This window comes from Siniperca chuatsi, linkage group LG3 (assembly GCF_020085105.1).
Source record: "Siniperca chuatsi isolate FFG_IHB_CAS linkage group LG3, ASM2008510v1, whole genome shotgun sequence".
Taxonomy (NCBI): Eukaryota; Metazoa; Chordata; class Actinopteri; order Centrarchiformes; family Sinipercidae; genus Siniperca; species Siniperca chuatsi.
Window position 1 is genome coordinate 26,264,752 of NC_058044.1, and position 144,179 is coordinate 26,408,930.

At 40.3% G+C, this 144,179-nt stretch overlaps 5 protein-coding genes across 10 annotated transcripts; all 5 read left to right on the forward strand.

Moving 5' to 3' along the window:
- Window positions 1–2,660: 2,660 nt before the first annotated feature.
- Window positions 2,661–27,725, forward strand: rnf38 (ring finger protein 38). 3 transcript variants are annotated; one of them, XM_044190036.1, is made up of 13 exons: window positions 2,661–2,825; window positions 3,828–4,505; window positions 15,542–15,603; window positions 21,090–21,292; window positions 21,408–21,780; window positions 21,892–22,053; window positions 22,371–22,541; window positions 23,300–23,485; window positions 23,611–23,714; window positions 23,849–23,933; window positions 24,144–24,265; window positions 24,401–24,500; window positions 25,030–27,725. In XM_044190036.1, exons 2-13 carry the CDS (start codon window positions 3,908–3,910, stop codon window positions 25,090–25,092), a joined length of 2,229 nt encoding a protein of 742 aa, XP_044045971.1. In that variant the 5' UTR covers window positions 2,661–2,825; window positions 3,828–3,907; the 3' UTR covers window positions 25,093–27,725. The 3 variants fall into 3 exon arrangements, with proteins under 3 accessions (XP_044045971.1, XP_044045972.1, XP_044045973.1); XM_044190038.1 differs by lacking the exons at window positions 2,661–2,825; window positions 3,828–4,505 and adding exons at window positions 11,257–11,437; window positions 14,548–14,606; XM_044190037.1 differs by lacking the exons at window positions 2,661–2,825; window positions 15,542–15,603 and having other exon boundaries at window positions 4,136–4,505.
- A 595-nt stretch (window positions 27,726–28,320) lies between these two features.
- On the forward strand, window positions 28,321–39,448 carry LOC122873390 (excitatory amino acid transporter 3-like). 2 transcript variants are annotated; one of them, XM_044190040.1, is made up of 15 exons: window positions 28,321–28,711; window positions 28,809–28,875; window positions 29,021–29,131; window positions 33,350–33,490; window positions 33,664–33,756; window positions 35,612–35,735; window positions 36,122–36,164; window positions 36,251–36,313; window positions 36,439–36,620; window positions 36,943–37,053; window positions 37,186–37,308; window positions 37,408–37,599; window positions 38,592–38,726; window positions 38,828–38,944; window positions 39,164–39,448. In XM_044190040.1, the coding sequence occupies exons 3-15, from the start codon at window positions 29,026–29,028 to the stop codon at window positions 39,291–39,293; spliced, it is 1,560 nt and encodes a 519-aa protein (XP_044045975.1). In that variant the 5' UTR covers window positions 28,321–28,711; window positions 28,809–28,875; window positions 29,021–29,025; the 3' UTR covers window positions 39,294–39,448. The 2 variants fall into 2 exon arrangements, with proteins under 2 accessions (XP_044045975.1, XP_044045976.1); XM_044190041.1 differs by having other exon boundaries at window positions 28,327–28,875; window positions 29,021–29,146.
- An 8,700-nt stretch (window positions 39,449–48,148) lies between these two features.
- chrnb5a (cholinergic receptor, nicotinic, beta 5a) lies at window positions 48,149–63,682 on the forward strand. 2 transcript variants are annotated; one of them, XM_044190908.1, is made up of 8 exons: window positions 48,152–48,881; window positions 53,715–53,860; window positions 56,709–56,753; window positions 56,869–56,978; window positions 57,536–58,062; window positions 59,124–59,614; window positions 61,338–61,483; window positions 62,645–63,682. In XM_044190908.1, the coding sequence occupies exons 1-8, from the start codon at window positions 48,836–48,838 to the stop codon at window positions 62,658–62,660; spliced, it is 1,527 nt and encodes a 508-aa protein (XP_044046843.1). In that variant the 5' UTR covers window positions 48,152–48,835; the 3' UTR covers window positions 62,661–63,682. The 2 variants fall into 2 exon arrangements, with proteins under 2 accessions (XP_044046844.1, XP_044046843.1); XM_044190909.1 differs by lacking the exon at window positions 56,709–56,753 and having other exon boundaries at window positions 48,149–48,881.
- Window positions 63,683–76,451: 12,769 nt separating this feature from the next.
- chrna6 (cholinergic receptor, nicotinic, alpha 6) lies at window positions 76,452–100,963 on the forward strand. Of its 2 annotated transcripts, none has more exons than XM_044190855.1 (8): window positions 76,452–76,748; window positions 87,024–87,163; window positions 88,274–88,318; window positions 91,252–91,361; window positions 92,859–93,066; window positions 93,960–94,571; window positions 96,760–97,032; window positions 99,357–100,963. In XM_044190855.1, exons 1-8 carry the CDS (start codon window positions 76,691–76,693, stop codon window positions 99,480–99,482), a joined length of 1,572 nt encoding a protein of 523 aa, XP_044046790.1. In that variant the 5' UTR covers window positions 76,452–76,690; the 3' UTR covers window positions 99,483–100,963. The 2 variants fall into 2 exon arrangements, with proteins under 2 accessions (XP_044046790.1, XP_044046791.1); XM_044190856.1 differs by having other exon boundaries at window positions 96,763–97,032.
- A 22,362-nt stretch (window positions 100,964–123,325) lies between these two features.
- On the forward strand, window positions 123,326–137,345 carry chrnb3a (cholinergic receptor nicotinic beta 3 subunit a). Its single transcript, XM_044190731.1, has 8 exons — window positions 123,326–123,716; window positions 129,748–129,899; window positions 132,120–132,164; window positions 132,864–132,973; window positions 133,193–133,706; window positions 135,429–135,619; window positions 136,244–136,460; window positions 136,757–137,345. The coding sequence occupies exons 1-8, from the start codon at window positions 123,641–123,643 to the stop codon at window positions 136,886–136,888; spliced, it is 1,437 nt and encodes a 478-aa protein (XP_044046666.1). The 5' UTR covers window positions 123,326–123,640; the 3' UTR covers window positions 136,889–137,345.
- The last annotated feature ends 6,834 nt before the right edge of the window (window positions 137,346–144,179 follow it).

Genomic DNA, 144,179 nt, shown 5'->3' on the forward strand with positions numbered 1-144,179 from the left:
CTCTCTCTCTCTCTCTCATTCTCCATGTATGACTACAGTATGCGTCCCTCTCGCTCTCTCTTTGTATGTTTCTCTATGTCGCTATGTCTCTCCTATTTGTCTCCTTACTTTCTGTTTTCTTTTTTGTGTCTGTCTGCATTGGTCAATCTGCCTCTTTGTATCAGTTTCTCTTCTAACAAACACACACACACACACACACACATACACACCACCCTCTCTATTTCCCTGCCTGTCAGTCTGTCACAGCCAGAGGACTGGTTTAGCAGGCGGGGTTCAGCTGGGCTCCACAAACACATGGCTCTCAATCTGCCTTCTTGTGTGTGCTGGAATGGTATTTCTTTTTCTATGCTGTTCATGCTTTTTATTTAATCTTCCTTTAATTTTATGTACACGTTTAAAGAAAGTCAAATATTTTTACACTTATACATATGGACGAGGCAGACATCATACTGTATAAGGCCTTATGTGTTTCTTTTTTGTAGTGAACTTTGTATCTAGACTAGCAAATTTCAGCCGCTTGGATCATTTGAAATGTCTTCATTGTCACATATAACCTTCAAAAACATATACAATTAGGTAACGCTGGAGGTATTAAAGCAATGACGTGCCATCTAAAATTCTGCTTCTCCTCAGAAGACACTGTCTTTTTCTAAACAATATGAATAAATGTGAGTTTGAATGTATCCATAAGAGACAGTGTTGGCAATTTGCTCCTCTCTGTCTCTGAAGTGAAATTGAATTATAGATCAAGAACCCCTTGTGTGCACTAAAAACAGAACTCTCCAACTCAAACAAAGCCTGCTCCTTCTTCTACTACGCCCATTTCTATCTGATCAGCACCATTCATTCCACCACTTAGACGGGAATCTAATTAGACCAGAATATCAACATTAAAACACATATCTGCCCCCCACCCTCTCTCTCTCTCTCTCTCTCTCTTTGTTTCTCTGCTCTTCCCTACAGCTGGTGAGAGTATGGTCTGTGGCTGCCCCTCCCCCAGCATTTAAACAAGCCAATAAGAGAGCACGTCAGCAAAATAACCCCCCCACACACACACCATCCCTCGTTTTCCCTTACCACCCCATCCATTCCCAACCCCATCCCCAGAGCCCCTCTACACCCCATCCCCCTTTCCTACCACCCCTAACCCACTTACTCATCCTGCCTCCACCCTCCCACACACCCACGAGACTTCCCCACCCTCTGTACTTTCTCACCCGTGCTCACCCTACTTAGTAACTGCTCCCTAGTCTTCTTCCCCTTCCTCTCACTCTACTTCCCACTCACCCTTTTTCCTGGACACCCTTTCTTCAAACTCCTTCATTACACCCACTCGCCATTTCCCTTATCTGAATCTCTGCCGCTCCCCTTCCTTCCCCCACCTTTCTCTCTCCTCCCTCCCTCTCTCTCTTCTCTCTCTTCTGTGGCCTTATCTTATGAATATCGGTAGCACACTGGGTGAAAAATTGATCCTCCCCGCCTGTCTGTGGACGCTGCCACAGCGCATTAGCCTGTGTGTGAATGTGTGTGTGTGTGTGTGTGTGTGTGGAGGCTTGCTGCTTTGTGGGGGAGAGGGAGGGGGGGGGGGTGGAAGGGATATTTGCATATCATCAAAGTAGGGAAAGGGAGTGTAATGAGGAGAGAATGCATGTGTGTCGGGTGTATGTGTGTATTAGGAGTGGTGTTGATGGGTTGAGTGTGTGTGAAATGAGAGAACAAGACCAAGGGAATAGGGTATGGGAGGTGAGATGGACTGGGATGGGTTTAGGTGTGTGTGGGAGAGAGAGAACGAGGACAGACAGACAGGCAGAAATCATATGCATATATCCTTCACATGCCATCCACCACACCCCTCACACACAGAGGATGCATAGAATATCAACACTACACTACACTATAGTTTATCATACTGGCCATATCCTTGACCCTTGACACAACAGCCCTTAAATGGTTCGACAGAAAAGTGTTATGCTCTCTCTAGCTTCATTAGCCTAATCGCTAGATACAAATAGCCATATTCCAACACATTTCACTATTGTAAGAACATATGGAGCTCAATTGGTTTGTGCGGGGATGAAGACACACTTACAAACCTGTTCTATCCGTGAGAATTTTGGCTCAGGTCGCACGAGCAGACTCTCCTCCTTCAGCCTTCATGGCAAAAATTGAATTAGGCCAATTTATTGCAGACGTGGGCTAAATAAACCTCTTTTATCACTCATTATTTTGTTGCTGTCTCCCTGTCTACTTTTCTAACCCCAGTAAAATGGTATGCAACTTTTGCAAACACAGCGAATATTTATTTTTAAAGCGAACTTTCGGCTCCAGAGGAAACAGCTGCAACGGGTAGGCTTGGTATTTGTAAATAAATATTTTAAAGCCCCTTTTTGCCTGCCTCTGTGCTATCCACAGCTTCTGATATAACAGGGGACATAATCGATTACCGATCCCCAACACGTTCATATTGCCAGTAAACTCGTGTTTTTATAGTAAAGCGAATGAAAACAAATCACATTTAACACTTTTAAATGTTGTTTCGTGTGCTTTTGTTCTCTGTGAATATGTGGGAAAGGTGTATGCTTAGAACAACTACAAACGCTTTCTGTTTTCCGGTATCGCTTGGGCAGGCCTGGTGAAATCCGACTTAAGCGTTGACGGTCTGTCACATTTCACGCTGACACCAAGCGAACACAGGGCGCATACACACACACACACACACACGCTCTCATACATTCACATACACATACACACACACTCACACGCAGAGCTCACCATATTATCGACAGATCCGAGTCAAGAGTACAGTTGAGGAGAGCACATTGAAGGTGAGTTGTTGTAAAAAAAACTATTCTGGGCAGGGGAATGAGACCGGGATTCACTGGTAGACTCAGAGGCGGGGTCATTCCTTAAGATCGTGTTAATTTTAGCCGTGGTTCGTTCTTTGTAATTTTATGTTGACCACTTTTTTTTTTATCTTTCTCTGTGCGCTTTGCTGTTTGCCCCTTTCCAGTTGGGAAACATTACCAGGTCACCGTAACTCAGTGAAATCATCCCGGATAAGTTTTATTGAAGCCTTTTCGTTTTGTTACTATTAACCAAGTAATTTAAAGGGATTCGAGGCGTGGGTGGCTAGCTACGGGATGTTTTTTCTGTGTTGGTCGGTGGAGGAGGAGGGGTTGGTATGGCTTGCCAAGCTAGCGAACGGCGTTACGCAGACTGGTTAAACAAGTTTAAATGGTTGTTAAAGTGGACAAAGTTGCCTTAAACTCAGTTCGAGGGTAAATGCGGTTATGAGAAAGCGACCGGATATGCTAACACGGTTGTTGTACGATTAGAATAAATGTAATAAAGCGTTTACCACAGTGTGCTATGCCCCCCCAACGTTAGCCTCCTGTGAGCTAGCGAGCCGTGGTCGTACTCGCTGCTCGGTTGTTATGAACTAAACGTCGCTGGTGAACCATTAGCGTTGCCGTCCTGTAGAAGTAGCTTCATATTTTTTTTTAACCTAAATTACCGACCTCTGGCCACAGTTGTGTTTAATTAAAAACGCGATATCGAACAGACAACGTCGTGTAGTTGATGAACCAGTTTGGGGAATCACGCTGTGTTTGTGTTCAGTAGCTAGCGTTACTTGGACAAACTTGAGAAAAGTAGGGACCTGAAAGTTAAAACACACACATGCTTGTCAAAATAAGCAGTGGCGGTCAACATTAGGTGTTTGTGTAAACAGTTTAATCTGGTGAATGTTTTGACTTGCAGTCTAACACTGAGTGTCCCACAGCTCAGTTTAACTGTTAGCCACTCAACAACTTTGTATTTTTAAACAGTGACTGAAGGCTTCTTCTGTGAGAGGAAACGAGAGGAAAAACGCAGAAAAAAAGAAACAGAGGAAATCCCCCGAAAGGAAATGCCAATCGCAGCCGCTGGACAGCCAACGACTCAGGAGCCTAGAGTTTGCCCCCGGCTGCCCTCCACCCCGGAGCCTGTCCCTAAAGGGGCTGATTTATTCGACGAGGCGGGGGCGGCGGAGTCGGCGGAGCGAACAGAGTACGGGGGCGCGGAGGGGGGCAGGGGACTCGGGGGCTATAGTTACAGCCAGAGCGGCGCTAGGGGCTTTGTACAGCCCGGATCCATCAACGGCTCTCCGCCGCAGTCCCCAGCCGCGTCCTCCTCTTTTCTCTTCCACCCTCTTCACCCCCACCAAATGACCATGGAGCCCCCAAGGACTCGATCGCGTTCTCGGTCTGGATATTACCAGCAGTACGGTGGTGGGAATGGCAACGGAATTACCGGCAGCGGAGTCATGGGATCTAACCATCACCAACACCACCACCATCAGCAGCAGCAACTACTACATCCACAGCAGCAGCACGGTGCCGGTTGCGCACCACTTGGAGCTCACAGCAACCACTCGGAGAACCAGCCGCGAGCCCCAGGAAGTAACGTCTCTCCCGGCATTCAGAGGCTGTCCTCGGTTCCCGGAGCGCACCGCATCCCGGCGGCAGGTAAATGCCCCCACTTGTCATTGTCACTGACTGTGTATGTGATAGTGTACCCTCGGCCAAGAGAGGTAGAGGAATCGCACGTTTTATTAGACATTGTTTTTACATAAGCACCAAGTTGAAGTGATAGAAGTCGAGGTGTTTAATACCTTGGGGAGGTTTTTAGAGGCAAATTGCGAGGAGGGGGGGTGTCCTGGGGTTGGCATGACAAAAGTGTCTGTGCATGTGTGAACACATTTGTTTGTATTCTAATTAGATGGGGTGTTTTCTGTGCTTGCCACAGAGCTGCAGTGTGGATGTGGTGCACAGTTAGCACATACAGAAGGTAAATGAACAACAGCAGTCTGTGGTGTGGACTGGGGTAGCCTCAAGCTTATTGAACTGCTGTGCATAGTTAGTTACCCAGACTGTGTCTCTTAAGGCACTGTGGCATGTCTACTTTTAGTCAACTACACAAATATTGATGTAGCTAGGTAACAAGCCTTACAGTGTGTACAGGCTAATCTTGGTCTAAACTAGGCATGATCAATTCTTCTAAGACTCTCACAGGTATGTTGAGTGAAAATTAAATATATTTATGTAGTGACACTCATGTTCATTGTAAATACAGTCTTGTATAGCTCAGTGGATAGATGGCAGTAACTGGTGAAGATACAGGTTTGTTTTCACATACTAAAATCATGGTACAGTAAATCCTCACCTGGTGTAGTACTTTGGACAAGAGAGTCAGCTAAATGACAAAATAGGACGTGTCATATTAAATGAAAGAGGATGGCCATGGCCGCTATCTTGGTAAGCCGTGCGTTGATATTTGTGCTTCACTGCAAAGCAAAACTTAGTGAGTTTGTGTGGACTCGTGCTGGGTGTAGAATACATGTGAGGGCACTCACACAGCCAATGCAGTGCAGTGAACCACATAACATAGAAACAGCACAGCTAGAGTTTCACATTCAGTGAGGAGGGGTCCCTCCTCTGTTGCTCTTCCTGGGGGTTCTTAATTTTTTTTCCCCTGCTAAAAGGTTTTTTTGGGGGTCAGTTTTCCTTATCCAAACCGAGGGTCTAAGGACAGAGGGTGTTGTATGCTGTACACATTGTAAAGCCCCTTGAGGCAAATTGAGATTTGTGATATTGGGCTATATAAATAAAATTGACTTGATTTGGCTATGGGGAAGCTTTTCTTTCAGCACACCATACAGGCTTCTCAGGTTAGGAAACTGCGTGGTTGGTAGTTGTCTCCTGTGGTGCTTTGTAGTGGTAATTTCTCAATGAAACAAGTTGAAAAGCTAAAAGACAGAATTGATTTTACATTTCCTTATGTATAAATCATGAGACTGTTTTATAAAACAAAATTAGAATTATTGACAATTTAAGGGCTAACTGAAAGGAGGTGTTTAAGAGGAATTTCTTATATAGTTGCTTATCCAAAACCTTCCAGTGAATGGTTTGCTTTGCCCTGAGCAGAATACTCATACTGATTCTACATGTTGGGATAACTTAACATGCTCTCAAAAGACTAACAACCCAGTCATTCCTCTCATTGAGCAACCCACGATGTAGCTAACCCTGGGACAGAATGAGTTGAAGGGGAAATTAATCTGATTTTAGTATAAAAGCACAAAACAATATTCTTCCAGTCCGAATTCCACACTTACAGCACCGAAAGTCTGTCTTACCTGACACCTTTTTTTTTTTTTTTTTTTTTTTTTTTTTTTTTTTTTTTTTTTTTAAAAAAAACAAGTGCCTGCATATGTGTACATGAGAGACTGAGCAATGTGTATGTGGACTGGAATTATCTGTCTGTGAGAGTAAGAAAAAAACAGCTGAACACACATAAACAAACACAGGCCCCTTCTGGACTCCCAGCCTGTAGGTTGTCTAGAAATGCATGTGTTATTATAAGTCTAGCTTTGTATAGGCTTGCTGGGTTAGAGGAAAATCAAGCTCTGTGTTTGTATGTTTGTGTTAGAATGAGAGACGACGAAGAACGGAGGCAAATGATAGGAAAAATGAATAAAAATACAGCTCTGTGTGTCAAGTCACACTGCATCACCACAGAAGGTGAACTAGTCTTCGTCAGAGTTTATCGGTCTGCTGTGACCTACGACCCATACTCTGTGTTAGTAGCTTGGCTATGACATGTATGATAGCACAAATCAATGGATAGAATGACTGTATTGTATTTCCACCCAAATGGATTTCGATCTAGAGGGGGAGGCACTGGCTAGACATTCTATAGACACTCACTCATTATCTGGATTAATTTCAGTTAGACCTGAAATGCATAGCACACAAAAGAAAAGTAATTAGGAAAGAATACAGGTGTGTGTATGTGTACACATTTTGTATTTGTACAAGTAGCAGAAATTATAAAATCTGGCTGTAGCAAAAGTCCAAAAACAAAAATGGATATGCTTCATTTAGTAGCTTTGTAGAGCTTCCAAAGTAAAGCCGTTGCTTTGTTTTGAAAACAAAACATACAGCTTCTAATATAATAATATAATTTTTTTTTTTTTGTGCTATTTACATTGTTAACTTAGCCAAAGGAAGCCTTGGGCTAATTTATACTTGAATATTCTCTTACACAAGTGAAGCAGCTGGTTAGCTGGACCTTTCCCAACACTACACACCTTTTTATTAGACTTTTTTTCCATTCCCAGAATGGGTCCTGCTTGTTGGGAGAGAGCGAGAGAGAAGGAGCAATACTTAATCCATTCTTCCCGTTCTAGTCACCTGCGTTGGGCATGAAAGCTAATGATATCCTGCACTCTTCATCCCCCCCGCCCCCTCTGCTCCTTGTAGTCTATATCTTTTGGCCCCTTTTCCCCCTTTGTGCCTTGTTCTTTCATGCTTGTTTTATACAATTTGTAGTGCTCACATTTTTTCTTTCCTCTTTTTGATGTTCTATCTCATGTACTGTTCGCTTACCATGTCAGGAAATGAACATGTGTTACGAGTTAAAAGACTCCTGAGAAGCCATGTCTGCAAAATTGAGACTCAAGGTACAAAAGAGAAGCACAGAAAATGTAGAAATACTTAAGCAAAAGTGCTCACCAAATGCTTAAAACTGCTGCCAAATTGGTCCAAGTGGATAAAAACATCCTCTGTAACGGTTGATATCCTATCCTCATTCTGACCCACCTCTGTCACAGCCTGTCCTCTCTTAGTTACATTCATTTCTCCCTCCACTCTGGATCAGTCAACCCTTTCCGTACCCCTCCGGTCCATTTTCTCTGGCCTCCTCCCCCACATTTGTCTAATGGAGGGATCGTTTTAATAGACTGTCCAAAGCAGAAGAGGGGGTAGACACTCCTGTCACTCTTACCCCTCCACTCCACTCCTATCCTCTCCATCCTTCTGTCTGCAACAGAAGTGGAAACATGCACTCTGGTTTTTAATTTTTTTTTTTTTTTAACTTTCCTTTGTCTTGTCGCCTGGGCAACCCCTTCTGGTTTGAAGAGAAACTCTTTCACTTGGATTGACCAAGTAGCAGGGTTTCCCTGCTACTTGGTCAATCCAAATAAACAGCAAAGCAAGCCACTTTGGTCAGCAAGAGAAGATCCCGGGGGTAGAGGACAGTGACTTCAAATTAGCTTTAAATCCAAGGGATGGGCTCTGATCTTGTTTGGAAAAAAAGATGTACTTCTAAGAGGTAGTGGGAGGGAGAATACCAAAGGTCACTAAAAAGGTTAATATAGGGAGGGTGGTGAGAGTGCAAAAAACTGAACTAGAAAAGAGAGGAGAGTCACTTATAGATATAGATAGCAAATATAGGAGTTGATGTAGGGAGGAAGTTTAGTGCATGAGATTTAGGAAGGTCTGGTGCAGAGAGAGAGGATGAGGAAAGAAAGATGATTAGACTGAAGCACAGGAGAAATGGCAAAAGGAGGATGTGAACACGGGGTGTCATAACTGTATGCAAAACACTGAGAGGAAGCATGCTTCATAGGCAGCAGTTGAGTGTGCAACCTGGGAGGAGGCGTGGCTGCTGTGACTGGAAAAAGGCACTGGAAATTGGCTGGGAGCAAGTTGAGGCACAGTAGAGAGCAGGAGAGATGGCTGAAGTCGAGACCAGAGGCAGTAAGTTTGTGAGTGTAGGTAAAGGTATGTGTGAGAAAGGCATGAATGAATGTTGAGTGAGTTAAGAAGGGAGGGAGGGAGAAGTTGTTTGCTCCTGCTGTTTGCATGTTAGCCTCCTATCCCTGTTGATATAACTAGGAATGTCCAGCAGGTTTGTGGCTTGGTTGTGTCATGGGTGCAAATCCATGTTTTCCAAAGTTCACTGTTTGTAGTTCAGAATGAGGATGTCTTCAGGCAGCTGAATTTGTGTTGTTTTGTAGCTCTCTCTCTCTCTCACTGACTGAACTGGAAACTTCGTATTATTAGTATCTATGGCGGGACTGCCGTTAACGCCTTTCATCAAGTAAATCCAACGTAAAGATGAGTCGGTTCTCACCAGCCTTGGATACCAACAATTCTACTCTAACTCCTTGTATTTTATCCCCCAGTTGCTTTTGTAAGAACTCTGTGTCTCAACAGTTTGTCAGCATCTTCAGTTTTTGCTTGGCATTTCAACATAACCCCTGTCTGTGTCCTTCCCTGTTTCCACCTCTTGTCCTCTTTCTGCCTCTATTGTAACTGTTATGCAAATTGAGTTGGCACTGCACATATACATGGCCTGAGTACCCCACTGCAAGTATGTGTAGATGTTGATTTGAGGTAGTAAATAAGTTTATGAGTGTTTTGTACAACTTGTAATTGCAAGAAAACATCCTTTGGTGTATTTTGGCAAAACAAGGACTGTTTAGGACATAGCCTATTGACAATACAGACGGGCAGCAGAGAGGTAGAACATGCAGGAATGCTTTGAGAAGTTTCAATAAGATTTCTTTGAATGACAAGTTTCTTTTAGATACCCTTTTTTCTGTTGTGCAAATGTGCCACATTTCAAGTCTACAGGGGTAGTATTTGATACTCAAAGGTTATATTTTGGGTGGACTTATGATCTTGTTTTTATTGGACATTCACAAAGAGAAAAGAGACTCATTTATTTAGCCACTCCATTAGAAGTCTATTTGGACTAGGAGACTGACACTTCTCAGCATATGAAATTATCATATGCTTTTTGCATTTTAAGTCAGGTATAAGATATTGTCTGTGGAGCTTGCACATGTATTATTACTGTGGTATTAATGCCTACTATGTATGTATGCATTAGTTTCACCCAAGAAATCAAAATTGTCAAGCAAGCATCAATGTGTTGGTGTTCGTTACTTAATGGGCATCAAAAATTGCCCATACTTTCTATACGGACATTGATCCTGGGCCTATAAATTGTGTGTTGGTTGCCCCAAAGACACAGAACAAGTACATTTCATACAAGCTATTTCCATTTAGCTTCTCAGAATGTAGTTTCAATGAGTTGATAGCTCAGTTTGTGGTGATAGTGTTTTAGATTTATGATGGAAGAAGAGAATTAAGTCATCTGTCTATTACTTTCTCTCCCCTAACACTCCCTCTCAGCTGGTTTCTGTCTTCCACTGGGGGGTAAGGAGGAGAGGGAGACTGTGAGGACAGATGGAGGAGTGAGACAGTTAAGGAGTGTGAAGGAGTGGTTAGCTCAGTGCATGTTCACGTCCCCCTACTGACCGTGTGTGTATGTGCACACGCCTTGTTTAGTTGCTGCCTGGGTGGGCTGGGAGCAGTAACAGCACTGTCAGAGACATATGCATCCATACAGAATGATGGATGTAGGAGCTTTTTTCTTTTGCTGCACTAAGAAGAAGTTGACAGAAGTGAAAGCAAGATAGCAAAGGTAGATGGCATGTATACTAATGTGTTTTAGTAGGAACATTTCACTGAAATATCAACCAGTAGGAATACTCTAATCGGCTAATAGACTATACACGGTGGAGCTGTTATTGGCGGTGAAACTGTATGGGACTCACAATGCAGTCAGACAGGTATTTTCATTGAGCTACTAGTGTGTATTGAGCCTGGATAGCTACTATACACTACTTTTAAACATTCTTTTCTAAATTAAAACATTTTGAAGGACTATTATTTGATGTAGAAGTGTTTTTGTATATCTGCAGTGTAAGCGTTAGGATCAGTAAGTGTCTCTTGCTGCACAGCCTCTCAGTTTTGTGACAAAATAACAAGATCACAAGATGTAATGGGTTAATTTTAGGCGTTGCCAAAGACAGCTGTTATACTTCCACTATGAGTCTCAAAAATAAATTTTGCGATCCTCCACACACAGGGTCTTTTTTTAAAGTGAGGAATATATGAAAGATCTCCTGAATTTAAGAATATGCAAATATTTTTCATAAAGTGTAACTGCTGGACACAAGATGTCTCGTATTTAACTGAAAAGTCCATTCTCAGTGCATGTGCACTGGAGATTTCAGCTTGCCACATCCCACTTGTGAACTGCATACCTGATCATGCTTGATTTCTTGATAACTAGTTGTGATGTCACAAAATCATCCTTGTTTGTACACCTCCTAAACTTAGATCTAAGGTGAGAGAGAAACTTTCCCCTGCAGCAGATAATTGTGAAAACAGGCATCTATTGTAATACTACACTTCCTAATACTTTGAAAGAATCATGGTTATGAAGCAAACCATTGTATACTTATATACTGGGGTTGAAAACAGCTTTTGTTTCTGTTTCTTTGTTTCCAGTGCATTCTCATTTTGACCAAAGCAGTACTGCCACCTATACACACAAATAACTTCATGGTCAAGTATGTTGAGTGCGAACATCTGCGCATGTTCTATGGGATGTAGAAGCACTTTTCAGACTTGAGAAGAAGTGCAGGATGGAGGAGCAACCTGAAGGACTGCAGCGGCAACAGAAAGGAAGATAATAAGAAAGATAATGAGGAAGGAGAGAACAATAAATAGATGGAGGAGGACAATGAAGTGGGCGAGAGGTAGAAACATTCCCATTTCTATATACAACACACACACACACTCGCTATCAGGCCCGTAGGAAAGCAGTGTTAGGCAGGTAATGGCTGGGCAGGCGTTAATGCCGCCTATTTTAAGCCTGTATGCCAGATTGTTACTCGACTCTGCTTTGCGCGAGGGTGTGAAGTGTGCTGTGACATGTGTTCAGGAGGCGGGGTGATGTGAGAGGTGCGTATATGTGTGTGTGTGTTTGCGTTACACATAGGCTCAGCTGAAATTGTCTTTACCTTCTGTATATGTTAGGTAAATTGGTACAGGTTCTGCAGCAGTTAACAAGGTTTCTGTCCATTTTCCCATTTGTTACTGTTGAGCTGGTGATTTGTTAAGTAGCCGAAGCCTGTCATTTATCTATCATCTTATCTATCCAACCATCCTTTCTGTTCACCCACTTTCCCCTGTGTTTTTCTGTTTTGGCACAAGAAAGGAAGATGTAGTTTAATAGAGTGAGACTGCAAGAGAGAGGGTGATGGAGATCATGGGCAGAGACGGTGCGATAGGAAAAGCAAGGAAATGTGGATGCTGTGAGATAAAGCAGCAGGAATATATGGGAGAGAGACAGGCCGGCAGATAGGGAAATAGATCGGTGGCAGGGAGGGATGGTGATGAAGTGATGGGAGAGTGTGAGGAGGAGGAGGATGTGTGAGGAGGGTGGCTGAGCTGGGGGGGTGTGGGGTGTGTGTGTGGAGGTGGAGGAAATGGATAGAAATAGCTGATGCACTCTGAGGCTTACAGAAAATCAATAGCAGTCAAGAGGGGAAGCCACAACCCCCACCCTGCTCTCTCTCCCTCTCTGACTGCTCCCTCGCCCTCTACTGCTCGCTCCCCCTCCAGTCGTCTTCCTTATGTTTTTTCCTCCACTCTTTATCTGTTCCCATCTCCCTTTCCTCCTCCGTGCTCATTCTTCTTCTGTACCACCACTTTGCCTTCTTCTTGGCCCCCACATTCTCTTCCACGACCGTTTCTCTCCTATCACGCTCCCTCTTCATCCTCTCCTCCCATCACTGTTGTGCTGGCCTTGTCTTTCACCCTCTTTCCAAGACATCCTCTTTTCTTCTGCAGGCGTCCATTTTATTTATTTATTTTTTTTACTTTCCAAAACAAACATCTGAAGTCAATGACAATTTTCTGCAGCCACTGGGAAGGTCTGGTTGGGTGTGAAAATAGGAATGGTTTTACTTCAGTACAACTTTCAAAGTCTAGATGGTAGAGTGTGGTGTGCTATTTTTGTGCTGCTTGTAAAGTAGTACTCTTGTGTTTTTAGTACTTTAAGTCAAAATATTTCATATTGTCTGGTTAATAATTCACTATTAACATACATACTCATTATAGTATGGTGCCATTTATTCGTACAAAAGCAACAGAATCTTCTTGTGTTATTTTTATCTTCTTGCCAACCACCATAATAAGTTTTTTGTTATTGTAATTGTCAAAAGAAATGTAACATTACTTGCACTCTTATCTGTCATTGCTTATGACTGCTTCCTGCTCACAATCACACCCCTCTCTATGACGGACACTATCTCAACCCAACTTTACGTTTAGATAGCTCAGAAAATTACAGCTTGGTCTAGCTCAGTCTGTTGTTAAAGCATGCACAGACCTTCTAAGTCCACCATTCTTAGGAAAGTGAAAAAATGTCACTTTGAGAAAGATATTTTCACTTCTAGTGAAATGAACAGAATTTGCACAGTTCAATGTAGTGGTATAAGGTAAAGGTTAAAAATCTTCAAATAGTTACTGTAAATGAAACCTGTCCATAACAAATATGTTTGTAAGGCTTATGATGGTTTAAGGTTGTACATGTCCATTTTGGATGTGCTTCTTTTCTTTACCTAAAAGTGCAGGTTTTCCTAAATCCCACTGTTTCAAATTGACAAACGAGTGTTTTATTGAATTTAAGCCCTGAATTCTCTCCTCCACTCATCTTCTTTTCTTTCATTCTATTCACTATTTTCCACCAACATTTGCAACATTGACATCGACTCTGCCTACAGTGTGCCCTGTGTGTGTGTGTGTGTGTGTGTGTGTGTGTGTGTGTGTGTGTAAGTCTCCAGTATCTTTCTCGATGAGAGGGAGTGTGTGAATGTGTGGTCTGTGCTGAGCTACTGGTCGCAGTGTGTTCATGCACACAGTCCTACTCTGGTTCTTGCTCAAGGCTCACTGATGCGATGCACAGTATCTGTTCTGCTTCTTGAGCTGTGCTGCTGTCTCAAGGTCCAACTTCAACTTTTTTTCTGTTAACTCTAGAATTAGACTAAGATTACACAAATACTAACAATAATAATACATATAGATCTCAACATTGACCCTGTCTCGGCAGTGGAGTGGTGGCTCATACACTGTATATATGACAAATGAAAGGACCTTGTGCTGTGCAGAATCCCTGTCTGTACAAATGAAGTCTTACATGAGAAAATCTTTCATATTGAAGTATTTTAAAGTTTGTATTATTCAATAAATCGCCTATATTAGCATTTTCTAAAATTTCCTAGATGTAGGAGAAGAAATTACTGTGTCCACACACTGAAATTCATACTGCAATCCTACTATTCAACTTTCCTTTTGCTCCTAAGTGCAGAAACTAATTTGTGCGGTCTGTGCTGTGTGTAGTCTGAGTCCAACAGTGGACATGATGTCATCGAAACATTTTAAACCTGTTCTGTAGCGTCTTTATAGAGTGACTCCATCTCAATGACTCGTCTCTGACTCAATTTACCGGAGTCTGACAATGTGCAAGTGAGACCATATTTAGGGAGGGAGCTGGATTTTTGCTTATTGTGATCGGTGAATGAGTGTCGTACAGAAGAGCGCAATGCAGCCGGCGAGTCCCATGAATGCTTCACCGGTACTCCGTCCCAAATCATCTCGGTGAAAATAGCCTTTTAGCCAGTTTTCACTACACTAATGTAAGCTTTACTAACCGCAACCTTTTCAATCCATTTATTTTGCCTGCTCTAGGGATTGGAGTATGAAATGCTTTTTTAAGGATTGAAGAATTCAGTTGTGAAAATCTCACTCTGCCTGCCTCTTCTTTCTCTTTCTCTCCCCCTCTCTTCTTTGTCGTCAATCACAGCTTTTCTTCAAAGAGGGAGGCTGTGAGCAGGAAAAATCCCACAAACAAACAGCCGAGAGGTGAAAAATACTCTTTTTAAAAGGCTTTTTTGCATCTGTTCCCTTCTACTTTAGCTTTCTTCATCTCTATCGTAAAGGTAGCCTTGTCTGGAGTGCCCTTGGGAGTGCTTACCCTTGGTGTGTATACCACTGCCACCATCTGTGGTGAGGACGTCCCCAGCTAAAGACGTGTCCATGAAAAAAGGGAAAAACAAAAGCCAGAATAAATAGAACAGACAATAAAAAGATGAAAGGATTGTGGAAAAACAAAAGAGTAAAAGTCTTAGCTGTGATGCAAGCGGCGGTATCATCAGAAAGCTTCTCTAATCCAGGATTACTGTGTTTTATTTGTGTGTGTGTGTGTGTGTGTGTGTGTGTACCTACATATACTGCCTCTGAGACAAGAGTATGGGTTCCAGTTACTTTTGTGCTGTACACACGGTCAGCACCCCTTCTCACAAACATGTTGTCATTGTTTTTTGCTGTTGTGTATTAAATCCAGGTTGCCCGAGAACAATAACAACAACAACAGGATTAAATGTACTGTATGTAGATAAACGGGGGTCTCCCCACAGTGCCTGAGTACAATGGTGCTATCAATTTCAACAAAAGCTATAACTAACACGTTTTGTATATTGTAAAATAATACACAATACACTGGTAATTACGACAGTAGCACATGTGAGTCAAATGCATTCAGACTCATGCAGAGCAGGACAGCACTTTGAGTGTAAGGATCTATACGAGTGCCAGTGCTCATCTGTAAATATGGGATAGTGTAGAAAAATGACTTAATGATTTGGCTGACAGTATACTTAAAACAAAATTAAATTTTTATGGCTTTTTTGAACTGCTGCAGCAATTAAATGCTGTCATGCTCACCACACTTTAGAGATTTAGGCGATGTCTCACTGTGTGACCTTGTGTTATATTCTGCTCTTACCTTCTCTGTGTAGGAGCCTCGGGCGGGTCCTACCACTGCCACCCAGATCATGCATATGGAGAGGAGAGTGATAAGGTAAGCCACACCTTTTTTACATACTCATGTTCATACAAACATAAGAAATATAGGGATGTTTTTAAGTTACTCACCGTTGTGCAACCTGATTGAGATAATCATCTATGACTCAGTATTAAAGACATCTTCTCTGTGCTGACGCTGGGTGAAGGACTGAGATGCAGACACACTTACGCTCCCCTAGTGAACTCATAGTTGTCTCAGAGAGTAGGAGGCTGTGTTGTAGCCAGTAAATATGACTGGATTTACTTTGGTTTTGGTGCTGCCGTGGTCATGAACTCTTGTATGCTTTCTTGAACGTTGATATTCCACATCACAATGCATGATAGTCATGGGTTACATTTTAATAAGATTTCGTTCAATGAAAAGTTCTTGAGAAGTAATTGTCTACTACAGATGAAGCAACATGAAACACTGCTGGTCAGTACAGCTTTCCACTTGGTTATAAAGACACGCAGGTACGTTCTGATCCACACATTTTATTCACTTGTTCAGAATTTTGTCATTTAGAATAATTTTTATTGTACAACTTTTAAGCATTAAAGTGAAAGTGAGACATTTATTATTTTAATGAAATGTATTCACATTCATCTAATTGTAAAATACACCCAACAAATGAAAGGGAATTTGGGCTGAAATAACTAAGTGAAAAACTTCTACAGCTTTTTTCCATATCTTTTTCAGTGGCGGAGCTTTTGGTTAAAGCTTTAGCTCAGAGTAACACTTGATGTTGTTCACTATGTCATGCTGTCAGGCTGTTAATCATGTTTGTTGTGTATACACTTTTAAAAGTAGTACCCCCTTGAGAAACTCAAACATAGCACAGTTTGCAAAGTGCAACTCTGTTTTACATTTCACAAATGCTGAAGTACGTTTATACGGTATACATTATCTAAGTGTAGAGAGCGTTCAGCAGCTTAAGCCTGTGGCAAGTATGCCCCACAAGGATGGAGAAATGTAAAGTGTGCTTGTTTGTTTTTTAAGCACATTCCTTATGGGCAGTTGTGCTCACATTGTTCCATGTTTTTCTTTCATTTCATTTGATTGAAAGGACTTTGTAGGAGCTGACCATGCTTTTAAGTAATCAGCTGATGGCCAGTTGTGGAAAGGTTTTGTTTTATCAGCTTACTGGATGATACATCCATACACCCCTCATATCTACAATGTCTACACTAAGCGTATAGTTTTCCTTTTCCGTTGAGGGTGCTTATTATATATTAGAAACTATAAACTTAAATTCATAATGGAAACATTTTTACATATTGTATATTTTCAACATAGTGTAATTAGTAAAAACCCACCGGAGTATACAAGTGTACTTCAGTAAATGATAGTCATCGTCACAAGTGAAGGTCTGTGTAAAAAGCAAGCAGATGAAGCAGAAAAACAGCGAAAAAGGAGTAGAGGGGAGGCAGGATGCTGAGGAAGGTGTTGCAGAAAGCTTGGAGGGAGAGAGGGAAGGGAGGGGAGGCCAAAAACAGGGAGGGGGTATTGCTAATGATTTCACCTCCAGCTGTGGGACTTGGTTGGAGTGAGAGAAGGGAAAGGAGGGGAAGAAGCGAGGGGGAGGAAGGGAGGAACAGTGGCAGAGGAAACAAAATGGGCTTTGAAATCTTGTTGATGGAAAGAAAATAAGTGGGGGAGGGAGAAGTGTTTGAGTGTTAGTGGAAGCATGTCTGCAAATATTAATGAATCTGTAAAGGCAAATGACCATATTTACTCAGTGTGCACATTCATGCACAATTTGTAGGGCATGCATGCTGGAAAAGAGAAACCTGCGCTCAGTTGTATTTCTTAGGTGTGTATTTTCATGCACTCTGTGGACCTGTCTTTATTTTGGTTCTCAGTAATGGCAGCAAAGCCACAACAGCTGCTGGCCACAGTTACAGTGTGTGTGTGTGTGTGTGTGTGTGCACACGCGAGAATAGATGCATGCACATCCCAAATGTGGACATAGTGAAATAGAACGTGGTAGGGTGTGTCTGTACTCGTGCTTCAGGATATCTGCCCAACCCGGTGTGTATGTGTGTGTGGTCCCAACACTGTGAGCACTGCAGAATGTGCGGTAATATCATCCACAGAGCAGTTCACAATGTTTTTGGGTCATGCTGGGAGTCACTGTCTGTTGTCTGCCTATATATATATGTGTGTGTGTGTGTGCGCGCACATAAGCACTCTATTAGAACATAAGGCCACTTTAAGGCATATTGCTTGAAAACACACACGCACACACACACTCCTTTGTCTGACACCACTCCCCTCCCACTAACGCGGGTAGACAGGCCCATCAAACTTTCATACTAATGGGCAATAGTCTGCATGTGTTAAGATAGACAGGGGACACACACACACACACACACACACACACACACACACACACACACACACACACTAAGAACTTCTTGTCTTGTCCCCTCAGATTTCAGGCCGGGGTCTCGGACAGGACAGACAGACAGAAGAAAAAGGGGGAGAGAGGAAGAGGGGACTGTAGAGGGGTTCAGCTTATCTGATGGAAGGAAAGGGGGGTGATGGGAGGAGGGTGGGGAGTGTGTGAGGAGGGAATATGTCAGGCTTGGGATGGAGGAGGCTGGCTTAGATATGAAAATGGGCACAGTAGATGTCCCTAGGGTGGCTGGTAGAGAGGTTGTGGGGTGTCGGGTTGGAAGAGAGGGGGTTGTTGTTGAGAGGAACAGAGAGGTTTGGGGGTGGGGGTGGATCGCTAGTGCCCTCCATCCTGTGTGGAGTGTGCCTTCCATATTACTTTTGATAAAATAACCCATAGGAAGAGATTTTTTTTTTTTTAACAAAGTGACACTTATGCACGGCAGATCTTGAGTATCATAGCGTTACTTGATGATGAACTTATCCTTTAGGTCTTCAGAAATGTAAGACTACTTTTATTTTATTGTTACAGACTTGAATCTGACAAAGTACTTTTGTCTCTGACGTTAGTTATGTGGACTCTGAGAGTTCTTAACTTCACCTCGTGGTATAAATACTACCCCAAACATATCGCCTTTAAAACATTTCTAAACTATGAAGGACTCATCCCACACTTTGTCTAATCTTAACGTCCAGGCTTTCTTTATTCCCTGTGAAAGAGGAATGTTTTTTTGTGTTTTGATAGCTAGCATCAGTTCATTCAAATTCATAAGAATAGTATGTCTATTTCTTTTTTTTTTTTTTTTTTTTTTTTAAGGGGTGCACCATATGGATTTTTTTTCAGCCAATACCAAAAACTACCTGCTTCTCATGGAAGACAAGATTTTTGTATTTTATACATTGTCCTTCAATACATCTTTGTTGCGATGACAAACTTTCAGGTGACTTTGTTGTGTTAAAAATGGAAGACTTTTTCCCTCCTCTCGGAACCCTGGCGGAACATGTATTGCAAATTGCAACCGTGTTGTCTTCCTCTGAAACTGTGAGAAACATCCACACCGGCGATGACATGTTTGGCTCCTGTATAGCTCTACCCAGGTGCAGCAGTTTGACGCCATGAGCGTGACAACAGCTGCTACGCTTGTTAAGTCCATAAAAGCAACGTTGGCTTCGTATTAACGGCTCTATTTATCGGCTATAATATCATTATTGGAATAATACATAATATAAATTTCCCATTATTGACCGATAATTTATTGCCCCGATTAGGTATCGTGCCTCCCTATATTTCTTTTCTCAAGATGGGTTTTAAGTACCCTTGTTTGACGAGAGTAAATTTTCATATTTTGAGTTTAAGCACATACAGTATGAATATTATTGCCTTATTTGAAAATGTTTGAGTCATTCCAACCGCTTTGCCACCACACAATTCAAAATCTGGCTGAACAAAAATGTATTTTGAGTTATGGGAAGGGCCGGTAAGGATGCATTAAGATATAATACAGCTATACAGATATAATACAGGGACAGGCATGCTGATGCACCAGTCGTCTTGGACACAAATGCTCAGGCATGGTAATTTACGTGGCTTATAAAAATACAGGCAGGCACAGACAGACACACTCAAAATCGTGGTGTGTAACTCTTGCTGTGACCTAAATTTGTTCTGTCATTTAGGGTCTGGTGTGGCCTGATGCTCCACCAAGCTTCACCTCTCTTTCATCTCTGCCTGCCTTTTTTCCATTCTGTCTCTATTTCTTTTTCTTCCATTGTCTCTGCTTCTTTCCAGCCCTCTCCTATCATATAGTCCACTCTGGTCAAGACTAACTGGAGTCATTGGTATTGTTTGTCTTTCCCATAAGCTGGTCAAGCTCAGTTCACATCCAGTGCTAGTGAGCGATAGGGCCATGAGTGCACAGTGTGTTTGACCCTACAGTCAAAATACATTTTGTTCAGGTTTGTTGAGTCTGCCTCTAAAGAGCTTCAGAAGGTATTGTTCTTTATAGGCTGTAGAACTCAAACAGTGGCAGCTGCCCATGTGTGAATGTGAATTTGCGCATGTCTGCAGGCGTTTCCATAACTGTGTGTGTGTTTCTGCAGCCTGCTCTCCAGCTGTTTCCTGTTAGCTATCACACTGCTCTCAAGGTTGCTGAGCTGTGTATGCGTGTGTCTGTTTGTGTCTGTTTATGCGTGTGTGTGTGTTAAAAGTCACAGCCGCTGAGTCATTTTATCACACTTTAACAATGTGTCTCTCCCACGAAGAGGGGAGGTGGAAACAGGGATCAGGTAGGTAGAGGGGGGCAAAAATTGTTGAGATGGTAACTATGAGGAAATTGTGTGTGTGTGTGTATGTGTGTGGGGGGGGTCTCTTTAAAGAACTGGTGTGTTCTTCAGAGCACAGCTAAGGTCCGCGTAAGGGAGAATGACTAAGAATTGACACAAGTGTGTGTGTTCTTGCCTCACCAAGTGCCGAGTGTGAGAGTCACTGCTTGACTGTAAGTGAAGTGACTCACAGATGAGTTGATAGGATTGAAACACCCCTTAGTCACTTTAAACCTTGATGACTACATGTTCAGCTACGTCTGTTTTTTGTGTATCACTTTTTTTTTTTTGACTCTACGAGAAAGTATTTGTCAAGCTATCCAGTTGAGGGTGTGCACGTATGAGTCGCACATGGGCCTGTGAGTGCTTGTCTTGCGTTTGCATTTCCTCACTCCAAGAGGAAGTGACTTTGAACTCTCAGGGCCTCAGAGCGCTGGTGGTGTAATATGCTCTCTTTCTCTCTCTCTCTCTCTCTCTCTCTCTCACACTCACACACACACACACACACACACACACACACACACACACACACACACACACACACACAAATGCATATAAGCACATACACACATTCTGGATCATACAGGAAATGCCATGAGTCACAAAGGAACTTAGTGTCTACCCAGTGGTATGGATTGTAGGCCAGAGGGACTGTAAAGCATGGTGAAATTAATTTGATACGAGTGCTATGGGTCACTAACCACAATACCCATCCTTTCTCCCACTCTCCTTTTTTTTTCTTCCTCTTTTTCCTCCTCCGTTTTCCACCCCTCCCTCCGCAGAGTGAGGAAAGCCCCAGTCCAAAGCGCCAGAGGCTGTCCAGTCAGTCTGTCTTGGAACAGCTAACCTCATCTGCCCCCCCACCATCCACCCCATCTCCCCCCATCCGCCCCTGGGAGTCAGGACCCCCAAGTCGGAGACAACCACACCCCCACACACACTACCACCAGGAGAGATGCCTCACTCCTGCTCGGCACAGACGCAGGTAAGGTCGTTTCTTGACTTTCACAACTGAGTTTCACTGTAAAAAAAAAAAAAAAAAAAAAAAAAAAAAAAAGAGGGTCCCAAATGTAAAACTTAACCTCTCTTCCCACCTCCAGCCCGCCAGCAAGGCGTCAGCGCGGCCGTCTCTCCAGACCCACCCGTCACTTGCCTCCCCATCACCACCCCTCCACCCAAGCCCCCGCACCTCGCCTGTCACCATCAGAGCTCCAGGATGAAAACTACCACCGCATTCCCCATCCCACCACACACCAGACATACCCAACTCACACACCCAGCGCCTACGGTCAGCCTCCCACAGCTGGAGGTGGGGGGGCAGGTTTGGAGGAGCCCCGAGCTTTCCACCCCCCTACCTTGTCTCCTCGACTGCTGCACCCGGCTGCTCACCACCACCACCACCATCATCATCAGCAACAGCATCATGCAACGCAACAGCAGCAGGGAGCCATGGTCATGGACTTGCATGAACAGGTCAGTCTACAAATACTTTCAATTCACGTGTGAGACCGCTAGGAGACATTGCATGTGTGTGTGTGTGTGTGAGAGAGGCTGCATATTAACTGTGGTGTGTTTTCTCCTCAGCTGCAGCAGGGCAGTGTACCAGTCTCTTACACAGTGACCCCAGTCCCTCCACACGGTCTCGCAGCGCCTTTGTGTAGCGGCCAGCACCTTCCCCCTACCTGTTCCTCACAACAAGTCCCTACCTGCAGCGTGGTCTTCAGCACTGGACAACACTACCACCCGGTGAGAAGAACACAGCAGTGTGTGGATTTGTTTGTTAATAATAAAAAAAAGCACACTTTGTGCTGTACAGCCTTTCCTACAGCTCAACTAAAGAAAAAGCAAAGTGCTCAAAAGGAAAGTGGAGGGAAAAGTAGCAAAGACCTGCAGAACATTGAATTGTTCATTGTTTAGAGGGGCTTGTTAATCTTCCAGGTCTTGGCTGCCACCTTGTGGCAACATGTGGGACATTACAATCACCACGGTGAGAAAACATGCATTTAAAACCTTTTCTCTTGTTTTTTTCCCTTTCTCTCTCTTCTTATTCACCTTTTTTCCAGATGCTACAGGCATGTTCAATGCAACATTTGCCAGTGCCCTATGCATTTCCGTCACTGCTGTCCAGTGACCCTCAGTTCCTGCTTCCCCACCCACCCCACCTCTCTCACCACCCGCCCCACCTCCCCACACCCGGACAGTTCCTGCCTTTCCAGACGCAACAGCCTCGATCGGTATGTGAATGATTTAGGTTTTTTATAGTTTATCTGGTATTTATCTAATATAAACTTTAATTTAATTTAATTAAAGTCAATTAACTTTAAGCCCAAGAGGGAAACTTGGTCACACAAATCAGTAGACTAAAGCAAAAACATTCAAAAATGTGATTTCTTGTAGAAAAAAAAATACTGAAACTGGTACTTTTAATTAGTGTCGTCATGTCATGCTAGTTTTAACCTGTTTAGAGTTCCTGTTTGGAACATCACCACTGTATCATGCACATTCAAAGGATAGAAGTCATAGAGTAAATTGTTTATTCTCTCTAGGATTTTGTTACTATACATTACAAGAAATAGATACAATTAGTTAGTAAAGGCTGCATCAAAGTTAACTGACACATTTCTAACCTTATGACGGTCCTAGCTGAGTGAAATTAACTGTGATGCCTCTTCCTGTTAAGTTGTCACATCTATAAAACAATATTTTTTTCTTGATTTGAAGTTTTCTTGTGTTTTTTAAATATCGGTCATCACAATGTAGATAATAAATCTATCATATCATTTGCAATTGCTTTTATCATAGTAATTGCCACATACAACTTTAATTGCACCATTAAACCATTAACAAAAATGAAGCCACCAAACATAGATCTCACTCTCAAAATCTGCTAAAGTGTCCTACAAAGCTACTTGTAAACATCCAGTTACTGTCCCACCATAACACCTATTTGGCATTTGTCATGATTGATAACCTAGTGTTTTTTTTTTCTCAGCCCTTACAGAGGATCGAAAATGAGGTTGAGCTCCTGGGAGAGCAGCTTTCTGTAGGTGGAGGCTTCAGCTACGCCCACCATCACCACCACCACCATCACCACCAGCCTCCCTCCACCCTGCCGCCCTCCACACCACTCCAGTTCCTCTCGCACCATGACCCCCTGTCGCAGGAGCTCTTTACAGTGGTGAGTACATTAATTACACAACATCATCGTCGTTTGTTTGGATTATAATATATGATTATGTTAAAATAATGCTTTTACCCTTGGTGGAGTAAATTATTTTCTTCTCTTTGTCCCATTTTTCACAGCCCTATCCCCATTTTATGCCTCGCCGATTCACAAGCCGGCGTTACCGCTCTCAGCAGGCTGTACCCCCATCACCCTACCACCCCAGCTTCCTGCCTTACTTTCTGTAAGTGTTTTTTCACTTCCTCAAGTTTACGTTGGAGCTATACAGGTGAATTTGCTAAAGAACAGAATATGCCTCAGAGACGTAACAAATGCACTCTACTAAACTTTATTTACCCTGTCTTCAACCACGCACAGGTCCATGCTTCCTGTGCCCCCAAATGTGGCCCCCACTATCAGTCTAGAGCTGGATGTGGACGACGGAGAAGTGGAGAACTACGAGGTAGGACAAACACGTCATTCAGCCAGGAATAATGTTATCGCTATGAAATTAACACAAATAAATTCTTTTGTCAACGCGTGCGTACACATATGTACTATGAAATCTATTCGCTCCCTGTTAGTTTCCACACAGTTCATTAATACAGCCATTTTTCTCATGCTCTATTTCCATCGTGAATCTAAACTTTGCCTTTCTGTGCGAAACCTTCAGGCCCTGTTGAACCTTGCAGAACGCCTAGGAGAGGCTAAGCCCCGTGGTCTAACTAAGGCAGATATAGAACAGCTTCCATCGTACAGGTTCAACCCCAACAACCATCAGTCTGAGCAAACAATGTGAGTACCTTTCTGCCTTTTAAAAAAATCTATGTGCAGTGAGGAATCTTTCTGGTAGGTGGCTGTAGGCTTGAGGTGGTATGAATTTGTACAAGACAGTGTTTTAATTAGTACCAACTTTGCTTTGCCTTACAGGTGTGTGGTATGTATGTGTGACTTCGAGTCTCGCCAGCTCCTAAGGGTCTTGCCCTGTAATCATGAGTTCCACGCCAAGTGTGTAGACAAGTGGCTTAAGGTGAGACATTCAGCTCTTTGGATAACTGTAAATGAATCAGCCGCTTTCCACTGCGCCCTTAAAGCCTGGTCACACCAGAACGTGAGACAGCGAAATTCATCCACGTGTCTTCGCAAAGGTGAAGGCAATGCTTACATAGTGACTACTTACAGGACTATTTGGCCAACTACTGTAGATGTTGAGCAAACGGCTAACACATTGGTTTGGTATAGCTATATATTAGCTTGCCATTGGTCAATGGCGGGACTGTGTTGAAATTTGTGAAGATTTACTTTGCTCCTGCAATTAAATCCCCTAATTGCTGGATTCCATAGCAATAAATTGATCTTGCCACAAAATGTTGCTGTTTTAAATGCTGGTGTGACCGGGCCTTTATCTGCTGACTTCTATATGGTTTCAGTATGTATAAAGTTTGAAGCCTTTTTCTGCTGTGGTGTTTGTACTTATTATGTATTGATCTTTTTTATTTTAAAATTTCTTTTAAAATTTTATTTTTACCCGTTTAACCCTCATTTTTCGTTCCTTCCAGGCTAACCGAACCTGTCCTATTTGTCGAGCCGACGCCTCTGAGGTCCAGCGGGATTCTGAGTGACCTCACATCAGCACCCAACACACACAATCCCTGACTTCCTTTTTGGATGCACCAGCCAATCAGTGAACTCTCCTTCTATCATACTCCTCCGCTCACACGTTCTGCCACATAACTGGGACCAGTGCTCCTTATTCCTTCACTCTCTATCCCACAGGACACTGAACAGTAATTCTCACCTGGGATCAGCAACTTTCTACTGACTCATGTTCACTTTATATTTTGGACTATTACGCCCCTACTACTCTGCCTTCTGCTTATGGTTACTCCTTACTATGAATGGCCTTTGAAACACACAGTGTCATGTGCAGGAGGACATATATATATGTGTAATTTTTAAAACTCATTATGAGCCCTTCCAAACTGATGCGACCTGTTCGGTCTTCTAGGTGATGGACAGAGAAAAAAGACTTATTTGAAAAACTTCTGTATAGTTGTACTAACAAACATTTAGGGAGAATTGGCAGTCCAAAGATTATGATCATCTCATTATTATTATTATTATTATGGTTATAATTAAGCAGTCACTTTTACTAGACTCATTATAATTGCAGTTGAGCATTATCAGTCAATTTTAATTTCTGTATGTGTGTTCTTGCATTCCTTGGCGTGAGAGCAGTCTGTATGGGGTAAAAACAGATACTGTACACTGTGTGTCAACGAGTGAGCTACTTTGGAACAGTGAAAAATATACTTTTATTTTCTGTGTCTCTCTGTGTGTGTCAGTCACTCCTCCTGTGGTATTCATACAGTTCATGCGGTACAGTGCATTGACTTCCTTAATCCTGTCTCCCCCCCCCCAACTCTACTCCAGATAGATTTAGACTCACTGGTTGAGGGTCTGGAACTTCAGACCTTTACAGCCAAGACTTGTTCAAAAAGCAAAGTTAAAAATCAAGAGTAGGGCCAGGAACACCTCCAGGGAAGTTAACAGTGCTTTTGTGTCATGTTTCTATCTTTTTTTTTTTTTTTTTTTTTTTTTAAGCCTCACGTCGTTGACAAGCTCTACAACTTTGACTCCATCGCTCCATGTCTGCCCATCTGCATTGCTCTCGTCTCAAACAAGTAAAGGCTTGAGGCTTCTGAAAGACTTTTTTTTTTTGTGATACAGTATGTCCTAACCTAAAGAAAACAGATCAGGACTATTTAACTCTTTCTCGACATATCCACTAAGCTCTCCCCCAAGGCACATTATGTGAATACAGTTGGATACAGAGCTGATGAGGTGGATGCAAAACATTCATTAAAAATGGCACCAAAACATTCATACATAGTGAGCTTACTAGCTTTCTTATGGTAATTAGGGCTTTTGAATACATGTCTATATCTGTCTTGGTACCCAAGCAGCTTTCTGTAACCGTTGGTAGATGTAGATGCAATGTTTTCATGGACATGGAACAAGTTTGAAGAGACTTAAAAGGTCACAGCTAAAATCTACTGTTTCGCCAGACGGTGGATTTAACACTTGAGCACTTTAATACATAGATTTAAGACCTACGTGCTCTTTTCATTCTGAACAAACTGCTGATGAGTTTTCCACAGCCCATGTCTGTATGAGAACAAACATTTTAATGCATTAAAAACATTATCAACTTCCAGTACCTACACTATCCCAATATGTCAATTCCTTTATATTCTTCTCACTGCACATCTGTTTATGTCCAGAGGTTTTGGGGCTTTGTTTCTTACTACTTATCTCTGTAAGGCCTATGTCAGCATGTGAAAATGTAACTCAGAGATGTTCACCTCATGGACAGAGTAGGTATTCTAATGTAATTTATCACTATTTATCACAATTGGTGTTTTGTGTCAAGATGGCAACCTGCCATAGGTCTTATAGAGATTGCCTAGACAGACATTTGGTTTGGGAAGTTCAGCCAGGCACTTGCAGTTTCTTATATCTGAGATGCCTTTTCCAAAGCTTCATTTTCTCCAGGTACAACTTGTATCTATCCAGTGTCACCACATCAGACCAACACGTTTGGTCAAACCTGAGTTTTGTTTTCCAGAAAATGCAAACCAATGTGTATCAGTGTCCAGGAAGAACATCATTTTACAACTCCCCTTCAGTGTTGTCTGTGTATAAAGTCATGTAATATCCATGGGAATGGAGGGAAATTATATTTTCTGTCATCTTTCTTAGTTTTTCTTTGGGGTCAAAGGTCATATTTGTGACTGTACACATCAGTTGTGTCTTAGGATTGTTTTATGTTGGGCAGTTTTTTTTTTTTGTTGCTTGGTACACTAGCAATTACCTCAGTCCCACTATTTATGTCTTTCAGAAAATGGCACAACCAGTATGATTAGTGCTTATCAATTCATTTAGCTAATCTTTTCCATGCAAGTTGTTGGGTTGTTTGAATATTTTTCCCTTAAACTCTATGAAACTGTCATTAAAATGGTGTCATAGTAGTTTAATTATGTATTATATCTGTAACCAAAATCATTTGAAGGCCTGTTATGATGATGAAATTTTTAACAAACATTTGTACATTTTGTATGAGAGTTATTACTAGTAATACTTTTATTAAGTAGTGCAATGATTTTTTTTTTTTTTAATCCCTTACCCCGTCTTTTGGATTTCAAAAGCTGGTTCAATAATAAATGTATAACATCCTCTTATAAAACATTGTTTTCCAGTTATTCTTTCCTCAACTCCTACTTTCCTGTCTTTCAGCTTTTAAAAAATGTAATTCTTGATCTAGAAAATGTCTTCTCCACTGGATTGGTCCTCTTGGTGGCAGTGTAGTTCTGTTATCCAAGACGCATACTCCTTCAGTTGCACCAGCTCACATGACTTCTGACCCCAGTGACCTTTATTTACATCATGCTAAAATCCTTCATTTGTTACTTTTCTTCTCTGCCTGTTAAATCAAGTGCTGACGATATTTGGCAATTCAGCACATCTTATATACAATTTTCTTTGATTTTAATGCAACGAAATTTGAACGTGATTTTTAAATACTTAATTCAGAGGAAGGTCGCTCTGCTAGATCATGCTCATCTACTACGCATACTACACTACCAGTGTACAGAAACACTGGGGAAGGCTGTTCTCAAACTGTGGAAAGATATTCATTTATTGAAGAGAAACTGTACAAAGCCCCTTGTCAGTAGCAGGATGTGACTGATCAAAGTATATCAATCTTTTTCAAACTTTGTGGACAAAAACCATTTGTGTCTGTTTTAGGAGAAAAGTCAAATGATACATTAATATCATTGCCTGAGTGTGTGTTCTATGGCTTCCACTGGGAAAAGTAGTGTAATGTTTCATTGACAAAATAGTTCACTCTTTACCTGACCCATCACAGGACAGTCAAGAGGCAACAGAGTTCTTAGCTGCTGTGCCAGTAGCAGGTGGAATAGTTTACATGATGACACTGACTCTCCGTGGCTGGATGATCTTATCATAATCAGAGGCAAGTGAAGGGACAGCGACCCGTCTGGAGTGCTGATCCTGGAGCGGTCCCATCTTAAATCACACCAACAGTTTGCCCTCACTCAAAGTCTATCGTTTACTACTCCTGTTCTCACACAGTGTGTGCCTTCTATCAATTCTGCCGCCAGTTGACAGAGTTGTAATGTGTGTCCCACACTGACTGTTATTTATTTATCGCGACAGGTCGGGGATCTGATATTATGTTTACTTTCGTAAATCGCGAGTCATATCGTTCTATCACCAACGATTGTCGATTTAACGTTACTTTGAACCAAAACAGGAGAACAGAGACTGAGTGCCCAACTTACCAAAATAGAAGATCTTATTACTGAACTTTCTTTATTTTTGTGAGTATTGACTCAAAATAATCTGTATAGTCTACTTATAAACATCATATTCGTTGACTCATTTTAATAGTACTTTGGACACGCTAGATTTAGCTGTTAAACTAACATAACGCAAGATGAGTTGTGTGAGTTTGTTTTCTTTTAGACTGCATGAACATGGAGGATCAAGACCATGGCTGTTGCAGCAGGTGCTGGGGTTTCATTATCCGGGTCAGGAGTATGGTAACAGTTTTCAACCTGATAGCGGTTGCACTGGGTAAGTGAAGACTAGGTGAGTGATTTTAAACAAAAATGAAGGCTAGCTACTTGCTCTAACTGAAGAACTGTCTAGCTAACGTTAACGCTAACTGTTAAAGCCAGCTACTAGCGATAACGTTAACGTTAGCTAGCTAGCTTTAATTTGCTGACTGGACAGCATTAACTTTAGATTTCTCTAACCTTAGACTTTTTGTCTCGACATTGTTAGTGACTGAAATGAGAACTAATATAACTAATATTACAAATATTTTTTAGGGAAACAAATTTGAACTATTTAAATTATAGGTTAACACTGGTGTATTTATCAGGACGTACATGTATTAGCTAGAGTTGATAGGTTATATTAACCTAGCTAATTAATGTCCCAGTCCTGACTAAAAGTCCTGTCCTGCTTAAGCTAGATAACCTAAATCACAAATAAATCTTGGCTGACACCATTTTACATTTTGCAAAAGTAAGGCAACCTAAAGGTAAGGTGCATATAGACACAGTATAGACAGATGCACGTCTGAGGCAATGTTCTGTACAAAAATTAAATGAAAATACCACATCCTCCTGTTAACAGGGCAACCTCTTTAGGTGCATCTTTTTCATCCTGTAATTGGATGCTGTATCTATCAGACCAGGTTAAACAGCACCATCTAGTGGACAGTTTAAATCATTGCATTTACTCTAACAGAGGAGCCACATTAAACGACCCAAAACAAGATGGTTTTGATTTTCCTTAATCGATGTGATTATCAGTGACAAACGATCATGGAAAATCACGTGTATCACCTAGTCAACTATTCTTTCTACAGACACAAAACTCTGCACATATGATGCAGGTATGTGAAATTAAATCGTGGAGAACTTGCCATTTTGAAATGTTTCTAACTTTCTTTTTTGGACCGTTGGTTGAACAAAGTAAGCTAACTAGTAGTCATTTTCACATGTGCTCAGCTGATGTGAAGGTTCAGCTGTTCAGGTCTTACTGCATGTCCCTCTGTACTGCTTACCTGTTTTTATGGCGGTATAAGAGCACTGTGCAGTCACCTATAATGCTACCATGAGGATTTTATTGTGTGTGCCAAGATGCTCTAGTGCTAGTCATATATTCATCATCATAACTGGACCCATTGGTATGGAAAGCCAAGTGGACCATAAACATCTCAGAAATGTAGTGTACCATCCGACACGTTACAATTGTCACCTGCTGAGGCTACAATTGTTGCCTCACCAAGGGGTTCATTGTAGCCTCAGCAGGCATTTTTGTAACGTGTCTGTTGGATGGTACACTACATTTCTGAGATGTTTATGGTTCACTTTGCTTTCCATACCTTTGTTAGGCATTGATTAGGAACCTTTGTATAAATGTATGTGTAGATTGTATATGATAGAGAACAGCATTATATAGATCAAATCTATTTGTGCAATTTGAGAGCAGGTGTTGCTGACAAGTTTCTTTTTGTTGTTGTTTTTTTTCTTTTATTGTGATGTTACATTGTGACTGTATGGATCTATCTATCTCACGGTCTGAAATATAGTAGGGTAAACGTCCCTATTAAGCCCACGTACCATATAAGCCCACTTGCAACTTCAGATAGGCCTGTCACGATAACTACGTTTGTAGGACGATATATTGTCCCAGCAATAAATGTGATAAACAATATTATTGTCATTTTAAGGGCATTTGCATCACATTCCATCACATTATTTGCATAAAGCATCTGGGTTCAGTCGGTTGCAGCAAGGGAGAGATAGAGAAATCTTTAGCCAAATAATCACAAACTCACTACAGGGACATTGTATATCTAAAGGAAAAAAGTTGATTAAAAACTAAGGGAGGGAGAAGATCAAACGAACTATTTGGAGAGAGAGAGAAGCTCAAACCTGCTGCACCTACTGACTGTCTGCACACGGCGCAAGAGGAGAGACCCCGGCGCTGTTGGCAGAAGAGCCGAGGACTGCGATTACTCTGAGCAGCATGCATGGGAATGAATAGCAATATAATATATGAATATATTTCCCTGATGGTCTGAATAGGTCGCTAAATTTGTCGCTTTTTAGAAATAAAGTCGTTAAGAGGGTCTGAAAAGTTGCTAAATCTAGCGAGAACGTCGCCAAGTTGGTGTGCGTGGAGAGAGGAGCCCCGCCCATGGTCAGACTCCACACAGAGAGCAGCCAACGAGAGGACAGAAGCAGCGCGACCAGAAATGACAGCAAAATGTGTCTCAGCATAGTTTTTTCTGTTCATTCGGCGCTGTGAAAAAACATTTAAGCGCTGCGCCCCGAGTCTTATAATGGTAGGGAAAACCCTCCTAATTATTCTGGCATCATGTTGGGCAAAATGTTGGTGACATTCTTATGTAAACAAACACGCATGTAAACGCAACTATTGAGGTCAACAAAAATGGTCAAGGTCATGTCCATATATGGTACAATAAGTCGATAACGTAATTATCGCAACAGGCCTACCCTCAAAAGAAAACGTTTTTGGCATATTAAGTACTCATTTGTTACCTAAATGGAAGTGATTAGTGTTTAAAATAAGACATATGCTATAATCTTACTTGAATTAGAAATATTGTTTCTTTTGAAATCAAAATAAGAGTTTTAGCATGCAAGCAAGCAGACCAAATGCTGCATCAATACAGGAGCTGCATAGTATGGTTCATTGCATTGACATAAAGCATGATAAGCATAATAGTTTACATTTTTGTATGCAGTTTATATTATTATACTGTTAAATAATAAATGTGTATGTTTATCTTTATTTAGTTTTTAATTAACATTTTTACCTGGTGGGCTTAAAGGGGATGCTAGCAAAAAAATCACACTGTGGATGTAAATGAGTATAGCTAAAAACTTCTCTGCATGATCAAATTATACATTTCATGTTTCATTAACTGTTATGTTAGTGCACCATTTATAGATTTATTTCATATAGTTTTTTTTTAATGTCATGTGCGTAGAATAAAATATTCTGTCTTTTAACCATAAATTTACTGTTGTTCCCTTTAAGCCCACCTGCTGCTATTAAGCCCCCTTTACTGTGTTTCAATTGGGATTTTCTCCCGTTTGACCTTTGAACCATTTTTCTCCCTAATTTTGACCTCACCTGATGAATCAGCTCCATAATTCAGATATATTTTGGCTAGTTTCAAATGCCAACAGCACACCATAGTATAGAGATACAGACAACAAGACAACACATAATGAAAGATGAAGTATTAAGGAGTAATTTCCACTATAGTTTCTAAATAGTTTCTTGGCTACATTCCAAAGAACATATGTTGTAAGTTTAGCTTTTTCTGTTAACAACACAGCAAAAAGGCTGGTCATGCCTATTTCAAATGCCATTTACAGGCCATAGGATAGGAGTGGAGACAAAATCAAAATAGCTTTTGAGATCTAAGAGATTACAGATTTGAATAGAAAAGTTTGTATTGTTAGATTTTAAATAAATATATATATTTATTTATCAACAAATCATGAAGTGAAGATGAACCTTCACGTAGTTTGAGATCTTCGGGCAGGGGTCTCCTGTCTGCTCCTGAGTCCAGGATAAAAACTAAGGGGGACAGAGCTTTTGCTATCAGGGCCCCGAGGCTCTGGAACAACTTGCCCGAAGAAATTAGGTTGTCTGAGTCAGTGTCTTCGTTTAAATCTCGTCTCAAAACACATTTTTATCTGAAAGCATATCCTGATTTTACCTGAACTGGCTGTTTGTTATACTGTTTATTTTATTGCTTTTCTGTATTTCATGTGTTTTATTTCTTTATATTTCGTCATTCACTGTGTTATTTTATTTTTCTTGTTGTGAAGCACTTTGTGCTCTATAAATAAAGTTTTATTATTATTATGAAGTGGGCTTATTTGGAACACCCATGGGCTTAAAGGGTACGTTAAGTACTCATTAAGGCCATGCCAGACTTTTGACACATTTTGAAAAATTAAACAATAAAAACATTAGAAATTGCTGTAAATGAATTATTGACACTTCAAATGAGAGATTAGACTTTCATTTTAACTAAATTTTTTTCCCCCTTAAATTGTGGCAGTATATATTAAAAATGTCTGAAAAGCAGATTTGGTGGGCTTAATAGGGATGTTTACCCTAAATTGTATTGTATTGTTTTTGGTTTGTTTTGCTCCTGTTACATCTCTGTTCTCAGTGATTTTAGACCCTTTTTCTGTATTGAAGTTCTAATATTTCTGTGTGACTGTCTCACAGGCATTGCTTTGGGCATGATTCTGAAGACCTACGTCCCTCTGTCGGACATTGACAAAGCCTATGTTGGCTTTCCAGGAGAAGTACTCCTGCGGATGCTTCATATGGTTACCGTTCCTTTCATTGTGTCAAGTGTGATATCAGGTACGCCACAGGTGTATCTCTCAAAATAACACACCTAAGCTCACTTGAGATGTACAGTAACTGTCTTGCACTAACTTTACATCACAATACAATGCTGTAAAACAAAGAAATGATTTTACTGATGCTCTAACCTTCAGTCTTAAGACCTCAAGTCGTGTTTTTATTTTTAATAGAAATTTCTAGTCTGAGTGCTGGCACCTCCAGAAAAATCACTGTACGTGCAGCAGTATACTTTTTCTCAACCACTCTTCTGTCTGTTACTACAGGTAAGAGAATATACACTCAGTTGCCAGTTTAAAAGGTCCACCGAGCTAAACCTAATGCAGTCTAATTAAACTACAGCCTCCAAAATGTCCATACAGCTGAATCAACAACTCTCACCTCAGAGTTTAAACACAAACTGAACATTATAAACTTCATGATGGTAGGATTTATTGCAGGACTGTTGTATTAGACTGCATTAGTCTTAGCACATTTCTTCATACAAACACATAATTAGCATCTTTTTATGCTTCAAGTCAGAATCCTATCGTTTTAATATTCTATATTAAAGCAACAGTACACCCAAATTACAAAAAAAGCATTTTCTCCCTTAGTGATATCTATCCATACAGATTGTTTTGTTTGGGGTTTTTTTCACCAGGTGACATGTTTTGTTTTTTCATTTCAGCTAAAAGGCAGTTTTTTTATTCTTCATTCATGGTGTTGTGCTGCAGTAACAGGAGAGTGAATAAGTCAGGGTTTACCCCCTGTAGAGCCTTGAAATCCAGTGTTAAGGCCATGGCACACCAATCAAACATTCTCCAACGAACACAGACAAACACAGATGTTTGTTTGGTGTGCCATGACTGACTGTCCTTGTTTGGAATTGTTTGGAGATGTTTGGTCAGATTCGACATGTTCATTTCCTGTTTGTCCGTGTTTGATGAAGTTTGGTCAGTTTGCCATGCTTTCAAACGGACAATTACCCCGACGGTACACATATAGTACGTGTATCCATAGCAACGCAGCTCGCACATGCCCAGTATTAGTGGTAAACTCACTGGACCAGCTGTGTAATTGTTGTTGTGTTGAGTGAGGTAATTTTGTAATAAAATCGTTCAGTAGCCGTCTAATTGATGGCTAGGCTATGGTTAGACGTCTACTGAACCAAATTCAACCACATTTTAGACGAGACGGCTATGTACCATTTAAACGTCTCTTAGACGTCAAATCAACGGAAAATTGCTCAGTGTGGTGAACTGTACAAGATTGTTGCAACCTAAATAAGCTAATGACAAAAACGCTACAAATAATGGTTAACAGTTAATGTTACATAACATTCGAGTGAAAGATTCGCTACAACATATATTATGATCAAATATTAATAATAAAGTGGTAACACTTCACAATAAGGGACAAACAATTTTGAGCAGTTACCAGGGAACGAATGAGAAACCATCTGCTAGTGAACCTTTAGTTAATGAGTAATTCCTAAACAAATTTTAGAGTAGCTAATGATTAGTTAACAAATGAGGAATGACTGAGGAGCTACCTACATTAATGAATCATTAGGTATTGATTAGTTCATGAATATCTGTGAATCGATCATACTGACCACTTTCTTCATGAGTCATGAGTTACTTATTACTTAAACATTAGACATACACTGACAGCAAGGCATGTGTGGTTCACTGAAGGCCTGCGTTTCCTGAAAAGTTATGTGAAGAGGAGGCCTTCAGTTTCAAAGGTTGAGGTCGTTTTTGAAGTCAGCTGTTTGACCTGTTAGATTTGGTCAACTATTTTGTTTGGATTTGTTTGATCAGTGTGCCATGGGCAGTTAGTTTTAAAAACACATTCTAAGACAACTGCCAACATTAGAATGTTTCCTGTTGTTGGAGAATGTTTGATTGGTGTGCAGTGGGCTTAAGTGGAGCTTTTACCCAACAACTTTGACACTGACATAATACTAAAAGTCATGTGTTTCTGCATTTGCAGTTGTAGTTATAGTGTGTGTAGTGTGATATTTTAATCTAGCTATTATATAGTATAGTAAAGGATAGTGTTGTATAAGGCCATATGGAACAGCTATAGAACACATGTATTTGCTTCCTGTGTTCACCCCTGGATTATGTGTTGTAGGATTAATATTGGTACTGTTGATAAAGCCCGGGCTCGGTCATAATGCTGGTAAAGTTGTGACAGACGATGATGATGATGATGATGAAACCTTCTCCACAGTCGATGCCTTGTTGGATCTAATAAGGTGAGAAGAAAGTGTATATTCTGACAGCCCATCCTGATTCTTACCACTACTGATTTCTCTACATGTTTAGGTTTCAGTTTCCGGTTCAGCAAGGTTTTTGGGTCAGTCTGTAACATTTCAGAAAATGCTGGATAATTTAATCAAATAATTCAAATCACTTTTTCCTTTTAGAATTGTATTCAATCAGTGAATTGTATTCATCAGTTTTCTTAAGCATAAATAATGTATGTGAGGTGTGGTACAAATTTAGGTAAACAGGCAAAAATTCACATCATCACATCATGATTACTGCATTTCTTTTCAGATTCATCAACATTTACAAGCTGATTTTTAGTCGTCAGTTTCATGATGGTAGATTTAGTTTAGTTTTTCTTTACCCTTTACAGGAACATGGTGCCACAAAATCTGGTTCGGGCTAGCTTTCAACAGGTATGTTTAATTACTCAGGTATGCGATATACTGCCCCTGAAGGAGACAATGTAATATTCAAGATGGGATTTTTCTCTTATCTTTAGTACAAGACTCGGAAGGTGGAGTTTGAAATTGAAGAAGCTGATCAAAATTTTAGCCTGGAAATGGTAAACATGTTTCCCTTTGTCACTATAGAGATTCTTTTGTGAAGTTTACATTCATGTTGGTAATTGTTGATACATGAAGTTGCTATCAGACCGTTGCTCTCACTGAGTTTCTCATCTCGTTTCAGAAAAGCACAGAAGTGCGTCTGGTGGGTAAACATGTTGATGGACTCAATTCTGTGGGCCTGATTATCTGGTCTATTATTTTTGGACTGGCCCTCAGGAGCATGGGAGAAAGAGGGAAACTCTTTGTGGATATCCTAATCGCCATCAACGACGCCTTCAAACATGTGATTCGAATGATAATAGGGTAAGGTGAAACACCACGTTATGTTCTGGAAGAAAATCTCAACCTCTGTGTAGATGATAAAAATGTTGAATCTAGAATGAGACCATTCCATACTTCCATATTTTATAAATTATTTACAGAAAGACAGTAAACATTGTACAGTATACACTTGATTAACTGTTAACATGCTTTGATTTCTTCTATCTCCTGCACTGTCAAAAATATAACTGGTTTCTTTTTGACTCATGTTGTAATAGTAACTGTTTCATCTGTGTGAACATTTTCCATTAACTAAGTCAATGAAGTATTCCTATAATTGTTCATTCTGTTGTTTCCTTTCCAGCTTCTTGCCAATCGCAGTGTTGTTTATGACTGCAAGCTATATTGTTGAGGTTGGGGACAACTGGGGGACTGTCGTCAAACTTGGAAAGTTCATAGCAGTGGTCGTTTGTGGGTGTGTTCTCTTTTCCACTTTTAGCACTATTGCAGTCGCATTGTGAATGCAAACTCTATTTGCTGTTGTCAGTAATTCTGTTTGCTATGGTATAGTTTAGTCAGTAGTCGTGTAGTTTTTGCTCTTTTTCAGGCTCATCATCCATGGAGGAGTATTTCTGCCACTGATCTATCTCCTGTGTGTGAGACGAAACCCCTTTCCTGTCATTAAGGGGGTTTCTCCTGCCTTACTGAGGTCCATGCTAATCTCACGCAGGTAAGAGAATTAGATTTTTCTGTGTGACAGAGAGAGGATTTAGATATAGAGAATATATCGATATTTAAGAACTAACAAGGCATGCAATGTGTCTCAAAGCCATGCAGCCTCGCTGACTGTGCGATGTTGTGAGCAAGTAAACATGATTGACAGAAGAATCACTCGTTTCATGCTGCCGATTGGGATCAATATGAACATGGACGGAACAGCGCTTTATGAAGTGGCTGCGGCAGTTTTCATTGCCCAACTCAACAGCATCAGTCTGAACTGGAGCCAGTTAATTACCCTTGGGTAAGTCGCAATCATATTTTCTCACTGACTCTGTTCTGTTTCTTGTTATTAAGAGCTGGGGTTCAATTCTGTGCAAGTAGCACACTTATTTTAGTTCAAGCAGTAATATTAAAATGATACGTGTTATTCTTACTGTATTATAGAGTGCCACAATCATTCCAGTATATGGTTCTTCCTATACTGTAAAAAAAAAACTGGATCAGTGAGTTGATATCTCAGGCATTGCTGGCATACAGTATTGTGTCATCAGTGTAGAGGAAGTAGCTGATAGTAGTCTCACTATTGAAGCTTTATCCATGTCTGTCCTTCATGGTTTGTTTTGCTTTGTCTAGCAGCAGCTGGGGCTTTCAGTCTCTGGTGTTGCCTCCAGTTCCCTACTGAACCCTTTTTACACATCAATACACAATAAACTGTACGTCCATTCAGCTTTGTGGCTATGATGTCTGACAGTTTTAGTGCGCATAAGCAGGTTATTGGTAGGTGCAGGTGCTGTTCTCAAGCTGCCATGACCTGCCATATGTTAGCAAGTCACAATCTGTAGATCCCTCACTGCACTTACAACCCACATATGTCGCTCTGTTGGTGTTGTGGACTGTGGTTCTTTTGTATGAACCAAATATTGCCAGATTTTAAAAACAGAAAATTGTTGTGTTTAGCACAAATTCTCTAGTATGTTTTAGAAACTCTGGCTCAATATAGGACGTGGTACTGTTTCGTGTCAAAGTTGAATACATGCAGGGCCTTCCTCTCTGCCTCCAGCCATTACTTCACATGTCCCATGATGCCACATGTTGCATTTTGGTGAGCGGACATACTTTGCCCCTGTCCAAACCAACAATCTGGGGAATTTTAGGCATCATGAAAAGAGTATACAATAAGGGATCTTTAAGAGCTGATGACTTAAAAAGAAATACATGGTGCTGTTTAATATTGTTGTGTCTTCAGCAGTCCACTCTGGTGCTCACTGACGTGGCTCTGTGTTTCCCCTGCAGTGCGACAGTATTAGTATCCAGCGTAGGAGAAGCAGGGATCCCAGCTACAGGAACAGTCACCACCCTCTTCATTTTGACAGTCATAGGGATTCCTGCGAGGGACGCTTCCCTTTTGTTGGTTATAGAATGGCTGCTGTAAGTTTAACCTGTGTTTTGGCAGGGATTACCCCACCTGATACCAAACAACACAGTGTGAAGAAGCACATATCCTCAGCTCTGTGGTGTGTGCCTTTCAGAGATCGCGGCAACACTGCTGTCAACGTCCTGGGCGACTGCATTGGCGTGGCGCTTGTTGAGCATCTATCAAGGAAAGAACTGGAAGAAATGGACGAGCAAGGACAGGACATGGCGAGGTGAAATTTTAGTTGGTCATAGTGTTTTTTTTTTACAGCATTAAAGGCAACATCAGCAAATATTAGATTATTTTAACCCAGTACATGGATAAATGAAGAAGTCACATCATTGTTTCTGGTAGCAGATTATCAGAGTATGTGAGTGGAATGAAGCTCACAGCTACACAATCATTTACATGAAGATTATAATACTCTGATTTGCATCTATGTGTCATTCAGTGATTGGATAACAGAGTTCGACACTGATAGTGAGGATTTCCAGGTCCAGGTCCATACCAACAGCCGAGTCCCTCAACACAGCAAACAGTCAACTGCTACAAGACAGCAGCCGAAGACCAAGCATATGTAGCCTCAGCTCACCATGAACAGGGCTGACTTATTTCATTTATTTGCTATCTATAACATTTGTTTTGCATTTTGTACTTTAAAATAAGCCTGTTAGCAATTATTTCTATTCATATCCTATTTTGTAGTTTATGTAGATATAATTCTAGTGAGCTAGATGTACAATAGAACACACTATAGAAAGGCATTCACTCGAAGACGGCAGCTAACGTATGTGTAGCCTCATCTCAGCGTGAACAAGGTCTGAGCATCAGCAGCAGAAACATGGCTGACTTTGACAAGAATTCCAGAGTGTCAAAACATAATTTCTTTTTGATATTATTTCATTTATTTGCTGTCACATTTTCTGCATTTTGATTTTAGAAATGTACTTTTATATAAGCCTGTTGGCTATGATTTGTTGATTTGATTAGTTTGGAATCAAATTTGTCTCATTTAGTATTTTATTTAGTGCATTAGCAGCATGAACAGGTTGACTTTAAAAAAAAATCTTGAGTGCCAGATTGTATCTCTTTGATTTGTTAATTTATTTGTGGTCACATTTATAACATATTTTGCATTTTGATTTTGTCACTGTACTCTTAAATAAGCCATTGGCAATTATATGTTGACTTTATTGATTCATTGACTTTAAAAATAATTCTCAAGTGCTAAAAACATTAAAGTTAGTGCTATGGCATTCATTTATTTTATTTCATGTATGTGCTATCACATTTCTGCATTTTGTATTTTATGTTTGTGCATCAGACAAAAATGACTATTACTCTGTCTTTGATTTGTTATTTAATTTATTTGCTGTCACATTTGCACTTTGTTCCTTTAGATAAGCCTGTTGGTGTTGGTTGAGTGTTTTAAATTTGATTTATTTGTGATCAAATTGATCTTTAGTATTTTTGTAGATACAATCGTATCGGCCTGGATGTACAATCGTTTTTGAAATGAAAATTGACATTTTGTTTTTCAATAAATATCAGGAAAAAAAGAGAAGTGGTTGACTGGTTCCATTAGCAGTAAGTGTGATGTGATTTATTGCATTATGGTGTGACGCAGTTCGTCAGTTAGAGGTTGAAATGATTCTTCTATTTCTATTTTAAATTTTTGGCAGTGGACAATTTGACCTTTAAAAATGTTCAAAACATTTGTTTAATGCACAGTTATACTCGGATTTTACATTAAATCACTTCACAAATGATATAAGACAGTAGTGCCAGTTAAGATCACATTTTTGATGCTGTTATGTGTCAGACAACTGAAGGTAAATTTCAGTGGAATGAGAATAAAATACTACCCAGAGGGTTACATGTCATTGTTACATAAGAATATTTTCATATTTTAATCTAAAAAAATAAACATTCTGTATATTTCTGGGTGAAGTTCAGGATCTGTCTGATTTGGGGAAAGCGTGTAGCCCAGAGTGAGTTCTGCAGCAACCAGACCAAGAGACCACATGTCGATGGGCTCCGTGAAGACCAGACCCAGAGTGACGGTGGACTGAGTTCCTTGCAGACACAGCTGCAAATCTGGTCGAGTGGCTCCAGGTCCAGGTTCAGACCAGTGGCCACCACAGAGAGCCCAAGCATGTGTAGCATGGAGTTGACTTTGAAAAGAAATAGCCATAAACATAGTTTATCTTTTTGGTTAAACATTTTGTTTGTTGAATTTGTTTTTCATTTCTAAATGGTTCCCAATTTACATGAATTTGTTGTATTGAGACTTTTCTGTGCTTCAATTTTGCAATTCAATTAGTTTTTTATTACTGTGACACACATATAGAATCCCATTACAGTTTTTCCTCAGTGGCTTAAGCTCATTGTCTGAAACACACACACACAGTTCTCAAAACATTAAGAGCAATCACCACATACTTTTATGCTGAGCAGCACAACACTTCATTTGTCTTGCAAAAGGCCGTCACTCAAAACATTTAACTCGTGTGTCAAAAGTAAATACCTTCATCAAGTACGGCAAATGTCTAAGGAACTGTCAGCGTAACAGAAGACATTAAAATTGTGTCTCTTTACGTCACAATAAGAACCTTATGTGACAGTAATGTAAAACAGAAAATACAAAAACATACAGTAAAAACAAATGCCCCAATACAACATAATGTAAATTAAGAACTATTTAGAAATTAAAAACTAAAATTAAATGTAAATCCCCTCCATCATTGCACTGGCCACTCAAACACTCCTGTTTATCTGGTCACAGCATTTCATCTGATATTTGTCCTTCTAATACACAAAAGCATCATTTGGCACGGTGCAACCGTCCCCTGCATGTCTCTGCTGTGACGTCCTCACAAGCAGCATGTTGTCTCAGTCCTCCCTCTGTCTCTTCCTCCAGATCCACCTCTCCCTCTGCCCGAGCACATCGCATTACTGTCAAAGCTTCCTGTTGTCCCTCTCTGACGTCTTCCTGGTCCATGTTCAGTAACTGTGGTAGATAAAACTCGCCCCTCTGTGGTGTAAATGTGTTTGAGAAATGATTTCTGAGGAGTTGCACTAAAACATTGAAACAATTCTTCTATTGAGATCACAGACTCTAAAAAGAGCAAATTCATATACACTAGAGGAAACAACCTACCAAAGGATGTGACTGACTCTATTTATAAATATCTCTTTGACATAAGTGTAACCATGTGCTGTGCCAGATGGACTGCAGACATTGTCGCTGCAGTGCTGTTCATATCACGAGGTGGGCTGTTGTCCTCTGCAGTCCCACTGTCATCTCATTTGCACCATTATGTCCCCCATTCTCAAGGTTCAGTTGAAGGAAAAGAACAGGCGATGGTGATCGCTCTTGGTCCGTTATGAAGATGGAGTGTCACTTGGTTTTAAGTAGCACATTACTTCACCACTCACTTTGGACTTTAACTGCACTTGCCCTCCGATGCAATATAGACAGGCCTGTATGGTGCGGCCAGCGAGCTTCAAATCATAGAGACAGAGTGATTGTGAGAGCTCCTTTACATTTACTTGTGTTTTCACTGTTAATTATATGGACTTCCAGTCTTTGCTCAACTTTCACATGACTGGATTACCAACCGGGCCAAGCAGACAACTGCCCCAGGAACCAGTTGCACCAGCTCCTCATAAGTTCAAACTTACCAAGTGGAGATTTACACATCACTAAAACATGTTGCACCGCACAAACTAGTTCTTATAATATTTACACCCAGTAACTGCCAGGTGTAACTGTTGCATAGCTAACTGAACCAACTGACAAAGCTAATGTTGCTAACTTGCTGATATATGACCCGCTTATCTGACTGGACACTTAATAAAATGCTTGTTGATGCAAATTGGAAAGATTTTAAGTTACATTTCACAAAAATAACACAACAAACCTGAAATGACAAAATATGCCAATGTTTCTCTAAATAACCAAATAAGGTCAGCTAGATCAATGCTAGCATAATTGTATATTTTCCCCATCATTCTAAATTGCATGAATGCTACTAATTCTGAAATGTACATATTTCTACATGTAAGCATAATAAAGTTATACCTACATTTACAAAGGATTGGCAGTTATGTTTAATATATTATTTGCCCCCATAAAACTTTTCTGGAAATGATGCTACAGCTTGTGAAGCTACAGTGACTTCCTGTTTACACTGTTGGTTGCTTTTGATTGGACAAATGTTTCTTGTAACCGATTTATACTTACATGACTATAAGTCTTCACTAGCTAAGATATTCCTCAAATTTTAATGGTGCAACTTGATTTAGTAAATCAACAGTTTGATTTACTAAATTGGGTTTGTTTGGGAATGTGCACACTTAAGCACAATATCAACTTTACTTTATAAACAATTTAAAGGGGGGTCTTGCATTAATACCTAATCTCAAATTATTATTTCAGCTGATACTGTCCTTACATGGTGCATATGTTTATATGTGTTAATCTAATTACCACACAGTGAACCTGGGGCCATGTAATATTCTAGAATGGTAATACTGCACACAATGCACAGGAATGAAAGGAATAGTGGGTTAATAAGGGCCCTGCTGCTCATTTTGCCCCCCCTCTCACTAGGAGTGTTACAGAAAGCAGTAGGATGCTGATGCACAAACACACACACACACACGGTGTCTGAACATTTTTCATCATTGTTCATTTGTTTGTCATTTCAGAACCATCAGACTGTAACATTTCAGGCTTCAGACTGTGGGGCTATAACATTAACAGAACCCACCGTTTCAGTCATTAGGTAACTACTGCCATCTAGTGGTAAAGATGATACAGTATATGCATTACCACATAATATCCATCCACACAGTCCTATACCTTCTCCAGAATTGAGTCTGTTTTAATTTCTAGGAAGCTATAGTTCAAGCATACAACAAGTAATGAGAGAGGAAATATAAACTGTTAATCATAGCTGCATCTATGGGAATGTGTGGGTAAAATTCCACCTGTAGTGTGCCATAGAAGCACAAGTTCATGTTCTGGACAAATTCTTGAGTATGTGTATCAACCTTTACACTAGCCCTCACATACAGAGCTGTAGTGATGGGTTGAACTGAATCATTAGCTGATGTTCAACTGATTATTTTAAACAGATCCAGTGCCAGTAAAGAAGATAGATTCATTTCAAGGAATAATGAATGACTAAGTCTCATGAAACTATAGCATGCACTTTTGCAGAAAATTATTAGACTCCCAGAATAGGTCACAGAGAATTTCACGCATGTACATGTGTTGCATAAGAAGCCACATTTGGATGCACATGCACTCACAAACAAACCTAGATTAATGTGATGATATAAGAGCACAGGAGGAGGACTAACTTCAGGGTAAAAGCTCTGGGGCTTTGATGACTGTGACATATTACACCTGTTGCCCTTCTGTGTATGTCTGTGCGTGTTATAATTAATCAAGCCGGGAAACAAGGAATTCAATGGAATAAGACCCAAACGCAGACCAGCGGGTAGAGCTGGGGCAGATCAATAATTTATTAACTAAAAAAACCAACCAAACAAAAACAGCTTACACTGAATTGGCAGGCCAAAAGCAACTCTCAGCAGGTAAGCAGTCTAAAACAGAAAAACAAGTGCAACAGTGAGCAGGCAAAATCCACAGACAGGCAAGGTACAAAGGAAACAAAGAATCCAGAACTCACAGGTACACGAAACCACGGTAATTGACAGAGATACAACGACAAGCTGACAGTGGAACAAAGGAAGGACTTAAATACACTTGGGTTAGGGCGGCAACGAGACACAGGTGAAACTGATCAAGACACAGGTGAAAACAATCAAAGACAGGAAGCAAAACTAAAAGACACTTGAGAGAAGGAGACTATTTCAAAATAAAACAGGAAATGACTGAACACAAACTCCAAAACCAGACGTTTGCGTGAATGTGTGTGCCTTTGCCTGCTTGTCTACGTCAATGCTTTTTCTTTGGACTTGTATTATTACAATATTGATTGTGTCCTGCACTACCTGTTACAACAACAACTCTAACAGATTTATATAATATTTGCATCACTTATTTTTTTAGTTCAAGCACTATGTATGGGAGGTTTGAACATAGAGGTTTGGCAGGACACCAGTGAGTTCTTCCTCATACTCACCAATTGCAACTGAACCCTACAGCTATACCATTCATTTAATGCCCAGATTGGCAAGTTTGGTGTTGACAGACAACATAAGATGCAGGGTCTGGTGAACTGACACCCTTGGGTCTGATGTTTTGTGTTTGAGCTGCATGACTCCACTTATTAGGTATGTGGAGGAGAGCACTGGATTTCTGCAGGCATAGTCCTTGACTCTATCTGCTTCTTATTCCAGTTTCTTTTACCCTATCACAACATCCCACACCTACCATTACTATGCTCAAATCTTCTTTCCCAGCCTCAAGCCCTCAGGCTGAGGTTTACATATCTTGTGCACCTCTAACTCAGATACACTCTCAAGAAGATGGAGCGACTCTTTTCCCTGGAACAGTCTGCCCTGCACACCACCATTACATTAGTACTCGTGAACCCATAGTGACTTCTTTTCAGGATCTTAGTGGGATTTTAGAAACCCATCATCCAGTGCCAAGCAGTTGCTTCTGGTTTGCACTCAAAACATTCCCCCATATAACTCTTATGGACTCTACTGGCTCATTTTTACACACCCTTCTTTGATGCACACCCCTGTTTGTTCCCTGCCTTCTTGCTGTCTGCTCTATTTCTATCCTCATGCATCAGATCCACCCTCAACCTCACCCGCTCACCTGCTCTTGGGCTGCATATTTATCTGCTGCTGTATATTTTACATATACAGGAAAGGTCAGTTTACTGGTCATGAGGAGTGCTACTACTCAGCCTGTAAAAGAGGACCCTGAGAAAATAACCCCTGATGATGTCATATACCCCATTTACACGTGGCATTAAAATGCAATCTGTAAGACCCATGGATTGGATGTCATTATCCAGATAATGTATCCAGATACAGATTGCATGTTAATACCAAGTGTAAATGGGGCCACAGTGACGTCATCAGGGTTTATCTCAGTTTGGGCTAAGAGATTACAAATTTATAACTGAAATGGGAAATGTAGGATCCTACATTTTTGGAGCTTTACCCATACCACAGACTAAAAGTCAGGATATCTCTGGCCTGTCCCCCAATTCGAAGGAAGTGTGATACTAAAAAGTGCCCTTTAAGAGACAGGCAGACATTCGTGTTGGTTAAGTTGACTCATACTAGGTTAGAGATGAGTTTCACTCCCTGCGTTTAGTCAGAGTAGCTAGATTTTCTGTTTTTTAAGTCTAGATTTCTGCATTTGAAGGATTTTTAGGATGCTTGTTTGAGAGTTGATTATTAAATATAAGCCTTCTACATATATTTCCTGCAGTATACTCGGTGTCCAACCTGTCAGTAGGCCTCCTGTTCTTGTCATTTTTGAGTCTTGTATTTCTGTACATGTGGTGGAAGGTTTATGTATTTGTGTGTATCTGAGGTTATCTCTTCCAAATGAAAAACCAAAGCAATGTAAAGATTCAATCTGTGACAAGGCTGCTGCTGAGAGAATGACAATCCTCCACTGGAGCTGTTCATTGGCTAACATTAGCACACTCACCCAGGTGTGAGTGTGTATGTGTGAGTGTGTGTTTATGAATGGGAAGGGAGGCTGTTTGCTGCAGGCTCAGCAATCTTTCCAACATGCACACTCAGCAGACCTTATCTGGATTAATAGTTTAAAAACCAACAAGTATAGAGCCCTAACGGTGTAACTCTTCCTCTGTGTAATATGTTGATATATTGGTCCCACCAAACAGTGTGTCCTGACTATAAATATATAAATATGACAGGCGTCATCTTGGCACTTTTATTTAGTAGCCTGAACCTGCCTGTATGAGACAGAAAGGTAGTGATGGAGCACTTGAGTTAGAGAGGGAGGGTGTTGTGAATTGCCATAAGCTGTGGCACACTCGTGCCAATTAACTTGACTGAAGCAGACACACACTCCCATTACGGCAGATTGAAATCTCCACTGGGCCGTGTGAGGGAGTGATGTGTTAGTTATATTGCCTGGACTGTGAGGGATTCATGCACATGCTAAGCATTATTTCTGTTTTAGGAGATTGTCTTGTGTGTGTGTGTGTTTGTGGGGGTCAAACATTAATTTCAAAACCATTTGCATCAAAAAAAAGTGTCTTCTGATTTAGATTCAATTAAGTTTGAATTGTTTCTTTTGGTTTTTGACACAAGAAGATGTTTCCATAAGGTTCATAGTTTTTTCTATCCTTGCTTGTGCATTGTATGTTTTATTGTATCTCAGAAAATCCATCCTCACTGTTAGCCACTGAATCTCCAATGGTTTATTCATGAGTGACAAGCAGAAATGTCTAAAAGAGGTGCCGTCTGTTCATGTCTTCTCCTCTTTATTGCTTTCACACCTGAGCCTTTTTCTCTTTTCACTGGGACTTGGCCTGCGACATGCCTCTCTTAGTGTGACGGCAAATCATAGCCATGTGAGATTGGACTTCTCTGTGAAGTAGAAGACATCTTGGATCGAGCAATATAACATATATTCATATTCTGGATCTTTCCATGAGGTGTAGTGATGTAGCCTAATATATGTAATTTCAAGGATTTTTAAGGAGGTAATTGAACTTTGTTGTTGAAAAACACATCAGGCACAAATTATTATTCAAAGCATTGTATGTCATTAATGTCTGGAGGGGATCTTTAAAAATAAAAACGATTATTTTTCCAGATGAAATCCACATGGAAGTCAAAGTGCAGAGTGCCTGTGGAGCTGACAGATTCGGATGTCTCGCTCAGTGACACTTTGGCAGGGAACGATGCTGGTATGGAGCATTCAGCAGATAGCTTTCTTCTCTTTTTTTCACCACCAGTTTTTTTATTACATGCTGTATTTTGCATTTATTTTTAAATTCCATTTTCAGTGCTTTTTTCCCCCACAGAACAATGGAAATAAATCCTCTTCCCACCTTTCCACTCTCTCATTATGACAACATCTGTTCACAGCTGCCACTCTATGGGTGTCTGCTTGTGCTATTTCAAACCATATTCTTCAAACTAAGCTCACTTTGAGTAAACACGTGCCTAAACAATCATCTTAAAAGAACGTATGCTTCTTATAGTAGCTCTCATGTAAATTTGCAGTCCCGATTTTGTGGTTACAGTCGTGTGCTGTGGCCTCTTGTTTTTCGTTTTCTTCTCTCTATTGTTCAAGTTTGGGTTCACTTAGTGCCATGAAAAGTAGGCTATCAAAGCACCACTGGCAGAACACAGGCCATCTAGAGAGGACTGGCAGCTGAACATCACTTCAAGCCGTGACGTGAATATTTTCCAAGCTCCGAAGCTCAAGGAGCACACACACACACACACACACACACACACACACACACACTCACACTCACACACACCTCCCCGACCTTCCTCCTCCCGCTTCGATCCTGGGTTCTCTTCCGGGCAACACGGACTTTCATGGAAAATCGTCCCTGGCCTCTTTATGGACTTGAACAGCAAGTAGTTCCCCCGAGGAACCGATGTACAACAAGCGTCTTGTCTGCACGCACCGCACTTTCAGCAACTGCGCCAGTTTCTCAACGCACTTACTTCATCTGCGCTTCATCAGAAGAGAGCGAACTTCATGCAGGTGGGCGCTGGTGGTTTAATTCACGGAGGAAGAAGTTAGATTTGGATTTGGATCCAGAGCGGTTTAAATGTCACAGTGGCTGAGGTGGCGGCGCACAATGGGCAGCCCAGCTCCTCTTGCAGTAGGCTATAAAACAAAGGACCAACATGTTGTGTTTGGCAAATAAACATTTTCTACAAATTACCTGTTTACTATATTAGCCAAAGTTTCTTCGTATATTCTTGCGCTGCTCAATATTCCAGCAACAGACGACCAACCGGAGCAGGCGTGCGGCAACCAGCGCAGAGAAGAGAAGGGAGGCTTACTGTATCGCAACGGGATATAAAGACTGTATATTTCCGCTATTTACATTCAAGGCACTTCTGTTTTTGGAGGACAATATAAGAAAGTAGCCAGTTTGTCCAAGGAAGCAGAGAGGAGATGACTACCAACACTGTTCTCCTGCTCGCCATTCTCTCTCTCACAAGTGAGTTCTTTTATATTCTTTAAATTTCCCAAAGTGATGCGTATTTAAGTGAGGTGAAGTAATATGCAAAACCTGTTGTTTTGATAAAGGTGTTTTCTCAGGACTTACAGTGGCAGCTTTTTCTGTGAGCTTTAACCAGTCTGTGTGCTTTGACTAAGACATTAAAACGCTGTCCGTGGTGCTGCTATGCACACAACACAACACATCATGCAAACATCTTTTTAAAAAGATGAAGATATAAATGAATAGTCTCTCTCTCTCTCTCTCTCTCTCTCTCTCTCTCTCACACACACACACACTCTCTCTCTCTCTCTCAAAAAGTTGCAGAAGAGATAACTTACCTAAAGATGAATGAACATCATCATTTTTGCAACGCTAACTGCTGTAGCTTACTTAAAATAAACAGGTGGGGGTCCAGTATAGCCCACTGGGTGTTTCAGAATGTTTCAGTACTTCAGTAATATTTCTTTATATTCTTTAAACAGGAGGAAGGATACATGAAAGAAAATCTAAACCAATCATAAAACAATCCTCAAGAACTTAACCAATCCAGTGCTAACCTCATGTTCTCTATACCTTACTTTATCTCCACCAAAGAGACATCTTGTCTTTTCTTTGTCTATCAGTGGTCTGAACTTTCATATTACTGAAGTCATTAGTTGAAGCTCTCCCAGGGAAAACAACATCTCTTAGAATTTTTTGACTATAGTTAGCAAAAAAGCCAGTGACATTTTCTTTTCCATCTTTTCAGTAGTGGAGGATGTATTCAGATCCTTTACTTAAGTTAAAGTATAAATACCACACTGTGAAAATACTCCACTGCAAGCAAAAGTCCTGAATTCAAAATGTTACTTAAGTAAAAGTACAGTATTATCAGCAAAATGTACTTAAAGTACCGAAATTAAGTACTCATTATGCAGTGTTATAGAGTATTATATTATTCTGTTTTTATTACTAATGAATACATGTAAGAACATTTAAATTTTAGATACTTTGTATAGTACTAGGTAGATTGGTAGTATAGTACTGCATCACATCATATAAGCATATGTAGTGCAGTACAAAGTCCAATATTACCCTCTGAGATGTAGTGGAGTAGAAGTATAAAGTAGCATAGAATGGAAATACTCAAGTAAAGTAGAAGTATGTCAAAACTGTACTTAAGTACAGTACTTGAGGAAATGTACTTAGTAACATTCCAACACTGCATTTTTTTTACATTTAAGTATTCATATTGGCCATTTTTATCTGTCTGTGATGGTTAAATGCTATTCAAACTCTTCTCCATATGCCAGGAATATCCCTTAAATTAAAATTACATTTTATTAGCTTGATTTGTCGACAGAAACAGCCAAATGTGAAATATATTAGTGCAAAAGGATATCACAGTCAACATTAAATAACCCATGTGTAGTTTGTGTGTATTTGTAGCATGTAAACAACTCCTCAGGCCGCTAACATCCCCAAATTTCTGCAAAGAATATCGAGGACATGACCTTAGTGTCCTCAATAATAGCTATGGCCCTGAGTGTAGCTTAGCTATGCTTTGTACGTTTATCATATTGTTTCTGTAAATAGCATAACAACATAGACAGTTTCAAACGTGTGTGTGTGTTTAGTTCACATTGCCTAGAAAAGCATTGTCTTAAAATGCAATCTTAAACAACTTGTCTTACCTATATTTGTATTCTGTGACATCTAATTTACATTGTTGGTGTAAAGTTTAAAGATAAATCTGAGTCATTTATGACTTAAGAAAGAGACTACAACTCACAGGAGCTGTGTGTATCCTGAAAAGGGAGGATGTGGTAGCCTATGTCTTTGTTGTGTCTTTGAGTATTTTTAAAAGCAGCCAAACACTCCTTGCAACAACGTTTGCCTCAGAGACAGGGTTTTAAAAACTCTGTGTAGTGTTCATACTCTTAAAATACTTGTAAGTAAAAGCAGATGGGCTCTGTGAATAATTTACAGAGAACTATTTTATACCTACCGCCAAGAAAGCAACGTCTGCTGTCTTTTAGGCAGAACACTTCACCACTGTCCTAAAAGAAGAGCTTCCTTTTATTAACCTGACCTTGATTCAGGTTTTCTTCTGTGTAATGTTGACTTGCATCCTTTCCTGATGTAATTGTATTAGCTTGTAGGAAAGGCTTTAGCTTTAGCTCGTAGGCTAGACCTATCTTTAAAGAGGGCTTTAAAAAACAAAAATTAAGACGTAAAAGAAAATCTGAGCCATCGATGCTCATATCTGCTCTAGTAAAACAACTGGATTCTGACAAAGCTCAGGTATGACAGGCATCATAGTCAATAATTATTCTGTAGGATCCATCAAGACAAAGATACTCTGAAAACTAGGTTTAAATTATTTAAATGATGTAATACACCAAGAAGGCACTTAGCACTTCTCTGTGTCTTCCACCATGTTGTTGTAAGTGTCTGTAGTTCCCTGAAGGCCTGAAGACTTAACTGGGCCTTGTACTATGCAATGATGTTTGGCTCTTCTCTGCTTGAGGCTACATTAGCTGCTACTAGCATGACACACCTGAATCTCCGACCGAACTACAGGGGGTTGTGCATGCATGGTTGTAAACAAAGCAGGGAATAAAAAAGATATCTCTGGTTCTGCTGCATCGATTTTGATACCTTTTTTTTAAAAAACTGTCCAGCAATGTGTGGCAATGTTATATGAATGCAATGACAAATCTTTAGAGTACTTTTTTAAAAGTAATGGCTATTACCTCAGCTGGAATCACTCATGCATGCATACAAAAATGTTGTCCAATAAACATCAACAAAGTTTGTTTGCTGGGGCCAGTTGCCAGGCAACCAGCAGTGACTCCAGGAAGTTAGTATAAATAGTAAAAGATAAATTACAAATAGTCACAAAATCCCCCGTAAAACTTTTACACTTCACTTTGTGTACGGATTAAACAAACAAGATATAACGTGTTAATTAATTCAATTTAGTTAAAATTTATTAATATAGCGCCAATTCATAACAGTAGTTATCTCATTGCACTTTTCCTATAGAGCAGGTCTAGACCGTACTCTTTATAATTTTATTTACGGAGACCCAACAAATCCCACCATGTGCAAGCACTTGGTGACAGTGGCAATGAAGAACTGTGGTAGAACCAGCCTCAGGGTGGGATAAAAATGCATAGAGATGGAGAGAGAGAGGCGCTCAGTGCATCATGGGAAGTCTCCTGGCAGTCTAGGCCTATAGCAGCATAACTAAGGGATGGTTCAGGACTCACCCAAGCCAGCCCTAACTATAAGCTTTATCAAAGAGGAAAGTCTTAAGGCTAGTCTTAAATGTGGAGATGGTGTCTGCCTCTCAAACCCAAACTGGGACCTGATTCCACAGGAGAGGAGCTTGATAACTTGAAGGCTCTGGCTCCCATTCTACTATTGGAGACTCTAGGAACCACAAGTAACCCTGCATTCTGGGAGCGCAGTGTTCTCATGGGGTAATAAGGTATTATGAGCTCTATAAGATGCTATGGTGCCTAACCATTAAGAGCTTTGTAGGTGAGTAGAAGGATTTTTATTCTATTCTGGATTTTACAGGGAGCCAGTGCATAGAAGCTAATATTGGAGAAATATGATCTCATTTCCTAGTTCTTGTCAGTACACGTGCCGCAGCATTCTGGATCAACTGGAGAGTCTTAAGGGACTTATTTGGGCAGCCTGATAATAAGGCATTGCAATAATCCAGCCTAGAAGTAACAAATGCATGGACTAGTTTTTCTGCATCATTCTGAGACAGGATGTGCCTGATTTTTGCAACGTTACATAGGTGAAAGAAGGCAGCCCTTGAAGTTTGTTTCATGTGGGAGATAAATCCGGATCAAAGATAACTCTGAGGTTCCTTACAGTGGTACTGGAGGCCACGGCAATGCCATCTAAAGTAACTATATCTTTAGATAAAGTGTCTCAGAGAAGTACAATAACTTCAGTTTTTTAAGAGTTTAACATCAGAAAATTGCAGGTTGGCTGTTGAAAACAGCAGGGTGGCTGTTGAAAAAACGAACATCCATGCTCAGCCTTCCCTGCATGTAATCTTACAAAAACAGACAATTCATGTGGCACAGAGGGGGTGAAGAATTCCAGATATTAAACGCTCTCTGCGCTGTTGTCACTTTGTTTGACAATGTGGACATAATGGCTGTGGAAGAGTGGGTCAAAAGAATTTTGCTTCTGACTTATTCATACGATCACTTTTACATAACCAATAATTTAGGGCTGAGGAAACACAAAGCTTCAGGGATCCTCTCACAGGGATGGATGCATGACTGGATTTTTGTTTGTTCTTTTGCTCAAAAACCCTGCAGTAAAGCATGAGACTGCAAGACCCACACCCGTACACACACACACACACACACACACACACACACACACACACACACACACATTTTAAAGAGAACACGTGATTAAAACTTAATGCCCTTTGGTAAATTTACTTCATTTACAGCCAACTTGTTTATTGTTTATCATTCATGATGACACTGGACTGAAAACATACTGTGATAGAGAGAATATCATGCTCTCTAACACATCTATTATCATTGGAACTGCAACATACACACACACACTCACACAATGTGGTGACATTTTTGTATTCAATGTTACAATGAAAGGGAGACGCACTACCCCTACTAACAGAGTTTATGGTTTGCTAATAGACAATTACTTTGTTCTTTTCCAGCAGAGCAGTAAATGTTCGTGCAAGTGTATATATTATAAATATTTTAAATGGATGGATGCATTCTAGGGTTTATAATGCTTTCAAAATAATGTTTTCCCACTCTCTGTGTTCTGAATTGCCTGTAGGCAGCAGGGCAGAGAATGCAGAGGAGCGGCTGGTGAACTACCTGTTGGGTCCAGAGCGCTACAACAAACTGATCAGACCAGCTGTCAATAAGAGCCAACAGGTCACCATCTCCATACAGGTCTCTCTGTCTCAGCTCATCAGTGTAGTAAGTATAATTATATACAAAAACACATTTGTACACATGCACAAATACAGATTATCATATATCAGAAAAACTTTGGGGCTCTGACACAAATATTCCTTATTCCTACATTACCTATTTGATAACAGTGACATCCTGATTGTGACAAAATGTTTATACGTATATAACCAAAACACCTTTTGATATATTATCACAAATAATTAGTTTGCCGAATACTCCAGTATCTAGTTTTAATAACTCTGCAGCTTGGGTACAATGCATACATTGTACCACTACTTGTTTTTGCTTGTTTTGTTTTGTCACCTGGACCTGACAACTTGAATTCATATCTTTTTCAAGCTTCTAGCAATTCTTTGGTCTAAATGTCTTTTCGAATACTGAGTTTTTATTTACGTGCAGACTGCCTACTTTGCACTTTGTCGTGAAAATAATTTGCATCACAGCTCCAACACACTCATAACAAACTCATAACGTGTAGTAACCTTTTATACTATAGATATGGTGTAATGGTCATCAATAATGGTCATCAATTATAAAGTCCCCCACACAGGTGTTTTCACTTATAGCCTGATTCGCACTCTTCTCATGACTGTGTGGATGTGTACCAACTGTGTTTGACTGACATCTCCATCAGGGTGGGACACCCTGACCATTATTGTTGTTGTTAGTTAAAAGAGTTTGGTGACATCACGTGAAAAGAAGCATTGCGCCACTCAATAGGGCTTTTTCACAGCAGACATTTTGACTTGTCATAGTAGGAAAAGCACATGTGTTACTAATAACCTTAACAGTGCCTCAGATCAATTCAAGTGTCCCAGTAAGCCATGACAGTGAGCAAACATGACACACAATACCAGGACTCTGAAACTGAAGCAGCTAAGTGGAATTTAACCGTCATTTATTTTATTATTTACACCTGTACTTTTCCTACTGTGACATGACAAAATGTGTTCTGTGAAAAAGGCCTATTTCTACCTGACTAGAGGTCTAATCAGAGTAATTGAAAACACCTGTGTGTGTGTGTGTGTGTGTGTGTGTGTGTGTGTGTGTGTGTGCAGGTCCTTTAATCTGTGCAGTCTTCTGTCTCCTAGGCCACTGCTCTGTCAGCAAAATCCAAAGTCTTGTTTCAAAAATCTGTAACTAAGGGATCTAATTGCTTTACTTTTTATTGTTGCTTTATAATTGCTTTTTTTAAATCCAAATTTTGTAACTATTCAGAACTTTGTAACTGCTTCAATACAGTAACTTGCCCTGGTGTCCCTTAAATGAAACTTAATAAATAAATAACATAGCTACATGAATATTATAACAGCACTGAAAAAATATGAGATTGTTATATGTGTTTACAAAAACTTTATGATAATGCATCATACTGAGTCCAAAAGACATGCAGGTTAGGTGAAGTGGCAACTTTAAATTGCCTGTAGGTGTGAATGAGTCTGAATCTGTTGTGTCTGTCTCTTTAAATTAGCCCTGTGATAGACAGGTACACCACCTCTTGCCCAATGCATGCTGGGATAGGCTGCAGCCCTCCCTCAACCCTGAACAGGATAAGCAATTTAGATAATTTGGGATTTTTTTTTTTTTTTTAAGTAATCCATCTCTGGATTATCTATGTTTTTGGAATATTGAATGGAGACTGTTATCCACTGTGTGCCATGAACACTCTGACCTAACACACTTTAATTCACTACAGCAAAGGTTTTCAAAGGCTGTGCAGTGACAAATTGGTGTGCCTACAAACGAGATATAAATAAGATGTAGAATTGTAAGAGGAAAACATCCATCACATTTTAGTCACTAAATCTGCTCCCCAGTATGGGCTTCAAGATAACAAATCATGTTCATGGGAACACGATGTTACTTAATTTTATGCTATAGATATATTAATATATTTAGTCACATTACTTATTACATTACTTTACGTTATTCAGCCAAGCTCTGTCAAAAGTGCTCTCTAATACCTCCAAAGACATCACACACAGAAGTCTCATTCTCTTTAATTACACTTAGAAGTAGAACAAGGAGACACTGTGGTTTAACAGTCAGCCAACAGTTTGAAGATATTTACTGACCATCAACAGCTAACTTAACGTTAGCCAGTGGCTGCACATAGCACTCCATCTCAGAACAAAACCAGGTAATTCCTGAATGTAGGCTTACCTGTTATAGACACAACATGTAAATAATACAACTTTGGAGGGAATGGAGGACATATTCCCCCTCTTTTGTACAAAGCTAGCCACCTCCCCCCACCTCCGGCCCCTGTGCTAAGCTAGCAGGTAGGTATCGGACTAGTCTTTCCACTCACTGAGTACACCCTTCCATCCAACTCCTCATAAGACAGAAACAAGAACGACCCCAACATGTCAAAGTAACGGAGCGTTACTGTGGTTAGGAACTGTAATATAATTGCTGAATTTCAAATTGTTATCCTTACAAAATACCGTACGATGTTACTGAGTAATGCATCTTGACATCTGAAATAAATCTCAATACTACAAATTTTAATGTGTTATATTCTTAACTTTTTACCATACATATTTACTCAGTGTAGACACTCTTCACTCTGAAACTCCTGCACAATAAAATGCAGTTCAGTTCAGTATTAAGTCAACCTTTGTGACATTTGTGAAGGTGTTGGAAGGTAAGTTATTTTGGCCAAAAATGCTTATGTTATTGTGTCCACTCCCAAGGAGTGCTTTGATATTTAGGTTTGACCTTTAGTGTATCTTGCTGAAACCACTGCCTGTAGACAGCATTATGATAATTCAACCATTTATATTCTATGAAGTGAAATGTTATAGAAATAAAGCTTATTGTATGACAAGTTGACTATTATATCTTGCAGAATGAGAGAGAACAGATAATGACGACCAACTTGTGGCTGTTCCAGGTACAATATAATCATTAACTGCCCAGTGCACATACAGTGTTCAGTATAGCATACCATATGTACAGTATGTGGGTGTGTTAGTCAGAAAAGGAGTTTATAAACGCTTTCTCTGCAGGAGTGGAATGACTACAGGCTGAGATGGGACCCAGACAAGTACGAAGGCATCAAGAAATTACGAATACCATCCAAACACATCTGGCTTCCTGACATAGTGCTCTACAACAAGTAAGTATGTGCCCCACCAAAGAGAAGACCAGTTTGTCAGTATTTGGTTCTATTATGCTGTTCTAAAGTCGGTGTAATAAAAACAAAACACAACTACATTTACAGCCTCTGTTTATGTGTGTGTGGTGGCCTCATATTAATGGTTTACAGTATGGTATTAATGGAATTACAGTATATCATTCGACAGCATTAAAAGGTTTTCCAACATTGCCATCAAGGCATTACAAGCAGGAAATCTGCTGCTAAAATAAGCATGTTTTCTATGGAGATTTTAGAATTAAAATGTTCTGTATTCTCTCTCTTCCAAGCCTGTTTTTTGCAGAGGTGAAGGGATTAGTAAGTGCTTAATTAATGTCTGGTTTTAATATCACTTCAGCCAATCATGAGGGACAGTTTGGGTTTGATCGCTATCATTGCAATGAAAGGGAAAAAACGTTTACATTGCTGCCTCAAGAGTTAGCTGACTTCAAATATGTCTTATTTAAGTGTTGATTGTAATTGTAGACTCTGAATCCATACTCTCTCTAATATTACATCTCACCAACAACCTCTCACAGTGCAGATGGCGTGTACGAGGTTTCCTTCTATTGCAATGCTGTGGTCTCCAACACAGGAGACATCTTTTGGCTCCCCCCGGCCATCTACAAGTCTGCCTGCGCCATCGAGGTGCAGCACTTCCCCTTCGACCAGCAGAACTGCACTCTTAAGTTCCGCTCCTGGACCTACGACCACACAGAAGTGGATCTAATCCTCACGAGCGACTTTGCCAGCCGTGATGACTTTACACCAAGCGGAGAGTGGGACATCGTCTCGCTCCCGGCGCGCAAAAACGAGGACCCCAATGACATCACCTACCTGGATATCACATATGATTTTGTGATCCAGAGGAAGCCGCTGTTTTACACCATTAATCTGATCATCCCATGTGTGCTGATCACATCGCTGGCTATCCTGGTGTTCTACCTGCCGTCAGATTGCGGGGAGAAGATGACGCTGTGTATCTCAGTGCTGCTGGCGCTCACTGTGTTCCTGCTGCTGATATCAAAGATAGTGCCACCCACCTCTCTTGCAGTGCCACTCATAGGTCAGTCATATGTATGTGTGTCTGTGCGCCACTGTGTGTAGACTTGAGAAAATTAGGGATGTGGACCATACCTACAGATGAGTAATAAAATAAATTGGAAAAACTCCAAACCAATAAACACGTTATATCTCATTTGTTTAATCACCAATCATCAATCAATTAGTTTGTTTAGTCACTGCTCCCAGGTAAGAAATAGTCTGGCTGGAAGGTAGCCAAAAGGTAACAAAATGTCAAACAATTACTTTAAGTTTCAAGTTTGTAATGTGCAAGAAAATACAGAAAATGCGTGACATGGCCATTATAATTAAGTCCTTGTGTTGCATGTACAAAATGTGAAAAATATAAACTAAATATCTAATTTCTCAAATAGTGCCCAGGGTCATTATTTACTGTACCTGTACAGAGAACCAGGCCTTTATTTAAATAAGGCTTATATTAGAGACAGACTTATATTCCTAATTTTCCCTGATTTGTAAGTAAATTTGTGATCATAAATTAAAGACATAACTTAGACATTTCCCAATTTTCTGATTGGCTCCCATTTTAATTTGCTATTGATGCTATTTGCTGTTAATGGAAACTCAACACTACCTCTGTTTACAGTTTCCATTTGTTGTTAAATTGCTGTCAATCAGACTGAACACTTCCTGCACACATGTTTCGCATTAACAACCTCAAGGGGCATGATCCCTTTCTTTCTAGGTAGGCTTTAATTTGAAACATGTGCAGGAAGTGCTGACTACTATTGACAACAACTTCACAGTGATCAAAAGAACAGCAAAGTATTTCTGATAAAATTGGAACCTCAGAACAGCAAGTTGGTGTGTACGACATGATTCTGTTGATGTACTGATGGAATTAGTGATGTGGTAATGTACATCCTAAAAAAAGCCTAACCCTATCCCTAACCCTTATTTGTTCATGTTAGACATGTTGCAAGCTGTTATTTGAGACTCAGCCATTATTCAGTTACTGAGTAACAAATGACTGACTGAGAGCAGTGTGATTATAGGCAGCAGTAAAATTTATTTGTTCATGGTGGCATCTTTTCTCTCTCTAAGGTAAATACTTGATGTTCACCATGGTGCTAGTCACTTTCTCCATTGTGAGCACCGTCTGTGTCCTCAATGTGCACCACCGCTCCCCATCCACTCACCACATGCCCGACTGGGTCAAACGTTTCTTCTTAGTCCGCCTGCCCACTTGCCTCTTCATGAGGCGTCCAGGCTCTTCTAATGTCCGCGATAAACTCCGCCGGAAGTACGGCAACCGGAGTACTGTTGGGAAAAGCAATCCCCAGAGCGACACAGAGAAGAAGCAGTATTCCAACATCAGACTTGGTGGGATACGCACAGACACCGACTCTATCTACGTGAATGAGGACTTCGCACACAAGATTTCCTGGAAGGTGGGCGACATCCCAGACGGGGGTGGTGGATTTTCAGACTTCCGGAGCCGTTTGGCTGTTCAGTGGGATGCAGATCTGGAGGAGGCAGTGGATGGAGTGAGATACATCTCCGAACACATGAAGACAGAAGACGACGATGAAGGGGTGAGGAGAAAAAGTGGTAAAAAAAATAGATAAGTGATGATGAGCAGGAAGAGATAGGATCAAAGGATGAAAGAAAGGGAAGACAGAATATATTATTGGAGAGACAGAATAAGAGAAGAAAAGACCTATGAAAGCAGATTATGGAGATGGGTGATGACAAAGATGCAGAATGAGGAGATTTGCACAAGAAATGAAGAGGTTATCAGGGCCAGATGAGAAATGGAACATGCCATGTGAAATCATTCAGTATTTGTTTTTGTTCTTCTGTGACATTATTCCAACCTGTCAATCATCTATTTTTTTCTAAATATATCAGATATCCTCAGAAAACCCTGCACACACTCTCATACAAACACAAATTGACTGAACTCAGCACTCACCCTAACCCCAGATTTGTGGCCCTGGGCTTCTAAACTTCCACAAAACTCCCACACTTAATAAATATTACAAACAAGTTTTGCAGCTGTAATTGCTCGTGGCAAATTTTTCATCAAGCTGCCTCTCTTCCTCTCTGCACTCCCGGCTGCAGTGCAGTTAAAATTATACCCTGATATGCATTTGGTGTCCTAGACGTTTCATGGCCACAGCAGCAGTTATTAAAGCACTGCTTCAGATCATTAATACTCTTTCTGAAAAGATTGCAATTGACTGTTCATTAAGCCCGTCCCTAGCTACTCTTGCTACACCTAACATTTAGCTAACATTAGCTTATTGACGTTAACTCCATGATTATTGTCTCCAGCTGACTTGTATTAAAACGAGAACCCAATAAAAGGGGTCTTAAATATGCACTTGATGGCTACATGCATGATGTCATGCTAAAAGACTGAGGTTAAAGCTACATGTCCCAGGCAAAGAGTCATCCTCACCAGTTATTGATCCATGTAGAAGACATCGAAATGAAGTAGCAGTTTAAGCAAAGCATTGTTCTTGCATTGCAGTGTAGTGCTAGTTAGTCCTAGAATTATAAGTATGATATGGAAAAAACTGGAAGATCAATAACCCTGTTTGGGTGCTTAGCTTACATGCTTGCTTGTATTTTTAAATAATATGTTTTCATTTTTAACATTACCAGGAGACAATGACTTTAGGATGAGGGCTAACTGATGTATTTAGCAAACATGAGGCTATCTTAGGTAATGTTGGTTGGGGTTGCTGCAGTTTGAACTTTCAGGACAGAGCTTGTAACATTACTCTAAACTCTGATAGCATCTAGGACTGGCTTTCACACAGTGGGGAAATACTACGCTGTGGATGTGCTTGTCATGAGTGGGTCTTTTTTTTTTTTTACGTAACCTATAACCTCACAAGCTAATATAGTTAATTCATGATGTGCTCCACAGCCTTGGAAGCAATGCTAGGTTACTACTGTGGGTAGTAAGCTAGTTAGTCAGACATGCTAATGATTAAAGTTTACATTAGAGCAGTTTACGTTACTCTTCTCTTGTTTTGGATAGGCTAAAAAAGTCCCTCCTTTAAATGCAGAGCATCGTTCTTACTACACAAACACCACTTTGGCATGTGGAGAAAGCCAAAGCTTGACCACATTTACAGTTGCTAAGCTATCATTGGACAATCGCTATTCAGGGGTTCAGTTTTTTTCTTCTGACTCAAAGAGAACATGGTGTTTCCCTGGGGGTCTGCTCCTCCACACACATACTTTATTGTCATAATTTGATCTGTCTTAAGCTGTAATAATCGAAACTTGTTGGTTTGGTTCTAGATCATAGAAGACTGGAAGTACGTAGCCATGGTGATAGATCGTCTGTTCCTGTGGATCTTCATCCTGGTGTGTGTGGTGGGAACTCTGGGGCTCTTCATGCAGCCGCTATTCCAAAGCTATAACACACCCACTGCTGATGACACAGAGTGAGTCACATACACACTCTGAAACGCACATTAAAACACATCGCACCACACCTCTTAGCTTGGCAAAGACTGTCATTTACATGTCTAAAATATAAAAGAAACACACTGTTTTCTGTGTACCCAATAAATGACTTGACCCCATGCTTCCACACAAAGAGGCTCAGCATTTGTTTTGTATTTGATTTTAACTGGTAACATGCCATATCACTTTGTATTTAAGCAGTTTTACTAATTTGACTCTTTGCAGGTAAGGGTCATTGTTCAGCCATGGTGGCTATCATTATGGTGTAGGTTTATGGAGAAATGTCATGGACCGGCTACACCTTTCTACTTTTCCAGATACAGATGTGTATGGTGTTTACAATATAGCAGACCAGAGCTGGTACTTCAAAGTGTTGCCAAACTTTTAAGACCTAACAAAATGTAATAGTGTGAGTGGTTTGCCATACAAAAAAAACCCCTCAGTGTGTATGTGATGTGTTGAAGGTCTGGTGTTCACCCAAACTGCTGTAACCGCCTACGCTTCTATCTCATCAGCTCATGGTGATGCTTCTTCACTTACCATTCCTTGCAATATTTAAAACTGATCTGCCGGCAAAAAAGCACTGCAAAATGTCAATATCATGTAGACCTATTTTTATGCACAGCAGAATTAGCAGTCACTAACATCTGTGTCTAACAGTTCGTTGAAGCTCCAAGCAGAGTGAATGAGAAAGTGGCGTGTTTTCAACCTGCACTATTGTTGGCTGATTGATGATGGAGATGAGTGGGCAGTTGTTTAAAATACAGTATAGTCAAATCACAAAATATCTTGTCATTCATAATAAATGACTGTTTATGGCAGCCTAAATCTGATGAAAAAAGAGATGATTATTGCTTTGACATTTTTCAGGTTTTTTTCTCACCCAAACAATTTGCTAACAATCGCAGGAATTTATAAGAACCTAAATCAATAGTAAAATCAGAATTGATAAAGTATAAACTATAGCCAACCCTATAGTAGTTATTTCTGCACATACTTTTACTGCACAAAATTTCTCTTCATTTCAAACAAACCGGGTGCTGCCAGGAACATAAAACAATACATTCATACGTGATTTTTGCAGAATACAGTGTGTCTTCATTTCTATTTCTATTTACTATGTTGTGGGTTTTTCATAGGTATGGAGATTTCTAGGATTTCTGTGACCTGAGAAAGAAAACATCAGAATAAGCATCTCTCTAAAAAAGTATAACTGAGGAGCTGCACCAGGTCTGGTACTGATCTGTCTTTGTTGGTTGGATCTGATACATAATCAGCCTAATCAATGCAGCCAGCTACATTGGTTGTGTTTGCAACAGTGAGCCTCAAACGAAGACAGAATCATACTGGAACCCTTTTTTTTATTTACTGCATGGTCTCTATTTTTGACAGACTACGCTTTCTTCCAAGCTCCGCTATCATCACAGGCATGGCAGTCTTGATCTACTTCTACCAAGATGACATTTTGATGGAGCCAAGATAGTGCCCGTGCAGTTTTTGACATAACATACAAGACAGTTGCAGACTATCTTCCCCAGCATTTAACTTTCCCAATGTAAAGAACAACCACAAACCACAAAGCTGGTGAAAAATACTGGTCATTGTCTTTGTTTCATTTTGGACTGGCTATGCTGCTGATGGAACAGTTGGAGCTCTTTACAGACTCAACTGCAATGGAGGCACAAAGGTTCATTACACATTACAGCTCATATAAGACCATGAGGTCTGCTCTCCTCTGCAGCATTGTTGATGTGAAATACCAATTGTTCATGTTGGCACAGTACAATGGACCACAATTTCTCCTTTCTATACACTTCTCTAACCAAACTTTATTGTGACAAAGCGAGGACACTTTGTCCTATCCACCTTTTCTCTTCATAAAAATATTAATGCATCATCTCTTTCGCTCTGTCCTTTTCTTATTCTGCTTCTGAGCTTTGTGCCTCATCTCCACCATCCACCGCCCAAGCAGTGTTGTGATCATTTTGAAGAATGTGTATTCTCCTCTTGCTTTCTCTTTCTGTCTTTCTCTCACTTATTTGGTTATTCTCTTTTTATGTCCTTTGTGTGCCACATCACATCATAATTGTAGCAGCACAAGGTTATATACAGTATTAACAATAAATATGACACTGACTGTATTATGTTACATGTTGAATAAAAACCTGTGAATTCTATGTGTTTGGCCGGTGCTGTTCCCTGTCACATGTTCCCCAGTTTTTCCTCACATCTTGTCTGGGATTTCTTTACTACACTGGACCATACCAGTGGTACCAGTCAGCCCAGTAAACCCTGTGTGCTTACAACATACATTACTGACAGCCATTTCTCAACTGATGCAAATGGGTCTGTAATTTTTATATTAGTTTTTTCCTAATTTCCAGAGGCCAATTGGTGTCAGTTCACTTTAGTCCTCTATCAAAATTGACTTGCAGCAGCTGCATAATAGTTAGTAAACAGAAAAGAAAAGAAATAACTCTGCAAAGAAGTGATGCTTTCACAAGAAAATATCAGGCAGCGAATATCACGATGAGCTCTGACTAGAAGACAATTACACTTTCTACAGAACGACTTGTAACGTATCAGCAGTGTTGGGCAGTAGTGGCGCTACAAGTAGCAGCGTTACTAGTTTAACTACATTTCTCAGTAGCGTGGTGGTGGTGTTGCTGTTTTCTGCATCAAATGGCTTTTCAGTAGCTTAGCTCTTTCATTGTTTAAGTAGTGCAGTAGCGTCCACACAAGCTAACGTTGCATTTCCCCAAGAAGTTTGAGTAAACTTGAGCATTTTTGAAGCTTTCTGCTGCTGTCTGAAATAAAACTGCTAACGATCAGTACGTGACGCCACCATCATACACAGATGTGTATGTGTGGCTGACAGAAGCGTGATGTGAGTCACGGAGCAGAGTCTGTCCCATCACAACTACTCATAGCGGGTACTAACATGGAACTACACAGAAGGAATGTATATCTCCGCCATGGAAATTAGTCCAAGGATAAAAGAATGTTTTACGAGCGAAATTATAATTACTGTGAGTTCTAAATGCGGAAGTGCGTTCTGGCAGGTGAAGCACTGAATTTTAAGGAGGGTCTATCACCTGAACATTTCATTTTGAACATTTAAACAATTCAGCAAAATATTACAATCCCACATCCACTGTCCTGCTGCCATGAATATTTACTGGTGCATCAAATGTGTATCAATCCACAGCTGAAAATAGTCCCCAACAAATCCACTACCTTCTTCTTCTTTTGAATTACGTGTGCTAAAACCTACAGTGCCCTGCTGTTTCAAAATATTACTGGGCTTTTTTAGAAAATGAAACTATATGTGTGACCTATTTTTAGAGATTTACAACTTCAGTGCGCCAAACGGGCTTGGGGTGGAGTTCCACAGACAGGGGAAGTATTGAGAGATGAAATAATGTTAGTTTTGGTCTTTCGATGTGATTCGTTGACAAACAAAAAAAGAATAATGTCAATTTTATGCTTTAAGCAAAGAACAATATGTGCAACATTTGAATGATCAACGATTCAGAAATCACCAACATTACAAACAGATTTAAAATAAAAAAATAGGAGTACATAGAGGCCTCTTATTATTTGTGTCACTGCAGAAAAAATTGAAAATAAAATATATAAATTAAGAATAAATACTTTATGTCAAATGCCTTTACAACCACAAGTCTGTCAAATTTAATGTTTGCACAAACCTTTTTTCCCCCACATTCACAAACTTGAATGTGTCTCGCAAAAGGTGATATACAACCACAAACATAATTTTACAAGCTCAGAATCTTTTAGACCCTGTCTTCATATCATACCCGAGAGCAAGTCTACAGTATGTACTGTGCAGAATACACTTTAGATGTCTGGCCAGACTTACTCTGAGCTGAACACTGACAGCAGGAGTTCTGCACTTGAGGGTAAATATAGTTGAACCACTCTCTCAGTAAGAGAGAGGAGGGGAGAAACTATTAGTAGAAGAGAAATCATTTTATTGCTTTTGTGGATGGTATAACTGACATTCTGAAAAGACTCAGCTGAGTCCTGACAGTACGGCATAAAAGGAGGTGTTCAATACTCAGAAGGGGACAGACGAGGTCGGCTGAAAGTGGTATAAAAGTATTTTTATTCTTTTCAGAAGTTGGTATAATGGCACTAATGTGTCATTTGTGACATGCATGTTATCTGGATGACCTCAAATACATTTTGAACTTTTCCCAAACTTGTTTTCTTCACGTGTTGATCAAACAGCATCAGAAGACAGCACTCAAGTAGTTGTGTGTGTTTCGCGTGTATGTGTAAGTGTTGCACTGCCCGAGAAATACATATTCAGACAACATGCATTTGTGCTGTTTAAAATTTGATTATTGTTCATCAGTGTTATTAGTGAGATAAAATGAACCACAGTGACAATTTATGGAGACTTATTTTTTGCGAGAGTGCACACACACACACACACACACACACACACATACACATGCACTTGAATTAAAACCCTTTTTAAGCCCTCGCTCGGTCAGTGGATCTATCTGAAGTGGAAAAAGGTTGAAACCACATGCAGGGTTACATCCTGTTAATGGACATTCTGGTTGTTGTGTGTGTATGAGAAAGCCTCCTTCCTCAGTCTGACAAAAGAGGAAATGTGCTAGACAGCACTAATGCGCTTTTGTTCCATTGCAGGCGTGTGTGTGTGCTTGTGAGTGCATGTGCCCAAATATGTGAACTCCATCTGCTAACGAAAAGGTAATCTCAGGTGAAAATAACATCACCTTCCAACTGTCAGCAGCCTCTGAAGACAGAGCAAAATGTTACTTTTTATGTACTACTACTGAATGAACACGCACACACATAATACACTATGATAAGATTTAACTGGCCCAAATCCTTTATCTCAGCAAAAGTGAAGCACTGATTCCTGAAGTCAGCACATCAGCAAAAATACTGTGAGCCTCTGCTGTGGTGGACAGCTATCGACAAAAAGCATATTTACTGTGCCCCCTCTGATTTGTGTGTGTGCGTGCATGTGTGCGTGCATGTGTGTGTGTGTGTGTGTGTGTGTGTGTGTGTGTATGTGTGATATTTACCAGGTGCCCCACCCTATCGATATGAGGTTGACTGGAGCATAAAGGTGACAGATGTGATGTTGGTGTGTTTGGGGGAAAGGCACAAGAGGAGAGAGCAGGCCAGCTGTGATGCTGTAGTATTGGATTGTGTAATGTAATGTTGTTCTGTGCAACTTTGCTAATACATCAGACACATTACCAAGCAGCTGTAAATGGGGTGCCCTTGAATTTGTATATAGTATTTTACCCAAGAATACGACAACAAATAATGAGTCAAAACATATGTAAAACTACATATTTCATAAGAAAACATGTTAAAATCCAATGTGTAATTCATATATAAGGAGAATACTGCTGTATGTAATTGCTTGACTGTCATTCTGTATTGCTGTAAGTCTGAAAAGAATTTCTGAATGCCTTTAAAGCTCACTCATAAAGAAACAAGGCATGCAAATGCATCCCTTACACAATGCAAATAATTATTTATAATATATATGTAAAATATGGTATCACAGTGCAATAGTTTAACACAGTGATTCCCAACAAGTACCCCTTGTGTACTTCTGCAGTTGCAAGGAGTACGTGGAAATATTGTTTAGCTCAACTAAAGAAAAATAGAAATGATTTGTAATATATATATTGAGTCAGCTGTAACACTTGTGTTGCAATTGAGAGTGCATGAAAACTGAACAAGTCTAAACAGGAAGCTAAAAGTAATGAAGTAATAAACTGTTAAAATAGTTAGCTAAAAGCTATGTAAAGGTATTGAAACAGCCATGTATCCATAAATGGTTGAAATAATTTGCTAAAATCGAAAAATGGTTCAAATCGATAGCTAGAAGTAATGGATAAACAGTTCAAATAGTAAGCTAAAAGCAATGGATAAGTGGTTCAAATAGTTAGCTACAAGTAATAGATAAGTGGTTAAAATAATTTTAGCTAATTGCTAAAAGTAACAGATAAACAATTGAAATACTTTGAAATATTTAAAAATCCAGTGTGTAACATTTAGTAGGAGCTATTGGCAGAAATGGAATATAATATTTATAATTATGTTTTCATTAGTGTATAATCACCTGAAAATAAGAAGCATTGTGTTTTCGTTACCTTAGAATAATCTGTTTTAATCTACATGGGAGCGGGTTCCCTTCCACAGAGGTTACCATGTTGCACCACCATGTTTCTACAGTAGCCCAGAACGGACAAACCAAACACTGGCTCTAGATAGGGCCCAGCGTAGTTTCTCCTACACGCTTGGAATGGGAGGGTGAGGCGAGCGGTATTCAAATGGTGGCAAATTGCAATTTCACCGTTAGATGCGACTAAATCCTAGACACTGGACCTTTAAAAGTAAAAAATGTCTGAAATAGATCGCAAAATTAAACAGTTCAAATTGTTATCTAAAAGTAATGGATAACTGGTTGAAACGTGTAGCTTCTGCCACTAGTAGTACAAATGCGAATTTGACCAAAGCAACCAAAACATTTGAATGTTTTTTTAAAAAACTAAATCCACTTGCATGTGGTAAATAATTTTAAATCTCTTCAAATAAACACATTTTGGAACATGACAGGCTGTGAGGGTATGTCTGAAAAAGGTTTGGGAACTGCTGTCATAAATATTTATGAAGCATAAGAAAAGCATTAAGAAAATATAATGACGTAGTACTACTCAAAGTATTTGTTAGTGATTCATTTCTATGTAATTTTAATTATTATTAATCATGCATTATTGTGTTACAATATTTATGTGCTATGAATGAACTTTTCTTGTGCTTAAGTGTTGTCAAACTAACTACAACAATGAGCTGACACGAGTCACTGCTTTCATTCCTACTGTGACTTTTCCCCAGAGCAGCACTTTTCCTGGACTGCTTTTTAACTGATCACTTTCCATTTACCCTTTTCGTGCCACCCTCCACAGCCATCGGCTCTCTGCTGGCAGCGCTGGCCTCAGCTGACCCACAACAGCGTTAATTTACCCAGCTTTTCAGATCAGCATTTTTTGTCCAACACACACATGTACACAATGAGTCCTTTGTCCATTTGTTAAGGTACAGAAACTGTGGTGACTGAAGTGCATTTGGCACTTTTTTAATAGCCATAGCTCCCAGTGAATATTCAGTGTCATGAAATTTCCCAAAATGCTCTCAAAGTCTGAAAATTACAATGATTAGCTCTGTGGAAAATAAAGCCCTGGTATAAGCCATACCTGAAGGGGTCATGAATAGACATAAGCAGCTTAATATATAAATAGCTTAGTGAAAAAATTTGGTTGGTGTACACATGACAGACTCTGGTCATTTAGCTTGGGCAAAAATATTTATATCACCAGATTGGTTTTAATTTTCAGGAAGACCTTTGACACATTGTTTTAGTTGCCTTAAAGGAATAGTTTAAGGAATATGCTTTTTAGGCGTCCTGCCAAGTGTGAGATGAGAAGATCGATACCACTCTCGTGTCTGTGTGTTAAATATGACGGTACAGCTAGGAGATGGTTAGCTTAACTTAGCATAAGAGTGGAAGCAGGAGGAAACAGCTAGCCTGGCCCTGTCCCAAGGGACACAACCTCCTGTGAAATGACAGCTTGTCGTTTTTACATTGCGACTTGTGTACAGATTAACTGTGTTAACGTGATCTTTAGAGGTGCTGGTAGACGGATCTTGTTACCTTTGGACAGAGACAAGCTAGTTGTTTTCCCCGTGTTTCCAGTGTTTGTGCTTAGCTAAGCTAACTGTCCCCTGGCTGTAGCTTCATATTTAACAGACAGGCATGAGAGAGGTATCAGTCTTCTCATCTAACTCTAGGCATGAAAGCAAATAAGCGCAAAACTCTTACTTTCCTAACTTGTCATTACATATACTGTATGTATTTATGAAAATGAGGCATCCACCTTATGCTATTGTCAAATAATATTTCTGTTTGTAACTATTTTTGTATATTTCTCTTTTCTTTTTCTCATTCAGACCACCACTTAATGTTAATCCCACCATGGAAATACCATCCAGCACTCACTTTTAACGTTTCTTCATTTCACTTATCAACATGATGCCTCAAACCACACAACAACCAGTAGATTTATATTCTTATGCCCTGCGATGTTTGCCAGTGTAATCAGAGGTCTGCATCATGGTGGAAAATCTGGCTCCCTGCGTTGCTAAAATTTCCTGAGGTTGCTCTCTTAAATAAGCAGGGTTTGTCAGGCACCCCTGCAGCAATCCAGAGGGCTCGTTCTGCTCTGTCTACCCGCACTGGTGCCTGAGGGCGGAAACAGTACTGCTCCTTCACACACACTCCACCGAACCTGGACACGTGCCAGGCTCCATCTCTGTGGCCTATTCCTTCCTACTCTTCCCGTTATTAACCTCCATTCCTCTCCTTCCCTTATCCTCATCCTCTCTCTATTTCGGCTCTTCCACTCCCTTACTCCCCCCGCCCCTTTTCAGTCTTTTGTAAATTGCGTGTGGAGAAATGGGAACTAAAAATACGCCGGTGATAAGCCCAATTATCTGTCCTTTTTCACGCTACACGCCCAAATAGGTTAGAACATGGGACAGGCTGTGTGCCTGATACCAGCCTTCAGTGTGGATTCCTATGTGTCTGTGTGCCTCCACCTTGGTGTTGTGCTATTCATTGAAGTAATTTAACAGCTTCAACTGACTGCTGTTACCAGTGTGGAACTACAAATCAACTGACCACAGCATTCATGCTTAAGAAGTTGAAATAGATTTTTGATACAATTATTATTTTGGAGAAACAGTCAAGATAAAGTAGTGCCAGTGAAACAATAGGCCACTCCCAGATGACCCTGCAGTATTATATTTTCTGAGTTTTCACTGTGTCTTTGTGGCTCCTCTAGATATCGCCTGCTAAGCATGATGGCTTAAGTCAGCTTGTCCCACAGGATAACCCACTCTCAGCAGCACACAATATTTGATTCGTCAGCTTGCATGTGTGTGTGTGTGTGTGTATATGTGTGCATGTTCGGCCTGCTGGCAGAAATCGACCAAAAAGGACACCAGCACAGAAATACTGCGCTGATAGTAAGTAATAAATTCAAGATGAAAAATGAATGCCCAACTTTTCTGTCCTATGAACAAATGTCAGAGCAAACGTTGAATAATTAAAAGACTTATCTTTTCAGATATTTCACAGTCTGCACAGCACTGATGCACTGTAATAGGCAGCTATGTTTTAAGTTTGGCTTTTCAGTTCATTTTGGATATCCAAACCATGTAAAAACATCCCCAGTGTTGACATTACATTTGGTCTCTAATTACGCTCTCCTTCCCCTTCTGCCGCCACAGCGATGAATAAAAGATATCCAGCTCTGCAGATGATAATGAGTGCGATGCTCTTAGACAGCACTTATGATGTACTAACAGAGGTTTGAGCTTGTTTAAGTATTCCTCTTGCCTGTGGCTTGAGTACGTATGAGTGTCAGATACTTCTTCCCTCGCTATCACAAGCTGTAACAGTCAAAGTATTGCCAGACGGGTGAGCTGCCACATTTATTTCAGATTTATACCCATCAGTTTACAATTCCTGACTTGCAATCTCCTCACAGTGAGTCCTGCAGAGCGCAGTGATTTGCATGAGTGTGTGTGTGTGCATGTGAAGACTATCGTGAGCCACACATGGGGACAGATTTCTGGACTTTAAACTATTAATATGGGAGTTTTACATATAATTTGGGGCAAAAACTGGTGTCCCCAATTTGATTCTTCGCTACTATAGTCAGCATGAGCTAACCCATTTTAGGACTACATGCACCAGACAACATAACATTTACTGTCCCAGGAGAAATTAGTTTAGCAAAACCAGCGTGTGTGTGTGTATGTGTGTGTGTTTTATGTTCACTTTTACTCCAGTGTAAAATATGGTACCTGCTTCTGATATAAATCATCCCTATGTCGGTGTACTGCACTCCCAGGTGTGTATATACGTACATGCAGCTACACAGTGCACTCACACTATAGAACTATTGAGCTATATAGCTATAGATCTTAATGAGCAGAGTCAATCAAATTATCGCTTTCCTTAACAGATGTGTGTAGGTGTGTGCATGTGCTCTTCCACCTGCATTTATCTGTATGTGTGCACATTAAGCTGATTATCCTTCGTTCAAGAACAAGATTGCTTCTGTTGGCAGACCTCATTTAATTTTATGTAGACACAACCAGATGTGTTTTTGGAACACGTGGAATTTATATAAAGTTGCATATCTTGGTCTGAATATACACTTCTCTTAAGGGTTGATTGCTAATATTATTTTCTTTTTTAAATACTTTGAGAAAAAATTTGATAAAAAATATCACTCTCAGGTAAAGACTGTAGATTCAATGGCTGCAATTAAGCTGTCACTGAAGCAATAACGAGCCATTTATTACATTAATATGGTGTATTGTTCCCCAGACACAAATATTGTGGCCACGTTAAGGTTCATTGTCTTGCTCAAGGACAATTCAACATGTGAACAAGAGTACAATTAATGGCCAACCTGCTTAACAATTTGAGCTACACCCACCCGGTCCCATATTGATTGATACACTTAATTTAGGCATGCTTTTTTATTTACACTAAAACAGCAAGAAAGATCTTGGGAAAAGTGACATGTTTAAAATAACTCTTGTATTGAGATTCACCAATACTCTGCAGAGCAGTTCTGCTCGATTTCACAGTTATTCACCTACAACATTCACATGTAGGAGATGCCCAATTACAACCAGTTTACGTTATGCTGACCTCAACCAGAGAAGCATGCAGAGAATTCAGAAAGAATGACTACATATGGACTGCAGGCCTGGGTTGCACTAGCTATTCATAAATCCTTTACTATGTGTGTGAAGTCCTTCTTAAAGTTGTAATCCTTAACATTTCAGTCCTGGATGATATGGCAACATCAGTGGTTACTGTGGTAACAGGAACTATGGTTTAATACTACAGCAAACACTTGTTGAGTAGCTACTTTGTCAGAAATACAATAGATGAGCAACTGGTGTATCTGTTTACAGTGAAGCCAAACAAACTCATGTTGTCTTAGTAAAGAAGTCAGCCAAATAATTGAAACCGAGATCTGTATTCATGCTGCACATGAAGCAAGTAGGTTTCCATACAACAGTGGGACACAGTAAAGTCAGTTGAAGGCTTTTAATGTGAAGCAGTGGCAGCAGGCTGTTCCATTTGCATCAGTAGTAACTTAATACAGCTCTGACACGGTGTAAAGCGAGTGAACAGTAAACACTGAGGCTGTTATCATTGAGATTAAATTGCACTGGATTACACGCTGCATTGTTTCCTGTGAATCTCTTGTGTGCGGGGAATGGCAGACTCTGCCACTACCACTAAAAACTACTCTATAGAGACATAATAACTTACAATGAATAGCTATTGCAGAAAAAATGCCAACCATAAACACTATCAAAATGGGGTTTGATATCATGAAAATCTTTAGGATTGTAACTTTAAATTCTTAGTAACAGGATATTTCCACCATATTCCATATCAGCTCTTAAACTGTACTCTCAGCAGGTCATGTGATAGCAATGCTAGTTGGTTTGATCAGTTACACCAGGCAGTTAGTAGATGTAAATATTTAATAACAACATCTGGCGCAACTGGCTCCAGGTCTGAAACAAACTGAGTTGTCAAATACATTGAATTACTAGTTTATTTGGTTGAGACCATGTCAGAGAGGTGTTGATTCAACTCATCATTTTGGTGGCTGTTGCAATGCAATCCCATGTAAAATTCCAGAGCTGTGCGACTCTTGCATTGGATTACACTGGATGAACTGTAGCAAGGTGTACCATCAGTGTAAAGAGGCTGTAAGATCAAGTCACTCACTGCTTTGATTTTTTTTGTTTAAACCTCTAAGTTTTTACGACATCAAAATTATGTGACACATGCAATAATCCTGACCTATTTTTTGTCTTCAGAATTTAAGAGAAAGGTTTTGGGGTGTGCAGCTTTTAGCTCATGTGGCTCTATGCACTAAAAGTAGAAAGAGTATTTGGACAGTCAAAACTGTATTCAGTTTTCTGCTTATAACCGTATTTGATCAACTGCTTAAATGCATGTAACGTATTACCATGATATGTTTTGCTTGTGTTGTGCATTGCATCAGGGTGTAGCCTTTTGCTTGGTGAGTCTGTTTGAAGTGATTTCCTGGATGCAGCAGGAAATTAACCTCTCTGACAGTCTCTCATTCTGCTCTGTCCATATTGCAACCCTGACCAACTCTATCGCTGCTGTTATTTCTTTTCTTGCCATATATGAGAGACATGATATTCACCTCCCTTCCTCCTGGAAGCTTCCAGAGGCCTCTGATCAACTCCGCTCCATTAAACCCACCTCAGTGAGACGATCATGCTAGGGAGAATAAAAAAGGCCATCCAGATTTCATTATGTGGGGTTGAAAATAAAAGCACTTCTCTTGGGGTCAGGAGACGTGGTGCAGAGATGTGGACGTGAATAATTCAGGATGGTCTAAAAGTTCTAGCGAGGGAGATAGATATTTTTACGTGTTGTGTTTCACTTTAGGCAGAAAGATGGCACCAGTGTATGTTGTATGAATGAGAGCAGGTGCAAGGGGAGAAAGCATGTTCGAGGTACGCGAGGTGAAAGGAGAAGGGTGACAGAAAGCATGCAAAGAGAGAAGAGGACTGAGAGGAAAACAAAAGTATGAAAAGGAGGACAGAGAGTGATTGATAAAGGAAGTTGGTGTACTGTTGGCACGACGACTGAAAGGAGAGGAAGTGGAGATGGAGACATGGCGCTGTGGAGAGAAAAGAGGATGACACTAATGGCTTTTGGACTCGGTGCATCCAGCTTTTACGAAAGACATGAATTAAACATTGCCCAAGGCAGAGCGGCAGGACAGGCTACGGTGCGTCACGTTAAGCAATCCTGGCAGAAACACTGATTCTCACCTAGTTCCTCCTCTAAACTGCTTCAGTAATAAGGCTGGCGAAGACAAGCGTGTCATGACGCCACACTGTGAGCTCTGCACTTGTCAGATGGCGACACCAGCAACAGCAAAAACACATTATCCCCTTTGTGCTTATTCTGTTGTTCTTCATCTGTCCTCTTTATGCAGTGCTTGTCTGCAGGGATTAGACTCTGTAAAGTCCTTCCAATAAACGAGCAGGAGAAAGAGAAATGCACAATGCTGTGATGTTTCTACCTGCGTTGAAATGAGGGGATACTAATTGTTGTGACAACACTTAGACATATTTTGAAGGCTGATTGTGTTTATCCTGGGTGATATGGCCTGTGGGTGAAGGGGAGGTCCTGTGTGTGTAGGCTACATGTGTGTGTGTGTGTATAAGCACCAGTGTACACACACCTATGGTGCAAATTTGAGAGGATATTCAAATGCTACATCTGGTAGAGTTTCACCTGAGACAAAACACCACCTGTTTAGCTGTTTCACTCAAATATTGTAATTATAATATTATAATTGTTTCATCCAGTCTCATATTGCAATGTTTTCCTGAACTTGGTAATTAATTTAAAATATTAAATTAAATTAAACTAAGTTCAATATGATTATAATCGGTGCATTGGCTGGGTTGCACTGTGACTCAGTTATTTGTTGGTGTTGGTAGATTTGTGATATTAGGGGATGTCTTAATGTAGTTAATTTATAAATAGTAGCTAATTAAATAAATCTAACTTCAACAGTATTTGTTCAACAGGGGGTTGCGATGACAAGAGTTCCAAATTCACCCCATGAAGCCAAACTACCGTTTCCAATTCATCAACAGAAGGTAGAATATGCATGTATGTGTTTTTTGTGTGTGTCTGTGTGTCCTTAAGCAAGTGTGGACAAGCACATACACACACAAACACGCGCACAAACACTGAGTGAAGAGGTAAATTCTCTCTCTCTCTCTCTCTCTCTCTCTCTCTCTCCCCAGTCTAACCACTCACTGAAGGTTTTGTATCGGCTCGGTTCAGTTCAGCTCGGCTAAGCATTACTCCCTTAATTACTTTGTTTGATGACGTCAAACCAAGCGTGGAAAATCAAGGGCTAAAATTAAACTTAATCAGCGCGATGCGGAGGCTGGTAAACAGACACCTGGGGAGCTTAGAATATGAGCGGCTTTTCAATGAGGCAGAAGCGATGTTTCGGAGCAGCTAAACTTTCCTCCTCAGCGCAGCGCAGTGCTGCACTTTAGTGGCTGGGGAAAGACACAGCATGCTAAAAGGTCTTTCTCTAATCACAAAAACAGTCTGAAGTAATGCAAAGACTGTACTGTAACTCATCGGGACACACTGACAAAAAGAGATATTTCAACATGGAATTGTCTCATTCGACAAAAGATGGTGTAAAATGCTAATAAAATATGAAATATCCCTCTAATTAAAGTAAGTGCGCAGCTCACTCCAGCACCAGCTCTCCGTGACACTCACCGGCGCTGTCCGGGGTGCTGAAATGAGCAGCGTCTCTGCACAAACATCAGGGGCAACAAACCATCCAGTCCTGCATTTACCACCGCACAAAAACTTTCTAACACGTCTATATAAGAGCGAAGCAACCGACTAATGACAAAACGTAATTAAGTCAGATATTATTCTGTTTTATTTTTGTGATTACTGACCTATCTGGCTCAGCCGCAAACACATTAAGGGACATTTGAATGTTCCTCAGTGTGAGTTCTGGCTATTTTACACGATCTTTGCTCTGTTTGAACCTAAACACACTACACCATGGTGAGTGCAACACTTGCCTTTAGTTACTAGACACCAGTGCCAAACATTCCTCCTGAATTCAGGCTCAAATTTGTATTTCTGTATTCATTCTCTCTTCCTGTCAGCCCCGGAATCAAATTACGCCTATTATCCTTCAGAGCAAGTGTTAGAGCGGTTTCCCCCTCCCTGTGTGGGGTCCGTGTGGATGCGCCGGAGGGGAGCTTTGCGCTCATAGGGGAGGGACGAGCGAAGTCAAGTTCGGATCAGATCAGGAAGGAGCGCACCGGCAGACCGAGAAAAACGGCACCAGGGGAAAGACGCACGTTTTCATGCCATTTCACATTATTTCTGTCTCCCATCAACTGAACCGACAGAGTTCCTTCAGGAACAAGTGAAGCGGATCCCCGAACGACACGGTGGAGAGATGCAGCCGGCGGCGAGATGGACTTTGCTGCTTGTTCTCGTGGGTTTGATGGCGCACAGTAAGTAGGATGTGTCCCAGGTAGGCTTATATATAAGGTAGATTTAATGCTTTTAGATACATATTAACAATTTTAGATCGTTTGGTTTAAAAGAATAGGCGATGATAAGGTGTGAGGTTTGCGCGTCAGTGCCTGGACTTGACTTGACTTGACTTGATGGCTCAAACGCTTTTCAATAAGTTCGTCTTATTCATTCCGCTGTGGGAAGTCAGCAGCGAGGTAGTGGAGTTTCTGTCCAGTGCGTAAAAGCCAAAGAAGTTCCTCAGCCTTCAGAGCTATGGTCATCGATAATCAGTCTCCTAACTTTTTTCAGTTTTATTATCATTTTGAAAAATGACAAAAATCATCATTAAAACGCGATGTAATGCCAAACTGTCGATTTCAGCCATATCAATTCTCTCTCCACACGATCGTGTCATCCATGACTTGGTTTCGTGCTAACTAGGCCAACAAAATGAAATGCAGAAGAACCCGGGAAAAGGCAAATGAATTTTGATGAATGCAAATGTTGTTTTGAGGCGTGAGTCGTGATTTCAGGAAACCAAAACAGATTAGAATTTGTTTACAGGATCTGTTTCCCTGTTTCCTGGTGAGAGAGGGTTTTTTTTATTAGACAGAGAGTTTTCAATCAGGGGAGACTGACCGTCTGCAGGCATGTGATAAAAACTTTCTCATTGCAATGTGCGTCTTCGGATAAGCCTGAACCTTATTTCGTTTTACGTCCAATTATAGTATGTATAGTATGTATAGTATGTATTATAGTATATAGTTGTATTGACTTGTGATTAGTGTGTTTGTTCCTCTACTTCTATGTGAAAAGATGGAAGTATATTTTTAGAGCTTTAGAGTGAGGATATGTTTTGAAGTTGGATCATTTAAAGGTTATTTTGATAGATTCTCACCTTCTCAAGTGGAATATTTTAGGGTTAAAAGTTGTGTTTAGCTGGTTTTAGTTTAGCATTATAAGTTAAGGTTACATTATGGATGTATTGATGGCTGAGGTTAGGGCTAGGGAGCAGCTTTGTCTGTAGACAATGAGTTGAGATTGATTGGATAAGGAAAAAAAGGATGGATGGATGGATGGAAGGAAGGAAAAAAGGCAATGAGGGGAAAAAGGAAGGAAGAAATGGAAGAAGGAAGGCGGGATTTATTATTGAAATGCACCCAGAGACTTAATCACTGACCGCAGCTGTGGCAGAGAGCCTGGATGTGACCTGGAGCCAATCTGTGGAATAGATGCAGAGACTGTAATTATGCAGTGGCATTTCAAAGCAGTAACGTAAACATTTGCCCCAAGGGCATAAATAGCAGCTATCTGATTTATGCAAGGTGGCAGATAGGCTCTTTTATGGTTTATCAGGCTCTACACACATACTTTATTCCATTCATGACCCTCTTGGCTGGGAGGTGTGTGTGTGTGTGTTTCTCTCAGTCTCTTGTTCTCTGTATTTCTCTCTCTGTATTTTCAGGAGCCTAGTTTGTATCTAAATCATTTGTAAATAGCTGTGGAAAGTCGCAAACCTGAATCTCAAACTGTCCATGTAAACGTGTACTCAGACACACTGCTAAAGACAAAGGGACTTCTGGGAAGTAAGTTGAACCATCTTGCTGTAAGTACTCCTGAAGTTAGTGGTATTTACTGGGGTACCAGCTACAGTAGCTAATGTTAGCCAGCTAGCAGGCGAGCTACAAATTTGAGTACAGTTACAGTTCTAAATATACAATTGCATTTTCTTTTACATAATCACAAATCTACGTGCATTTACAAATCTGAGTACATAGCTACAGATCATTTTACACAGTCACAGATTTAAGACTTCTTACAACTTCTAGAACACTCACAAATCTCAGTAAACGTTTCCAGATTCTTTTACCCAGTCACAAAACAAGCAACTCCGTCTCCTAAAAAAAATCCCTTCATTAATGATTATATTGTGTAAGAAATGTAATGTTGCAGGATTACATTTTCCGCATAACATCAACATAGTGAGGACACATTTATATTGAATGTACTGTTCACACTTATACATATATATATATATATATACATATTTAAAATCTTTGTTTTACCTACAATATCCACTCGTGGCAACTTAAACATGATTAACACTTTTCTGGTTATGTTTAGGCAACCCGAAGCGCTTGGTTTAGGTTAAAGAAAGATCGTAGTCTTGGTTGAAAAAATCAACGCTGATTTGAAGCACAAGTTTTTTAGTAGCCTAAACCTAAATTGCGGAATAATGGCTATGAGCACTAGTCAGTGGTGTCAAAATCCTGTGCGTTGTACACGCATCCATCCACTTGGAAATTGTCCCTATGACCTCTGTGCAATATAGGGATGTCACAGTCCCGGTTTGAAGAAACATTGCCAATGAATGTTATCAGGGCAGCAATTATGTTTCCTCCATAACATATTTGGCAAATCAAGTTAGTAGTATTTTGTAATTTTGTAGGAGAAAGGGTTGAATTATTGGTTACTTACAAATCCAAGTACACATTTACAGATTGAAATACATACTCACAACTTTACACACAAATTAGCAAATGATTTAAGGTACGGTCACACCTCCACCACACAAACATTAGCTCTGTCCCCCAATTACTTCTATAGAATCCTATAGAGGTGACAAATTCAAATGGCCAAATTCAAGCTTGTATGTCCTGCTTCGGTGCGATCTCCAGACGGACACAGTTCAGAGTTCACCTCTGTTCAACTTTGACTGTGTGGATTTGCACGGTCGGCTAATAAAAACAGTGATGTGCTCTGTTTGGAGATTGAAAAGTCATTATTCTAAGTGCAACATTACACCACCAGACTACAAACTTACTTACTAACTTACAGACTGATTACAAGTGCTCTGATCAACATTTATCTATGACATCACATCCTTTTTCAGGGCTGAGTGTGGGGAAATTCTGGCGAACAGAAGGCCAGTGTGACCGTACCTTTAGCTACAATTTTGGCCCCATACACATGCCAACTCATATGCACATAGAGGTTCCCTGTACCTTCAAAATACATGAACATACACACAGAGTAAACAGCATGTATACAGTATATCTTTTGCTCGCAGGTGGTTTCAGTGTGCTACTACTAATGTGTTACCTCAGCCTGTAGACATATTCATGACGTTGTCCCTTGTTTTCAAATAGAGGCTGCTCTTGTAATGTATTTGAATGCATGACTGATGATTCGGCCAGCGAACTGTGGTGATGAGTGTGTGTGTGTGTGTGTGTGTGTGTGTGTGGGCGGTTTATTGCTAATGTTGTGGAGACATAAATCTGTTTGGGGAGACTTGCCTTCCTTATGGGGACAAAATGCAAGTCCCCATAATGTAAATCATAGGGTGAAGACTTGGTTTAAGGTTAGGGTAATGGTTAGGTTTAGGCAAGTAGTGGTTATGGTTAGGGTTAGGGAAAGTCTCCAGGGAATGAATGTAAGTCAATGTAATGTCCCCGTCCCCGAAAGTGATGGAAACACAACTGTGTGTGTGTGAGTGTGTTTGCTTGTGTGCGTGTGTAGCTGTGTGGCAACAAGGCTTATATCACAGTAACATTTATAGAGCAGAACACAGAGCAGAGGGGGCGTGGCTTAACACAAACTGAGTCACAGATAAATGTATTGAACACCTCACACTGCAGTGCCCGCTTCACAACGCTGCAGTCATCCGCCTGTTTTTATGAACACCCAACCTGTTCATTAGATTTCACAGTTTTACCAGAGCATGTGACGTGAGCAAGCGCTTTCTTCTCACGTTTTAACACTTTTCCTATTGGCATATTTATGGTAACATGATACGTGTACAATCCCATAGAAGACACTTTGTTGACGCCTCATTTTTCTCGCTCTTGCTTCTCCAAGGTTAATATGACATTTCCTGAACCCCAGAGAGAAGAATATGGCCACTTCAGGGTCTCATTTACACCTAATCACCACAAAATGTACATTTTGAAATGAGAAAACCACTGTTGAGATATTGAACTGCAAAGGTTGAATGACTCTCTTACATGAAACATATTCAAATTCATGTAACCCACTTTTTGGGGAACACGCCTTGAGGGAAAGACGGGCAATTTCTATTTGATCTGCTCATTTTGAAGGTGAAAAAAAAATCATTTCCTTTTTGCACGAAAATGTGTGAGTGCACAGATACATGTGCAGTCTCTCGTGAATGTCATAAGGCTTTTAATAGCACTATATTGGGCCTTTATTAGTGCTTATGTCTGCTGAAAGAAGACAGAAAGAAAGAATGAAAGAAAAGAAAAATGAAAGAAAGTTGTTTGCGAGATTGGACACAGCGTAGTTGTGATGAGAAAGAGCATTCTGCTGTCATGGGCATCACATATTTTCCCACTCCATTTACTGGACACACACACACACACACACACATCAGTCTTATTCCTGCCCCACTATCCTATCGTCTCCGGCTCTTTGCACCTCTCTCTCTCACTTTCTTGTGATTCCACCACACTTTCTCACTCACAAATCTCTCAGGTCCTGTTGTTGTCATCAGCTTTCTAGTTCATCGTCGTATCTCTGTCTTTTCTGCTGTCTCTCTCCCTCTCTCTACTCTTCTCCTCCCGTTTAATCTGTCAGTTGATGTCAGCTCATTTCAACTCGGCTTTATAGTTACAAAAGGAAAACAAACAGCATGAGCCGAGCATTTCAGCTCATCGCAAAGCAATTACTCCTTTATTCAGTATTTACAACACAAGCATCGTACATGATGAAGATGTAAAAGTAAAAACACACTCTTTCACCCCCATCACTCTCTCTTTCTCTCTCTCTCTCTCTCTCTCTCTCTCTCTCTCTCTCTCTCTCTCCTTTAAAAGCATTTGCATGCTCAGGGGAGAATGGAGGCTACATAGCTCTCTAACAGCATCTCAACAGCCCATTAAATGGGCTCTTCTTTTCCATCACTCATTATCTGTCCTTCACTCTTCTCCTGCTGCCTCTCCCCCTTTCCCCTCTCTTCCCTCTCCTCACACTCGCCCTCCATCATCGTCCTGAATGAAAGTCATCTCCAGACTTTTTTTTTTTTTTTTTTACAGCATGTTGGCCTTCAACCCTCATGACTTAGATGTGTTAAATATCTCACGAGATCTATATTTGAACTAACTTGCTTTCTAAGTGGATTTTGACAGATTCTGCACATTGAGTTCAATAATTGATACTGTACGTTTGAGTACATTAACTGTACATGCTGCTGACTTTACTGTAATCAAGAACTCCTCGTCTTTCCTCTGTCACGCTGCACCTGGCTTCATTTTTTCTAAATTTGTTTTTAAAAAGGAGATTGAAAAGATAATCTCAACCAATAATGAAAAACTACAGAGCTATACAGTGATGTCAAAAGACAAATCACAATGCTGTTTAAATTGTTATTGTGTTAGAAGAGAAGTAGTCAATATTCATGTCTATGTCCAGGCAGTGGTCAGGTAAGAAATGCTGAAAGGACCCAGCTTCTACATGCTTGACATGACAGCACAGAACTAGTACAAATAAGTTGCTAAAATTAAAGCCATATGACTCTAAACTTCTATTCTATATAAAACATGACTGATGCTGATCAGGAGCCAGTTGCACCAGCTGTTCTCTAGCCTAGTTATGACATAAGTGTGTTTACGCATTACTAAATTAAACCAGGTTCCACCACATAAACAACTTCTGACAGCTGTTGCTGATACAGTTTTACCAGCTACCAAGAGGTAGCTAGCTAATTAATATTAACACCGTGAGTTGTTGGAAACTTTATTCTAATAGCATCCAGCACCAGCCTTCACACAGTGGAGAAACACAGCTCAGTGGAAGCGTTAGTTGTGAACAGGGCTTTTTTTTTTGAAGATACAACTCTCCTAACTCCTTAAATGCACAGTATATCTCTTACTACAGCCCCATGTGCACAACATGGAGAAAGCCAAAGCCTGACAGACCTGCCCTTTCTAGTATCGGTTTCTAACCTATGATTGGACAATCGCTGTGTGGGGGAGGGGTTTAGCAAACTGTCAACTGTAAAATTGTTTCACATTTATTTAGTTGGTGGTAGCAAATAGCAAGATGCATTTGGGATCATAATTCATTAACAAATTGTCATACATCTTGGTTTTATTTATATATATATATATTTTTTCTCACTAGTCTTGAGACTTTTTTTCTTCCATATACTCAAGTATAAGTAAATACTTTTTCAGCCCTTTACCTTTTTGCCATGTGATATGTTAATCCTAGCATGACGAAAGCAGCCAGTGAAAACAGGCGAGTGACATTGGTAGACTAATAACTGGAAACATGGAGAGAGTGAGGACAGAAATGTGATTAATCCAGATGAAAGAGGGTAGAACTTGTGGCTAATTTTCTGTCATAACTGGTTCTTTTATGATTCACAGCTCTGCCTTTGTAATTATACTAACAAGTAGATGAAGCACCATGACAGTCCATTTAAGTCCATCTAATTTGTCCACTTCTTTTCTTTCATCTTTAAATTAAAATTACCTTTCATCCATCCTTCCTTTCCTCTGTTCTATTCCTTCTGCTCGTCCAAAAAATACTGCTGTCAACATTGTGCATTGAAATGTTTGCTTTTTTGCAAAACGTGGATCAGATGCATACTGTTTGGTATCATGCTCCCTTTAAACTCTATTTAGCATAGCATTAGCACATGCTAAGCAGCTACCAGACAGAAGGCTATGAAGTCTGGATTCACATAATCTGCTGAGTGACATCTTAAGAAGGCTTTGCTTTCAGTTTGTCTCTCCTCTCCTCTCCTCTGTGTTTTTTTTATTCCTCTTGTCGTTCTCTCCAGAGGGCTGTCACCAGGAGTTCAGCACCAGCTGGGTTTCTGGTGTCATTGTTGCCTGCATGAAGAGGGTTATCTCTTGCCGTTGAGGAAGGGATCTTGATGTAACAGGGTCAGCACTGTTTCATCATTAGGATTTCAAGGCCTTCAAAAGAAGTCCATTTTAATTAAGAGATTTTCCTCTCATCTATCCCAAACTCAGTTTGGCTGGTTTTAGTCAAATGAGGATAGTATTTAAAAAGAGTTTAGGGGAAAACAAAAGAAGCAAGATCTGCTGGTGTCTTTAAGGTGACACAAGTTATTCAAAGTTCTTCTAAATGGTCTTCTTTGTCTCTTTGTTTAGTCGTTGTTTTGTTTGTTGGTTTTTTCTTTCTTGCTTTCTTTGTCCCTTTTGGCACGTTCCCTCTCCAATCCAGCTCTCTCCTCCATTCAACAACCTTGAGAGCTGCCCAGCAGAGAAGTGGTATTGATGTAGATATTCATAGAGATTGATGGGGAACGAGCAGGGTTTCTGCATGAGAACTCTAAGAGCACTGGGGGTCTTGAAGGAGGAAGAGTAGGTGATCATCTTCACAAACTGCAGGAGTGATAACCGTCGTGACTCAGTTGGCCTCAAGGCAGCAAACTGTGTGGGGAACTTTCAACTCGTCGCTTTGATATGGTTCACTTTGAAAACTTTCATGGCTTACACAACCAACAAAAACTGGCTTCTCTTGGTAAAGAGTGCACTTTCACTGTTTCACTGTTATTTACTATCATGACAAGGTTTAAAGTTATAATCCTAAATTTTTCAGTCCTGGTTGATTTGGTAACAGCAAGTGCAGTTTAATACTACAGGTCCCAGAATTCTGGGGCTAGCAAACACTCCTTGAGCAGCTACTTTGTCAGAAATACAACAGAGAAGTGACTGGTATATCTGCTTACAGACTAGCTTTCTTTTAATATAGAAGTCAGTCAATAAGCCTGTTTCCATCATAGCATGAGCAGCTGCGATCTAATCTGCGATTGCAGTCAGCTCTAACTGTGGTGACCATTGACTGTATATAAAGATGGACGACGCATCTTTACTTCCTCCCACTGTACAAAAATTAAGCCAAAATATCCCGGATACGGGAGCTGCCATCTTGCTTGCGCTGGTGACGTCATTTGGAGCCAGAGTCAACAACAGGGATTGGGGTTGGTGCTGCTGTATCAAGGTCCCGCCTATACATCCAGCTGACTCAATCGCGAGCTGGCCTCAGCTGTCAATCATGATGTGAAACCCCCTTTTTTATAGGATCAAATAACTTATTAAAACCAAACTTATCAGAAACATTAACCCTTGAACATACATCAGCGTTATAAGAACTAACTAAAATGACATGACATAATGCTGACCATTAACATAAAAAATGGTAGTATATAGTTTGGTATATACCATATATATATATATATATATATATATATATATATATATATATATATATATATATGTATATTTGGTGTAAAAGTTTGATTTCGTCAAAATGTTAAGGATTACGACTTGAATGAAGGAATTTACTTTTGATTCAGGGTCAATTTTGGATGAATTTAGCAACTATGGGATGGTGAATTTGCTACAGTTCTGATTCACATGTTAACATAAACCTATACCATAGTTACATTCGCTGGGAGAGTCCATTGTTTCTGTGTTAAGTAACACTGAGGATATTGTTTAAAAGAAAAATTTTAAATGGGAATACAGAATCGGGAAAAAAACTAATGGAACCAGCGGCTGCTCCCACAACTCGATTGCTCACCTGCACTATAAGCAAAATTTCAGCACTTCATCTCCTGTCCTCAGGCTACAGTCTACAACTGCTGTCTATGTTAAAATAGCTTGCCATGCATTTTCCACTATAGGTAGACATGCTGATTTGGGCCTCAGACTTTCCAGGCTCCTTCCTGGATAATTAGTAAACAAGGTCCTTCATATTTTGGTTATGTGTACAGCACTTAAGCAGCAGTCTAGTCAAAGACATACCTATATTTAGGTAAATTATAATAAATTGTGTACTCATACAGGATGAACCCCCGCAGCTGCCAACACCTACCTATCTATATTTACCATTAGTCAGGAGAAGAGAAGAGGACATGCTTGTCACTGTGATTTATCTCCATTTAGATATAAATTTTCTATTTGAGCTTAAATGAGATTCTATTCTAGGATGTCTTGGATATTTGGTAATATACCACCTGCCCATAACACTACCTAAATAAGCAGACAGTATTACTCTTGGGGCTTTTAAAATGATCCAACCAAAAGTTTGTTTGCTCCTACATGATTAAATACAGCGGCGGTCAATAAATTCAAGAACTGAGATCAGTTGTAAGTTTCCAGTAATGACAATGACTGTTTGGACTGAACTGAGGCTGTGGATTTAGCTGAAATAAGGCTAAATCCACTGCTTCCATTAGGGACTGAAGCTCTCCTCAAAACATTTAGCCCTGGCCTTGAGGCATAATAGACCTAACCATGGAAAATATAGACATACTGTTATTGTAAAGTACACATTCATATCGAACCACACACTCTGGATACCAATATGGCTCTGCTGGCGATATGATAACATGCTGTAAACAGTGGTGAAAAGCAGCAATGAAATCAAGTGGAAGAAGAGCAAGTGACAGTGTGGTTTCACTGATAATGAAAATTGTAAGAAAGGCTAGTATTAGATAGATGAGGTGGTTTTGTTTCTTAAACAGGGGTTTAACATCTGCAGTTGTAAAAGCTGGGGTGATGCTGGTGCATGGTAAGTCACTGGGAGTGAAAGTAGGACTAGGTCTATAAAGACAGTAGGTTCCAGATCTAGAGGGCAGGTGATGGATTTGGAAACAGGAGCTAATGAAAACGGTCTCATGGTTAGCTGAACTAAATTGAAATAAATTGAGGCAGCGAAACTGAAATCCGTGTCCTGAATGATACACCCATAACATTCAGAGTGGACATTTAAACCAGCCCAATCACACAAAGAAATAATCTCATGTCACAGAGTTCAAAGTAGACTTTTAACTCTGATGATCTAAGCAGACGAGTGATAATCTAAAGAGACTTCCTTATAGACGATTCATCAAATATCATAAAACATTAATCCACAAACTCAAAAGACGTGATTGATGTGACGCTGCATCAAAATTGAAAGGGGCTGATGTCTATTTTTCTCTCAGTTCCCTATTAAAGTTATGTGTAGCATGACTTGAGTTGATTAGAATTGACTTGGAGGCCTGTGGATGATAGCTGTGATTCTGTGATTGATTAGCACTGCCAGTATTAGCCTTTCAAAAATCCATGACTTCTTAGAGACAGTTAGAGTTCCACTGAATTTGTTGCAATTTTTTTGCATGTTTTTTTCCAGCACTTCTTTTTCTTTCAGTCTCTTCCTCTCTTTTTATTCACATTCACTGTTTCACTCTTTCTGCCCTTCTTTTCTTTGTCTCTGTGTCCTTATTGTCTGGTCAGATTGCTTTTCATCCAAGGCAGAGGACCGGCTGTTCAGGAAACTGTTCCGAAGATATAACCAGTTCATCAGACCAGTGGAGAATGTCTCTGACCCCGTCACTGTGGAGTTCGAGGTCTCCATCTCGCAGCTTGTCAAAGTCGTAAGTTATACACCCATGCACACACACAGCGGATATTCTAATCATAACATATGCACAAAGCTTGTAAAGACTCAGTTCAACATGATGTCAAAGGTGTTTTTAAGCACCTTTGCACATTCATTTCATACAGTTCTTTATGTCTTGTTTTATAAGTGTGTATGAACAAAGGTGAATGTAACCAAAATGTTGTTTCACTTATAGCATCCTCTCATGTGAGAGTTTGTGTGAACTGAGACGTCTTCCTACAAGCATCTTGATCATATTTCTTACCTTTGATACAGAAAAGGCAAAAGATAAGCTGCAGAACGAGAGAAGTGAAAGCTGAAATTGAATACAGTCTTTATTTAGTCTGCTCAATTTCACGGATTCTGAAAATGTCACACAGTGTTGTTATACACTGCTGTTTTGCTTTGGCAATGTTAAGTTTAATGCGGGTGGGGGGTGGGGGGGGGGTTGCTGCACATTCCCCAGTGAAAAGAGGTTTTCAGCTCAGAATGGAAATCCTCAGATTAAGAGAAAATTGCCTGCAGGAGCCTTTTTCAGACTGGACTGATACGTAGCTATATCTGCTTGCTCGGCAAGGTGAGATTAAACTAAAGGTGAGTGTGTCAATGTGCACTGAATGAGTGTGTCCCAATGTGTGTGTTTGTGCACAGATCGTCACGTGTCTGCTTGTAGTATATGTGGCTGATGCATTTCTGTATGTGGTTTATGTAGAATTCTGAGAATCACAGGACTGCAAATCAAACTGAACAAGGGTCACAGAGAGAGGTAGAAATGAAGTAACATCTGTAACCTCTCCATTTATTATTATCTTTCTCACAGTCGACCTTTTCAGTCAATCAACTCCAGCTCTAGAGGTCAAAGATTAGCGGGCAAATTCCATTTCTTTTTAAACACGTAGTGGATTTTTTTCCCTGGCTATATATTTTCTATCTTCTTTTAAAACTGGCGTGTACTCTGCTTGGAGTTATTTCAGCTGCTGTACCAACAACACACACTCTCTCGCTCTCTCTCTCTCGCTCTCTCTCTCTCTCACACACACACACACACACACACACACACGTTTTGCTGGCTAACAAGCTCTCTTCCTTATCCTTGTCTCTGCAGGATGAGGTGAATCAGATCATGGAAACAAATTTATGGCTCAGACATGTAAGTACACACACACACACACACACGTTTGTTTGACTATCCTTGTGGGGGACAGTCGTTGACATAATGCAGAGACACACACAGAGACACACACCATCACATACAACATGTATCAACTATTTCAGTGACCAAACCCCATCTACAGAGACAGAGGTGAGTGAAGACTGAGGAGGGATCATCATATCTATACATACTAAAGAGACATCAATATGGGATGCCACACTCTTTCTCTCTCTCCCTGTGTGTGTTTGTGTGTGTGTGTGATTGTCATACATGTTAAACACAGTAAGAATAAAGGAGAGGGGACAAGTGAACAAGAAAACAAGGATATTTCAGAGAGACACTTGAATGCAATCAGCTCGTGATGAATGTTAGCATTATGGTCAGTCATGCTCTGCCTCTCAGCAGATCTGTAGCCACGCACTCTGAACTCCTGACCTCACATTGCCAGCTATTCTCCCAAATAACACATTTTGTCTCTGTCCTCCAAACATCTACTTTTCTGATACATTTTAGTTATTTTTTTCATCCTTCACCCTGTACTAAATCTGTATTTCTCTTTAAAAATGTTTAATTTAAGCTGCAACTTATAATAAACATTATAGACATTGCCTTTTTAAATCAGTGACTAATAGCACTACATGGCCAAACAGCTATTGGATGCTGATGTGATTCCCTGGTGGATAAGATGATACTGTGATCTCTGAGCTCTCCAATTAAAATGCATTGAAAGGCCTGTATAGGCTGATCTTATTTGTTATTTGTAATGGCTGAGCTGTTTATTTATAACAAGCCTTCACTAATGAGAAGCTCAGTCAACACCACAGTCAGTGATAAAGACTTTGAACCGCAGCCAGTGGGTTTACAGTGGTAGCCATTTTAGAAAGCCCCCCTTGATGAATTTATTGCATCTGTTCTGCAGTAACACTGCAGGGGATTCCTTCTGTAACAGTATACAGTGTTTCTAAATGTGTTCACTTTTTACTGCTTGTAACCAAGCTCCACTGACTACGTTTATGTAGGGGATAAGAGAACCTCATTTTAAACAGTACTAAATACTGTACAGCTACAGGCAGCCTTTGTTTATGATGTGGACTTTGCCAAGCTGTAAATGTAAAGGTTGAAGTGTTCGCAACACAGAAGAGGCAGAATTTAAGAAAAATCTTATTAAAATTAAATTAATTAATTAAAATAGAAGAGTCCTAAATTATCTTTTTCTGTTTCTACTCTTTATCCTGTATCCTCTTTGTGACCTCATGTCTGTACGAAATGTATTGGGGTGGGAGGAAGGCTGAACCTCATGTTTTATTTTTTAAGAAAGCAAGGCCCAATATGGGTCATCATTTTGTAAATAAAACAGACAATAAAATAAACACATTAAGTCGTTAATTAAGAATTGGTAAAATATATTAATAAGAAATTAGATAAATATCAAATGAAAAATTATGAATATATCTAGTATTTGGATATATATGAAGTATACAGTATATCCAAATAAATCACTATCCATGAAATAACTGAATATTGTTTATTATTTTAAAACTCCATTCCAACTCTAATATATATATATATATATATATATATATATATGTTTTATTGCATTATAAGTGTTAATTTGCAGACTGCCTTTTTTATTTATTTCATTTAGTTTTTTATTTTTCTCTCCTGAGAAGGCCTCTTTTATGTATTTCATGGCATTTGTATTTCAGGTTGCTTGGCAGAGATTCAGACAAAAGCTTCCGTCAGACCCTCTCCCCAGTATCTCAAAATAATAAACAAATATTGGTACTTGTTTTTCTATTTATAACACAGAGGCAAAATAAAGGATTTAAGATGGTGTACCCTAATTTTATATCTGCTTAATGGAGCAATAATAATGGAACATTGTATGCATTAGATTTGCAATTCCCAAATTTATGGAAAATACAACAAAATCTGCATCACATTTACTACTATTTCATTATGATGGAAAAACTAAAAGGCCCTCCCCTGCTCTCCCAAAAAGCCCTCCCCTTTGTCAAATACTACTACTACTACTACTACTACTACTACTAATAATAATAATAACTGAGTCTGTAACAAAGACCTGTTTAAGAAGTTCATTCATTTGTGAAAATAGTTAAATAGCTAGCTGTTCAGCACCCTGTTGGTTATTGTTATCAAATATAGGTTTTTAGTGACTCACTGTATGCTCATTGCTGGAATGTCATGGTCATAGAAAGTAAATGGAGAATCATCTATATTTTGTAAACAATAAGCCACAAACCTAGATCTATCAGGAATTACATCTGCAGCCAATCATATGGTAAACTCCCTGGATAGATAAATGAAAAAGCCAGTGTAGCATGAAGTAGTTAATTAAATAGCTCCCAGGCCATAACTGGGTATTAATCCGCCTTGCTAATGAATGAATTCATCTTAAATGACATGCAAATAGCTAAGACTAATGGATCTACTGCACATGACATGTTACCCGCAGGTATGTTGACAGAATACCAAGTGAACGCGCTCAATCTTTATTTCTGTCAGTGAGCTATTTACTCATACATGCCCCTTCTCTCTGAACTGCTCTTTATACAGATGTGACTATTGTAGATGTCTTATAATTTGCTTACTGGAGCTTTGTCGCTGTATTTCCAGGAGGAATCAGAATTGCTTGATTTTCAGTGAAAAAGCAATGAAAGCACTCAGATGCTCCGTGACACTCATGTTTCCGTCTATAAACATTTGATTTTTTGCTACAATATTGTTAGTTGGCTCTACTGTAAAACATCAAAGGAAGTTCTGCCTGCAGTATAAATATGTATTTCAAAATATTCCCATGAAGGGGGGTGTCTCCAGTGACTAATATTGTCTGCAGTGTGCAATGCAAAATACAAACCATGGTTGACTCCCCAGTATGCTCACAATTTTTTTCTCTTCCTCTCCCTCAGATTTGGAATGACTACAAGCTGCGATGGATGCCGGCAGAGTTTGACGGGATTGAGTTCATTAGAGTTCCATCAAACAAGATCTGGAGACCTGACATTGTGCTCTACAACAAGTGAGACTGTCACCATCATTACCATCATTATTAGAGATTGTCCTCACCAGAAAAAAATAGCATTGGTTGTTTGTTCAAAAACTTAAAACAACCTCTGTTCACGTTTTCCTGACAAGGGACTTCTTATGATCGTTGTGCGTTTGGAGCAAAAGTGGAAGAAGCGTGATGTTATAGTGCTGCAAATCCCGTTAAAGGGAGGTCAGGGTGAATGGTTCTGTGTACAAAGTGTCTGACTTTGACACCAGATACTTGGTTCAAATACTTTCTCCTACTAACTGCCAATGTTGGTTTCTTTTAATCCAGACCACAATGTCTCTGTAACCCTAAAGCTACACTAGTCAATATTCTAATATTAGCGATGGATTAAATGTGCAAGGCATCGCACCATAGTGATGAACCCACAGAGAATAATCCCCCGACTCTGCAGTTCCACTCTGGGTCACTCACACCGCTCTCATCAACCTTGTTTCCTGCAGCAGCAGGCAGCTGTTTTCAGCAAAATAGCTCTGATAAATCCACTTATGCTACCTGCCCAGCACCAAACAGCAGACAGACAAAATTAGTGACTAGCTGGTGAACATATTGGAGCCAGATATTTCCCTCAGGCCTTGGTGGAGACCAAAACAGAGCTAAAACAAAAGTGAATATTGGACTTACATTCATCAAGACACCAGAAACATGACTCCAAATTAATGCTAATGCTAACATGTTCGACGTAAAAACTGAAAACATGAGTGTTTTGTTTACAGCTTGTTCCACTTCCCCCAAGTGGCCGAAACAACCCAAAAAACAATTACTGCTGTTTTAACCACGTAGTTTTTAGTTTTCTAAACTTAACAAACCTTATCCATAGAGATGGCAGATCAGAAACCACTCATGTGAATCATTTTGTAATGGTGATATGGGCAAATTTGGAAGGCACTGACAAAAAAACTATTTTGTCATTTCGGCATGAGAACTTGTGTTAACATAATCAAAATATTACATTATTGTCCAAATTCCTTGAAGCACAAATGTATTTTATACCTCTAGCAGCTACACTGTGCAACAGACTATATTGTAATTAAACCAAAATATGTTAACCTGATTGTATATTGTTCAGGGTCAGTTTGTGCTGTGCTCCAGTCTCTCAATTTCAGTTCACGTAGTTGTGATCTTATTTCCTCTCTTTACTTACAATAGAGTCTCATAATGTTAATCACAGGCAATTTTGTATTTTACAATTATAACACATAATGCAGCTTCATTGTCCTGTCTTTTAATCATAATGCTTTCTTTCTCACCTTTTTATCTTCTCCCCTCTCTTGTGTTTCTCACTTTCATTTTCTCCTCTCCTCTCCTCTCATTGTTTGACATCTCTGCCTTCCTCTAACCTTTGTGTCCTATTCAAATTCCACATATACTTGTATCATATCTCCTCATACTGTCTCTGCCATGGGAATACTTCTGCTTGATTATACACACACACACACACACACACACACACATCATACACAGCGCTGTAGGTGATTTCCTGGTGGAGGATAAGACCAAGGCTCTGCTGAAGTTTGATGGTACCATCACCTGGGTTCCTCCCGCCATTTTTAAATCCTCCTGCCCAATGGACATCACCTACTTCCCCTTTGACTATCAGAACTGCTCTATGAAGTTTGGCTCCTGGACTTATGACAAAGCCAAGATTGACCTGGTACTTATTGGGTCTAAGGTCAGTGTTTGTGACTATGTCCAAGTCTGGCGTAACTATCAACTATTTATCTTTTTCATTATTTTTCTTTCTATTTACCTACAGAAAACAAAAGCACTGCTTACACTTATATGTTTAGATACCACATTTATTTAATGTAGGAATCTTTATTTTAGTTTTTTATTAAAGGGGCACTCCACCGATTTTACACACAAAGGTCAGTTGACTTGTAATGGTGAGCACTACTCAGCCTGTGAAAACAGACATATAATGTCTTCTGTAGCTCTGGAGGGAGCTCTCTAAAGTCTGAGAATTGACCCTGATGATGTCATGGTGATGTCATTAGGGTTACCTTGAGTAAGGCTTGACACTTCAGATATTTGCATAATAAACTGGGGGCATGGAGTTTAAAGAGTACCCCCATGGAGTACCCCTTTAAACAGCTTTTATATATAAATCCAGCAAAAAAAAAAACTCTAGATAAAAATAAAACAATTACAACCATTGTGTAGTTTAACGATTTTTTTGAGGGATTCTGTAGGATAATCAGTGGCTGCACTTGCATTTTCTCCCCATTTTTCTCTTCACTTCCTGTTACTGTAAGATTTTCTGAGCTGTAAACATCGCAAAACAGCCTTATTTACTGTAAACTGCAGTGATAAGCGTCTTCTTGCAGCATCAAGTTTTGGCTTACAATTATAATATAATTTTATGTGTACATAAAATCCAGGTGAAAATTGTTGAAATAAGTTGATTTGCACCTTCCTACAAACTCATATTTATCAGAAAAAAATGTAAAAACCAAAAACATGTATTGACTGACACGGTCCTTTTAAGAATTGTAAGTTGACCCTGAATTTTGTACTGTTAAATTATTACATGATTGGATTTTACGATCGTTATCCATCTCCCAGGTGAACCTGAAAGACTTCTGGGAGAGCGGCGAGTGGGAAATCATTGACGCTCCAGGCTACAAACATGATATCAAGTACAACTGCTGTGAGGAGATCTACCCAGACATCACCTACTCCTTCTACATCCGGCGCCTGCCACTCTTCTACACCATCAACCTCATCATCCCCTGCCTCCTCATCTCTTTCCTCACAGTGCTGGTTTTCTATCTCCCGTCTGACTGTGGAGAGAAGGTCACGCTCTGTATCTCCGTCCTGCTCTCCCTCACTGTGTTTCTGCTCGTTATCACCGAGACCATCCCCTCCACGTCACTGGTCATCCCGCTCATTGGAGAGTACCTGCTCTTCACAATGATCTTCGTCACACTCAGCATCGTCATCACTGTGTTCGTGCTGAATGTACACTACCGCACGCCAATGACCCACACTATGCCGGGTTGGGTGCGTTCTGTGTTTCTCAAAGTGCTGCCGAGGATTATGCTGATGCGGAGACCGATTGACGAAGACAGCAGGGCTGGGGGGTTGGACAGCAGTGGGGAGGCAGGAGGAGCTGGAGGGGGAGGAGGAGGCGGAGGAGGGAAAGGAGGGAAGAAAAGGAAGAACAGCTTGATGCAGGTAAGGCGTCCATCCCAAAACATCTGGTCCACTTGAGCGAGGCTCTGAACCAAGTATCATGTCTGGACCTGTTATTTAGGCTAAACCACCTGGTGGAGGCCAATACGAGATGAGGAGTAGTGAAAAAAACTAAGGATACACTAGTTACTGTTACTGTACTGTATTTGAATATTCTTAAAGAAAGTCTGTGAAAGGGTAAAACCCTTAGAATTCTAGTGTCCCTAAGGATCTCTGCACATGATCTGTGGTATGAGATCTGCTGACCTCAAAGTGGGGCACACAGCACATTGCAGGCAAAGTGTAGTGTAGGTTTATGTCACCAACATGCACCAGTTTGCAGGAAAGCAGCAGGAATTCTGATGACAGTACAAAAAACTGAATTATGTATTCCAGTTTAACACAAAAGAAGGCGCTAGCAATTATCAGGTAAGAACCTGATCAAGAGGTGTTACTTAAGACAACGAGTTCAGGTTACTTAAGACAGCTGTTATGTTATTGGTTGCGTATTGAAAGGTCATGAACAACCAAGGTCAAAACTCAAACTATATATTGTAGACATGGGAATTACATCCATATTGGACAATTCTGCATCTCACAATTTATGTCCAATGCCTGGGTTCAGTATGAATGCAAGATGTAGTGTGCCCTTTATGTACAAGGTGGAAAGTAAGGGTGTGAAGGTCGTGGTGGTGAATGAGCGTGTAAGTGTGCAGTGAGTTCAACTTTCATGCAAAGATGGGAGCTCACATTGCATCACAAACTTGTAATTAATGCTCTATTCTTTTAACTGTAACCACAAACATTCCCTAACCCTACACATATGTTAACCATTGTTACAGTTCAGTTCAGGAGGTGGACCCAAAGAAGTATAGTACAAAACACATTGGGAGAGGTGGAGAGTTATTTCATAATAAAACACGAAATGGCTAACTAAACCCAAAACCATAACAACCATAGATTGTTTGCATAACCGTGATCTTTCACAAACCTTAACCACACCATAGTTGCCATGCACAGATATTGTAGACAGCAAGAAAAACCAGAAGGACACTGGACATTTTTTGTCACATAACATAATCTGGGATTTTGCAGAATTGTTGACATCCTTGTCTGGGGATAGGGTTGATAAACTCTTTTTACTTCCATATATAGTCGGTTCTGGTGTGCTTCAGTCAGTAAGAGAGAAGAGGCAACCAGGTTTTCACTAGTACACTATACTGTAATTTTGACTTAAATCTCTTTTAAACAAAACAGCATCTACATCTTTGTGCAGCTGAAGAAAATGATTCCTGCCTATTCTCAGAGATTCTTTGGTGCAGCTCTGACAGACAACTTGATGCACTATCTAAAAGTTTATTAAGTGTGTTTCAGCTGTGGGATAGGGAACCATCATAGTCGTCATTGATTTTGCTACATCTCCGGCAGTTATAGCATGGAAGAGCAGCTAGGGGAAATGTTTCCTACAGTAATACTCAAAACATAATTCTGTATAAAATGTATTTCACCTTCTGGGAATCAAAACTTGGATCAACTCCACCAACAGAGTGTTTCTAACCATTTGATAGCTTGCTTGTCGGTCCATACAACAGTCTTCCATCTTCGTCTATTTTTCAATGCTGTAAGCCCTTGGGATCTAGCTATTTGCTTCCTGCATGTACTGTCAGATGAATCCACACAAAAAAAGTTTTCTCTACTGGTAAAGAATTTTAACAAACTTCTCACACACAATGTCTATACAGTATGATCTAATAAGTTCCTTATGGTCAACAATGAGAGCTCTAAGGAAGCACTTATTAAAAGTTTTACTCTCCAAAAAACTGGAAAGAAAAAAGTCTCTCTGAAATCTGGACATAACAGTCAATAGCATGTTTTGTAGTTCATCATTATCAATGTACTGTTCTCACCACGCAGTCCAAACAATCATACACAGATCAAGTATTGACACCAAACAGTTACGTGCCTGGTACACAAAAGAGTCATATATATATGTTACATCAGAGAGTCATGTGTATGTTATACAATCATGCAGTCCGTTTGTTCTTGCCATTACAATATCACTTGTTAATATAGCTGTACTGCTAAGATCCCAGAGATCCCAATATTTTACATGAAATTATTACCCGAACATGTCAACTTTGACTTGAAGCACAATGTGAAACTTAATCCGAACTCTGGCTGTGATGCCCAGCAGGTTGGAGGGGGCTCCCTCAACTGTCTGGAGTTCGGGGACAGTAAGCTCTCGTCCATGGAGGGCTGCACTGGGAAGAAATGCCCTTGCCCCTGTCAGCATAAGAAGGAGACCCCAGAAACACCAGACATGGGGAAGATGACACGTCAGCTGAGTCCACAGAGCATCAGCACAGTGGTGGCCTTTTCCGTGATGTCACCTGAGATCAAACAGGCCATCGAGAGCGTCAAGTATATAGCTGAGAACATGAGGAGTCGCAACAAGGCCAAAGAGGTAAGTCATTCTTATTTTCACTGTAATTGTTCACTCTGAATGTCAGTATATAATAAGAGTAAAATGTAACAAGGCTTTTCATCAAGATCCGCTGCTGTTCAAATGTCCTCCTTTTTGTTGTTTTGCTTATGTTTACTGTCAGATTCATACTATGTAAGCAAAGTAGATGCATACAATGAACTACTGTTGTCCCAGCTTTTCTACAGAAAAATCTAAGTAAAGACCAAGGTAATCATTCAAGCAATGATGCATGTTGTCCATAATAATCAAAATACAAATGGTCAGAAAGCATTAGTGAACACTGTAAATGAGTAATGGAGTTAATATTAGCTTTAGCTACAATAAAACCACAACTAAGGAGGGAGACAAATGGAAAGAGTTAAGTGAAGAAAAGTAAATCAAATAAAATCCAAACTTGAATTAAATACACCAAAATGCTGTTTTAATCATGGAGACCGGTAGAGTGAGGATTGGCAGGTGGCATTGTGTGATATTTGTGATATTTGAAACAACACCAAAAGGTGGAACCCAGGGGAGAGGAAACCTCCAAAACTGCTAGACTAGGGCCGCATACACCCTGAAAACAGCATAGCACTGAACAAACTGTTTTTTATTTGGGAACTATGCAGTTCCATTTTTTGATTACATCGAGCTCTTGTTCCTATGGAGTTTAAGTGCAGTTTAGGCAAGTGCATCTGTCAAATACGAAACAGTGGTCGGCTGCTTCCAGTTCTCTATGATGGCCCTCGAGATCCACCCAACCACAACATCTTAAAGGATAATCCTGGTTTATTACAACATGGGTCTTGGGCTTTTGGCCATAATTCCTATCAGTAATAACATTGTACTCACCATGTTATTTGCTGAGATCTAGGAACATCACTAAAAATAAATCAACACAAGCTAGTGTGTATAGTTGGCCTTTTTCGTGGCAGACATGTTGACTGGTCATAACAGGAAAAGCACAGCTGTAATTAATAACATCAATAATGGCTTTGTTGCAATTAGTGTTCCTATGAGCCAGTATGCACAATAGGCCTTCTTCACAGCAGACATTTTGACTTGTCACAGGTTTTACTAACTTCCTGGTTCTGTTGTGTTCAAACCATGACAGTGTGACAGTGACAGTCAGCATCACAATACCAGGACTCATTCAGCCATCATTATTTTTATCATTTACACCTGTGCTTTTACTACTGTGACATGTCAACATGTCTTCCATGAAAAAGGCCTATACCAAGGCCCTGGAAATGGAATTCAGCCATCATTAAGAAGACAGACAAACCCCCAGGTTAGCCAAACTTTTGACCAAACAAAAACAAAGATGAACAGTGAAATTATCACCCAAACTGTTTGTTGCAAACATACTGTTCTTCACAGTTTACAGACAAATTTCCTGGTTTCGTTTGGACCCACTGTACTAGCCGTTTTCCTGTGCAATGAGGAATGAATTATTATTGACATTACGAGTGAGCTCACTTTCAGTTTTAAAGTAGTATAGATAATCTGGTTAAATTATTGGCTTGTTCATACACGTGTCTTACCGCTCGGGTTTCTTGCCCCATCAGGCTTCGGTGTTGCTGGGTACTCAGATATCAACAATAATTTTTGAGCACAATGTCATAATAAAAGATTATTCCAGTGTTTCTAAACTTTATATAAACCAACATCCGCTCACAGAAAGCAAACACACAGCAAGTGTGTTCGATGCATAATGTATTTATGCAAAACCACTCTAAGCAGTGTTGGTCTGGGAGAGCTGTACTGTGATTCTGGGCATCATTGTTGCAGACCTAACCTGCTCCATAAGTTAACAATAGTGTAAGTTAGAACCAAATAATTTTAGATTTGAGTCGAGAGCTCTCTGAGGAGGGAGAGCTCTCTGTCAGTTATAAATACAGTGAGTGAAATCTCCCACAGGGGAGAAGCAGCCTTTGATATGCAAAACTCGTGGCTCAATCAGCTTTGTCAAAACGCCTGTCTCTTCCTTTGACGCTGTGGTTTGAATGTGATTATCATAGTAATTTTCTCCTGTGTAAATTATGTATCAATTTTCTGTTGACTTACAAGAAATGTTTAACTCTTTTCTCTCTTCCTCTTTTTTTTCTTTTGTTCCATCCTTGCTGTGTAATCCTCACTTCACCCTATTGACTCCCACAAACGTCCCACCCTCTGAGATTCTGAATCACCCGTTTTGCCTCATCATGTACCTCTCCTCACATGCTTTTAAAAAAACTCTCTTCACTTTACATCCTTAATATGTCATCGCTGACACTTTCCTCTGTCTTCTCACACTTGTTGTTTGTCCCCTCCCTTGGTCACAGGTGGAGGATGACTGGAAGTACGTTGCCATGGTGATCGATAGAATCTTCCTTTGGGTATTTGTGACCGTGTGCGTCCTGGGAACTGTGGGCCTCTTCCTCCAGCCTCTTTGTGGCTTCGTCTCATAACTGCTAACCAATCAGGGTTCACTACCACCCTGTGTCAACCAATCCTGAACAAGTGACTAACTCTCAGTTCTCAGTTGACCAATCAGAAGACAGACTTTTGAGTCCTAAAGCACTATTTGGTGTGCTGTGTTTGCATCTTGTCTTTTACAGTAATCAGTGATATAGAAACAGTGAAGTTGAAAAAAAAAGAGTTTAAAGTTTTCAGACTGGCTGGTAAACTGCATAACAGATACAAAGGTTATCACGCCTTATTTTATCTAAAACAATCATTGCCATAGAACCCACATCATAACTAAAAAGGCACTCTGTCTTTGGATAATGGAAATCAGTGTGTTCTTTCAGCTTTCTTGACCATTTGAACAAGTTTTAGAAAATATACTTTATTTTGATTATTTATAGCTCACATTATAGGTTTGTAACATGTCATCACACAAATGATGACATGTTATAGACAGTTACAGCAGCCTGGCCACCAATACAAAGCAGTTACTGTGGTTTGGTTTTGTAGCTAAATTTTAGCAAATTTTACATGCTGTCTTCACAGAAATTATTTCTATGGAATAATAATGTTTTACATGATAAAATGTCAAAAAGTCAGATTCAGGTCTTAACTTAATGGTAACCAAATATGTAGTCACTGCGTATTAGAGCTTAGCTGGGATCAAAACTTGACACATCCAGTAGTCCTTCAGGACTGGAACCTGAGAATTAACATCCAACAGATGTTAACAAACTGGGAACTTTCCACATTCAGTAGACATGACACAAACTCTCTACCACACTGAACTCAACCCTGCAGCAGCCAGATAACTCTCCCCCCATTGAGCTGACTGATGACTGTCATACCCGCTCCCCAGTCTGATTCATCAAGCTGCTCACTGTCAGAGCCAATCGCGCTCACTGCTTTTTGTGTCATTTCCAATTAGAGTTCAGATTTCTGCCGCACTAGGCAGCGCTTTTAACAAATAAGGGCAGGCTGTGCTTCTTTTTGTAATTAGAAACCATGTGTTTATAAATGTTCTCTCTGATTAATGTTCCACGAGGTAATTGGTTGGCCTGGTAAATATTGGATTAAATGGTACTTGATTAGTTGCTCCTGAAATAGCATTACATTTATTAATTCATGAGAGGATTCTATCATCCCATTCCATGGCTATTAATTTAATCTTTCTTTTCTTGTCACTTTTGATTAAGTTTACTCTTAAGAGCAAACATGCAATGCAAGAAACATGCATGACAAAAATTTTGATTGCTTTGACCACAAACATATTGCCTTCAGATTACAGCACTATAAGGGCACTGCTTAAGTTATTTAATTTCATTTATCCCCATCCTTTTTGGTTATATGATGCATCAGAAATGCAAGTCATCCTGAAGGGAGCAAAAATGTTTGTACAAATGATCTTTGCCTTTCTTTTGTCTGACTGTCTTTGAACTTAAAATAAATGCAATATTTCTTCAAATAAAGTGATTTGCTGGTAGAGGTTTTAAAATATGCCACTTCCTTGTGAAGGGCATCACACATAGACATGTTATATGCACACATGCACACACATGCACACACTGACACAGGATGATTGCTTTGATATGTTTGTTGCCATTGCACACAAAAACAGCCACCAGAGGTATAATTAAGCCTCCAGTTTCAACGTCTAATTAAAACCCGGACATCTAAGTGCTATTCAGACATAATTCCAGTGTTAAGATAAAATGCATCATTATGCATGACATTGCCACATAAACATTTATATAAGAGGGTCGATCTCGGAGCTGTAGTTACATGTGTAAAGATAAGTTGCAGTGGCAGAATCTGTTGTTGCAGGTTGTAATGAGTCAGTAATTCTTGGATATGCATATTTTATAACAGAAGACTTTTATTTGCATTTTCACTACTGGCTTTTGTTTCAGAATTTATTATTTATTATTTGGGCCATACTGTAGTAAGACGGTGTAGTCCCTCATTCGTCCAGGAGTGTTCCATCGTAGAAAAGGTTCCAGTCGTAGTCATCTGGACACTGTTTTCAGAATCAAGACGTTTCGGCTCCCATCCGGAAGTCATTCTCAATTGTGAAAATGGTCTGAGAACTCAGAAATGTAAGCTACTCTGTGTTGCTTAAGCCCTGCCCTCAGGAAGGAGTCTTCCTGAGTGTCTGCTGTTTACCCTGCCTAGTTTCACCTGAAACTGACTTTTGTTTCCATGGTGGCCCAGTAATCAGGCCTATTGTTTTCTGGCTGCACCTCCCTCATCACTGTTAAGTATCTGATTAGCATATGATTGGCTTGACCAAGGTGTTAATATACTGTGGTAAACAGTTGGCAAGTTGAATCTCAGACCACCATTTCTGTTTAAAGAGGGGTTTTCTTTTTTCGCAAAAATGGCTTCTTGGACTCCTCTTTCAAACCAACTCTTCTCTCTACTTAGAATCTTCACCTCACTGTCTTCAAATGTGTGGCTTGTAGCTTTTAGATGAAAATACACGGTGCTCTGCAATCCCGAGTTAGCGTGTCGTCTGTGCTGATAAAGTCTTTTGTGAAGTGGCTGTTTAGTCTCACCTATGTACCGTTCTTTGCAGTTTTCCTCACTGCATTGAATTGAATAAACTACATTGCTCTGTTTTTGTGTGGGCAACACACAGAAATTTGTGGACAAAGTGAAACATCTCCAGTTGGACCCAGATGGTTTCGGTACCAAGCTTACACCTGAACACATCTGCAAACTATTAGACATCTGTCTTAACACATCCTACTTCCAATTCCGGGGACACTTCCACAGACAGATTCACGGCTGTGCCATGGGCTCTCCAGTCTCTCCCATCGTGGCCAACCTGTACATGGAACAGTTTGAGAAGAAGGCATTGTCCTCGTTCACACCACCAAGTCATTGGTACCGCTATGTGGATGAAACCTTTGTGAAGATCAAGAAACAAGACTTGGAAGTGTTCTCAGGGCATATCAATACTGTGGACCCCAACATCAAGTTCACATGAGAGGATGCAAAAGAGAACCGCCTGGCCTTTCACGATTGTTTGACACTCAGATGACAGGATGGAAATCTCCAGATAGAAGTGTACAGGAAACCAACACATACGGATGAATACTTGCTCTTTGACTCACACCATCCATTACAGCACAAGCTGGGTGCAATCCAGACATTACAACATAGAGCCCAAGAAGTGCCCACCGGCTCAGAGGGTAAGAAGAAAGAGGAAAGGCATGTCCAGAATGCTCTCTCAGCCTGTGGTTATCCTACTTGAGCACTCAACAAAGTTAAAAGAGCCAAAAAACAGGACAAAAGGGAAACAGAACCAAGAAGGAACAGTGTCTCCATCCCTTATGTATCTGGACTGTCTGAAAAACTACAAAGGATCTTTAGACAGCACAATGTCCTGTTTTCTTTATACCAGGCAACACTTTAAGACAGAAACTCGTTCATCCTAAGGACAAGATGCCCACACAAAAACAGAGCAATGTAGTTTATGGCAGAAAAATTGCCACATATACTCACCATTATTGTGAGTATATTTGTGACATTTTATGATTTACACCTGCCCTAGGGACATGTGTAACTATTTAATTTTTACTTTATGTTGTAACTTATCTCCATGGTCCTACCGCTTTTATTTTAGTAATGCATAAATCACAGCTTCCTCACAAACAGACCCCAGACAGTTCGGACTGGCAGTCACACCTCCTCCACTCTAGTGCTCAACACCGGAGCCTCTCAGGGCTGTGTGCTCAGCCCCCTCCTGTTCACGCTGTACACCCATGACTTCAGCCCCCGACATGGAGACAACTCTAAAGTTTGCGGCTGATACCACCATCATTGGCCGGATTTCAAACAATGATGAGACTTCATATCGGGAGGAAATCTACAATCATTAGAGTGGTGCACAGAAAACAACCTATAGCTCAATATCTGCAAAACCAAGGAGCTGATCGTTAATTTTAGGAAAAAGTAGGCAAAGACACACAGCCCGGTGTGTAGGTGAACAGTTTTAGGTTCCTGGGAATCAGCATCACAGAGAATCTGTCATGGTCATCTCACATCTCCACCCTGGTAAAGAAAGCTCAGAAATGGCTGTATTTCTTAAGGAATCTTAAGAAGGCAAAGAAGCTCATAAGATCATTGGTACCCATCTACCTAGCATCAGTGATATCGGTGAGGTGAGGTGCCTGCTGTCGTACCACAAGACTACAGAGCAGCATCAAATTTCAGGTGTAGCCCGTGCCACCCCTGGACTTCCACCTGGACCACTTTTTTCAACTGTACATTTCTTTGATAATAATCTAAAAATTGTGTTAAAACACTGAAAAGTGAGTACTAGAAAGCAAGCACATACATCACCCTGATCTTCCCCCACTTTATGAACTTCTCATTGAATTCCTGGCACTGAACACTGAACCTACAGTAAATCTCTGATGCAGAATAGTTGTATATGAACATAATTCATTGGAGACATGGCTGCACACGCACAAACACACAGATCAGAGAGCAGTTTGACTCACTGGATAATCTCTTCTACGGTAGGTTATGGTGCCATTGGAGCATGAAACACATGGCTGTAGCCCAGAGGCTGGAGAGGCCTCAGCGAGCAGGGACAGCTAACAGGGACATGAAGGCTGGTCCAGATGAGAACATACTGTACATGCTGAGTGGGACTAAATGCTACATTATACAACTAATTGTTGCCCAGTGGATACAGACCTAATAAAAATCACAAATTAAAGGGCTTTTCTTGTTTTTATTAGCTGTATGGACACTGTTGACCTAGAACTATAGCTTTCAAACAGTTACAGTAATATTGTCTCAATAACATAACAGTGTGGTACAAGGCTGTTAAAAGCAGTGTTTTCACGACTCAGTGTGGTCTTGCTGTCAGTAATTATTCATGAGTAAGGGGGTTCATTTGTTTCTTTGTTTATTGTGTGTACAGCGTACAGCGTGAAAATGTGGATGATGGATTAAGAACTGGCAAAAAGTCTTTACTAAGAAATACAAATTCCATACAAACAATTTAACACTCTGTGCTTATTCAATAAGTCATCCAACCAAAAAGGTTGCAGATAGAATAACAGATGTGCTCTTAAATTAAATGTATTGTTTATCACAACAGTCTGCATCAAACAAGAGCAGCCTTCCTAGCTCAATACACATGATAAACAAATATTCAGTATACAAAATGTGTCTCATGACTCATAGAGTCACACAGGAGATGAATGACTTCATTTGAGGTGATAAAGGCAAAAACATAATATCCTGCCCCCTTGTAATCATGCAAACTGCACTTTAAAAAATTGCAGGGATTAAATGAGGGATGTGAAATGTAATGTCCAGTTTGATAACCCCATCTTGATCCCGTTAATGTGGCCATGGTACATGATTTGACGCAATTTAGTGCAAAAGTAGGTTAGGGTTAAGGAAGGGCATTGTGGGTGGAATTGTCTGCCATGGGTGGGATTCATTCCATTTCAAATTGAAATCATCTTTCTTAAAACAGAATGATGTTGAGGATATCATTAAAAGAAAACCTTAACACGGAAATTGACGGTGAGGAAAATAATAATGCTCACAGCATGATACTGATACTTTTTGTTAAAGATACTTTTGTTACAATTTTAGTGATACAGATACCGATACTCATAATTTTTTAAATGAGTAAGTGGCTTTTCAAAATAATGGTCATTTTTAGAAAAAAAAAGATAATTAAAGTTAAAGTCAAATCACATTACGCATACCTGCCATTAATAACAAATAATATATACATATTAACAATATATTTATGTACATAAAACATATACATTTGCACTTTCTTAAATATTTCGTAATCTTCTAAACAGGCCATGATTTTTCCAGAGTAACTTCCACTATTTGTGGCACTTTCTTGTCACAAATGGTACATCTTGCTGTATTTTATCTACAGGTGAAAAGTAGCACCACACCACGCTACATTTCCTTTCTGCCATTCTCCCACAAGTTGGATGTGGGAGTGTGCGACTGTGTGTGGCTGCTTGACACTGCTTTTCATTTTGTTTTCTCAATGCTTCATCTATATGTATGTGATTCGGATGTTTTCCTTTGATACTTTGACATTTTAAAATAAATATAAAACAACCCTTACTTAAGTAAAGTACATAAGTATTATCAGCAAAATGGACTTAAAGTACTCATTGTGCAGTAAAATTGTCCCTGTCAGTGTTTTACTATTATATGTGACGTTTCTGGATTAATATTACTGCTGCATTAATGCGTATTTTGTATTTTACTGCTGTAGTTGTTTAAAGTTGAGCTAATTTCAACTTCTTTATATACTGTTGGGTAGTTAAATCTATATTGATCCTGCAATATCGATCCGCCCGTCCCTTAGCGTCTTATAGCTCCACAGTCGGGGAGTGAATGGCGGCCAGAGCAGTTGCTCTGAGCATCTAATATTTCAGCAGATGTACTAACTAACTCCAATGTGAAGATGTACTAACTCCAATGTAAGGGTTTACATTGGAGTTAGTTAGTAGATAGTTGGAGTTAGTTAGCCTGGTGCGTCTCATACAGATGCTAAAAGGTACCTTGGATTTCTCTGTATCATAGACTGTATGTAAAGATGGACATGACAGCTCCCAAAAAATGAAGCCAAAACATCTTGATTGCCCCCTGGTGGCTGGCTGCAATATAGGTCATAAACCCCACCCCCTCCATGTTAGCGGATGGGACATGGGCCAAACAAAAAAATCAAAAGATGGTTTCTGTCATTTTAGGTAGTTCTTATCACGCTGATGTACAATGGTGTGCAAAAGTGTTTGCCCCCTTCCTGATTTCTTATAATAACAATGAAGGTTGTTATTATTAAGGGAAAACAAAATCCAAACCTACATGGCCTTGTGTGAAAAAGTGATTGCCCCCTAAACCTAATAACTGTTTGGGCCACCCTTAGCAGCAACAACTGCAATAACTTGCAATGAGTCTCTCATCTTTGCAGAATTGTTGTATTTCAGCCACATTGGAGGGTTTTCGAGCATGAACTGCCTTTTTAAGGTCATGTCACAGCATATCAATAGGATTCAGGTCAGGACTTTGACTAGGCCACTCCAAAGTCTTCATTTTGTTCTTCTTCAGCCATTCAGAGGTGGACTTGCTGGTGTGTTTTGGATCATTGTCCTGCTGCAGAACCCAAGTTCGCTTGGCCCAAATAAGAAATCAGGAAGGGGGCAAACACTTTTGCACACCACTGTATATTCAAGTGTTCATTTTTCTGATAAGTTTGGTTTTAATTATTTATTTGATGCTATAAAAACGGGTTTCATGTCATGATTGACTGCTGAGCCCTACTTGCGATTGAGTCGGCCGGGTGTATGGGCGGGATCTCAATAAACGTGGCTCCAACCTCGATTACTACTGCACAGACTCTGGCTCCAAATGACATGACCAGCGCAAGATGGCCGCTCCCATCCGGGATATTTTGGCTTCATTTTTGTACAGTGGGAGGAATCTTTATATACAATCTATGGTCTGTATGAGACGCCGAGGTGCGTGACAAAGCAACAGTATTTGATGACCTGGGACTGAGAATGGGTTGCCGTGTATTAAAGACCTTGAGAAATAGAAAAAATATTTCCAAAGTTCTAATCCTGTTTCCATGTGTTCATTTTTTAGTTCTCTCTTGTTTTATGCCAAATATATGAACAAAAACAAAAACAAAAACAATATTCTTGAAGACGCATCTTGAAGTCGGGAGTATATATATGAATTCATCCAATCAAATGTGATTTGAGTCAACTAACCCCAACCATAACATAAAATCACATTTGATCATTAGCTTGTGAGTCGTGGTAGCTAGCAATATTCTGTAGGAGGTGTGTGTTTGGATGTCAGGGGGAAACAGCTGGCTTGCCTCTCTCAAAAGTAAAAAAGTAAAAGTCAAAAGTAAAAAAAAGACAACCATTGCCACAAAAGCTCACTATTAACATGCTGTACCTCATTTGTTTAATCTGTGCACATACAGAACAAAAGACAGGTTGTGGTTTTACAGGGAGTTATGTGCTAGCCTAAAACTACTGGCCAGGCGCAGTGACTTCCTGGGGTCTCCGCTGGTCTCTGTGGGCAGGCTAGCTAGACTAGCTTTTTCCCCCTGCTTCCAGTCTTTAAGCTAAGCTAAGTTAATTGGCTGCTGGCTCTAGCTTAATGCACAGACAGCGTGATATCAATGTTTCCCAAAATGTTGAACTGTTCTTTTAAAGGATACTTGTGGTTTATTTCAACTTGGCTGGTATATTTGTAGTTTTAGCCTTCATTTCCACCAGATATTATAACATTGTTCTCACCAAAGTAATTTTGGCAATTTAAAGCACAGAAACATTGCTACAATTGAGTCTGGTGGGGAGCAAGAGACACAAGCAGTCAGAGAGGTATTAAACAAGCCAACCGTTTAGCCATATAATCTTCCACTTTTGGAGGTTAAATTGAAAGAGATCACACCCACACTTTCAGTAATAATCTCTCATTGCACAAGAAAAATGGGTGCACACACAGCTTTGTGCACCCTTGTGTCTACTTCCCAAAAAATTGGAGTCTGTTTTAAACCTGCATGATCGTCTGACTGCTCATGTTTCTTGCACTGTCAGACTTCTTTTCAGTGATGTTGCCACATTCCCAGACCTCAATAAGTAACTTGGTTTATTACTATGTTATCATTATCAATACAAAGGATGGCTGAAACTTTGAAAATAAGACAGACAAGTTGTACAGTAAGGGTGATATTATAAAATTTACTGACTCCACAGTTTGAATTGCGAGAGCAGGACTTTTTGGGGTCTCAAACTTTTCATGAAATATTGAGATGCAGCCTCGTCTTGGTTAGTTCCATGGGCCTGTCTGGATTGATGACAATAATGCTGAACTGTACAAAAGTACTACACACAAATTCACATACAATACAAACATCCTGCCACTGTGTACTGTATATGAACTTAACATTTCCCTGCTGAGCCAAATAGACCCTTATGGGTAAGGTATTGGACTGTGATGTTAAGGGAAAACAGCCAGGCTCTTAACCCAACTGATTTGTCCCACCATCCTCTCAAAGTTGTTGGATACACAGACAGAGATGGTGAAAGTCAAAGAGGTAGGCGGAGAAAATAAGTGACCTAAGATGTAGGTATGTGTGTGGGTCCGCCTGTGGGAAACTGGGACACAAACTTGTATTTGATCCCAAGACAAGCACTCACATGACAGAACGTTTTAATTCAGTGGTTCTGAATATTTGATGATCCAAGAAAACATACTAAAACCATGAATAGAGCAGTAGATAGTTAGTCAGGCTGAAAGACAGTTAGACAATGCTACTTTAAAAAGATCTTAACTCATTCAGTCTAACTTTCAATCTTTTACAATCACAATACACCTTTCCTTGTTTCAAGATTTTTTTGTTGTCAGTATGTTGAAACAAGACAAAGAAGCAACTGTGTCAAGAAAATTACATTTTAATGTAAATATATCACCTTGTGCTCAGAAAAGAAGATAAATGGACTTGGTTATTTGGTTAAAATTAGTTGTTAAATAGAGATTCTTGCAGGGAAAAGGGTAAAAGGGGCTCAAATGTCTGAATTATACATAGTCCTAGTGCCATTTGCAGGGGTCTTCACATTTCCAAGCTGGATGACTTTTTTACACTCTGCTGAAGGAAACAGTGTTCTCAGAAATTGGAAAAATGTCACTGCAAAGAAATAAAATATCAGTGGTGTGTTCTTTTAAATGTTGGAATAATTGTCGCATTTAAAACCATTTACAGCAGCCACCCTGGTTATGAAAGCTAAAAAACGTGTAGCTAAAAAAGCTACATTGAATGATTTTTTTTGGCCACTTGGTGGCAGCAGAAATTAACATATTATCACCTAATAAAGTTGTTACAATTGCCAATTCACACCTCCAGCAAACATGGAGCAACATTATCATTCATTTGAAGTTGTGTTTCTGGACACCTGACGAATGCAACGCTGAGGTCACACATACAGATACAAAGTAGTAGGCAGTCTCTGGCCTCTCATGAAGCTGTAGCTCTGTGTGTGTGTGTTTGTGTGTGTCTTGCGCTGAGCACGTAATATACATACTCTGCTCCGACTGGACAGTTGTGTTCTGACGAAACCGCCATACCATACACAAGGAAGTTGTTAATTTCTTGTTGTACAGTTTGTTTTCCTGAGTACAGAATAGCATTTTTTGTTGAAACTGTTTTAATACAACAATGGCGCCTGAGCTGGCAATACTGTTTAGCATTGCGGTCCTGTATCTGCGCTGCAAGCAATCCGTCCCTCCACTAGTGGAGCCGAGTAGTAAACAACAAACTCTTGAGGGAAATATCTGGCGCTTTAGCCTCTAAATTCTCCACTATGTTCACCAGCTAGTCGTTAACTGTGTGTCTGCCATTTGGTACAGGGCATATAGTGGGTTTTTAGGGCTCTTTTGCTGAAAACAGCAACAGCTGAGGCAAACTGCAGAGTTAGGTGATAATTTTCTGTGAGTTCATCACTATTAGTTACCCCTTTCACATTAGACAGTCATTTAATCCAATATAAATATAAAAACGGTGTTCTTTAAACAAGTCTGAAATATTCACTCAAACATTCAAAGCTTTACACTTTATCCAACTCCTTAGTTCCAAAGTGCCAGATATCTGTGTTTTTGTCATGGAAATGATTTTATCCCTAAAATTGTTACTTTGTCTTGCATTATAAATGTGCTCATTTATGTGGTAATGTTACATTATAAATGTACTCATTTACGTGGTAATGGTACATTTGGAAACAGCACCCGGTATAATATATTTTTGCAGTGAAATCACAATACCAACCCCAGTATGTAGTGTTGTTGTACATCTCCCTCCCACTGTTCTGTCTGAAGTGTGCCTGTGAGAGTTGCTCAGTTTAACATCGCACATTAAATCTTGTGATTTCCTGCCTCCACCAGCCATCAAAGAAACGCCTCTCTGCTGCTGTGGACCACATCTCTGTCTTTCTTCTTTTCCTCTACCTCTTCCTCCTCCAGTATCCCACAAGCAAGCAGATTTCTCAAAAAGGGAAAGTCAGAAACGCCCTCATAAGTACAGCTGAAAAAAGTAAGGGAAGGATTTCCACGCATAAAAACACCTTTAAGTTTTCGGTATCAATAATAAAGTCAGTGCACATGTTTAATACACGTGTCCTCCACTAGCAACACAGGGTTAGAAAAGGAAAAAAGCTAAGGCTTGTTGTATATTTATATCTTGTCAGCATCAGGATCTTGTGTGTGTGTGTTTGGGTGTGATACTAATAAAGACCTGATTTTAGAGCAACTGATAAACTGTATTTGTTCTCGAATGGATATGAGTCTTAAATAAGCTTTCTGTATTTCTAGCCCCATTATAACTCTTAATACCACTTTACTCCAGTGTGTACAAAATGAAACCAACAGTTCAAAATTAATTTAAAACTGATGCTCAGCTCTATGTCAGCCACTATATCAGTGTGAGCAATCTCTCAGAGAGCAACAGAGTTTCAGATAACACAATTTGGGGAGATACATTTGTATACTTATTTTATTACAATGTTAAAATTAGGACATTTAGACACACAATTTTCAACAATGTCTCATCTCTCTCATTCATTCTATCAAATATGTTTTCTTATTGCCCCTCTGCAGATACATCATGAATCCTTGGCAGCATAAAAACTAATAATATATGTAAATAGTACACCAGGCACACTGAACCAATCACAAGGTTGCTTTTCTTCATCCATTTTCACAACTTGGCTTTCCATAAAGTCATATGATTGAATATGTCAGTACAGCATAGAAGGGCATTTTTCTAGAGGGACTAAGATTACATATTTGCATTACATATGATAATGTTTCCTATTAGGATTGAGCTCCGTTCCTTTTTACAAATCCCGTCGGAAAATAGAGCATGAATCACCCCATACAATGCAATTCCAATTCTGCTTGACATCCCAATTTCATTTGACCTCCGTTACTAAGAGCCTTCTATTGTAGACGGCACTTCATAGTACCGTGTTACACTGCTCCATTAATGTTTTTCATTTCTCCATGTTTCTTCTGCCTTTAAGCGTAGAGCTGGTTCTGAATTAAATCAAAATCAAATTGCACACTTGTATACAAATTGGGAAATCAAGCTACAAAGCACATAAAACCCCTGCCAGTTGCAAAGCATGGATTATTGATACTTCTGGCCAGATGACTCAATATCTACGTCACACAGTCCAAAAAAAAGGGTGTTTTTTTGGTTTACACATGGCTCTTAAAATGACTCTGTCAAACTAAAAAGGGGTTCCTTTCAAGAAAGTCTATCGAGTTCCCCATGGTCAAATGAATGTTTGTATTTATGTGTCTGTGTACTTGTATTAATCACATGGTGGGGGCAAAAGTCTGTTCCCTGCTTGGAGAAAAAAAGCTGGTGTTTACAAGGTAAACCATCAAATTTTGAGGAAAATACTTGGTAAGGGTTGGGGTTAGACCGTTTGGGATTGTCTCATCCAGTTTTTGGGAGACAGTCCCAGATGCTTCCTATTGAAAAGCTAACAAGTTCTGGAAGTTTTTATTGGACTTTATTAGTTATAACCAACAGAAGACAGTCAACAAATGTGTACCATGACCCAAAAATATTTCACTATGCACAAATGTGTATTTTTTTAATTTATGTTGTGTAAAGTCATATCCACAACAATACAGAGATTTGCAAATATGCATAACTTACTCAAATACTAAAAATGTATTTTAATTTCACATAAAAATGAAATAGATTTTACAAATGTAAATAGTTTCATCACAACAAATACATGTAAAGTGATATTTCCGCATTTGTGGATCCATTTTTACATGTGAAAAAGTTTTTGCACATTTGTTGGGATGCTAGCCAGCCAGCCAGGTATGCTAACAGGAGGCCGGCGGCAAACACTGAGACCGACACCTTTTGGAGGCCGGCGGGGACGGGACCCCTCTGGAGGCCTGAGGCGGGGACCCCCGGGAGGTCTGCGGCTAAGGTGGGAACCCCCTGGAGACCTGCCATCAGCTCAGGGACCGACGAAGGTACTGTAAATCAATGCAATGTCCTCCTAGCAGACAAAAACACAAATGTGTGCATGAAGACACATTGCACCCCTTCTGATATTTACATGGAAAACAGAGAAATTAGTTAATTATCTATTCATATCACAGTATACTGTATATGCAAAAATGTCATCAACTGAGGTCTCTTAGCAGTTAAAGATGAACACTGGGGTTTGTGCTGGATTCATTCTCAGTAATGGAAGATGAGAGCAAGTCATTCATTCATACTGCTACAATCTACTTACTTTGAGAGCTTTACTCATTTTTGTTTTTTAAAATTAGTTTTCAAATGTATGAACAGTTTAGCCCCAGAGCCTCTTTCCAGATATATCCAAAGACCAGACAGTATCAGAGTAACTGAGCATGGTGAATGGCAACTGTAAAATACCACATTGTAGATCTAAATCTGGACAATCAACTTTTTCATGAGGGCTGTCAACTCTGGAACACATTATCAACTCAAATTAATTAATTCTGTACACTGAAACCTGTATATTTTAATTACACTGTACATGTAAAAGCCCAAATAGGGACAAGAGTTGAAAATTAGCAATAGGTATAAACTCTCTGTGCAGCACATCAGTTTTATGCTCTGCATATAACTATGTTAAATTGCATCATCCCTATTAAATAAAAAAGTAAATTCTAAATTGTTTTTGTTTATTTGCACACTATCACTAACACAAAGAGACAAATCATATATAGGCTAAATATAGTGTCTGTGGATCCTTGTGTTGCAAGATTACAGACAAATGTAGTATGTTGCTTATGAAATAAGATCTAAGAAGTACATTTGTATCTTAATTGCACATGAGGCTCCTAAATGACGCCACTATCTCTGTTAACAAAATGCATTTTATAGCCTGTGATTATAAAATGGGAAGTTGCTCATTTAATTTTATATTTCCAAGAATACGTGGCTGAGGATATTTAATATGAAATCATCTTTCTTAAAACACAGAATGACAGAATGATGAAACAAAATCAATACTGAGCCATGTCATCCAAAACAGCCCTCTAACATTGTGTGTGTGTGTGTGTGTGTGTGTGTGTGTGAAGGGGGCAACTTCACGAACACACACAACATCTTAATCAGTTTGAAATAAATTACAGTTTTGTAACAGGTAATTCAAAGCGGACTGGCTTAGTCTCCATAGCAACGGTGGCTGAGGCTCATGGGTAATGTAGCATATCCTTCTGCTATCTAAGACTGACAAAAAAATTTTTTTTTCTCAGAACAGAAGAAGAAATCATTATAATTGATGGTCATTGTATTGTTGAATTATCAAGGACATGTTTTTGTTTTGAGAAATGTTGAGGATATCATTGAAATAAAACCTTAATATGGTAACTGGCAGTGAGCAAAATACTTCCAGGCGGCGGGCTCTCGGTTCTCCGCGGACACAAGAGTGGTAGTGATTTCTTCTCATCTCTCAGTGAATTTCCCAAAATGTTGAACTATTCCTTTAATATGTGAAAATCAGCAGGTTCAACAGAGAAAAAAACGGATATACATGCACGTCAAAAACCCCTAGAAAGATTGGTTGTAATGTTAAAAAACAATTGTTCAAATGAACGGGCCACAGTATCATATATACACATGGAAAATTCACTGAAGCAACTTCACTGAATCCTTGATTGCACATAAACACACAGGGGTTGTGTAGTTAAAAAGCAGTTTAACATCAATATACTTAGTCACCCACGCCACTCATTTATTAAAGTGCTCTCTCAGATGGCTTGATATCACTGATGTCAAAAGGTCATTTCAGGGAAGTCACACAATCTAAAGTATGATCTGACACTCACTAAGACCACTGGAATGACATATTCATCCTGCCTAATCATCACATCATAATGGATCTTTAATGAGAGAGAGAACAGGAGTGGGCGGCAAGAGATGTTTTTATAATAACACACTGATCACTCTTTGAGTATCATTTCTTCCTTTTATTATACTTCAGAATAAGTGTTGCACTTACAGTCTGCTAGTAGAGCTATGAAATGAAAAGCAGCATTTACTAGCGTCTCTGCTACACAGTTTTAGCTTCAATCATCTCCTCCGCTGAGATTTACCAGGCACACTTAAACAGAGCAAGGTCTGTTTTCCCCAAAGCATTCATCATAACCGGTCTGTTAGCTTATTGGAACAAAGATTGTTCATGCTAGATATTTAACTTGAATTCCCAGCGTGGGAGACAGTGTAATAGTTGGTAAACTGGAATGATATGAACCCATTTGTAGATGTTTGAAAATACAGTGACAGAAATTCATAATAAATCACATGTAAGGCTTTTGAGAATCTTTACAAATCAGAGCAGTGGTTTCTATCAGTGTGCATACAATAATGTGTGTGTGTGTGTGTGTGTGTGTGTGTGTATTGTGTTAGCATATTAAAGAAAAAAAATTACATATTAAGGCAGGCTGGGTGAATCATTATTATTTGATAGCTGCCACAGCTATACCCCCAAGATAGTGCAGAGGCTTCAGATACTGGTCTGTTCCTGGGTGGTATTATAGAGTAGATTATAGCGTGTGTCTGTGTGTGTGTGTATGTGTGTGTGTGTGTGTGATGGAGAGAGACAGAGAGAGAGCGAAAGTGATTGCAAGAGGTTGTATGGTGACAGAGAAATGCTACAGTCTCATTGAGTCAGATCTGAAAATCTCTATATCTTTCTGACAGCTTAACATGAAGACTTATGTGTGTTTGCGTGTGTGTGTGTGTGTGTGTGTGTGTGCACACGCATGGGGATGAGCATGCATACTGAGACATGCAGTGTGTGTGTGTGTGTGTGTGTGTGTGTGTGTGATGCAGTGAGTGGGGGGAATAAAATAAGGAAGAGAGAAGGAGTCTGATTGAGTCATACCTTTAACTCTCAGTCCAGAACATTTTTGTGACAACTTCAGTGGTAGAGGAGCAGGGGGAGTGTGTACATCTGTGTGTGTGCAGATGGTGCATGCGTGTATGTATCAAGGTATGCGGCACACTGAGTCAGATCTCTGTCTCTTTATCAGAATATTTTTGTGACGGCTTCAGTAGAAAAGAGGCAGAGAGGTAGAGTGGAAATGACAGACTTGGTTTTACTTAATGCCAACTCCTGTCCCTCCAGTTTGTGTGTGTGTGTGGGTGCATGTAGGTACTGTGTATTTGCTTGTGTGTTCCTTGCCTTGTGTGTGCCTTTGTTTTTCACTGAAAGGTCCTGTAGCTGTCTTCAGACAACAAACAAAATGTCAGTTCAGCTATAGATGTGTTACTGCACACAACAGAGCTGATGTTACATGACTGTTCAGACCGTCCTCCCCAAAAATACAGCGGTATTTAATTTACGTAATTTATCTTACGTAACTAACATACTTATTTTAACCCAAATCATGATCTTTACCAAATAGTTTTGGTGTCTAAACCAAACTAAAATGCAACCATTTCACAATGTTAACCACGTTTATATTATTGTTACCATTACGACGAAGGTCCGGTACACCTGTCACTGGTACTCTCCAACGGTCATATATGTAATTTTGGGAGTCATTGGCTAACCACCTATTCTGTTTAGGTTGGAAGACGTGTTGGACTGATAATGAAGTGATGACTTTTACTATTAATAACGTCACTTCTGCAGTGCATCAGCTCTTCAGACCAACAGTACGTACTTGTATTAATCATGTAGTGGAGATAGAAATCTGTTCACACACTCACACTTAGAGGACTCACCTCCCATTTGGTGAAAGGAAGCTGATCCCCACAAGGTAAACCATAACATTTTAGTGTTATGACTTGTTTTTTGGTTAGGGTGTAGGATTAGGGTTAGGTCACAGATAGGGTAAGGGTTGGGGTTAGGGTAGCGCAGCGCAGGGTAGCACAACAAAAATTGAATGTCTATAGTATTATATTGCCAATGCACAGTATTTTTAACCCTTACATGACCAACTTTGCAATCATGCAACCATCTTGGGTTGTCCGATGACGTGAACGCTCGCAAGTCATTAACATGGGAATCTTTGCCATCTACCATCCATCTCATATGAGGTGATGTGGCATTACACATATGGTTAATGCTAGTGTAAGTCTCTGGGGAATTAATGTATGTAGATACGATTACCTCCTAAGGGACAAAAACAAGTGTGTGTGTGTGCATATGTGACTGTCTTCCCTTCCTATCTATCTGACCCTCATGCCTTTAAGTATGAATTGGTTTACTGACAAAGCCAACCACATGTCCTCTTCTCTCTCTCTAACCATTTATCTCAGTGTATGCCCCCCCCGTCCTGTGGCCCCAGCATGTGCTGGGCAGCGGGCCCAGCAGGATCTTCCTTGCTTTTCCGTATCATTGATAATCGACCGGCTCGGGGAATGGAGGAGTGGAACAACAGAGCGAATGCTACCCTGCCACTGCAGCTGCTCCTGGCTGCCACGGCAACTGGGGCAGAAAATCAGACTCATCGCTTTGTCATAATCAGCAACGGATCGCGGTTTCCAATCTCCCCGACCCTCTGTGTCTCTCTGCTTGCTTACTTTTTTGTCTGCCACTTTGTCTGTGTTATGATTTTATCTTTCTCAGGTATGATTTTGCACTGAAGTGTCTTTCTCGCTTTCCAGCCTCTTAAGCATCTGAGCCATGCTGTTTGTGTCTATACATGTGTGTGTGCAAACATACGTGCACCAGCTCTTACAGAGAGCTCTTCACCCTGAACCTTCCATTAGCACTACAGAATAGTATATATAGAGCACCAGTGGTGGCTGCATGTTTGAGAGCATGTTTTCATGGGGGTGACATGCAGCAAAGGACTGGATTCGAACCAGGTGAGCTACCCCAGAAAACTCGCTTTTAAACAACCTATACACTAGCATACCAATGAAGATTGGATTTGTTTTGGATCTAAAAAATTCTCTTTGAAATTGACAACTCACTCTTAATTAGGCTTTGGTCCTCTTTCCCTCTGTTGTCCATCTCCCACCCTTTGTCTCTCTCACTCTTTGTTTCTGTCTAAGACGACCAGACTGAGAGGAAGATTTAGCTTTATGGGGGGCACCAGAGGAGATAGCTTGCATTTGTAAGTGTGCAATTTGCTTGGGGAAATGCATGAATTTTTCTCGGTGACATTTGTTGTTGAGATGAGATGTTGCAGAAACACAGGTCTCTCGAGGTGAAGAAGATGAAAGGTGAAAAAGAGGAACGCTCACAATGAAATAGCTGTTTTATAAAATATAAATAAAGATGTATTGGTATAAAAAAGGAGGGACAGTGGGAGGGAGGGGAGGAGGGAAGGATATAATGTGACATAACGTTAGTATTACAGATGACAGCAGCTGAAGTCCCAGGTATTAGCTCTTGCAGTAGGGATTCACAGTCTGAATCTTGTCAGCTTTCTCTAAATCTTCTTGTGTGAAATTTAGCTGCTTATATGCTTATACCGCAATGCATAGATTCAGTCTCAAAATTATCAGGCTAATGCAACGTAAAACTATGCCTTACCAGTCTATTTCAGTGTGCTTGGTAGGTAAATACACACACACACACGTATATATATGCCATTTTCTATTTTATCTTTATGTGGACTTTGAAATGACTACATTCATTCTTAAGTGCCAAATCTCAACCTTAAAGGAGTAGTCCTGTCATAGTTTAGCCACATCTCTCCTCCTATACTTGTGTATTCTAGTGTAGCTCTCCCCTCCCTGTGTTCCTTCTCAGTCCTATATTCGTCTCTCGGTGTGTGCGTGTGTGTACTTGCCTGCACACCCGATGTTCATCACCCAATCAAGCCTCACAGTATATCTACCAGGCTCTACGATACAACCAGCGTCAGATCGTCTCAGTGCACCATTGCGGTACCATCGCTACGGCCTAAATCTCAACTCAGTCTTTCTTGTTGCTCGTGTGACCTTGTCTGCCTCTGCTGTAGATTTATTTCCTGCCGGTAATCCCAGCCACCTGATCTCTGCAGTCTCCTATCCAGCTGCCTTTCCTGCTCTGCCTACCACACTACCCAAGCCATCTGCAGAACATTCTCTCACCGCCCTCTGAGCCTTGCTGGTCTTCCACGGGCCATGTCGGAATGTTTCCACACTGCCTCCAATGGACTACACCTGCCTCGCCCGCTCAGGAGGAGCATTCCCCTTATCAGTGACCTTTTGTCACATTTACAATAAAGACTGTTTGAACTAACAATCCAGTTCTCCCCCTCGCTGTGTCCGGCTTTTGGGTCTTTTAGATCGTGAAACATAACAGATGTCCGGGCCTGAAAGGGAGGCCATGGAGAAACATATCAATGACTCTTTGCACGCAGGCTTAATCCGTCCTTCGTCTTCCCCAGTAGGGGCAGGATTCTTCTTTGTGGCCAAAAAGGACAAGACATTACGCCCCTGCATTGATTTTCGGGGTCTCAACCATATCATGTTAAAAAACAAATATCCCCTGCCTCTAATCAACTCTGCTTTTGAACCCCTCCAGGGAGCCACAGTCTTCACCAAGCTGGACCTCAGGATCGCCTACCATCTTGTTTGAATCAGAGAGGGAGACGAGTGGAAGACTGCTTTTAATACACCATTGAGACACTTTGAATACCTGGTGATGCCTTTCGGGTTGACAAACGCACCTGCTGTATTCCAGGCACTAGTCAGTGACGTACTGAGAGACTTTTTAAACCGGTTTTTCTTTGTATACCTTGATGATATTCTCATCTTTTCCAGGGACAGGTCCAGTCATGTGGTTCACATCCGCCAGGTCCTCCAGAGACTCCTGGAGAACAGACTTTTCGTCAAGGCGGAGAAATATGAATTTCACGATAGTTTGGTGGGCTTCCAGGGCTACATCATTGAGAGAGGGGAGGTGAAGACGGACCCGGAGAAGATTAAAGCGATGATGGAGTGGCCGACTGCTACTACACATAAGCATCTGCAATGTTTTTACAGTCAAGTTGCAGCACCTGGAACTCAGAAGGAGACTTGGCCCTAACCAAATTCAAGGATCTCTTTACCTCAACTCCCACCCTGATCTGGCCCGACCCCTCACGTCAGTTCATGGTGGAAGTAGATGCCTCGGGCATAGGGGTAGGGGCGGTGCTCTCCCAATGCTCGGCTGCAGATCAGAAACTCCACCCTTGTGCCTTCTTCTCCCATCGCCTCTCCCCAGCAGAGCAGAACTATGACGTCAGGAACAGGGAACTCCTGGCAGTCAAGTTGGCGTTGGAGGAATGGAGACAGTTCTCCAGAAACCCTGGATCCTACATTTCCCATAATGCAATTCAACATCATCTTTCATTAGACCCTCCCTGTGTGACACCTCCAGTTTGTAACGCAGGCTTTCTGTTATAAATGTGTAGTCTCCAAGCCCAAACTGAGATAACCCTGATGACATCATCAAGGTAATTTTCTTTACAGAGCTCTGTTTCCACATGCTGAGTTGTACTATTCATGATGAGTAAACCCATCCTGTTACGTAAAATCAGTGGAGCTCCCCTTTAATTTACATTACTCCTAATTCTAAAGTCAAAATGGCCTCTCTTTCCTTGCTCTGAGGAGTTTGAACTGAAGTTGGTTCAAAATAGAGTTTAGTTTGGCAAACTTTATTGTCCAATTTGTGTTACAGCACATAGTACAGGTAGGTAAACACAGGGACACATCACAAAACTACATAGAACAAGTATAAAACAGCAACAAGAACAACAATAGCAACAACAACACATTTTTTTTTTTTACACGGTTGGTTCTTATTTTGGGGTATCTGTACCTGCGGCCAGAAGGTAGTGGCTGAAACTCTACTGCTTGTGAATGGGAATGATCCTGACAGACCTTGTCAGCCTTCACAATCAGTCTGGTTAGGTACAGGTGGTGCAAGACCGTCTGCTGCAAACCCATGATTTTTCCACAGGTCTTAACAATTTTCCCTTGCTTGTTCCTGTGAATTACTTTAGAGTTTGCATACCAGCAAACAATGCGATAAGAAAGGAACACACACACGTGTGTAAACAGTCACAGGCAAATGCTCCTATTTCAACCATGGTTTACCTTTCTTTCACTGTTTGGATTGAAAAGCTAACAGAGCACACACCGCTGCATGAGCATGTTAAATGGTAGTGGGAACAACCGCAGAGAGAGCATAGAGACATTTGTTGTTAGTTTGTTTTCCTGTGTAGGTGTGTGTGTGTGGGGGGGCAGTCAGGTGTACGTGCCTTTATGTGTTTGCATTAAGCATCGACCTGTTAAGGTTAGCTGAAAGGGCAGCTGCCATTCTGTGACTGAGTACTCCAAACAACATAAAACGTTGCATTAGGTTACCATACATGCACATTCTTAGATAAAAACATGGCACTTATTCAATGCATTTCAATCAGGGACAAATACAGTAATCCTGGAAAATCACACAGTGAAAAGTGGATCCGATGGTGTTCTCTGCTACACTCAATTACTCAAAAGTCAAAAGGAAAGAAATGGGAGATAAAATTTTGATAAAGATTGAACGTAAACACATTAAAAGCTATTATAAGAAAGACTTACATCTTCTGTGCCAATACTTTTTGGCGTTTTTCTTTTATAATTAAAGTACAGATTGCTCTCCTGACCTCCCCTCAGCTCTGATGACCTTAATGTGAACTAATTTTCTTAATTAACATGGACTGGAAGTGGAATGAGACTAATTACTGAAGTAGTCTGCAATTTAAAGGCCGTCCAGAATCCACATTTACCTCCAGCGCTGGATAACAAGACTACTGAAGCACTCGCTGTCTGAAGTGGCAGAGTTTGTGTGTGTGTGTTAGATAAGCAGGGAGGTTGTGCCTACTTGATAGATGTGTGTGTGTGTGTGTGTGTGTTTGTCCCTTTATGTGTGTGAGACAGAGGCTGGGTTCCCCTGTGGGCAAGTCTTGGCAATAGCAGGGCAGCGATCAGGTGCCTGAGTAAGACAGCATTTAATGAGATGCACAAAGCCATGCAGGCATGCAACTTGCATGTGTGCAGCAAAGAAGCATGTGTTCGTGTTGATTATGAATGAGCCATCAAATCCTATGCATTTGTTTGTTGTGTTTGTGTGTTTGTGCGTGGGTGCAGAATGATTCACCTTGCAGTTCTTCTCCCAGCTGCTGTTAGCTCAAAATTAATTACGAGAGAGAGAGAGCAAGAGTCCATTTCATTCACCAGCTCGCCGTAAGTTCTTTACGAGTCAACTAACTGCTTATTTGATTGCCTGAATAAATGACACAAAGCAAATGAATCCCAGCTCCCTGCTCTCTGTCAGATGGTCTGGCTGTTGGACCTTGGCACCTCCATAAATCACTCCCATTCTTCACACTCTATATCTTCTCTGCTAGAGGTCTTTTACACAGTGACACAAAACATTTTATATTACATGTGAGGAAAATGAAACTGCTAAGCCTATTGTGAAGCCTGATTATATTCATGTAGGTCCTTTTTTCTCTCTGTTACACCACCGTTAACTCGTAACAGAAGTGAATTGAACCGGAGGAGATGCATATTTCTCAATTTCCCAACAGTGTATGGAAACTCTCTGTGAGATCAATAGCTAGATCACCTCCCCCGCTCAGCTTGTAAAGCAGGTAATTAGATAGATGATGCTACAGTAAGTGCTCATCCTCTCCACTTTACCTTTTATCAGTGAAAGGTGATAGCTTTGGAATAACAACATACATAAAACAATAGCACAACCACCTGCAATCTTGTGGGTTCACTTGTACAGGAATCAGGCTCTAATCAGGGTCCATGATGTCCACATACTTTATGGGCTCTAATCAGATTTGGTCTCAGGATGTGATGTGGCAGAGTGTATTGTTCCAGTCATCTGGGATCTGTTTTTCCTTCCAGTGCGCAGAGTCCTTATATCATTAGCATGAATTCAGCTTTGCTTGAAACAATCTTTGTGCTTACGGCCTCACCCATAGTCTCCTGTGACAATAAAGAGATTATGGCATGGCATGCATGGTATGGCGTGACATGGCATGGCATGTATAAGTGTGTGTCTGTGTGTGGCTGAATGAATGAAGCCTCAAATTGCACTCTCTGATGATTTACAATAATGCAGTCTCACTGCCTATAAAACTTCTGAGAGGAAACTTACAGGTCTTCTTGAAAGATGATCTTAAGCCATTCATCATAAACTAAAGTGCTTCACGACATCTATGAGTGTTACTCATGAAGTAAAGTGGGAAGCCCTGTAGTTCAGCACAATCATTTGCTCCTTACTGCATGTGAACTTTTGTGCAGTAACTTGAGTTGGACCCTTGATGTAGTCATGTTACCACTTTTCTTCTCAGGCTTAAAGCATTGGTTCACAATTTTTCAAGTCCGTCTTAGAGCAATACTCAGCTCACCAAGCACAAACGGCATGTTAGAGCACAGACAGAGGATTTTATACTAAAAAGACTGCAACTTAGAAGATAGCCACTTCGTTTGTCAGAAGTGGCTATCAACTCAGACTGCTGACTTCATAGTTATGAAGTCACATTATGACACATTTTGAGATGTAAAAAATACAAACAAACAAAATAATACAATTAATCAAGTTCTTGTTTTTTTAAGATACATAATACTTAGCCAAAAGAGGCTAAGTCATTTAAAATCTCTGTCAGTTTTTTTTTTCTAATGAATATCGTGTAGGCCTAAAGTGGAGGTCTATCTATCTATCTGTCTATCTATCTATTGATTGATTTCCTTCTGGATGGGGTCCGGATCTGTCCTCCCCAGTCCCTGTCCTCCCTCCATCCTCTGACGGGCCAGCCCTCCTCCGTCCCGCCCTCAGCCCTGCTCCGCTCCGGCAGCATCCATCTCTGCACCGGGACACACACAAACACACACGACAAGAGGCTGCTGGGAAACAGAACAGGCGACAAAATAGGAGTAAGGGGGGAAACATCACACACGCTGCTGTGCCCGACATTGGGAAGGCGGTCCGTGTTATACAAAACCACCAACAATCGACTGTCCTTCATAATTTAAACATCACAGCGGTGATGCTCGGAGGTCCCACTTGGCTGTTGAAGTGATGCATCCTGCAGGACTGTGTGAACAGTAAAATGATTTGATCTTCGCTGTGGATAGATCTAGTCGGTGTTGTTGATGATAAGAGGGAGCATGAAGTTTGCGGTTGCGGTGTTGTGGTTCTCCCTTGCTCTCGGGAAGGCTACTGTGCAAGGTAAGAATCAGGAAACACATTCGTTATTAAACTGTTGAAGCTGCCAGGTAGCATCTTATTTGTCCAAAACAAAGGATACATTGACTTAGGATGCAGAAACATTTGAAGCCCGGTGGGGATTTGGGACCGTGTTGCACGATCAAAACACAGCATCCCACCACCTTACTGTCTCATGTATCTAACAGACTAATTGGCCAATGTGCCCCGTCCTGTGCTTCTTAATGGGGAAAGAGTTTTATAAAGAAGCGGGCATATTGTAGGCTTTAATTCAGATGTGACTGCACTTCTAATCGTGTGGGAGGCAGCAGGACAAAATGATGGGGGCCAGGTGAGAGGAGCACGTTCATGATTTATTAAAGAATGGGAGCGCAGCGCCCCCCTGGGGATGTATGACTGAGGATGACTGTATAACACGCTGCAGGAGAACAAAATGGGACAATAAAAGAATTCAGTAAACATTGAAATGAATGGGGACAGAATTCCCTTACATAATAAAGCTGTGACTCAGTTATGTCTCATGCGCTCAGGTTTTCTTATAAAAAGTAAAGAATGAAATATTGTGTCACTGTGGTGTTGAGCTACAGAAAAGGCGGTCCAACTGCTGTGTTCTCTCTCTCTTACTGTGTGTGTGTGTGTGTGTGTGTCAGTGTATGTTGATATCAGCTTACCGTAAAGCATTTACACCACTCTAATCTTGAGATGGAGTGGCTCTTGGCAGCACATGCTCTAAATCTTTCTTGCTGTGTATTTATGCTGCATATATGTGTGTGTGTGTGTGTGTGTGTGTATGCCTGTGTGAGAGAGCAAAAGAGAGACGGAGAAAGATGTGATGACAAGCTGATGAATTGATACACTGATGATTAATCCACCTTCAATGACCAATTAGCTGTCCCAGTGTCAGTCCACAGTTGAGGAATCACATTTTAAACTGATACTGAGCTTCCTGCAAAGGAGTTTGAATTAATGCGACCTGTTGGAAGCAGATTGGCATGCTATCATGCTTGGATTTTAAAGGGTCGGTTCACCCAAATAACACCCTCCTGCCACCATATTTTCTCACTTCCCTCTAGTGCCATGCAGATATCTTGGGTTTTATCTGTCCACGTTTTGAGATATTCGTCTCTGATGTATCTGCTGCCAACTCAGTAGACATGAGTGGAATTTCCTTTGTGGCGCACACAGCTTGTGTACTTAAAAATTCAACCGTAACATGTCTTTCCAGAAATAATGTTCCCATTACGCTGGAAAATCCACATACCTTGCTGACTACAGTTTCCATAGGAACTATTGTTTGTTGGAAAGTAGTCCCAATGAAAACTTCTCGCAACAAGGCTTTAATGCACATGTGAAGGCGGTCACCTCTGGTCATGTGATGGACAGTGTATTTGGCAATGACTATGTGTGAAACAACGTGTGTTGGCGTGTACGCACACATACAGTACAGTACATGCTTCAAGGGCATTATGACTGATGGGGTTAACCATTGTGAAAAGTCTTGGCTCCCCCAGAGGTACCTCCCCTGTTGCATTGTGGGTAAACATCAGCAGGGCTGCAACTCAGATTGTACAACTTGCTTCCTTCTCCTGACTTGCCTTAAAAAATGTCCCTTTTTCCAATGGTCTGAAAGCATCTCCTTAAAAATCAGTGATAGCTGCAGTGAGAAAAGGCAATAACACAAAGTTAAACTGTCTTTCACTTGCACTAGTGTGTAAAGAAAAAAAATGGGTTCCCCCACTGTTATCCCTCTCATCCTTGTACCCCTCTCAGTGGTACATCCCGCTGTCGTTCCACAGTGAACAGATGGTGGCAGTGTCAGGGTGATCACATCACTGTGTCGCCCATCGGGTGTTTTAGATTGAGGAGGAGGCAGTGTGTTTGTCTGAACGCTGGGTCACCCCTGTGTCTGTATCAATCATCAGCAAACTGTATTTTCTCTCTCTTACACACAAACACACACACACGTAGTGTATGCACATGCTATACATTGTCTTTTTATGTCCTCTGTATAGCAAATAGATTCACACAAACATATACACAATCACAAACAAACACAGAAACACTAATGCATCATAACTTCCCCCAGAGAATCAAACCCCTTCCCCCACAGCCATCAGGCTGTAGTTCTATCTAATCAATATTCTTCCCTTCACCTCTGCTCAATCAAGCACACACACACACACACGCACACAGAGTCAATAAGCCTTTATCTGAAGGAGGGAGCTGGCTCTTGTAGAGGAATCCATCCCCGCTGTGTTTGACTAGTTTGGCTCCTGTGTTTTTGTTGCTGAGGCTCTTGAAACAGTTGAAAGAGTTCCTGTAGAGATGGTAGATAGGATTCAGCTGACTGAGTGTACTGACGTCCCGTTTCAAGCCTTTGCAAACTGAGTGCTTTACAGGGGATCTGATGCAATGGGAGGTAATCTGTCTGAGTCTGAACATGCTGTGTACTTTAACTTCAGATTCCAGCACACCCAACAGGAAACAGGAGGAGACTGAAGACAGGAAAGCACTCATGCACCCAGGCCTGACTTCACTGACTGTATTCATTCACCAGTACTCTACCATGATAGCATGTATAACATCAAACCTAAGACCCCAATCTCGTTAGCAATTTCTAGTACAAAAACTGTAGACAGTGTTACCTCAACCAATCTGGTTTTTATACTTAGGAGAAATTTTTTGGCTTACCTGCCAAGGTGGCTGGTAGATTAAAAAATTTAACGGCCAGACAGATTTTTTACAAAATAACAAATTGCTTTTTACTATTGTATTGTTTTGCTATTATTACTATTTAGCATGTCATCTTGGTCTCATATGCGATTCTCAATCAATATTATAGTAGTGTGCAGTAATAATAGTAACACTAACTGTATGCAGACATATTAATTCAACTGTTTCAACAGTAAAATGTAATACATTTAAGTTGATAAATTCAGTGGTATTCACCCTAAAGTGCAAGAAGGATAATTTATTAAGGAGTTTGAGAATATAACAATTATGGAGGAATTAATCATCAGTACAAATAAGTAACAGTAATAAGTTAAGAGTAATAATAGTAATATGTTTTTTATTCTGTAGTAGCATGTTCAGTCTGGACTTCTGCTGCAGATGGTGTCTGTGCCACATCTCAATGGCAGTGGAGGGGTCGTACTTCTTAATCTCTGGCGACTTAAGTTGTACCATGAGGAGATCTGACAGGGAGGCAGATCTCAGGTTTCATCTCCAATCAGTCTTGAACTGTTCTCAAAAAACAAGGAAAAGTATCATTAAGTGAGTGAATACTTAACCTTTTTGGCACTCACAGTGGAAGGATCAAAATGGTAGTGTGACTGTCTGCTTCATTGTGTTGAAGCCTCGCTCGCAATCTTCAGGGGCACGCAGCCTGGGAGCTGAAGAATGGAGCCGGGGATCTCAGGCAGATGGCCTGGGGGCGGGGCAGCAGCCCCGCAGGAGACCTCAGGCGGACTGCCATGGGGCGGGGCAGCGGCCGCACAGGAGACCTCAGGCGAACGGCCTGGGGTCAAGACAGATGGGTGGAGCAGGTCTGGAGGGCAACTGAGAGGCAGGCGACACAAAATTAAAAATGCTTGTTGTGTGTGTTGTGTTGTGTGGCCCGGTCCGAGCCATTTGTTTGTTTCCCATTTACAGAGCCAGGGCTGTGTACAAACAGCAGAGTTTTTTGCAGCACACACACTGAACGGACAGCTAGCGTACTGTGAGGAGATATTCGCTGAATTTGACAAAAAGACGTGTACTGGATTAGAATCACAGACCCCACCTTTAAACAAGAAATACAAACATACACACATAAAGATATTGATACAGCTATTGCATCATTTCTTTCACCATCCACAAAGTCTTGTTCAGGATATTGAATGTTCAAATTCAGGGGCAGAAAAATTAAGTTTGAATCAACTCTCTCTACTGTAAACTACAGTAGCAGAATATGGTGTATCAAGTCATATATGTAGCATGTTGGATGAGAGGGATTGGCTTTCGCAGTACAGAACCTTGTGTTGAGAAACAAGTTGAAATGACAATTTGCTTTCTCCTTGCTATCTGTTTTGCTGTCTGTTCTCATTCCTCTTGCCCCAGTTAACTTCTCCTTCTGTACCAACCTCTACCCTGCCCCCTCGTTCTGTCTCTCTCAGACACTGAAGGGAATTGCTCTGGGTCACTCTGTCTCCCTCCTTCCCTTATCAGCTCTCTCCATTCCTCTGCTCCATCCCCCTTTTCTGAGAGGCTGTTGATTTAAACTTCTCTTTTCTGTCTATCAGCCTCTGCCTCTGTTCCAACACTACCATTGGCAGTGCCAAATATCCTCCTCTTATGCAGTCAAGTGCTCAGAGCTCTGAGCTGAGTTACTGTGGGAGGATCTGTTGTGCAGCTCAAGTACAAATACCACATAATGCTCGGAGTGTCCAGCAAATGCTGCTGTCATCAGTGAGTGAGTTACAATGAGTAACAGGGAAGTGTCTTGCTCAAGGACAATTCGACAGGACATATAGCTCTTGATGAGCACGCTGGCTGTCAGCACAATCAAGTATGCAACGTTAAGCCACTGAAGAGTCTCTGAACAGTCTGACCACTAGACTTATCCATTGACTGTGTATTTTTTAACTGAGGAGTAAAGTTGAATCTAACTGAATTACACATTATACATTTTTGCTCTATATCTGCAAAACATCGCAGTGTGTTTTCTGTAACTGTCCACCTAAGAGACCTGATATCTCCTAGCTGTCTGCACTTATACAGTGGCTGGTGTGTGTAAGTGAAGCACGGTTCCTTCATTGCACTGTCTCCTGCTCAACTTGAGCATCACTCTTTAACTGACTATCATGTCTTGTGCCTGGCTGCACAAAGCGCTCTGAGCTCAGCTCGTCTCCCCTGGCAATTGTTCTGTCTGAGGTGATCATGTCAGCATGATCATTTTGTCAGCCTTGGGAGCTTAGACGCATTCGTTCTGCCATGACCAGCTGTCAGTCCAGGGTTGACAGTGTGTGTGTGTGTGTGTGTGTGTGTGTGTGTCTGACGCGTAGGCCCTGACTTTTCCTTCAACTTGCTTTTGAGGCTCTGGAGAGGTGGTTCACTTTGTTCATGCACGACTGAGTCTTTGTATGTTCTTAAACATGTACGATGTGGAAGAGGGTTTATGTGCACATCTGTCTGTGCACATGAATATTACATGCATGTGAGCTAACTAGCTGTATAATTAGGGCTGCAACTAAGAATTTTTTTTCATTGTTTATTTTTTTAATTGATCAAATAATTAACTTTATAAAATATCTGAAAACAGAAATAAATGCCCATCACAGTTGCTCAGAGTCCGAGGTAGCATCCTCAAATCTGAACAACCCTTGGATGGACTGTCAACATTTTGTACAGATATTCATGGTACCAGGAGGACGAATCCTAACGACTTTGGATGATCCCCAGGACTTTTCATCCAGCGCCACCATGAAGCTGACATTTGTGGTTTTAAGTGAAATATCTCAACAACTATTGGATGGATTGCCATGAAATTTGGTACACACATTCATGCCCCCCTCAGGATGAATTGTAACAGCTTTGGTGTTCCCCTGACTTTTCATTTACCACCATCATGAGGTCAAAATTTCAATTCATCCAAAACTGTGGTTTATGACTAAATACCTGCAAAACTAATGATATTCTCATCAGTCTCAGCTGTGCTTTGTTTAGCGCTAATTAGCAAATGTTAACATGCTAACACGCTTAAATAAGATGGTGAAGATGACACCTGCTGTGTAAAAAGGAAGGTAATAGACTTTGAGCGAAAAATACCCTTTGACTGAAACGCCTCCTGTGTAGCCACACATTTAGTCGTTTTTTACTTTATATTAATCAATTATCAAAATTGTTGCCAAAGCAGATTAGTTTATCTACTAATTTCAGCACTACTTATGATTATATCCATAGCTATATTCTCATTAACACGATACCATTTTCTCTCCCAAACTTACTTCCTCTTTCTTTTGTCATTATCATGACTTTCTTCTCTGGCTCCCTCCAGCTCAGGAAGACTTTGTGTCGCTGGCCGAGATGGAGGATTCCTTGTTGAGGAACCTTTTCAAGGGTTACCAGAAGTGGGTGCGGCCTGTCCAGCACGCCAATGACACCATCACTGTACGCTTTGGACTCAAGATCTCACAGCTGGTTGATGTGGTGAGGAAAGAACACCCGGATATGGAAACACACAGGAGGCATATAACGTATAGAAATCTCAAGTTATTTCAACTTTTATTTATAGAGAATGGGTCCTCTGGGCCGTGTCTAGAAGCACATGTAAAGCAAGGCTCATACATGCATCCCAACTGTTAAATTATATATACCGATGTACGCACAAGAACACACACGCCTTCATTTATACTACCTTTGTGAAATTTATAAGTTTGTGCTGTTGTGGTTCCTGTTATTGTGTTGAATAGGAAAGGGATAAAAAGTGAATGAAAAATGATTAGGCAATTATTGTCATGAATTCCCAGCAAAATAAATATGCACATTGTTTTTATTTATGTGGAGGTATTTCAACGCCTACATCTTATTTGTATGCAGCTTGTGAGCTTACTTTGCATTTATATATAGTTATATTGACAGAGGAAGAACAGAAGAAGGAAAATCAATCAAATCAGGCTGGCCTTTGAAAAGTCAATCAGAAACTAGATATTGCTAAAGCCCACACATTCACGAAAAATAAAATAAAATACTGACGACATGACCTCAATGTCCTCACTGGTAGCTCCGGCTCTGTCCTTGCCATACATTATGTATTATATTAATATTAGATAGATGTGGGTATTTTAAACTGTCTCTGCTGTGATCACATCCTGAGATCCCTTGAACAAAGTGGAACCAGACATAGAGGCTCTAATGCTTCCAGGACCAACCCAGCGCACAGTCTTAAGCTGTGTGTACCTGTTAAAGAAGCTCTCTGCAGAAATTAAAATTGCCTTATGTAACATGGTTAATACAGTCCTGTCATAGTCTTCTGAGGATCGGTGGGTTATGTTTTGGAATGAGGGAGGAAAGGAAGGGAAGGAGGAAGGAGGGGAGAAAGTGAAACTCACTATTACTGAAGCACATGAGAATACAGAGTACAAAAAGGACGGGTGATTTTTTTTTTAAAGAAGAAAGAGGCAAGGCAGGGAATAGAAAGAAGCCCATGAAAATCATTTGGTAGAGATTGTTCAGAGGTGGCTCATCATCTGTTTAGGACAGGGCAGAAGGTTACCATTAATATAAGAAGAAATCATGAAAGGTAACCAGGGCAGAGGAAGACAAGAATACAAAGACAGAGAAAGGCAGTTTAGGAGTGTAAGAGACGGAAAGGGGTGGCTATTAAGGGAGGTCAACAGAGGAACTATAGTACAGAAGCTACACTGAGGACAGAAGTGTAAAGATAAATGAGGAGGAGGGTAAGGAGCTGAGGGATTTAAAGGGGCATAGACAGGAAGATAGAGTAAAAAGAAGATAGAGAAAGAAAGGTTAAAAGAGAGGTCCAAAGTGGTCTTTCATAGCAGCAGAGGAAGTAATGAGGCCATCAGGCAGAGAGGAACAAGATCGCATTTATTATTTACACGAGGACACACACACCTACACACAAAAACACAAAGCTGCTCCCACAACTCCACAGAGGGCCACATTTGGACTACATCAGCATTTGATGTTCGTATTTCTGCCATGCAGAAATAACATTTAGAAGAGTGCCATCTTGTGGTATTCTAACTAAACTACAGTGATTTAAAAAAAAAATCCCACCTCAGATTAAAAAAAATTCAGAGAGGATGGGTATGTAATCAGGTTTGCCTGCGAGCAGACAAACCACAAAATACATTCCATCGATTTCCTCTTTTCTCTAATTTACTTTTCATGTTTCTGCAAGCCTTGTTCTGCACAGAAACTCGACAGCAGACATTGAAAACCTTTCTGACATCCACAAATTCATTACTGTCTTTGTCCTCGTCTTATTCCTTTCCATCACCCTCTCTCCATGCCTCGCTCCTTTGTTTTGGTACAGTGTATGTCAATACTTTGTATTGAGCAAATGAGGCAGCAGTACCTATATTAGTATTGCCAGTGATAGTGGTCATTAAAGAGTAACTTGTGCTTCTCTCGCTCGTTAAATGGTGTAGATGTACCCTCAAGCAAGGCACTTAACCCCTAAGTTGTTTCACTGTGCTTTCTTAGTGGCAGGCAAGAGAGGCAATTAACCCACTTTGAAAGAAAATCTTCCTTTCTAACTAGAGTTAAGTACTTTTTTTCATCCTACTCAATTTTTTGTCTCCAGCTTCTTTTGCTCCTCACCTCATTAGCCTCTCTTATCGTTCTCAGTGAGAACCAAGATGTATAAATAGTGAACAAAACTTCTTCCCTGTCTTCCTGCAGGATGAAAAGAACCAACTGATGACAACAAATGTTTGGCTCTGGCAGGTAAAAATGAACGCTACCATTTACAAATACTGCATCTTTAAATTCTGATGTGCTATTTTCACATGTGTCAATTCTTAAAGTTTGCAACATTTTGTTTCTCCGTGACTGGAGGGGTTAAGCTATGATCAGTTCACTGTCTAACACTGTTAGATAGAGTTTGATTCATTAGCTGCAATGTGCTACTGTAGCCTATATAAAATGTATGGTTTAGTATGATTTTACTATAGGACTATTCAAGTAGAGTTCATAAATCTAATGTAAATATTTTTAATATACACATATTTTAAGAAGTGCAGTATGATGAGACACACAGTCAATAAATCTTGATTAAACCATTTTCCCAATTAAAGGAGATTACATCGATTTGGGACTGCTGCTTTTAATTTATCAGTAGACTATGCTAAACTAAATACATTTACTCAATAAGATGTTGAATCAAAGACACACATACGTGGTCACGGACAAGGTACAAGCATACTGGGGACAACCTTGCAATGAAAAACATAGTTTCCATTTGCTTTGTGCAGTTAGCAGTCTGGTGCTGTCCATGGTGCTGAGATGCACAGATGCACTTTAAGACTTATTAAGCTGTTCTAAGTCTAGTGTCTTTCACAACTGCATTATAGGATTACACTAAAATGTAGGCTAAATGTATTAGATTGGGTAACTTATCATGCATTGTTATTTATTTATTTAAAGGAGTGGGTTGACGTGAAGCTGAAGTGGAACCCAGATGACTACGGAGGTATTACCTCCATCAGAGTGCCTTCAGAGACTATATGGCTGCCTGACATTGTCCTGTATGAAAAGTGAGTTATGCAGCACTCTGCACACATCAGTAGTACATTCTGAGGCAGTGCCTGATAACTCTGATGCACATTTGTAAACTAAATCAATTTTCCTTTCTTATTGATGTCTCTTTCACTTGATTCTCCCCCTCTGTGTTCTTTCACATCTTACCTTGCCTGGTCTTTATGACCTTTTCCTTACCACCTCATCCTTTCCCTTTCTTTCTCATCTTCTCCCAGTGCGGACGGTCGCTTTGAGGGTTCCCTGATGACCAAAGCCATTGTGCGCTGGGATGGTACCATAACATGGACTCCACCTGCCAGCTACAAGTCCGCCTGCACCATGGATGTCACCTTCTTCCCCTTTGACCGACAGAACTGCTCTATGAAGTTTGGCTCCTGGACTTACGATGGAAACATGGTGGATCTGGTCCTGGTGGATCACTATGTGGACCGTAAAGACTTCTTCGATAATGGCGAATGGGAGATCCTCAATGCCACAGGAGTAAAGGGAAGCAGGAGGGATGAGGTGTACTGGTACCCGTTTGTCACCTACTCCTTCATCCTCAAGAGATTGCCCTTGTTCTACACCCTCTTCCTCATCATCCCATGCCTCGGCCTCTCCTTTCTGACTGTGCTGGTGTTTTATTTGCCATCAGACGAAGGAGAGAAACTGTCACTTTCCACATCTGTGCTGGTGTCACTCACTGTGTTCCTTCTGGTCATAGAAGAAATCATCCCTTCATCCTCAAAGGTGGGTTTCCTGACCGGGTTTACACCAAAGCCTACACTCTTAAATAAAGGTGCTAACTACAACCATATAGGATTCTATGGCTTGTCCCCATAGGATTACCCTTTGTGGTTCCTGACAGAACTATTTATAAATGTTCCACCCAGAACCCAGATACAAGAAATGTAACTGCCACCTCACTAATGGTTAAAACTATAAACCAGCACAAAGATGAACAATAACAAAAAAGTAACATTTGCATTTTGGAACATGAGACAGCTAACATAACAAAATACTCAGTCCAACACTAGGCGTGATGGGAAATGTGGGCCGTCACACAGATAATTGAGGGTGAGGATCTTTTAACATCCATGCTTTCAACAATTCTTGAAAGACAATTTCTTCCAGAAATGGCTCTTTGGAGGGAATGGGTTCTTAATGGAACTCTTAGTCTTACCCTTTTCTAAGAGTGAAGAGTTTCTACTGGGCTGTATTTTTAAAATCTATTCTGCTTTTTCCTGTGTTCACTTATCCTAATTGCAATCTTAATTGCAGCGTGCCCTAATTAACACAGATCACAGCCACAGCCCTCTCAATTACCTGCAGCTTAAACTGCTTGTCAACTCAATTAACAAGCTATTGACTTCAGATACATCTCAGTCCAATAAAGAACTCGATAGAAAAGCAGAGCTCAAAAAGACAATGTCTGAGTCCAAAATCACTGACTTTTCACTCTACTGTATACTCCACTGTTCCATATTTTATACTTTTATATGTGTAGTAGAATCACATTATCCCACAATAAAACGTAAAAAAGTACTGAACATGCAATAGACACTAGCAAAGCTTCAGCTACCATCATGCATTGTTGGTGAAAAAATAATGTCTGCAGGAGTAACTGACTTTGGTGATCCTCTGACTTTTCTTCTAGTGCCACCACAAGATGGACATTTGTGTTTCACAGTAAAATATCTTAACAACTGTTGGATGGATTGCTGTGAAATTTGCTACAGATATTCATGGTCTCAGGATCATTACAAATAACTTTGTTGATCTCTTAACTTCAACGTTAAAGTCAAAGTTTCAATTTTCCCAATACTTTGGTTTATGACCAAATACCTGCAAAACTAATGAGTTTCTGCTGTACATTGGAGCTAACTGGCAGATGTTAGCATGCTAACATGCTAAAGCTGGAAAATATTACCCGGTAAACATCATCATGTTAACAGCATGTCATTGTGGGCATGTTATGGTATGATGATGTTAGCATTTAGCTCAAAGCACAGTTGTGCCTGAGCCTTGAGCAGGGCTGTGTTTATTCAACTGACAACAGTGACTAATGAATGTGTTATTTAGGTTATATTAATAAACTGCTAGAAACTAATCAAGATTTGTAACATAATAATTCTATAATAAACATTAATACTTAAAAGGGGCACTTGTTTTTGTCAAACTTTAGAAAGCTCTCGCCAGAGCCACAGGAGACATTATACAACTGTTTTCACAGGCTGAGTAGCACTCCGCATGAAGAGCAAACTGAACTCCATGTGAACAAATTGGTGGAGTGACCCTTTAAGAAGCAGAAGCAGTGTGTAGGTTTTACATTTTTGATGTGGTAAATAAACTAATTTCTCATCATAAATTCCTTATTTCCTCAACCTTACATCCTGAGGAAATAACAAGTATTCAAACATGAAAGTGAGCTGTTTAACTGATTCAGTAACAGTTACATTTCTCTGTCTCCAGGTGATCCCACTGATCGGAGAATACCTGCTCTTCATCATGATCTTCGTCACTTTCTCCATCATCGTCACTGTCTTTGTCATTAACGTCCACCACCGTTCCTCTGCTACTTACCACCCCATGGCCCCCTGGGTAAAGAGCCTCTTCCTTCAGAAACTGCCCAGACTGCTGTGTATGAGGGGACACACTGACAGGTAATGTAGGATCAACTGTAGTTAAAGGAATGGTTCGACATTTTGGGGAAAAATGCTTTTCGAGAGTTAGAGGAGAAGATTATCTTAGCTTAGCAAAAAGACTGGAGACAGATATATATATATATAAAATAAATAATGATAACTCAATTAGCCAGCAAACTCATTGTTATTCCCACCCCTAACTTATCGGATTGTGTCACCACATTCTTGATCCGCAAAGTAATCCCAATCAACACATGACCCAGACCATCCACGCTATCCGCACTTTACCCCTCTTCCCTCTGGATGCAGGTATAGACTACCCATGTGCAGGAAGGCTTGTTTTGGCAAGAGCATTGTTACTGCTTTGTTCCATCTATCTATCTATCTATCTATCTATCTATCTATCTATCTATCTATCTATCTATCTATCTATCTATCTATCTATCTATCTATCTATCTATCTATCTATCTATCTATCTATCTATCTATCTATCTATCTATCTATCTATCTATCTATCTATCTATCTATCTATCTATCTATCTATCTTATTGTATTTCCCAAAATGTCAAACTATTCCTTTAATGTCTGCCAGTACACATTAGAAAATACATATGTAAACAGTTCGTGTCCATTATCCTCAGATACCACTTTCCAGATATGGAGATGCGCAGCCCAGAGCTGAAGCCCCGCAGAGGTGTGGGGAGGAGGGGGGTTCCTGGCCACAGTGGCAGCCAGCAGAGAGGCCCCCTCGCAGGGAAGGAGGACGAGAACCAAGCCTGGCTGGCCATGCTGGAGAAAGCCACGAGTTCAGTTCGCTACATCAGCCGTCACATCAAAAAGGAGCACTTCATACGAGAGGTGTGGGAGTGGGCAGAGATGTGGGATTAATGTCTTTGCATGCATGTGTTTTACATCCTCTTTGAGTTTTTTACACTCTTACATCGTCTTGCTTGTTAAAATTTCACCCCCAATGAAAATCTCATTTGCTCTATATCTGCTTATCGAAACAAGTACACAAAGTAGCGTGTGTGTGTCCTGAATGAGGGTTTTCACTGTGACAAAAGTGCTTGAGGCTGACACAGATTCTCACCTGTGGACCTTTCTTTTTTGTTTCTTCCTCTTGCTCTGTCTATCTATCACTCTGTCTCATTCAGGTTGTTCAAGACTGGAAGTTCGTGGCTCAGGTGTTGGACAGGATTTTCCTGTGGGCCTTCCTCACAGTATCAATACTGGGAACTGTCCTTATCTTCACCCCTGCTCTGCAGATGTACCTCAGCACACCTTGATAAACACACACAAACTCACAAATGCTCTCCAACAGCTCATCCTTGTTTTCCAGTTTGTCTTTGGCTATGATTTATTGATAAAGCTCAATAAAACATTCACACTGTGTATTTATATTGTAGAAACAAACTTTTACCTACAGTATGGTTTGCAAGCCTGTAATGATTTCTGGAAACTGTAATGTTCTTGATGCAACTTGTCATTCATTTTGAGGTGCATGCACAGGAGTGCAAAGGAGTGAAAGCAATAAGCAGGTTATAGTAGTGTGTATAATTTGAATATCCATGTTCGTATAACTGTAACATTGTAATTATTCATGCAACAACATGCACAATATCACATATCAGTTGTTTTGTGTGTCACATGCACCATATTGTCCAGCCAGCTGTATTCTAATGTAAGTGCTGTAATGATGATGATAATGAAAAATGAATGAAAAAATCTGATGTACAAAATCAATTTTCCAGTGCTGTTTTTGAGACTAACTTGACGCTTATAACCAGGCAAAGTGGGCCCCAGCACCACCACCACCACACATAAACGGACTGAATTCTTATTAATCATTAACAATACTGGGGGAGCAACAAATTAAAAAGGAGCCCAGTTGAATTCGATTGAAATATAAGAAATGATTCAGGTCAGCACAATAGCATCAGCAAAGTCTGTTTTTTTTTATTTCCCTACATAAATCATGTTCATTCAACTTAGTTCCACTCCATAGTTTTGCCCCCCTCAGTTTGAGAACCACCGCCTTAAGGTGGCATCTGCATTATCACATAATCTTGTGGTTCCATTTTGTAGAGGTTTGTGCTTACATGTTGCATATTTCTGAATCAATTGGCCACAAACTATTTGCTTATTACTAAGTAACACATACACAATGAAAAGAGAGTGGGAGAAACAGAGGTTAAAAGGGGCCCACCACTAATTTTTGTACCTGGGGCCCCCTAGAGGACCTAGGGAACTAGAGTATCAACTAGAGTAGGTCATATGGAGTGGACCAATTAGGATGTGTTTTTGGTTGTAATGACACAGTATCACCACTAAATGGCAGCAAACATCTTTTTTTTGCCACAAAAACTAGTTTTGCTTCACCTAACCTGCTTCACAGAAATAATGAAACTATTTCAAATATGGTATATGAACACACAAAAAAGAAGTTAACAAGATAAAGACACATTACCTATTAGGATGCCATGGCACAGATCAGCATTTAGGAAATATGATATTTTGTGGTCATGTTCTAATACTAATGATGTATCTTCATTCACAGCATTACAGTTTTTGCCTATTGCTTGAACACTATAGACACAAGCTTAGACCAAAGTTACAAAACTTGAAGCTTTTGTTACTATACCTTAAACACAGTGTAACCATACCTTAAACTAAAGTGCTGCTTTGCACTTCAGTTGCAATTCTGCAACACACTTGCTCCTGCACACTACACACTATTTCAAACATAAGACACTTTGTTCATAAATGAAATCTCATGGGTACCATTGGGAAAACACATCTATTCAAAATACAAAATACATTGGGTGACTGAAAACACTTAGACACACACCTGAAAACAATTACTTCCAAAACTGATCACCAATCAGCCAACCACAAATAGGCTTCAGTTGAGCCATTTTGAGAACTTTGCAAGCATGGAGGCAGGAAGAGCAAGAGGTAGAGGCAGAGGAAGAGGAAGAGGAAGAAGAAGAGAGAGAGAGAGAGAGAGAGAAGTAGGACATGGTCAAAGATTCTATGCAGAGAACAATATTTCAGATGATATTAGAGCAACGTTGGTGGATCATGTGATAAATCATGACCTGACAATGAGGGAAGCTGGGCAGAGAGTCAGTACAGTACTGTAAATAGTACTGTACCGTGTCACATTACTGTATTGCAAGTTGACTAGTTCTCCTTTTGTAACAAAAAATGGTAGTTTTGTGGAACATACAGTATAGTACATAGCACCATTGAGATTTTACAGTACTGTGTACAGTATACAGTACTGTAAAGAACCAAACCAATAACAATTTATGGTTGCATTTTTCTACAGAATGACTAGAAGACCTTCTGGGGGTGGTCGGCAACGCCTGTTCACCCAACAGCAGGAACTTGCCATTGTGGAAATGGTCAGAGCAAACAATGCAATCCGTCTCCACCAGCTACGGGAACAAATACTTGCAGATAGGCAAGTATTCATCAACATCAATCGAGTAGGCATTACCACGATCAGATGTGTCGTGGTAAAGCACAAAATCACATTGAAGCAATTGTACAAGGTCCCATTTGAGAGGAACTGTATCAGGGTCAAAGGACTTTGACAAGAATATGTACAGGTAAGTGTTGCAGTCCTTTACATTTACAATACCGTATTTATGAAATCCAGTACAGTAATAGCTGAATATGTACCATTGTATCAGTACCACATAGATACATGCAGAGAGGGACATGGGTACATGTGTGTTTGTGTGTTGGGGTGAGGGGGTTGTGTATGTGAAGTTGTGTGTTTTGAGTAATGCCAGCCATCCATGCTATGCATTTTTTGTTGCAGAAAATCTTGGACATGGATGGAGCTGCACAGCCTCATGAATTGATTTACATTGATGAGGCTGGTTTCAACCTCAGCAAAAGTAGATAATATAATTGGCCAGCGTGGGGGAAACATCACAGTGTGTGCCGCCATAAGCCTTCGAGGGCTACTACACCATCATGCCAAACTAGGTCCCTACAAAACGCAACACATGCTCACGTTTCTCGATGCACTTCATAATGCAGTTATACAGGACAGATCAGAGCAGCCCAGGTTTGTTGTTGTCTGGGATAATGTTAGTTTCCACCGGGCTGCTCTGGTCCGGGACTGGTTCACCAACCTTGATCAATTTGAAGTTGTATACTTGCCCCCTTACTCGCCATTTCTAAACCCTATAAAAGATTTTTTTTTTCTGTTTGGAGGTGGCGCGCATATGACCGCCGACCACATGCCTCTGCTACAGGCAATGGAAGAGGCATGCAGAGACATTGAGGTAACGTCAATCCATCCCTTTGCTTGGCCAAACAGACGGCAGGATCTGTAATCCCACCCACGCACAATTGGCCTGTTTTTCTGTATTTACAGTAGTGTATTTTGTTTTATTTTTGTACTTGCCTTACTGCATTTACTGTCCTGTGAAGTATAGTACTGTGATGTACAGTATTGCGTTTATGTCATTTGTAACCTTTCAGTACTTTAATTTTTGGTTGGTGTGAAAACCTTTTTTGGAAAAAAAAAGAACAAAAACTGTAAGTGTTGCATTGCTTCACAGAATGCTAACTGATGAACTGAATAAAAACAGTAAAATTTAAAGACTGCAGTGTTTTATATAAAGTACACTAGTGTGTTGCTGCTAATTTGAAAGTGTATTCATATGATGCGAGTGTGTATCATTTTGTCATCAGAGTGACATTTTGACAAAGGATTATTAGGTTTTGATAGCAGAGTTTCAATTCGACATAGATGTGAGTAGTTTATTTCCCAGTGTTGTGTCTTGTGTGCTTGTGTGTACAGTTTTGACACAATGAGCCTAATTTTTGCAAAAAGTCTTCAAGCAATAGGCAAAAACTGTAACACAGATGAATAGCTGCATGGGAGAAGGTACAGGGAGAGGGCACAGTAGAATAAAAACCTGTACAACAAGATTAGATACAACAGATAATATCTCTATGAATACCCAGTTTTGTTGAGGTGAGGTACATATAGCATTATAATGTGCTGTTGCCTCCCTTCTGATCAGCTCTACTCAAGCTTCCCTGAGTTGTCTGCTTTGCTAAAGGGTACATCATCAGCAGTAATTATAAGAGGAGACAGTGGCTCATTCATTTCCCCCGCACTTATTTTACCAGCTGGCTGAGTTTGTCTATCTAACTGCCGACTTTACGGTTATTAGCTGCTGTAACTTTCTTGTCTAGCCTTCAGGCTTTTGTAACCCACCAAATATTGTTACAAGTGGAAGTCCCCGGTGATATCATAGTGTGTTGTGCTATGGCCTAGTTTTTGGGAGACATGGGTTTGTCCTCTGACTTATTAAAAATGGCTGGCTGCTCAAGTGAGAGTCCCTCCCCTGTTTCCCCTGCACTTGAACAGTCTGACCTCAGCCTACTCTTCTATTATTCACACAGCTACAGATCTGACTCGGGCAGACAGGTGTGTGTGTGTGTGTGTGTGTGTGTGTGTGTGTGTGTGTGTGTGTGTGTGTTGGTGAGTGCATAGGTATGTCTGTGTTTGGGTGAGACAGAATGAGAGTGCACAGCGTGTGTGTGTGTGTGTGTGTGTGTGTGTATTTGTGTGTGTGTTGGTGAGTGCATAGGTATGTCTGTGTTCGGGTGAGACAGAATGAGAGTGCACAGCGTGTGTGTGTGTGTGTGCGTGTGTGTGTGACACAGACAGACTCTGACAGAGCAGGGTGTGAACCCCTCAGGATTCAATATACATAAACAAGCTTTCAGGTCTTTGGATGGGGAAAAATCTGTGACCTTATGTGAGACAACCAAAATATTTTGAAGGGAACTCCTCTTTCCAGCAAAAGCATATTTCATGTACTTACGTTCTCTAGTGCAGCTGGGAAATTCATAATTTAATACTACTAAATTGTATGAAAAAGAACATCACTTATTTGTATCAAAAGAGCAAAAAGCTGTGAACCATAACGCATTTTCTACATTAAACTTAGTTGAGCCATTACCAAAACTTCAACCTAACTTTAATAAAAAATCATATTACTTAGCTTTAATTTTTTTTAATGACCAACAGCGTTGCAATTTTGTAATATGATAGTATTATAATAAAATAAAACAAGACAAAGAGTGCCACAGTGGTAGCTCTGTGAGGCTTAAGATAAATCACTAACATGCTCACAATGGCAATGCTAACATGCTGATGTTTAGCAGGTATAATGTTGACTGTGTTCACCATCGTAGTTTAGAGTTTTAGCATGCTAACATTTGCTAATAAGGACTAAACACAAAGTACAGCTGAGGCTGATGGGAATGGGATCGGCAAAGTTATTACAGTTCATCCTGAGGGGAACATGAATGTCTGCACCAAATTTCATGGCAATCCATCCAATAGTTGTCGAGATATTTCACTTAAAACCACAAATGTCAACCTCATGGTGGCGCTGGTTGAACAGTTTGTGGATCGCCAAAGTCAGTAGCATTCATTGTCCGGGGACCATGAATGTCTGTGCAAACTGTACTGGCAATCCATCCAATAGTTGTGGAGATATTTCAGTCTGGACCAAAGTGGTGGATTGACCAACAGACTGACAGGCAGCTTGACATTGCTATTCCTGGAGCCCTGCCACTAGCTTGATTAATAAAACCAAGAAGTGTTTGTTGGATGTAAAACAAACAGTTTCTGCCTTATGCCATAGGGTAATGCGATCCATCCAAGTGAGCATTCTGTACTAAGCTCAATCCTATACAGTCTGAATTCAGCCTGACCTGTATTTATGTGTCAGGTATTGCAATTTAAAGTCATGGCAATGCTTGACAGAGATGGACGCTTGAAATACACAATAAAAGCTCATGCTGAGCAGCATTCAGGGAGTGTACAGTTTTACCTTTGTTTAGTATTGACTTGGGATGTGCATTCTTTATTTTCTGTGATACTGATATACAGCTCCAGAAGCAATGAACAAGAAAAGATTGAAAATGTGATCATGGGTGCACTCTGGGGAATTTCTTGGTACATAGAAAGACTCCATTTTCTGCTTCACATCTGTAATCACCACTGTGAATTGAAGCTCATCTGGATGGAAAGGCTGAAACACACATTCTTCACACGGTCAATCTCCCATACATTCTTAATGAAGCAACTCCAGATTGTAGGCTCATTGGGAAATTACAGGGTAGGGTCCTGGCTCTGTGGTGGCAAGCAGCTCTGAGAGAGAGCTGATCACGCATCCAATTACTGATTGAACTGCCAGGGAGCAAAGCAATAAGATGACTGTATCTCACCTGTGTTATCCCTTATAACATCACATATACAAACAAACACACAAACTGTGTGTGTGTGTGTGTGTGTGTGTGTGTGAGATTGAGAGAGAGAGAGAGAGAGAGCCTTGTCACTTTCTGACTACATGACTCAGACGGCCAGTAGCACTACAGCATTGTGAAAAGGTCGTTGTAGGTGCTGCAAAACATGCTCTGTTGCTCACCTCAGCTTCCTCGTCTAAAGGGGTGATCCTGCCTTTCCAAGAAAACACTCCCCGATTTGAACATGACCTTTACCTTTTATGTCTTCTGTCATGAGAGCAGACAGTCTGAGTGAAAAGCTGGTTAATGTTTTGTATTTTTTCTCACTTAGACAAGCAAAATGAAAGCGAAGAAATGGATTGAGAAGCCAAAGAGGCAAGGAAGAGGTTTCTGAAGAAGGATTAGCTCTAGTGCCACTGTGCACTGACTGTGTTAATGGTTATGGATTTTAGGACAAGGCTACAGTGCACATACTACCATGTAAGTAAATGTATATACGGTAAATATGGTAAAGGTCACATTAAAAAGTTGCATTCATAAATAGAGAACAGCATTTTTTAAAGCTTTATTTCTGGATTTAAAGCTGCCCTGATCAATACATTTTTAAGAAAAAAAAGGTACTGGTTCACTCTCATCAGCCACATTTCCAGCTGCAGCAGGCACCTGCTGTTCGAGAGAAAAACTCTGATGAACGCAATACATGCTACATGCCCAGCACCACAGAGCGGACAGACAAAGTTAGCAACTAGATGGTGAAGCATTTAGCTGCTAAAGAGTAATGATATTTCCCACAGGAGCAGGTGGAGACCAAAACAGAGCTAAAAGGAGAGTGAATATTGGACAGAGACACAACTCCAAATGAAAGCTAATGTTGCTCTGTGTCTGCTTGATGTAAAATGGCATCTACTAAATGCTGCTAAATGCTCCCCTATGTTAACCAGCTAGACGCTAACAGTGTCTGTCTGCTGTTTGGTGCTGAGCAGGTAGTTGACAGTGCGTTTTTTAGAGCTTTTCACAGCTTCACAGAACATAGCTGCCTGCTGTGCCTGAAAAACCTTACGCTGTGAGTGTGAGCCAAAACAGCAAAGTTGTGGTCCAAACGGCTAAATAATGTCTTGAAACTCATTATAAAGCTCCATAAAGCCGCGGGGGAGCTGCAGATTCAGGTGATACTTCTCTGTATGTTGATCACTACTAGCAACACTTTTCACATTGTCATTTGCTTTAACATTTTCTTTGACAGTAGCTGCATTCAATGATGTTATTTATATGTTCATGATAATTACG

Coding starts and splice junctions, on each gene's coding strand:
- chrna6 (XM_044190855.1), top strand. CDS start 76,691: ATGCAGCCGGCGGCGAGATGGACTTTGCTGCTTGTTCTCGTGGGTTTG. Junction 93,067..93,959: donor TGGTACTTATTGGGTCTAAG/GTCAGTGTTTGT, acceptor TCCATCTCCCAG/GTGAACCTGAAAGACTTCTG. Junction 97,033..99,356: donor GTCGCAACAAGGCCAAAGAG/GTAAGTCATTCT, acceptor CCTTGGTCACAG/GTGGAGGATGACTGGAAGTA.
- rnf38 (XM_044190036.1), top strand. CDS start 3,908: ATGCCAATCGCAGCCGCTGGACAGCCAACGACTCAGGAGCCTAGAGTT. Junction 22,542..23,299: donor AGACGCAACAGCCTCGATCG/GTATGTGAATGA, acceptor TTTTTTTCTCAG/CCCTTACAGAGGATCGAAAA. Junction 24,266..24,400: donor CATCAGTCTGAGCAAACAAT/GTGAGTACCTTT, acceptor TTTGCCTTACAG/GTGTGTGGTATGTATGTGTG.
- LOC122873390 (XM_044190040.1), top strand. CDS start 29,026: ATGAACATGGAGGATCAAGACCATGGCTGTTGCAGCAGGTGCTGGGGT. Junction 37,600..38,591: donor AGCCAGTTAATTACCCTTGG/GTAAGTCGCAAT, acceptor TTTCCCCTGCAG/TGCGACAGTATTAGTATCCA. Junction 38,945..39,163: donor CAAGGACAGGACATGGCGAG/GTGAAATTTTAG, acceptor TGTGTCATTCAG/TGATTGGATAACAGAGTTCG.
- chrnb5a (XM_044190908.1), top strand. CDS start 48,836: ATGACTACCAACACTGTTCTCCTGCTCGCCATTCTCTCTCTCACAA. Junction 53,861..56,708: donor TGTCTCAGCTCATCAGTGTA/GTAAGTATAATT, acceptor TATATCTTGCAG/AATGAGAGAGAACAGATAAT. Junction 56,979..57,535: donor GACATAGTGCTCTACAACAA/GTAAGTATGTGC, acceptor AACCTCTCACAG/TGCAGATGGCGTGTACGAGG.
- chrnb3a (XM_044190731.1), top strand. CDS start 123,641: ATGATAAGAGGGAGCATGAAGTTTGCGGTTGCGGTGTTGTGGTTCTCC. Junction 132,974..133,192: donor GACATTGTCCTGTATGAAAA/GTGAGTTATGCA, acceptor ATCTTCTCCCAG/TGCGGACGGTCGCTTTGAGG. Junction 136,461..136,756: donor AGGAGCACTTCATACGAGAG/GTGTGGGAGTGG, acceptor TGTCTCATTCAG/GTTGTTCAAGACTGGAAGTT.